Source organism: Delphinapterus leucas, chromosome 15, assembly GCF_059928025.1.
Source record: "Delphinapterus leucas isolate spDelLeu-1000000601 "Yukka" chromosome 15, BTC_Dleu_Yukka2, whole genome shotgun sequence".
Lineage (NCBI taxonomy): Eukaryota > Metazoa > Chordata > Mammalia > Artiodactyla > Monodontidae > Delphinapterus > Delphinapterus leucas.
The window spans coordinates 85108173-85235476 of NC_143143.1; the positions used below are offsets into that span (position 1 = coordinate 85108173).

General features: G+C 40.3%; 1 protein-coding gene across 3 annotated transcripts; it reads right to left on the reverse strand.

Moving 5' to 3' along the window:
- Positions 1 to 65231: 65231 nt before the first annotated feature.
- SYCP2 (synaptonemal complex protein 2) lies at positions 65232 to 121404 on the reverse strand. 3 transcript variants are annotated; one of them, XM_089897131.1, is made up of 39 exons: positions 120574 to 121404; positions 120306 to 120330; positions 118047 to 118132; positions 116029 to 116114; positions 115722 to 115756; positions 114800 to 114942; positions 114665 to 114717; positions 113491 to 113536; positions 112854 to 112949; positions 107702 to 107762; positions 100493 to 100641; positions 99241 to 99315; positions 98655 to 98801; positions 95728 to 95827; positions 94717 to 94874; positions 92875 to 92938; positions 92484 to 92541; positions 91845 to 91978; positions 91259 to 91695; positions 85219 to 85346; positions 84390 to 84426; positions 82162 to 82232; positions 82004 to 82061; positions 81465 to 81520; positions 80987 to 81044; positions 80302 to 80470; positions 78315 to 78352; positions 77676 to 77840; positions 76213 to 76408; positions 74778 to 74974; positions 70787 to 70877; positions 70375 to 70527; positions 69684 to 69811; positions 68440 to 68534; positions 68247 to 68346; positions 67561 to 67619; positions 67339 to 67417; positions 67173 to 67229; positions 65232 to 66163 (listed from the first exon to the last, which is right to left on the reverse strand). In XM_089897131.1, the coding sequence occupies exons 1-39, from the start codon at positions 120700 to 120702 to the stop codon at positions 66089 to 66091; spliced, it is 4092 nt and encodes a 1363-aa protein (XP_089753257.1). In that variant the 5' UTR covers positions 120703 to 121404; the 3' UTR covers positions 65232 to 66088. The 3 variants fall into 3 exon arrangements, 2 of the variants coding, with proteins under 2 accessions (XP_089753257.1, XP_089753258.1); XM_089897132.1 differs by lacking the exon at positions 77676 to 77840; XR_016387953.1 differs by lacking the exons at positions 65232 to 66163; positions 67173 to 67229; positions 67339 to 67417; positions 67561 to 67619; positions 69684 to 69811 and having other exon boundaries at positions 68255 to 68346.
- Positions 121405 to 127304: the final 5900 nt, after the last annotated feature.

The window sequence follows — 127304 nt, forward strand, 5'->3', positions numbered from 1 at the left end:
TATACCCGACCCCATTTACAGTTCCTCTCAAGACTGTGGTTCTGGAAGCAGTAGCGAGGCAATGATCCAGGGTGGAGGGGGGAAGGAGCGTCTGTCTAAACCTGAAATACGTGGCAGCTTCGCTTCAGGGATGCTCGCCTTGCCAGGGATCGAGCTGATGGGAATATTCATCCACGTGCAGGGAAATACAGGAACGAGGGCAGTCCCTGAAGCTCTGGTTAAGAGACCAAGAATAAGCACTAACCTAGATGTCCATTCACAGGGAGCTGGATCAACAAGTGGTGGGATTATGTGGCATCCACACTCGGGGATCATTTGCAGCCATAAAAGAGAAAGAGCTGGATCAGTCCGTCCTTCTTTAGGAGCAGATGTGTGAGCAACAGCTTTTTGCTGTATTGTGCACGGTGCGATCCTGCTTCTGTGAAACAGAAGAGTTAAGTGGGCGTGTCAGTGGTTAATGGTAGAGAAATAGTTCTGGAAGCAGGTGCCAGAAAACACCCCTAGTGGTTTCTTCTGGAGGCGCGATGTGGGCGGGGAAAGGGGATCCTTTCCTCTTAGTACTGCTCTTGTGCTCCGGTTGTTTGCAATGCGTGTGCATTGTTCTTATGGCTGAGTGAGAGATCACGCTTCTCTGAGCCAGAAGGCAGCCTGAGCTCTGCGCTCAGCTGTGACCTGGGACAGCTCCCACCTCCGTGAACTTAACCTTACCCCTCGTTGACTCACCGTTGAGGTGAGCGGGCGGAACCCTCTGGGCCGGCGGGCTCTGATGAGGGTCAGCAAACGCCCCGTAAATGGAAGGGTGACCCTAATACATTTTTTCTTTTTCAAAGCTTGTTAATTTGGCAAATGATATTGGTTGCTTCTCAAATGATAAACCACTTTGCCTCCCAGCTGGTCATGATGTGTTACCGTTTGTATAAACTGTTGGATTGGATTTGCTACCGTTTTGTTTAGGGTTTTTATATCCATGCTCACGAGGGCTGTTCATCTTTAGCATCCTTTTCTGCAGGTGTCTTTTCTGGTTTTGATGTCGCAATAAATTCCGGCTGCATAGCGCGAGTTTTAACGTCTACGCTTCTTTTCAGTGTTCTGAAATAATTGGTATAGAATTGGAATTATTTACTTCTTACATGTTTCACAGTATCCATCAATGCATCCATCAGGGCCTGCAGGGCTTTTTTTTTTTAAATGGGGGAAGGTTTTTAAGTAGAAAGTGTATTTCTTTCATAAATATAGGTCTATCCTGGTTATATATTTCTTCCTAAGTGAGTCTTGGTGGTTTGTGTTGAAGTAGGTAGTTATTGCACATCTAATTCCTGACACTGGTAATGTGCGTGTGTCCCTCTTCTCACTCTCGTCTCTCCACTTCCCCTGATAAGTCTGCCTAGAGTTTTATCAGTTTTATTGCTCTTCTCAAAGTGTTAGCTTTACTGTTTTTCTATTTTCTATTTCATCAGTTTCTACTTTGAGCTTTATTATTTCTTGTACTTCCTTGGTTTTAATTTGTTCTCTTTCTAGCTTCTTAAGATGGAATCTGAGGTCATTGATTTGAGACTTTTCCTCTTTTCTAATTTAGGCATTTAATGCTGTAAATTTCCCACATGCTGTGTTTATTTTTACTTCAGAATGCTTCCTAATTTCCCTTTTGATTTCTTCTTGGGACTGTAGGTTATTTGGAATTTTAAAATTTAGTTTCCAAAGATTTGGGTATATTTCTAGAGATCTTTTGGTTGATTTCCAGTTTAATGCCACTCTGGCCAAAGAATATACTTTGTATGACTTGAGTCCTCTTTAATTTACTGAGACTTGCTCTGTGGCCCAGAGTATGGTGTGTCTTGGTAAATATGGCACGTGCTCTTGGAAAGAATGTGTATTCTTGTGTTGTGGGTTAGAGTGTTTTCATAAATGTTCATCAGATCAGATTTCTTGATAGTGTGGGTCAAATCCTCCGTATCCTTCCACATTTAAAAAAATTTATTTATTTATTTATTTACTTTGGCTGCGCTGGGTCTTGGTTGCGGCATGTGGGATCTTTGTTGCAGCACACAGGATCTTTAGTTGCGGCATGCAGACTTCTTAGTTGTGGCCTGCGGACTCTTAGTTGTGGCATGCATGTGGGATCTAGTTCCCCGACCAGGGATCGAACCCGGGCTCCCTGCACTGGGAGCATGGAGTCTTACCCACTGGACCACCGGGGATGTGTCCCTCCTTGCACATTTTCTGTCTACTTGCTCTATCAGTTACTTAGACAGAGGTCTGAAATCTCCAACTATAACTGTAGATTTATCTACTTCTCTCAGTTCTATTAGTTTTTGCTTCGTGTATTTGACCCTCTTAATAGGGCCATCAATATCTAGGACTGTCCCATCTTCCTAATGAAGTTGTCCCTCTATCACTTGGGACGATCCTCTTTATCCCTGAGTAACTCCTTTGCTCTGGAATCTCCCTTGTCTGATGTTAATAGACCACTTCAACTTTCTCTTGATTAATCTTAGAATGGTACCTCGTTTTCCCTTTGTACGTTTCATCTATAATATTTGCATCTTTTTATTTAAAGTGCACGTTTTGTAGGCAGCATGTAGTTTGCTCTTGCTTTTTTGCCCATCCTAAGAATTTTTGCCTCTAGTTAAGGTGTTCAAACTGTTTACACTTCATGTGATCATTGATTTTATTGAGTTTACGTCCACTGTCTGGTTCTGCAGATCTCCAACTTCTGTCTGTGTTGCTCTGCCTCCCATTTCCACCCGCAAACTCTTGCTGTCTTGGTCTCTAAGGCTTCATGTTTTCAACTCAGGTAGTTTTCCAAGCTCTTCCTGTTGTTCCTCCCCGGTCCATGGCCTAGGAAATCTCCAGAGGCAGTAAGCTGGGGCATCATAGGGCTCACTTTATTGGATTCCCATCTCAGGGGTCACTGTCCTTTCCAGTATCATCAAAACCATCGTTTCATATATTTTGATTTTTGTTTGTTTTATTTGTGGGTGGGAAATTCAGTGTGTATTACTCCATCCTGGTCAGAAGTAGAAGTTAAAGTCACCACTCTTACTTTGGAGCCCGAGACAAGTTTTCATGGCACATCCCTTCTATGGAACAAGCTGGGTTCTGATATGACCGGGTCCTCAGGAGGGACTCCTTCTTATAGGTTCCAGCCCAGATGCTCCTTCCTTCAGAAACCCTTCCTTGATCTTGACAAGCCCCCTTCCTCATGTGGCCTGATCATTCCTCTTTGTGCTGTGTAATTCAGCAGACATTTCCCGAGTTTGTGCAGGGAAAGAAGTGAACAAGGCAGAGTCCTCTCCATGGATGAGCTCACCAGATTTGTTTTTCTCCATTGAGTGAAAATGTTTCAAGCTCAGATAATGACTGTGGTTAGGGAAAGCCACACAAACAGATACTTAGAATACGTTGTGAGGATGTGCAAATAGGAACACACATAATGTGTTTCAGATCATTACAGGGGCTTGTTTTCACGTCTCCCTCCCTCACCTGAGTGAGCTCAGTGGGGCGTGCACCACGTGGTCCTCCTTTCTGCTCTTGGGGGCCAGGCGTACAACAGGTGCACTAGAGATGGTGCCTTGCTGAACCTAACAGATCTGCGAAGGTCACGGCTAAGAGTGTGGATGCTGAGCTCAGGCCTGGGTGTGAATCTCGGTTCTGTTGCTTAACCTATCAGCAAGAAAACAGGAGTTCAGTTGTGGACGTGCTAAGTTTGAGATGCCTGATTGGGACCTGGGTAGAGACATCATGAAGGAAGCCAAAGATGCACCATGGATTCAGGAGAGAGGATGTAGCTGGAGAGGGAGATTCTGAGCATTGGCAGCTGGTCCTTAGTGTCGTGGGACTGAAGAGGTTGTGCAGGAAGCAAGCGTGGAGGAGGGGTTTGAGGGTTGAGTCCTGGGCTCACCCACGTCTAGAGGGGAGATGATGCAGAACCAGCCAAGGAGACAGAGGCGAGGCTATGGCAGTGGGAGGATGCCGGCCAGTGGTGCGTAGGGAGAGAGAAGGGAGGCTTCACAAGGAAGAGAGTGGTCCAAGGCCTGAGACCCCCCACGAGCATCCTTTCTCCACCGGGTGGCTAATGGGCGCTGATGAGACGGGGCTGAGGGTATGTTCTGAGTCCCACACACGCTGGTGTGTCGGCCTGCGTGGAGCTCAGGAGGCTGCCCCCCGCCCGGTGAGGTGGAGCCCAGAGCTCTGGGGTCAGCAGCTCTCTGGGCCGTGCTGGGTCCTGGGAGAAGAGCCAGCATTGCCCACCCTGCTTCCTGAGCCCTGTCTGTCAGCTGTGTGTGGGAAAAGCTCTCCAACGTTGGCTGGAGTTGAGCTGGACCTGGTAACATCAAGGTTTTACTTTTTTTTTTTTTTTTTAACATCTTTATTGGAGTATAATTGCTTTACAATGGTGTGTTAGTTTCTGCTTTGTAACAAAGTGAATCAGTTATACATATACATATGTCCCCATATCTCTTCCCTCTTGCGTCTCCCTCCCTCCCACCCTCCGTATCCTACCCCTCTAGGTGGTCACAAAGCACCGAGCTGATCTCCCTGTGCTATGCGGCTGTTTCCCACTAGCTATCTATTTTACGTTTGTTAGTGTATATATGTCCATGCCACTCTCTCACTTTGTCTCAGCTTACCCTTCCCCCTCCCCGTATCCTCAAGTCCATTCTCTAGTAGGTTGGCATCTTTATTCCTGTCTTGCCCCTAGGTTCTTCTGACGATTTGTTTTTCTTTTTTTTTTTTCGATTACATATATATGTGTTAGCATACGGTATTTGTTTTCCTCTTTCTGACTTCACTCTGTATGACAGTCTCTAGGTCCATCCACCTCACTACAAATAACTCAGTTTCGTTCCTTTTGATGGCTGAGTAATATTCCATTGTATATATGGTGCCACATCTTATTTATCCATTCATCTGTCGATGGACACTTAGGTTGCTTCCATGTCCTGGTTATTGTAAATAGAGCTGCAATGAACATTTTGGTACACGACTCTTTTTGAATTATGGTTTTCTCAGGGTATATGCCCAGTAGTGGGATTGCTGGGTCATATGGTAGTTCTATTTTTAATTTGTTAAGGAACCTCCATACTTTTCTCCACAGTGGCTGTATCAATTTACATTCCCACCAATGGTGCAAGAGTGTTGCCTTTTCTCCACACCCTCTCCAGCATTTACTGTTTGTAGATTTTTTGATGATGGCCATTGTGACCGGTGTGAGATGATATCTCATTGTAGTTTTGATTTGCATTTCTCTAATGATTAGTGATGTTGAGCATTCTTTCATGTGTTTGTTGGCAGTCTGTATATCTTCTTTGGAGAAATGTCTATTTAGGTCTTCTGCCCATTTTTGGATTGGGTTGTTTGTTTTTTTGATATTGAGCTGCATGAGCTACTTGTATATTTTGGAGATTAATCCTTTGTCAGTTGCTTCATCTGCAAATATTTTCTCCCATTCTGAGGGTTGTCTTTTCATCTTGTTTATGGTTTCCTTTGCTGTGCAAAAGCTTTTTAGTTTCATTAGGTCCCATTTGTTTATTTTTGTTTTTATTTCCATTTCTCTAGGAGGTGGGTCAAAAAGGATCTTGCTGTGGTGTTTGTCATAGAGTGTTGTTCCTATGTTTTCCTCGAAGACTTTGATGGTGTCTGGCCTTACATTTAGGTCTTTAATCCATTTTGAGTTTATTTTTGTGTATGGTGTTAGGGAGTGTTCTAATTTCATTCTTTTACATGTAGCCGTCCAGTTTTCCCAGCACCACTTATTGAATAGGCTGTCTTTTCTCCACTGTATATTCTCCCCTCCTTTATGAAAGATAAGGTGACCATATGTGCGTGGGTTTATCTCTGGGCTTTCTATCCTGTTCCATTGATCTATCTTTCTGTTTCTGTGCCAGTACCATACTGTCTTGATTACTGTAGCTTTGTAGTATAGTATGAAGTCAGGGAGCCTGATTCCTCCAGCTCCGTTTTTCATTCTCAAGATTGCTTTGGCTATTCGGGGTCTTTTGTGTTTCCATACAAATTGTGAATTTTTTTGTTCTAGTTCTGTGAAAAATGCCAGTGGTAGTTTGATAGGGATTGCATTGAATCTGTAGATTGCTTTGGGTAGTAGAGTCATTTTCACAATGTTGATTCTTCCAATCCAAGAACATGATATATCTCTCCATCTATTTGTATCATCTTTAATTTCTTTCATCAGTGTCTTATAATTTTCTGCATACAGGTCTTTTGTCTCCTTAGGTAGGTTTATTCCTAGATATTTTATTCTTTTTGTTGCAATGGTAAATGGGAGTTTTTTCTTGATTTCACTTTCAGATTTTTCATCATTAGTGTATAGGAATGCAAGAGATTTCTGTGCATTATTTTTGTATCCTGCTACTTTACCAGATTCATTGATTAGCTCTAGTAGTTTTCTGGTAGCATCTTTAGGATTCTCTATGTATAGTATCATGTCATCTGCAAACAGTGACAGCTTTACTTCTTCTTTTCTGACGTGGATTCCTTTTATTTCCTTTTCTTCTCTGATTGCTGTGGCTAAAACTTCCAAAACTCTGTTGAATAAGAGTGGTGAGAGTGGGCAACCTTGTCTTGTTCCTGATCTTAGTGGGAATGCTTTCAGTTTTTCACCATTGAAGACGATGTTGGCTGTGGGTTTTTCATATATGGCCTTTATTATATTGAGGAAAGTTCCCTCAATGCCTACTTTCTGGAGGGATTTTATCATAAATGGGTGTTGAATTTTGTCAAGAGTTTTCTCTGCATCTATTGAGATGATCATATGGTTTTTCTCCTTCAACTTGTTAATATGGTGTATCACGTTGATTGATGTGCAAATATTGAAGTATCTTTGCATTCCTGGGATAAACCCCACTTGATCATGGTGTATGATCCTTTTAATGTGCTGTTGGATTCTGTTTGCTAGTGTTCTGTTGAGGATTTTTGCATCTATGTTCATCAGTGATATTGGCCTGTAGTTTTCTTTCTTTGTGACATCTTTGTCTGGTTTCGGTATCAGAGTGATGGTGGCTTCGTAGAATGAATTTGGGAGTGTTCCTCCCACTGCTATATTTTGGAAGAGTGTGAGAAGGATAGGTGTTAGCTCCTCTCTAAATGTTTGATAGAATTCGCCTGTGAAGCCATCTGGTCCTGGGCTTTTGTTTGTTGGACGATTTTTAATCACAGTTTCAATTTCAGTGCTTGTGATTGGTCCGTTCATATTTTCTATTTCTTCCTGGTTCAGTCTCGGAAGGTTGTGCATTTCTAAGAATTTGTCCATTTCTTCCAAGTTGTCCATTTTATTGGCATAGAGTTGCCTGTAGTAATCTCTCGTGATCCTTGGTATTTCTGCAGTGTCAGTTGTTACGTCTCGTTTTTCATTTCTAATTCTATTGATTTGAGTCTTCTCCCTTTTTTTCTTGACAAGTCCGGTTAATGGTTTATCAATTTTGTTTATCTTCTCAAAGAACCCGCTTTTAATTTTATTGAACTTTGCTATCGTTTCCTTCATTTCTTTTTCATTTATTTCTGATCTGATCTTTATGATTTCTTTCCTTCTGCTAACTTTGGGGTTTTTTTGTTCTTCTTTCTCTAATTGATTTAGGTGTAAATTTAGGTTGTTTATTTGAGATGTTTCTTGTTTCTTAAGGTAGGATTGTATTGCTATAAACTTCCCTCTTAGAACTGCTTTTGCTGCATCCCATAGGTTTTGGGTCGTCATGTTTTCATTGTCATTTGTTTCTAGGTATTCTTTGATTTCCTCTTTGATTTCTTCAGTGATCCCTTGGTTATTAAGTAGTGTGTGTTTTATATTTCTTACAGATCTTTTCCTATAATTGATATCTAGTCTCATAGCGTTGTGGTCGGAAAAGATACTTGATATGATTTCAGTTTTCTTACATTTACCAAGGCTTGATTTGTGACCCAGGATATGATCTATCCTGGAGAATGTTCCATGAGCACTTGAGAAGAATGTGTCTTCTGTTATTTTTGGATGGAATGTCCTATAAATATCAATTAAGTCCATCTTGTTTAATGTATCATTTAAAGTTTGTGTTTCCTTATTTATTTTCATTTTGGATGATCTGTCCATGGGTGAAAGTGGGGTGTTAAAGTCCCCTACTATGAATGTGTTACTGTTGATTTCCCCTTTTATGGCTGTTAGTATTTGCCTTATGTATTGAGGTGCTCCTATGTTGGGTGCATAAATATTTACAATTGTTATATCTTCTTCTTGGATCGATCCCTTGATCATTATGTAGTGTCCTTCTTTGTCTCTTGTAATGGTCTTTGTTTTAAAGTCTCTTTTGTCTGATATGAGAATTGCTACTCCAGCTTTCTTTTGACTTCCATTTGCGTGGAATATCTTTTTCCATCCCCTCAGTTTCAGTCTGTATGTGTCCCTAGGTCTGAAGTGGGTCTCTTGTAGACAGCATATATATGGGTCTTGTTTTTGTATCCATTCAGCAAGTCTGTGTCTTTTGGTTGGTGCATTTAATCCATTTACATTTAAGGTAATTATTGATATGTATGTTCCTATTACCATTTTCTTAATTGTTTTGGGTTTATTATTGTAGGTCTTTTCCTTCTCTTGTGTTTCCTGCCTAGAGAAGTTCCTTTAGTATTTGTTGTAAAGCTGGTTTGGTGGTACCGAATTCTCTTAGCTTTTGCTTGTCTGTAAAGGTTTTAATTTCTCCGTCAAATCCGAATGAGATCCTTGCTGGGTAGAGTAATCTTGGTTGTAGGTTCTTCTCCTTAATCACTTTAAATATGTCCTGCCAGTCCCTTCTGGCTTGCAGAGTTTCTTCTGAAAGATCAGCTGTTAACCTTATGGGGATTCCCTTATGTGTTATCTGTTGTTTTTCCCTTGCTGCTTTTAATATTTGTTCTTTGTATTTAATTTTTGATAGTTTGATTAATATGTGTCTTGGCGTGTTTCTCCTTGGATTTATCCTGTATGGGACTCTCTGTGCTTCCTGGGCTTGATTAACTATTTCCTTTCCCATATTAGGGAAGTGTTCAACTATAATCTCTTCAAATATTTTCTCAGTCCCTTTTTCTCTTCTAAGGTTTTTCTTTTAATTGACTTACAGTATTTGGCCTATGCATTGATTTTTATTGGCTTTGGCCAATCAACAACTCCATAGAGTATTGAGGAAGACTGGTCTAAAGATAAATGAAAGCCTTGCGCTTGGAAAGACAGTATTGTTTTTGACAAGCACGCCCCCGGGGAGAAGGTAGTTTTGCATTGGGCCAGCTCTGAGTCAGATCCAACGTGGACAGCCTTGCAGTGGGGACTTCAGGGAACCAGCGACAGGTCAAATGATGACAGCTCTTTGGGAATGAAGCCTGTTCCCCTCCCTCCGGTGGCTGCCAGGTCCCTGGTTTTCAGCAGAAAACAGACTGCTTCAAGGCTGCTGCCAAGCTGGAGAAAGGGCCAGGGGAGAAAGGGACTGAGTAAAACATTCTTCCTGAGATTCATCCAGTTTTCCTTGAATAAAGATTCCCTGTGTTGCTGCAACCCTTTAGTTAATTTACAGAGTTCTGAAAAAGTTGACTCTAATGATTTTGCAGTTTTCTGGTTGCTTTTATAGAGAGAATTTTCCACTATCTTCACTGCTGTCACTCCACAAAGGTCTTTCTTTTTAAACAGTTATTTTGATATAAGGAAGCTATGTTGATGATTAAAAATAAAATACAGAAAACCAAAATTAATAAGTAAAATCCATTCCTGGCATCTCTATGCCGATTTATAAGAAGATTATAAATTCTTACAAAATTAGATGCAAACACATACACAGATATATTTATATATAAAAGTACATACTTCCCTACAAGTTGCTTTTCTTAGCAACATATCATGTCTGTCTTTTTGTCCCTCAGTAATGCATATACCACTGTTTTTAGGTTCATGATAGGTTCACGATATTCACATGCTACAGATGCGCCATAATTTAACACATGCTGTCTTGCCGTATTTCGGCTGTGTTTAATTTCTTTCTTTCGTAAATGAGGCTGCGTGAACACCCTCTTATGTGTGTTTTGTGTGCTTGTCCCATTTGTTTTGGGAGCAGACTCTTGGAAGTGGGATTTCTGGCCCCAAAGGTAGGATCACAAGTGTGTTTGGGGGCCTTTGGGGGAGAGGGTAGCTTGTTCCCATCGTCAGGACAGGAAGGTCTCCTGGCCTCTGTTTCTCAGTGTCACATCCTGCTCTGGATCCCCTGCTCATTTAGATTAATTCCATCAGTTGTGTAGAAGTGCCCCTCAGCTTCATGAAAAGCCCTCACTTTAAGCTATTTGTCTGGAAGTTTCCCTTTTTGACTTTTAAGTAGTCAAACCTGTTAACCTCCTGATAGCTTGGGGAAGGCCGTCAGCCCAGACGTTTTCATTGTGGCCCTACTGGGTGCCATGTTGTGCTCTTAGGGCCTGGATGAATAAGCCGAGGAGAATTAATTGCTCTTAGCACAGAGATTTCCTGTGGAGTGAATTCTCATTACATCTAGAAATCTCTGATGAAAGGATCTTTCTCTCAGTTAAGAACAAATATGCTTAAAGTTTGTGATGACAAGTATGCCGAGACATTTGCAGTAGGCTTAAAGACATTCTTCATCGAAAGCTAAAAAGATGAAACCACATTCAGTGTAGTTTCATGGTCAGCATATTACAGTTGTCTAAAAATGGCAATCCTTCTCGCCACCTATCAGACCTTTGACATTCACGAAGGATTTGTCCTGAGACCTTTGAGACTCTCTCAGTTCATAAATGCCAGTTTAGCTTTCAATTTCCCCCAGACCATGCAGTAAAGATCAACAGAAAAATGCGTGTGACTGCCTTAGGCTTTCATGATTCTATAAATACAGGACTCTAGTCATGTATAAAGCTATTAAAACAAAATTGGGCTGGAGTCCTGGCTGAAATGGCTTTGGGGGTCATTATTTTTCTCTTTGTCTCTAATAAAACGCACAGCAAACAAGTTCATATTAGAAACTCAAGGCTCAGTCAAGTCCAATTTTTTATATCTTACTTTATCCCAGACTTCTGTTAAACTATCACCTTAGTAGGCATTTCTTGCTTTGTATTCCTGTACCCCACAGTAGCAATGGGCTTTCTTTGGGGAGCCATTATTCTTAAGAAATAAAGTTTCCCTCCACCTGTGGGGTTGACCTCATTGGATGATGGTCTGAGCCCCCGGGATTTAAACCCATGCCCTAGTAAAAGCGCGAGACCACACACCGCAAAACTGCAGTCTATACTGTGTTCTGGAGTTCCCTGCCCGTTACCAGCACGGGCGCTCGCTGCGGGGCAGGTAAGGACTCTGCTCTTCATGCAGCTCCATGCCGTTTCCTTTTCTGCCCGTGAATGCAGCCAGCCCCCTTTTCTGCTCTTCAGTACGTTTAAACGTCGTTCCTTAAGACCTTACATGCACACCGATGTCACTCTGCTGCTTGGACGTGTGTAGAACTGAAAGTCAATGTCAGCCTCCTAGACCCTGAACCAGGCTCACTCAGCCGTGTTCCTTGATAACCTGCTACGTCAACACTGTTCCAGGACCCAGGAGAACAGACTGTTGTCGAGCTTAAAAGCTAGTGGAGGGGATGGAGGATAAGCTAGTGAACAAGAAAGAGACCAGATAGGGGAGGAGTTAATCGGGTGGGTGATGGTGATTGGAGGACCCATCGGGCCTCTTTGAGGGCAGGGCTCAAGGCCAGCAGCGTGATTCAGGAGGTGGCCGGCCCTGGATGGTCCAGGCAGAGCAGGGGGGTCGCCATGGGAAAGACATGGTGCAGAGACCCTGAGTTGGGATCGTCCAGGAATGGAAGAGGACCCACATGGCCACGGGGTCACAGGCAGAGGGGAGAGGAGGGTGACAGGGGGATGAGGGGAGGGACCACCATGGGTAAAGTAACTGTAGTTTATGATCTGCACCCGGGCACTTCTGAAAGAAAACGTGGCGCTATTAGTAATCGCTCTGGGGCAAAGGGTGTCGATCGGGACTGCCTCTCGAGACCCCGGATGCATGAACGATCCCGCACCTGTGGAAGGCGTGGTTGTGTGTGGGCCTTCGTGAAGGGAGGTGCGTTGCCCACCGTTCGCTGGAGGGCATCACAGCTGCCAAACGTGCCCGCGTGGCTCTGGTCCAGGTTCTTTCCTGCAGGAGGGTGGGAAGTGCTCGCTGCACTGGCAGCCAGCGACCCCCTGACACCCGCTTTCTCGGTGCCCCTTCTCTTAGGAACACTGCCGAGGAAGTGCAAGAAGGAGCTCCTGGCAGTGAAACTGAGGAACCGGCCCAGCAAGCAGGAACTGGAGGACCGCAATATCTTCCCCAGGAGGACGGCCGAAGAGAGGCAGGAGATCCGGCAGCAGGTTGAGATGAAGCTCTCCAAGTGAGTGGCGCGTGGACACAGTGGGGGCTGGTCCCGGCCCTGCAGCCCGACCCCTCGGATGTCCCACCTTCCCCACACTGCGCTGTCCCGGCCCCAAACGCAGTGCCCGGGGCGGGTTTCCCAGCCTCGCCACTGTCAGCGCTCAGGGCCAGATGGCTTTTCACCACCGGGGCCGTCGGGGCACTGTCGGATGCTTGGCAGCCTCCCTGGCCTCTGCAGGCTGCACGCCTCTGTGACAGCCGACACTGTCCCCAGACATTGCCCGATCCCCGCTGGGGGCCCCTCTTCCCTGTGGAGAAGTATTGGTTATAGAAGCCAAGCAAGGCCTCTGGTGTGGACAGGCTCCGGGGGGCTGCCGGTGCTACTGGTCTGTGGCGACCCCCTGCCCTCCGGAGGAGCGAGGGCCGGGAGCAGGATCTCCCGAACTCGGGGCCCCTGACGTTCGGGGCCGGATGACACTGATGGGGCCGTCCTGCGCACGGTAGGACATTTAGCAGCATCCCTGGCCTCTACCCTGGAGATGCTCACAGCCCCTCACCCTGCTTCCCATGGTGACAACCAAAAGTGTCTCCAGTTACTGCCAAGTGTCCCCTGGGGGACGGAGCCATCCCCCAGTCGAGGACCCCTGATCTGAAGGTCACCCTGGACTTCTTCTCCAGGTGGTCTTTCCTCTGCCTGAGGCTCAGGTCTTCTCATTTCGGGTGGACGGGCCCTTGTCTCTGCTCTCTGCCGGGGAGCTTGGGCCCCCGTGTTGCCACCCTCTGAAATCCTTTGAGTTTTTTCAGAGCGGAGGGCAATGAGTGTGAGGGGGTGAAGCCCAGCGCCCAGATGCTGTGATTCTGTGGGCCTCAGCTTTCTTACCTGTAAAATGGGGATGATACCAGCTGTGGGATCACGGTGGAGGAGGGGCGGGCTCAGCGTGGCGCACATTTCTGCAGGCAGCCGGGGTCCCCAGCTGGGGTCCTGAGGGCTTGGAATCACATAGCCCTGCTCTGTGCTGACGTGCTGGGGGACCTTGGACCAGCTGCCTTACCTCCCCGGGTCTTGGCTTTCTCGTCTATAAAGTGAGGTGCTGATGCTCTCTAGGTCATTGTGAATTTGGGGGGGAGATCCCGTAAGGAAGGCGTATGGCCGAGCCCTGGCACAAAGTAGGTGCTCAGTAAGTCGGTGCTCACCATGGCTCGTGGGGCCTGGGAGCCGGGTCCTCAGCCCCTCCTCCTGTATCAGCTCTGAACCCAGACCAGGGAGAAGCTTTTTAAAATACAGATTGATGAGCCCCACCCCGACCTGATCAGTCTCTGGGCTGAGAGGGGGATTTTAACGGATTCCCTGATATTAACGGGTTGAGGGGCCTCTGCAGGTTGGACGTTCTTAGCCTGATTGCAGTGAGATTGTCAACCCACCACGTACTTAGCACTCTGCATCTGGTCGTTCAGCAAAGGCTTATTTTACTCAAATGAGGGGCAGGCAGGCGCCGTGGCCGTTGCTAGAGATACAGTTGTGGGTAATGAGGGAGAGAGCTCCCCTGAGCTTCATATTCCCGGAAGCATCCTCAGACCTCTTCCTGCGTGGCTGGTACCCACCCTGGGGCTTTGTACAGACCAGATGGGTGCTCAGTAAATGCTTATGGGTGGGAAGGAAGGAGGGGTGGAAACACAGGTGCATCGATCTCATGGCCAAGGGGATATGCTGGCAGATGAAGCTTGGTGTCCTTGTTGCCTGTCTCATGGACGGGATGCACCATCGCACGAGGCCTGGTTTCCTCTCGTTTCTAATGAGATTGAACTTTTTTTTCAGTGTTTATTAGCTGTCTGGTTTTTTTCAGTTCCTTTCATGTGCATTACCTGCAGTTTTCTTTATCTTGGTGATTTGAGGATTTTACCCTGGAAACTGCAGCTTCCGGTCTTTTCCAGGTCTGTGAATCACACCTCTTCTCCCTCTTCAGGACTGGTATTGCCGTTTTGTTCATGCTTTCCTTTGATGTGGGAAAGTTTTTTGTCTTTAAAGTGATCAGATCATCGCTCATATACTTCAGGTGTCAGCAGACTTTTCCTGTGAAGAGTCAGATACTGAATATTTCCGGCTCTGTGGATCCTACTGTGTCTCTGTGGCCACACGACCTTGTCGTCACGCTAACGCGTGGCCAGTGCGTGGTGAGTGTGGCTGCATGCCAATGCGACTTTATGTACAAACATAAACAGCAGCCCACGGGGCAGAGTTTCCTGGGCCCTGATATACTTTATGGTCCATATTATTTGTGCCATGTTTTAAAACATCCTTCCCTGCCCGAAAGTCAAAAAAAATGATGTTTACACGTATTATTTTTGCAGTTGTCATCTAATTAGGCCAAGCGATAATGGTTTTCTATTTGCTAAACAAACCAACTTCTCTTTCAAGATAGAATATTAAGTGAATTTAAAAAAATAGTAAACATTGTAGCATATGTGATTCAAGGATAACAAAATGGTCATGATGGTGCTTGGCTTAAGAGAACTCTGGGGACCCCACTCCTGTTTCCCAGTGCAGATGGGAGGTGGGAAAAGGTGGGGTGCTGGGAAACCTCAAAGGACTCCTAATTAAGTGATACCCCAGACACAGGCCCTGGACGGAATCTGTAACTCATTTTAAAGCTTGGACTAGAACATAGTAGCTCCTTGGATGTTTGTCACCATGTTTAAAAACGGAAAAGCGACCCCAGAATTAGACACGAAGAGAGCGTGGTTGAGAAGTCACATCCCAGGCAGGCAGACGTAGCCTTCCTGGCTGGCCCGGTTTGTTTCCCCTGCAGAAATGGTTTAATTGGATCCTTTGTCTTTGTTTTGCCGCCTTTCAGAGATTCTTCTGCCATCGCTTGCTGAATAATTCAGCCTCTGGTTGCTGTGGCAACGTGCCATTCACCGTATCCTGAAGTGCAGTCGGTGTTTTCCTACTGTGTATTTTTAAAAATTTCCAGACCCTTACTCTTTTTTTTTTTTTGCGGTACGCGGGCCTCTCACTGTTGCGACCCCTCCCGTTGCGGGACACAGGCTCCGGACGCGCTGGCCCAGCGGCCATGGCTCACGGGCCTAGCCGCTCCGCGGCATGTGGGATCTTCCTGGACCGGGGCACGAACCCGTGTCCCCTGCATCGGCAGGCGGACTCCCAACCACTGTGCCACCAGGGAAGCCCCGGACCCTTTACTCTTTCATCTTTTGGGCGCTCCTAGGGCTTTTCTGGATGAAGTGGTCACGGTCTCCCCTGACTCTGTGTGCTGGCTCTGGGGATTTGCATGAAGTTGGAGTCAGCTTGGGAGTAAAGGAGGAGTAAAGCCCTGTGATCATGGTCACCCCCTTTCTATATGGGAGCCCAGCTCACCTTTACGGCGTGTGTAAGTGAATCCGCAGGGTATTACAGACCCTTAGCTCCCGTGCCTCACACAGTGGGCAAGTTCTAGAAATTACTGTCTTGCTTCAGTTGGGTTGTGTGCATGCCAGTTAAGGATGCCCGACAGCTTTCTCTTTTATTATTATTATATAAGCTTCAGGTGTCCAGCATTGTAATTCGACATCTGTATATACTACAGAGTGATCAAGTGACAACTTTCCCTTTTAAGTGCGGACCCCGTACAATATGTTTTGCTTCCTTTCCCTCATTTCATTTAATCTTTACAGGAACCGATAGAGGAGGTGTTATTATCATCTCCATTTTACAGATGAGAAAACTAAGGCTTGAAGAGAGAGGTTAAGGAACTTGCCCAGGGTCACACAGCTCAGAGGAGGTGGGCTAGGAGTCAGACGATGGGTGGTCCCTCAGAACCCCCAGGCCTGGGTGGCGGGGGAAGCAGAGCTCTGGGGGCCTGGCTTATCTAAGTCTCTGCTTTGCGTTTTCTCATACTGGTGTGGCTTCCATCAGGGGACATTCAGGCCTCCAGCCAGTGCCCTGGGCTTCTGTGCAAAACACTCCATGCCTGTGTTGGCGGGAACCGGAGGGGATGCAAATATTCTCCCACCTCCGGAACAGTGCAGTTAGCAAACAGAGACTCTCGGCTGACCACGGGCTCTGGGGAAACGTAGACAAGTAGGTTCAAATCCCAGGCTTTCCGTCACAGCGGTGTGGGTTTGGGCCAGCACGGCCTTCTCTGAATCTCCCCCTGGTTTGTAAATTTAACACTGTGGCAGCACCTTCCTCCTGGGGCCCCTTTAGAAGGTTCCAGGTTAGTCCCTGGACAGACAGGTGAAAGTGCATCCCTGCAGGAGGCGCTCTGGGGGGTGGAGCTGCTGCTGTTTGGTCCTGGCTGGATGCACTCGGGCTAGTTGTCACCTGGGCAGGGGCAGAGGCTACCTAGCAGGCCAGGCCAGGGTAGTGAGCTGCTGTAGAAGCAGCGCCTGGAGGGCCAAGGTCGTGTTAGCGTAGTTGTTAATGTCAGTACATTGTTGTTCTCGTCCGTGACTGTGGTGTTTTTTGCCCGGCCGGCACCTCCGGAGTGATGCACAAACCTTCTGTTAAGTCTCCCTTGGGGCGTCCTCTGCTGTGGGACCGCATGTGAGAAGCTGATTAATGCTCAGTAGCGCCCTCCAGTGGCACGTTAATACAGGCGTTCAGTGCACGTGCATTAAATGACCCTCCAGCCGGTCCCTTTGTACGTTTTGTTCTCCCACATCCAGAACAGGCTGCCGCCACTCAGGCCTCCGGGAAACAGATTCCCAGGAAGACGTGTTCTGTGCTCCTGCTCCCTTGCCCCGTGCTTGCCTTGAAATCTGCGGAATTTTAAGGAGGAGGCTTGATGCTTTTAAGGATGGAGGTGGAGATTGGTACTCTTATAATCACCATGAACCTAGCATTAACCGTGGGACTTTCTTTCCGCTGAAGGTGTCAGGAATGCTGGGGCGCAGTGCAGGGTCTCAGTTCTGTGGACACAGGGTTTAGAAAATACAGAAACCTTACTTTTTCTGGCCTTAGCAGGAAAAAAAAATGGCTTAATTTTAATTGCTGCAAAGGAAGCTGCTCCTTTGGGAAGTGTTGAGGCGTCATTGCAGCGGGTGGGGGATTGCATAATAACAGATGTTGATAAATATTTGCTGCTTTTCCCCTTCCCGACCTGCAGTGCCGGGTGGGAGCCCAGCTCCTCCTGGGTGACTTGAATCCTGCCCCATATGCACCATCTAAGGAGGGACAGAAAAGTGTGGTTATTAATGATCGTCGTTGCTAACATGTATTCAGTGTCTTCTGTGTACCAGCTTCCTGCTAAGCGTTTCATGCGTATTACCTCCTTGGAGCCTTGCGAGAGCTCTCTGGGGTAGGTGCTATTAATGGTCCTGTTTTTCAGATGAGGGTAACTGGCTCAGAACAGTGCAGTCACTTGCCTGTGCTCACACAGCAGGAAATATGGGGTGCGGGGGTAATTGGTCACCCGATCCACGCCAGTTCCAACATCAGAGCGTCCATCCAAATCACCAGGGAGCTTTGTGAAAGCACAGATTCCCAGGCCCCACCCCAAGTCTCTTGAACAGGAATCTGTATTTTAACAGAGCCCTTCTCCTAAGTGTCACTGTTGCCTTAGGCTGCACTGTGTCCCCTTCCTTGTCACCCTTGGAAGACCGTTCTTGGAGGCCTCAGGATCAAAATAAGCTGTACTTCTGTGTAACAGCTGTCTGTTAGTATCTTGAGGAGAATGCACATTTTGTAGTTGATTGTGTTTCCCTTTTTGCCTTGGCCACCAGGAAGCTCATAGCCAAGTATGCAGATACCTGTCACAAGTGTGTTGTATCATTTGGGTTGTGTGTCTGATCTTCTGTTGTATGGCCTTTGTCTTAATTTCCTCAACTCTTTTTTTTTGGAAGGCAGGAGTCTCACATTTATTGATCATACTGTGTTCTACCTCTTTCACCTATGTTACATTTTTTCATGGTTACAAGAAAACTAAGATATAGGCATTACCACAGACTCTTGCCATTTGATGATTCAACATTGGAGGTTTTGCCTATTTGCCAGTAGGACTTGAAATTTTTCTAAAGCATTCACGTGAAACTGATGCCCGCCTGGAGGCTGAGGTCGTGGAGGGAGTGATTGTGAGCGAGACACGATTATTGGTGAGCATCTCTATTTCAGTTTGAGTTTGCTTTTGTCACCTCTCTTCCTGTCTGCTGTAGTTCTCCAAAGTGCTTCAGTAGTTTCCTTTTTTTAAAATTGAAGTATAGATGATTTACAATATTGCATTAGTTTCAGGTGTACAACTTAGTGATTGTGCATTTTTGAGACTATACTCCATTATAGGTTATTACAAGATAATGGGTATAATTCCCTGTACTATACAGTATATCTTTGCTGCTTATCTATTTTATGTATAGTAGTTTGTATCTGTTAATCTCATACCCCGAATTTGTCCCTCCCCCTTTTCCTCTCCCCTTTGGTAGCCACAAGTTTGTTTTCTATGTCTGTGAGTCTGTTTCTGTTTTGTATACATATTCATTTGCATTATTTTTTAGATTCATATATACATGACATCATATAGTACTTGTCTTTCTCTGACTTATTTCACTAAGGGTAATATTCTCTAGGTCCGTCCGTGTTGCTGCAAATGGCAGTTTTTCATTCTTTTTTATGGCTGCTTAATATTCTGTGTGTATGTACATATACCTTAAGCCAGTTGTCTGTTGATGGACACTCGGGTTGTTTCCATGTCTTGGCTGTTGTAAATAGTGCTGCTATGAACATTGGGGTGCATGTTTCTTTTCAAAGTAGTGTTTTCATTTCTTTTGGATTTATACCCAGGAGTGGAATTGCTGGTCATGTGATAGTTCTATTTTTAATTTTTTAAGGAACCTCCACACTGTTCTTCATAGTGGTTGTACCAATTTACATTCCCACCAACAGTGTAGGAGGGTTCCCTTTTTCCACACCCTCTCCAGCATTTGTTATGTATAGACTTTTTGATGATGGCCATTCTGACTGGTGTGAGGTGATACCTCACTGTAGTTTTGATTTTCATTTCTCTAATTATTAGTGATGTTGAGCATCTTTTCACGTGCCTGTTGGCCATCTGTATGTCTTCTTTGGAGAAATGTCTAGTTAGGTCTTCTGCCCATTTCTTGGATTGGATTGTTTGGTTTTTTGATATTGAATTGTACGAGCTGTTTGTAGATTTTGGGTATTAACCTCTTGTCAGTCACATCATTTGCAAATATTTTCTCCCATTCGGTAGGTTGTCTTTTTGTTTTATTGATGGTTTCCTTTGCTGTGCAAACGCTTTTAAGTTTAATTAGGTCCCATCTGTTTATTTTTGCATTTATTTCTTTTGCCTTAGGAGATTGATCCAAGAAAATAATGCTACAATTTATGTCAAAGAGTGTTCTGCCTATGTTCTCTCCTAGGAGTTTTATGGTTTCAGGTCTTACATTTAGGTCTTTAAACCATTTTGAGTTTATTTTTGTATGTGGTATGAGGGAATGTTCTAATCTCATTGATTTACATGTGGCTGCCCAGTTTTCCAGCACCACTTACTGAAAAGACTGTCTTTTCTCCATTGTATATCCTTGCCTCCTTTGTTATAGATTAATTGACCGTAGGCGTGTGGGTTTATTTCTGGGCTCTCTATTCTTTTCCATTCATCCATATGTCTGTTTTTCGTGCCAGTAGCACTCTGTTTGATTACTGTAGCTTTGTAGTATAGTCTGCAGTCTGGGAGGGTTGTGCCTCCTGCTTTGTCCTTTTTTCCTCAGGATTGCTTTAATTTGCTCAACTCTTAATTTTATCTCTAGGGGGTATAGTTTTCATTACATGATTTCAAACCCATTTCTCAATTTTAACTATAAAAATGTAAGTAAAAAATACATATTTTTTAATGGAGGCCCTGTTAGCATGCATAAGATTTTGCCATCTAACATCATGTCAAAGGGTTTTCCATTCTTTTTCATAGGATTCAAATGTTCATTTTTAATAGTGGTCTAGTGTGTTAAGGAGGGGACAGACCTACCAGCTTTGCTTTTCCCTCCCACAATCAAGACTTTTAGTTTGCTTCAAAATCTTTACTTTTAAAATAAAACTACATGTAATGCTTATTTTCACACATCAGTGTTTTTTTTTTCTTTTTATGGATTATTTACATGAGCAACATTTCCAGAAATGATAAAAGAGGAGGAGGAAAATGCATTGAATTAGATGATGTCATCATTCAAGAATGAAAACCAGTTGTCAGCAGAACCCAGCAGATTAGTGGGTAACAGCCTGGAATTTGTGGTTCAGGAGGGAGGGAGCAAAATTTCTTAACAAATACATGAAAATAATTCAGCTTCACTAGTAACTACAGACATTAAAAAATTCATAGTTACAAAGAACCTTTCATCCCCAATTAAAATGACAATAAAACTTAAAATATTATTTTTAAATATTTTAAGTTATATTTTACTAATGTAAATACTGATCATGATATAAGAATATCCCACCCTAGTGAGTTGGTGGTTTCCATTGCCATCCCACTGCTGGCAGCCATGTGACTTGAAAATAACTGGGCAGGTGAAGAGCCAGGATGACAATTTGCACATTTTAACCGAACACTCTGCTTCTGGGAGTTTATATTCAGGGATTTAGAAGGAGAAGAAGCATGCTGTGATGGTTAGTTTTAGTCCCAGAGGACTTTGTGTCTGCGGGGTCCCCCCCCTTAGTGTCTCTGGGGACAGAGGGTCAGGACACAGTGTGACAGCTGAGAATCTCCATCCTCCAGATGTGTTGCAGGTGGGGCAGGTCTGTTTCAGGTCCTGAGGACGTTACACGCTGTGACGTGGGGACAGTGTTCCTGCAGAAGCTGTCGTTCAGGCTTCGAAGGGGCCAGCCGGGGGTGGGCTTGGTCTCAGGGGGCCTTCGTTCTGCTGTGAACTTGTACCGAAACCTGTGTGGATGATAGCTCTCACTTCCACTATAGTGTCCTTTGGTAAATTTCAGGGAAGTGGAGGGGGGAGAGCCAGCTTCTGACCCAGGTTTCATGACAACATGACCAGCAGCGAATGGGATAGACTGGCCCTGACCGCAGGCTGGGCACCGAGCTGCTTGTGTCTCTAGCTGGACCGCAGTGCTGGGCAGGAGCGGTCCTCCCTGCTGGGTCCCAGTGTCTGTGGCGGAGCAGCCAGACTGTGGGTTCCAGAGCCCTCGCTCTACCCGCGCCCCGCCCCGGGAGCATCTCATCTTCCACAAAAGCACAGAGAGCACGTGACGCACTACGGCTCAATCCACTTCCTGGTTCATCGGAACTAACGCGTCAGTAACAGCCGCATCCTCCGCTGGTCCTTCGCCTGATTCAGCGTCGGCAGCCCTAGAACCTTCCCTCTGTGTTCCGTGCGGTGTGGGCTCCTGTACACGGGCCTTGGCTTCGGTCCCTAGTAGACCCTCTGATGCCCACGCTGCAGCCTCACCTCGGATGCAGGACGTGACACTCCTGGGTCAGGGCCTGGTGCGGCCACCACCGACTTGTATAATAACAGCTGTTACTGCCGAACCTGAAGTTCCTCGCAGATTTTGCCTCCTACCCCTCGGTTTATGCATGGTTGCCGTGACGTAAGAGTGTGTTGTAAATGACTTACGGGGGAGGTCAAGACCGCGGAAGAGCAGGCCTGCTTTCTCTTGCAGCATCGCATCTCACACCCTTGCATGTCTCCTGGGACGCAAAAGCCCCGTCACAAATCTCGGGTCCCTGCAGAGCGCAGGGGCCGGGTGCTGGGGAGCAGAGGTGGAAAGACAGGCTCAGAGGTGCATCATGTCTAATAAAATATGTGCAAAATAGACGTGTGAATCAGCCATGGAAGTGGAGGGTCTAGGAGGGAGCGATGAATCTGGCAGGAGGGAGGAAGAGTTGGGGTGCAGGCATCAGAGAGGGGGTGACGTGACGCGCGGTCTCGATGGCTCGATACGTGTCAGCCCACATGGCAGCCGGAGCGCAAGGATGTCCCGGGCAGAGAGCAGCCGCAATGAAGTCCCGCGGCCTGAACCCGCATCGCCCTCTGGAGAACGTGGTGTGGCTGTGAAGGGCTGGGGCGAGCGGGGGCAGGGGGGAGGCTGCAGGGCTACAGGGCCAGGTGGTGGGCACCCTCCTAGCGCCTGGTCCGCACGCGGCTGTCTCTGGTCCCTCCCGGAGGGACCTCCCTTGATGTCCCCCATTCTCCATCCCATCATCCCGTTTTCTTCACCGCACTTAACTGCTGTCTGAAATTCCCCTTTATTCCTTTCTTTGCCTCTTTGGGGTCTGTCTCCCCGCTAGAACACTGGGATCCTGCCTCTGCTGTTCGCCTGGGGTGCCCCCTGTCACACTGAGCAGCCGCTCCATGAATTGGTGTAAACGGTGAACAGGGACATCTGGCCTTTCCTGAGAAGCAGTGAGGGTCCCCTGAGGGCTCATGAGCAGGGGCATGGCAGGGCGACGGCACGTCTGAGGTCCCCTCTGCCTACACGTGTGGGGGGTGTCAGGCTGGGGGTCCTGACGGGGGCATGTGACGCTGGTCTTGCAAGAGCCAAGCTGGACGTCATCACGTGACGGTGGGGCCGCGAGGCGTGGGTGGGCGGAGGCGGACGAGGGGCGGGACCCCGGTAAGGGCTTGAGGAGGTGCCGGGACTGGGAGGGGCTGATGCTCTGCGCCGGGGCGGGGGATACAGGAAGAAGGAAGGGAGGTGCTTGAGGAAGGCTCGTGCCCACGTTTGGGCACAGAGCTGGCCGTGTCTCTGGCGCTGTTAGCAGGGGTTCGATCCACGAGCAGGGGCGCAGACTGCCTTGGGGAGCCTCCCCTGGCGGTTTTGAACTAACCAGGTTGCAGGTTACGAGCAGCACGAGCTGAAGGTCAAAGTCACTGAAGGACCAGTAAGGAGTTTTCCGGGGTTGTGTGGTTCCTTTGATCATGGGTGCGTTTCCTACCACCGTGTGTTCCCTCCGACCTCACATCAGGGTGACAGGGAGAGCAGGTGGCCAGCCGTTTGCCCCTGGGGCCCCTGGGGACAGAAGGGCTTTCTGTGTGTCAGGTTGAATAAGCCCCGTCCATCTGTGGAAACAGAGTGGCATTAAATGCAATCCAAGGGCAATGGGGGGACTTGAAACCCACTTTTCTTCATTCTGGAAGCCTGCAGGACTTGAGCCATGGGACATTGCTGAGTAACTTGGGGATTTCAGTTGGCACGTCAGGGGCAAGGTGCTTCTGTTTGGATGAAACAGGACAGGGGGCGACTGAGTCCTTCCTCACATTGCTGGGGAGGGGCCGGGCCAGGGCTCCCAACTCCGGGAGGGGGAATCTCACAGCCGACCTGGGGCTGCAGCCTGGGGGCCCAGCAGGATGGACTCAGGAGAGGCCTCCGGGTGAAGGCGGCTGCTCGTTAATGAGCCGTCCACGAGGAGAGCACAAGATGTTCTCCCAGCTCGACTGCACGGCGGGAAACCTCAGAGGGTTGAACTTGGCGTCCTGGTACATGAAAGGCCGTTCGTCAGCTCGGTCTCTGAAACGGCTGGTGGGACAACTTCCAAAGGGATTTGCAGGCAATAGAGGAAAGAAGGTAGATGCGTAATGAGGAGACTAGCAATTCATTAAGCCCAAGAGAATTCTTGAGCAGAAAATTAATAGCTGTGCCTCTCCAGCAGGAGGAAGTACAACTGTGGTGGGAAGGATGAGGTTTAGGCCTAACGTGCCCCCCGCTGTACAGTGAACTCCGAATCTGCAAAGCAGGTGATAAGGCTGCAGGTCCTCAGGCCCCTGGGGAGGGATGCCCCCACACCGCCCCTTCACCATCCCTGGAAGGTTGGTGGACAACAAAGTTGATCCCAAAGCTTCCTGAGCACTTTCAGGGGGAGAGAAGAGACACTGTCCTGGGATGGGGGTGACTCTGGAGTGGGGAGGTCAGACTGTCCTCCTAGCTCATTTCACAGAACGGGAGTCACAAGCCCAAAGGCGCCCTCTGTGAGTGACGGGCCAGGGGCAGTGCTGTGGCAGGTTGGGAAATGTATGTCCTTGCTGCAGGGGGCACCTGCCCCTCAGCAACTGTGGGTGTCAGCCTGGGAATGCCAGATCAGTGTGGGCAGAATTTTCCAAGAGAAACTGGAAATATTTACTCCGATGTAAAATTTCCTTTATTTAAATGTTGGGGGCCGACTCACATTTTTTAAAAAAGAAAGTATAGACACCATAAAATACATTTGTGGGCTGTATTTGGCCTGAGGGGGTCACCCGTTTGCCATCCGTGATATGATGTCACTTGTTTTATGAGAAGCTCGGTCTTGTTTGCACTGAGAATGGGGGATTTTGACTATTGAATTAATGTAGGGAAAACAGTGGGTCAGAATCTGAACTGAAGGTCAGCAGGAGAAGCATTAAGACCAGAGACTGTGACCACCAACGTCCTGTGCAGCTCCGGCAGATCTTTCCTTTCCAACTGGCAGGGGAGGGGGCTGCTCTGGGAGAGCTTGTGTACACATCGCCCCCATGGCTCTGATCGTGATGGGAGGAAGCATCTCTGTGCGGTGGTGAAAGCCTGGACTCCGGGCAGGACGTCTTGGTTCCTGTCCCCGCTCTGCTGTCTCCAGCTGTGTGACTACAGGCAGGAGGCCTCCCTGGCACCTGCCTCACTGTCCTCTTGTGTAAATAATTAAAACAGAGCCCATCTCCTAGGGCTGCGGAAAGGATGCAAAGAGACAGGACACATAAAAAGCCTAGACTTCTGTGTGGCAGGGAGGAGGCACCAGGGAATGAAACAAAGAAATACGGGGATAGGGAATGTTAATAGTGTGAGACACAATTTCCATACCATACAATGCAGCCTTTCAAAGTGCACAGTCTAGGGCTTCTAGTATATCCGTGGAGTTGCGTGTCCATCACCACAGTCAACTTTAGGACATTTTCATCACCCACCAAAGGAGCCCTCACCCCTTAGCCATACCTCCAGTCCCTAGAACAGTACCTGGGCCATGTGGGCACTTAATACTTTTTCAGTTATTGTCGCAAGGGTTGAGGGAGGTATGTATGAAGACCCGTTACCACAATTAGTGTCACATCCTGTTCGTCATCCGTGTCTTTGCCAGCTTTATCCTCTCCCTCAGGATCTTCATCACTGTTGCTGTCTTTATCCCCATCACCACCTTCCTCACCTTGTTCATCTTCGTCATCACCGTCATTTCCATCGATGTCTTATCCATCTTTTTCTTCTGCATCTACATCAGGTATCATCTTCTTCTTTTTCGTCTTTATCTTCTTCATCTTCTTTACCATCATCTTAGCAACATCTTCATCCACACCTTTATCGTCAGCCTCAACATGTTCATTGTCTGTCTTTGTTACGTAGGAAGCACTTAGGAAACAGTGGCTCTCGACCTCCTTGAGGTCCAGGGACCCCACTTCCAGGAGAATGAAGCCCACGTCTGAAGCCGGGTCGGGAGCTTCAGGCTGACTCCTGCCTGGAGAGAAAGGGAGCCTTGAAAGTGGTGGAAGGTCAAGGGTGGGCGGGGCCAGGACCTCTCAGTTCCTGCAGGTCCAGCTCAGGACCGACCCAGGGCAGTGGCTGGTTGGGATGCTGATCTCGAGGTAGCAGCCACCCCTCGGCTGGGATGTGCAGGGCCCGGGTCTCTACAACCCTCTGAAGAGGATTTTGAGATCCCAGGAGCAAAGACTCTTTGTGTTTAGCAATTTCCCTGCTTTTCTTCCTGTTTTGGTGAAGCAGATTTTCTTGACTCACTTCCCCAGCCCTCCAGGGAATCTCGGGCATGTTCCTGGGGCTTTCAGTCTTCCTCTGTTTAGAAACCTCAGGGGACACGGAGGTCAGGTCTGTTCTATCCAGATAAACCCTCCCAGGCCCTTAGCCTGGTACCGTCTCCCTGCTCCGCTGCTGTGGGAGGGGCCTGCCGTGACTAGTACCTAGCCTCCAAGGTGAAGAGGAAGCCTGGGATTAACGAGGCACTTTCAAGGATTTGTTGCAAAGTATAAAAGGAAGTCGCGGGGCAGGCCTGGGGGCAGGCCCTGTGGGATGTTGTGGGGAGGGCAAGACGAGACCCCTGCCCTGGAGGGAGGGGTGCGATGGTCCCGGGAGGCCGAGGCCGGCACCGTCCAGGCCGAGCGGTGGCCGTAAGGTCGCGCGTGTTCTGCTTTTAGATGGAAGTAGCTAAGCAATAGAGAAATGACACTCCCAAGTCAGGAAACGTTTGACAAAATCTACACCTCGGAGGACACACATATGAATCTCGGTCTTTGTTAGAACGCGTGACGTTCAAGGAAGAAGAGCCAGCATCTGGGGCTGGGTGGCCCTTGCAGGAGGGGCGCAGCCCCCCTTGGTCCTATCAGCTCATGGCCCCTGAGTCCTCCCGTGGGGTCAGCTGCTCTTGTTTTCCTTGGTTGCTTGGGAGTCTGTTGAGGAAAGTACAGCATGTTTTATAAGAAAATGCAGAACCACCTCAGCCCCCCTTCAGGATCAGTAACACGACTCCCATACCCAGGGGGGCAGGTGGACTGGCGGTTTAGAGCTCACTGGCTGGGGGGCGTGGGCCAAGGGGGCCCCGGCCACTCACTCTCCACCTGTCCGAGCCTGTGAAATGGGCGTGTGACACCTGCCTGCTTTACCCAGAGTCAGGGCTTATCCTGCGTGAGCTGTAGTCATAGGAATAATAGTGCAATGGTAGCTTGCTAACATTTATTAAATGTGTGTCACGTGCCAGGGACTGGGCCTTGCCTGCATTCACCGAAGCCTAAGAAGTAAATGCTATTATTAGCTGTCTTTCACAGCTAAGGAGATGGTGGTTCAGAGAGGTTAGGTAAGATGTTCCGAGTCACACAGCTAGTATGTCATGGAGCTGAGATTTGACCCAGTCAGGCTGGTTCTGGACACTGGGCCTGGAGGCACCCTGCTTCGTGGAATGGTTGTTCCACAGTCACTGTGAGGGTCCAGGCTTCCTTCTATCAGTATCTTCCTGCTCAGTTATCCTCACACTGGCACTTACCCTCTATGGTCCAAGACGGCTGCAGGAGCACCAGACATCACATTCAAGTCCCAAAGGTGCATAGATCCCAGCTGAGTCAGCTCTTCAAAAAGACTCTTTCTAGAGGCTTTTTGGCACACCTTTCCCTCCAGCTCCTTGGTAGAACCTCTTCACGTGGCCATGCTTAGCTGGAAAAGAAGCTTCCCTGAATAGAATCAGCTTTCTGGTGCTGTGTAAGAAGGGAGGATGGAGGTTAGGAAGCTAGAGGTCTCTGCTACAGTGGGTGTTCAGATTAATTTTGTTGAGATGGACTGAAGGACGGAAGGAAGGAGCAAACAGATGGACAAGTGAATGGAAAACCTTGTGTCTGTGAGGTAACAGCGATTTCTAAAGCAGTCTGGTCCAAGGAGTCTGTGTGGAAGCCCCTATAGGCTCTGGGCAATTTGTAAATGCCTCGTGTTCCCGACCGTCTAGAGATGGGCCCAGGGATTTCGGCAAGTGGCGGGAAGCTGAGGGGGCGGGGGACTCCGAGGGGTCCCTGGGGTGACGTGGACAGATACCGCTGTCCCTTCCTCAGTGATACCCCCCCCCATGACATTGTAGTTCAAGGGCAGACACTTCCTGGGCAACCTCTATGTGCCCCCCTCAGCACAGGGCCCTGGGGATGGAGGAGAGAACAAAAGGGATGCAGGGGCTGCCTTCAGGACACAGGGCGGGGAGGGAGGTCAAGGGAGAGAGGGTGAGATGCCTGTGGGACACAGGAAGTAACGTGCGCAGTGCACAGGGCGCTGTCGGGGTCCTGCATCCCGCCCTGCCAGGCAGGTCCTAACCTCCCCTCTCCGGGCTGGTGAGGCCGATGCTTCTTAGTGGTGCTGCTGAAGCTCCGTGTCCTGTGGAAGCTACCTGGTGTGTCGGGTGGTTCTCTTTCCTTTTTTAAAATCGAGTGGAGTTGCTCTTCTCTTGGCCTTGGTATTTTCTCACCCAGTATTTGCTTGTTTACTGCAGCCTTGCTGAGCCCCTGCCCTGGGCCTCAGGCACCGTACTAACCTGCCTTCGGCTCCCAGACTTGCTGGGGAGGGGAGCTAGGAACCAGGAGATGCGGCCCAGCGGATGAATAAGCCTCTTGGTGAAGGAGGAGCTGGGAGCCCTCCAAGACCCGGGAGAGCTTCCCCAGGAAGGGGAGGAGGGAGGGGAGGGGCAGGGCCTGGTACCAACAGGTGCCCCATAAACATTTGTGGACCAGGGACCAAAGTGGTCCTAATGCCACGGGCAGGCAGTGGGGAGCATTATGTATTACTTTAATTTTCCAAATCTGAATAAGGGACCGATATCCGTGGTAAAACTTAAATAGCACATCTCACTCCCACCCCATCTCTGCCCAGAGGCTGCCGCTGTCCGTGGGCTGTTTGGAAACACTCAGAGGCGGGTTTTACACGAGCAGTAATAACCGTGATGGTAACTAGCCTCCTCCGTACTGAGTGGACAACCCTCCCTGCACGGGGCTGAGCCATCCTCGGGAGGAGATCACAGGCCTGGGAGGGAGAGGGCAGAGCCCCCGACTCCACGCTCAACACGGGTGATTAATCCCAAAGCCGGTTAGAAGAAGAAATGATAAGCGTGACTTGCCATGCTCGAAGCACTTTATTTTAACGTAAGTCATTCAGAGGTGCATTTATTTGGACGGCGTCAAAGACTTCTCACTGCAGAAGGATCGACAATTAGTGTTCTTTCTCGTGTGAGACAAACGTTGGATGCATCTTCTACTGTTTCTACCGCCGACTTCTCTGCAGAGGAGTGAGAATTAAAGACGCCTGGAAGCAGAGTCCTCCCAGAGATGGAAAACCCCATCGTTCACTCGTTCATCTCCCGTACTTGCCCGCGACGGCTGTGTTTCAACATCCTGCCTTTACAGACTTCAGAGCAGCCAAGTCGGTTCTCATAGAAATAACATTTTCTTTTTCCATCCATATTGAATCATTTAATCAATGTGCATAAAGCCTGATTAAATCACCTAATTACAGAAACGAGTTCACCTGTTCCGCATAGGTTAGGGAACAAGGAGACCAGTTCCTGACAGGTGCACCAGCTCTCTGTGGGAACAGACTACACGGGGCCAGGGCTGCCTGCCACGTGTGCTCAGTGGGGTCTGCCTTTCCAGAAGGACTGGGAGTGTCAGTTAAACCGGGTTCAGATAAGTGGAGGTAACTCGAGAGAGCTTCTCCCATAGCACTGTCATCCTCGTTTATGGAGAATGGAGGCTGTGTCTGTGAGACCCAGAGGCCCAGCTCCAGTGGGAGGTGTATATTAAGCGGTTTATGGCAGGACATTGCTGACGGCATCTGTGGGGCAGGCCGTCGAGAAGGGCTGGAACTCCCGGGCGTGGACCGAGGCTGCTGTCTACAGGCAGAATTTCCTCTTTACCAGGGAGCCCCAGCCCTGCTCCTAATGCCCTTCCACTGATTGGGCCAGGCCCACCAGACCATCTAGGACAGGCTCCCTTAGTTCAAGTCAACTGATTATGGATGTTAAATCACATCTACAGAACACCTCCATCATGGCACCTAGGTGAGTGATGGACTGCAGAACTGGGAACGGGGCCTTACCAGGTGGACTCCACCAACTGACGGCCCCAGGGCCAAAGGCAGCAAGAAGTTCGTGAGCAGATGGGGGATCCCAGAGCTGATTTGTGGAGAAGTTAGAATTCACACCAAGGCTGGGTTCGGAGCCCAGTTTTATTTTCATGCTCCAGAGTCCAGCCAGGTGGGCTTCCAGGGAGGACCCATCAAGAAGCACCCGTGCTTTCCCACACCTGCCTGGAGCTCTGTTGCTAGTGGACCACAGTGTCTCCAGCCAGGCTCTAAACGGACGCCAGAGCTCTGCCCTGAATTCTGCTATCAGGCACCGTGTCCTTATGAACTCCCCAGAAAACGTCTGCTTAGACCTGCACTGTTGGTCAAAGGATAAATACCTGCATTTGTAATCTTGGTAGATACCAAAATGTCGTCATCAGAGCTCACCTGACGAGCACACTCTGAGGCCCGGGGTTGGAGGTGAAGGATGGGCCCCCCCCGTCCAGCCGGAGGTCTTCCTGGAGGAGGTGAGATGTCTGCCTGAGAGCACAGGGTTTAGGTCAGCTGTTCTGTGGCCCCTGGCAAACCTGGGGAGGTTCTGTGGGCTGTCACTGTGACGGGCCAGGCCAGGGGGTCGGGCGTCCCACAGGCGAGGGCACTTCCTGAGCAAGGAAGACTCACGCCCACCCCACTTGACCTTCAGTGTCCCTCGGATGCTCGGAGGGTCCAAAGCTGTTAGAATGACCTGAGCCTGCAACCTGGGTGTGCAGTGGACACACACAGGGAGATCTGCAGTTTCGTCACAGTTTCCCTGAACACAGGTGTCTTGGAAATTGACACACCTGGTTTCATTCAGAACTTTACCGAGAATTGCTCATTTCGGGAAATGGCTCCTCCGTGGCACCATCACTGTGGGCGTGTGACCAGTACAGAGCCCAGTCTCTCTGCGTGCGTAGCTGCCGCTGTTGTTATGGTGGTGGTTTTGCGTAGGTGCTTCCACCACATCACGTGACGTGCTCACATTGGGCGCTTATGTATTGAGTATATGGTATTTGATTAAAACTTGCCTTCCCTTCCTCCTCCTGTGTGTTACAGCCGGACATCACACTGACTTTAAAAAATTATGCATGTCGGTGGGTTGGGGTAAAGGGGGCGTGACAGAATACTTGTTATAAAAGGGGTGTAGGGTCTAATGGGGTTGGGGATCCGGAGTTAGGAGAAGGATGCCTGTGCCGAGGGAGACGTGAGCAGCTCGGTGTGGGAGTCACTGGGCGCAGGGTCTGGGGAGGGTCCCCGTAGACTCGCTGGCCTCATGGGGCTTGGACTTGGTCCTGAGTGCGGTGGGACCCCGGGTTTGAGGTCATGGTGAGAGTGGGGGTCATGTTTCAGAAAGGCCAGCCCGCAGCTATGGGAGGCATGGAGTGAGGGGCATGGACATCTGAGGTGTCGGTGCTGGAACCCTGTAGACTCGGAGATGCCTGGGGGCTGGGAGCAGAGGGTGGCTTGGGGTCTGGCGTGAGTGTGTGGACCACAGCAGGTGCCAATCTCTGAAGCAGGGACACTGGCCCGTAAGCAAGTACTAGGAGGTGGGGTCGGATGCTAGGCCGGCTGGAGTGCCTGGGTCACAAGATGCCGTGATGGGGACCTGCGGCCAGCGCCTCGCCAGGCAAGCCCCTAACAGGCTGATAATTCGTCCTCGCAGGGTCACTGCAAGAACAGAGGGGACTAAGGTTTGGGGGACACTGCTGTTCCCCAGCGTGGACAGCTCTGCCCCTCAGAGCCTGCAGCCCAGCTCTGGTCTCTGTGTGGCCTCGTCTCCGTGTCACCTCCTGGAGAGGCTCCCCTCCCTGGCCCTCTCTCCCTGGCCTGCCTACGTGTCTCTGTGGTCCCCCCACCCTGACAGCGCCCGTGGGAACAGAGGAGCCTGCGCCTCTGGGGAACCCCGTCCCAGGCGGGGACTCCGGTGTTCCGTGGTGACTCGAGGCTGGCGGTGGAGGAGGATCGGTGTCCCCAGGAAGGAGCTCCCACAATAGCCGGCATCCCTGTGGGCGGGGAGCTGTCTGTTCTGTAGCTGTGGCTTCTCCCCAGGAAGGCATTCTGCCTTGTTTGGCGGGATTGTGTCTCGGTTCTTGCCCGACGCTGAGGTGACTTTAGGCGTTTCCTTGAGCCCCGCGGGGAGGCAGTGGCGATTCGGGGCGCGTGCAGTGCCGAGGGGCAGTCCTGGCCGGCGGGGGCATGACCCGCAGCCCCTGGAGCCGTGCCTGGTGCGAGGTCCCGCGAGGGTGTGTGAGGGACGATTCTGACACGGCCACTGACTACGGGCGGGCCTGCTGCGTGTCAGGCACCTGGCTTGGGGCTTCTGGGCCATTTCACTTACCCCATAGCCACCCCGACAGGTGTACTGTCATCAGCCCCTTGTGGGAGAGGAGGCGGGAGCCCAGAGGGCGTCACCGGCCTGTGCACAGAGGCTGCGTGGCGGCCCTGCGCCTGAGCTGGCGGATGGGAGACAGGTGTGCCTGGAAAGAGGTCTGACTGTGCGTTCATCCTCCCCAAGGAAGAAAGCCAGCAGCTGGACACTTCCGTGGGGCGCTCAGCCGGGGCCACTTGTCCACGGCGGGCCGCAGAGCTGAGGTTTGGACCTGCTGTCCTTGCTGTCCTTGGAGCCATGTCAGGTGCTCCCGGGAACACGGACCACTCGCCCCCAGTGTGTCTCGGAGGCAGAAGGGGGTCCTGAGGACGAGGAAGGGGCTTCCCAGGGCCCAGCCCCCTCAGGACCCTGGTCCCACAGGTGACCCAGATGGAGAGCCCGCAGGGGAGCGAGGCCACTGGGAGGGGAGCCGCGGGGGCGATGAGAGTCAGCTGCTGTGCTCCAGCTGTGCTGCCAGGGGTGGGGAGGGCCAGGGAGGTGTGGATCTGGAGTAGCCAGCTCTCCCAAATATCAAGGGAAGCTGCAAAACTGATTTTTTAGAGCGAAAACTCCCGGTCGATTAATACTCGCTTCATATTCACATTTTTTAAAATGCTGGGTGAGCCGAAAGTGTGGCTGCTTGCTGAATTTGGACTGTGGTGCTCTGATGGGTCAGGCGCCCAGGCTGTCCCCCACCCCGGGGGTCAGGGAGGTTGCCGGCAGGGTGGAGATGGCAGCTCTGTTGGCTGAAGCTGGAGAAGACCTGGGCCCACCACACCCGGGGAGCAGTGTAGAAGCTGGTCATCGTAATAATACCCGCACCTGCTCGTGTGCCGGCCTCCTCCGTGTCTTAGTATTCTCGACCCCCTCGGCACCCCTGGGTTCCCTGGGGCAGGTGAGGGCCAGGGGATTGGAGGCTCAGGTAGGGGGGCACTAGCCCCTGTCACCCCACCGGCAGAGGGGCAGAGCTGGGACTTGAATTGAGACTCTGCCTGTGTCCTGCCCCTGGTGCTGGTCTGGGGGATGGAAGTTTGCAGCCTGAGGGATGTGGACGGTATAACCACATCACTTATTCTCCTGAAACCCACTCCGGGCACCCTGGTCACCCGGCTGTCAGTGGCCTCGTGGCTCCCCTCCCTCCACCCGTTCTCCCCCATTCCTCCCTGTTCGTGCGTCACCTGCGCACTGACCGGCTGTCCTCAGGTTGTTTCCCATATTCACAGCACAGGGTCAGGTGCAGAGTTCGGCCTTCACCGCAGACCTGTTCAGAGGAGATGCCGGAGGGCTGGGGAGCCCCTCTGGGGGCCCTCACACCCACACTGCACGCAGACCTGCAGCTGCCATGCCCCCCAGCCTGTCCTGTCCCGTCCCAGGTGGCCTGTACGTTTACCTCCTACTCAAGTCCCCAGGGCCTGTCCAGTGCACTCCTGGTCCCCCAGCATGCCCGCCTCTCCTGTGTGAACAGGCGTGGGGAGGGGAATGGCGGGGGGTAGGGCAGGTTCCCTCTCTCCTGGTTTCTTTTCTTGGTGTCGCTCCCACGCCCACGCAGCGCTGTAATTGGCTGCCACGTTCCTGCTTTCTCAGCGGGGAGAGTCAGAAATAGACTGTGGCTTCCCCAGTTCCAGGCGGCACCTGCTCATCACCCACAGCGGCAGCTTCTGAATAAGGAGGGAGCGGCCCGTGGGTGGAGCCGGGGAATCCCTCAGGGTGCTGAACTCTCCTACCTCACCGCTCCTGAGGCCCCGCCCCTCCCGAGGCCCCGCCCCTTCACCCCCAAAGCCCTGCCACCTTGGGGCTGTCTCCGCACGTCCTGGAGATCCCCTTGCTGCTGAGGTGCCAAAGCAAGGGTGCTCTGGCAGCATCCCTCCTGGGCCACACCAAGCACACGCCTCAGAGAGGGAGAGGAGCCGGCATCCCTTCATTTGCTCCTTGTTCAGGCCACTTGTGTTTGCCTGTGCCAGACCCTGGGGCCTACGTGGGGAATAAGACCTGGTCATGTTTGTTCCTCTGAGCCCCAGTGGCCCCATCTGTAAAGTGGGCATAACCATGTCTGCCCTTGGTATTAGGGCTGTCGCCACTCCTGCTTTGGGACATCCCAGCCGTGTGGAGAGGGGTGCTGAGTCTCACGCAGCAAATGGGCAGAATATTGTGTTTAATATGTACTTAGTCCAACGTGTATTAATTTGGAACTTGCAGTGTTTTCAGTCTAGAGCCAATACCTCCCCTTGTCTTGAACAGTTCGTGGGCCCTCAGCCACTCACAGGCCTGTGGCACCTGTGCTTCCCGTCTGATGGGGCTCCCCCTGAACAGCTCCATGTCTCCCGGGGGCAGGTTCTTCTCTGTCCTCCTCTGGAAAGCAGTCCAGAAGTGCTTCCGAAGGTACATCCGATCCTGGCCCGCCCGTGCCCCATCCTGCCCCGCCTGCTTCACACCCTTCAGTGCCTTCTGGGCTCTGGGAATAAACCCAGACCTCACCACGGACTGCAGGTTGGGTGGGTCCTGCCCCATGGACACACACCCCCACTCAGTCCAAATGGCCCTGCAGGAGTCCTTCTGATCTCAGGATCTTTGCACGTGCTGTGCTCTTCCCTCCCCTCCTGGCTTAGCGATCCCCACTAATCCTTCTGATCTCAGATCTCAAGGCAAGCATCACCTTCTCAGGCAGTGCCTCTGTCCAGGTGGGCCCACCTACTCTAGGCTTTCATAGTACTGTCGGTTCTTCTTCCTAGCGCTCGTCACCACGCAGAAATGCCTGGTTGTTTGTGTGATAACGGGCTGAATGTCTGTGCCCTCCCGAGCCTGTGCTCCTGAGGGCAGGGCTGGGGCTAACTTCTCACCACCACATCCCAGGGCCAGGCGTGTCCTATAGGCTCAGTAAACATCTGACACGGAAGGTCAGGTTAACTCAAGGTCAAAGTTCTCAGTCTCATGAAGTGGGGTGTCGGGTACAGGTAGGGGCGAGTCTAGATGGGGGCTCTCGACCTGCAGCACCACCCTTCCCCCTGTGATTGGGGTCCCACAGGGAGGGGATCGGGCTGGCGGTGCTACCCAGGGCCCTGGGCCCTCTCGTCCAGCCGTGGGCTCCTGGACTCCCTCTGGGTAGGGGGGCAAGTTGGTGAGAACCCAGTAGGCTGCACTTTGCTCACAGCTGTGTACCTGCAGGGCTGCGTCCACCCAGCAGACTACCCCTTCTGGACCATTCGTAGGTGCCCTGTGGGCCCGCTTTGGCCTCACCCTGGCAGCATCCAGGAGGTGCATAGCAGCCAGCCGGAGACCTGCCTTCCTGCCTCGGGCCAGTGGCGGAGGTTTTGGTGCTGAGATGTCCACACTTTCTGAGAACTCAGTCCATGATCAGCTGACAACCCACAGGCTGGGTTTTCTCCAGACAGTTCTTGAGAAACCATTGTCCTGAGCAAGCATGGTAACAGGTGCATTTGTGCATTTTCTCATTCGATTCTCTCACCTCTGTGAAGGTCTGCTATTAGTCCTCATTTTGGAAGAGAACAGGGCTCCAGGAAGAAAAAGCCTCTGTGGGGGCAAAGTGAGTGGAGGTTTGGGGGTACTTTTCAGGTTTGAGGAGATGTGTGGCCGCATCCTCAGCTGTCCCTGTGGGCATCCTGGCTGGGCAGCTGGCAGCCACTAAGCACCAGGCTCTGCACGCCTTGTGGATTCTCCACAACTCTGCCAGAAGTTTCCTCTTCCAGGAAGCCTGCCTTGATCACTCCTCCCGGCCCTCCCCAAGCCCAGCACGTGAGCAGTTAGGAGACACCGTCTAGAAATGTGATCTTCCCAAGGCTGGCTCCTTCTCTTCCTGCGGTCTCTGTGGAAATGGATCTTCCCTGAGTTCCCCCTACCCCATCACTCATCCATCACATCCTCCCCGCCCCCCATTTTGTCTTCTCCATGGCACTGACCACTCCCTGGGATGGTCTTGTTTGTTTGTTTACTGTTGTCTGCCCCGCCTTTAGACTGTGAGCTTTCCAAGGGCAGGGACCACTGTGTCCTGGGGCTTGGAGCAGTGCCTGGCACAGAGCCAGTGTTGCCAGTCACTTAGTGAGTGAGTGAATGAATGGCGTTTGGGGGATTTTGACCAGGCTGAGGGAGCCCCACTCAAAGAGCTTGGTTTTGTGCCCGGTGCTTGGGAGGGATTGGGAGGCCCTGGCCCTGGCCCCTGGGTGCCAGCCAGGAGTTGTGGGGGGCAGGTTCAAGTCTCAGCAGACATCCAGACAAGATGTTAGGCAACCACCCAGCAGCCAGCAGGCACACAAGCCCCCAGAAGAAGCCATCAGCAGACTGAGCCCCCGGCCGCCCTGGGCTGTGTGCTGCGACAGGGGCTATAAGCGGGAGGCCAGTGCTTATGGAGGCGACATCCCCTTTGGGGTAGAGTACTGTGGACCCACGTTGTGGGCGTTCAGATGCTCAGCCTGTTGTCTCTGTGCAGTGGCTACAGGATCCGGAAGTGGGAAGCTTTCTGGCTCTGCCCCAAGGACAGCATTATTGGAGTTACAAAAATGATTGGAGCTTGGCATTAATTTTGGCTAATTATGCCTCCCTCTCCTGACAAGCCTTTTATTTATGTATGTATTTTTTTCGTTTTGGCTGTGTCCTCCAACTCCCTTAATGAGAGGCCATTTGAAAGGAAATGATCGTTTGTCTTCCTATCTCTCAAACCGGGGCGGGTAGGGCTGGTGGCGGGAGGGGAGCTGTGGGCGTGGCCGGCTCCGCGCGCTCAGCCCAGGAGATTCCCATCCTGGATTGGATGCGCTTCCTCTCTACGCGCCTCGGCTCCTTGCCCGTAGAGGCAGGAGCTCCCTCCATCACCACCCTGGTGGCGGGTGGCGGGTGGCGGGTGGCGGGTGAGGCTGGACCGCGGTAGGAGCAGGACCAGTGCGAGTGCCAGTGTCCGGGTCGCCGGGAGCTGGGGACACAGAAGCTGGAGACGCGGCTGCCCGCCCCTCCCTCCGCCAGCGGGCAGGGGATCATCTCCCAGGTGGATCTCCGCGCAGCTCGGACGCGCCGCCTGGGGAGCCGTCCAGCCCGCCGGGCTGGCAGTAGATCTGGACATGAAGAGCTGCTCGTCCGGAGGGGGAGCGCGGACTGCCCCAGCCGCCCGGTGACAGAGGACCGCCTCCCTCCCGCGCGGGGGTCTAACTCGATTTGCCCGCAAGAGGCAGCCGCCGGAGAAGGTCCCCCTCCCCTCCTCCCGCTTTTGGGGAGGCGATCTTCAGCGGGTGCGCCACCCGCCTGGGACCCTCGCAGACCCTGGGTGCAATCCGCCGGCAGCCACCATGGTGCAAAATGTAATTCTAGTGTTTTTCCGCAGACGGCTGAGCCAAAGACCCGCCGTGGAAGAACTGGAGAGAAGAAACATCTTGAAACGTGAGTAGCGGGTGATGCCCTGAGGCCCCCCTCACGTGTGCTGAGGCTGCTGCGGGAACCCGGTTCTGTGGCCTGAGCCCTCCTGGGTTCCCATTAGGTCTGAGAGGATGAGGGACTCTGAAAGCAAGCCCCCGGGAAAGTTGAAACACCCAGGCACATCCTGTTTAAAATTAAAAAGGAAAAAAGCTCTCCTAGCACTGTTAAAGATGTCCCTACTCCAGGGTTATCTCATTGGTCGGCCCTGCAGATGGAAGGGAGACGAATCCATATCCTTTTGCAGGCTGGGTCTCAAGCAGGTGTCTGTCCCTGGCAGTTTGGGACATCACAGGCAGGTGTGGACAATGTATAAATCCTACCAGGGAAGGACTCGCCCCTTGGTGGTTACAGCTGGGGGCATAAAGCAGCTCAAAGGAACGGAGAAGCCTTGGGAAACGTTGCCTGTGGCTTAGAACCCCCCGCGATTCCAGGACCCTCCTTCAGGGCTTCACACCCCTTGGGTTTCCCCAGTTAGGTGTGCGGTTGTAACATGTGCTGGACACCAGTGTCCAGGGATAGCCTCCACGATGTAGCGAACGCTGTTCCATCTCATTAAAGCCATTGATGATTTGGGTGGTAAAACCCTTTCAAAGGTGTTTCTCACATACTTCTTATGTATCTGGTCAACAGACTTTAGTTTGCGAGACATTTTCTACAAAAAGTATCTTCTAAGGGCCTAGATTTTTAAAATATTTTCATTGTCTCCCCTCTTTATGGATGAACACTGCAGACATTCTCTGAGTTGGTTTTTCATCCCATGAACATCTTTTTACAAAGTTAAGATGGTCCTGAGGCTGACCTGTCACAAAGTAGACAGCAGAACCTCTGGTCCAGGTCCCGCGTCCTATCTGATTCCTTCCCCCTTTCTTTGCCTCAGCCCCTTTATTAGCTGCCTGGAAGACTCCCTCCTTTATAGACTGTTGGAAATATTTAAACCCTAAGATTAAGAATTCTTTGTTTTAGGGACTTCCCTGGTGGTCCACTGGTTAGGACTCTGCGCTTCCACTGCAGGGGGCTCGGGTTTGATCCCTGGTTGGGGAGCTAAGATCCTGTAAGCCGCGTGGCACAGCCAAAAAAAAAAAGAATTCTGTGTTTTATTTTTTAAACTTAAGATATGGAAACTACTATATTACGTGAACTAGGCCACCTCTGAGGATTTCAAGAAAAGCTTTTCGTTGCTAACATGCTTAATCAAGTGGGCAGCTAGAAATGTAAAGCTCTTTGTTACCAAATATTTGAATTTTAAAAAATTAAATCATTTACTTATAAAGTTCATAAGTCACAGGTGCCCCTGAAGTAGTAATCCAAGAGTTAGAATGGGGCAAGTTCAAGGCCCGGGCGGTGCCGTCCTCAGACTGGTCTGTTGCCCAGAGTCGGCAGAGGCTTTTCTCCCAGAAACCGTTTTCTCCCGTCAGTGGTGACCTCCTCTCTGGTCTTGCGGACGGCCAGGCCCTCCCACCAGCAAGTGCTTCCAATTGTGTCAGTCTTTGCACATAGACGTGGAAGCCTGAATATCAGAGCTGGTGCTTGGTGAGCAGAGATGGCAGGTGGACCCCGGGAGCTGACGGCGCTCACCTTCAGGGCACAGCAGGGGCAGGAAAACAGGCTTAACCCCTGTGGCCCTGGTGGTCCCTCCCTCGCCATCTAGCAGGCAGGTCCATCCCTAGCCGGAAGCTTCTCGAATGCCCTGGGCAACGGTCCTTGAGAATTTCACTGCTGGTTTGAGGTGGCTGTTTGGCTTGGTTCCGTGGAGGTGAGAATCGACTGACTGTAGCTGGTCCAGTCTAGAACGTCATCCTCGCAGGCCCTTGACACCGGCTCGCGCTTACTGCATTTTCGGCTTTTAATCAATGCGCAGAGTATCGTCACGTTGTATCTGCTCCCCTTCAAGTGGGGAGCTCATGACTAACTGCGATCGTGTCAGAGGAACGCTCAGAACTGGGCCTGTGCATCTGTGGATACAACAGCGTAAGACACGGTGGCCCCTGTATATGCTATGATATTAAAACTGATCATCCCGCGTTGGGCCCACTCTGCTAGATCGTACGCAGTGCTTGCTTGTGTTCCCCCGTTGAATTGAGACAACACAGCTGTGAGGTTCGCACGGCTGTCCCCCTTTCCCTAGCGAGGAAGCTTAGACCCCAGGAGTTACTACGACTTTTTAACTTGAGTCTTGGCAAAGGGATGGAGCTGAAGTTCACGCCCAGGTGGCCTGGCTCGTCGTCCCCGCTCTAACCACTGCCTTAGGAGCAGCGGTGCATCTCTGACTGTTTACAGGGGACATGTGTGACTGTCCATGCTACCGGCACTATTCCCAGTAAATCTGGGTGTGGAAACTCCGATCATGGCTCCCTTGTTTTGTATAAGGCACCGGGCTTTCTGGGTCTGAGAATAAGAGATCCACAAACCCATCACTGAGGGGAGCTCAGAGAATCTGTGGCTTAGGCTCTGAGGAAGGACGTCTTGGAGTTGGTGCCCCACCGAGCGCCTGGCCCTGAGAGGGACCCCGCCGGGCACCCAAAGCTCAGCTCTCTGAAGCCCCCGCTGTGCTCATATGAACTCGTAATGAAGCTGATGTGTTGTTCACGAGTTAAAAAACAGAAAGATCTGATCTTGCTTCAGTGTTTTCACATGGAGGCTGTACTTCGGATTTTTTCATGGCCTATTTTTAAGAAATCTGAAGAATTCGTTTCATATCATCATTTAAATCCCTCATGGTTGGCCTTCTATGTGGTACTTTCACAGTTTTTTCTAACTGTATTATCAGCTTCCTGATTAGCGCTTATAACTGTGGTTTCTCCTGGTTTTTCACATGGATTAAGAAGCAGGAACGTAACAGGGTTTGGTTTCCTTTTCTAAAACACCCAGATGCGAGATGAATCCTTTTTAAAGAAAACTACTGAAAAGTACAATGGCTAGTATGTTAAACGCCCATATACCAAATCCCCCAAATGCACAAATGTTTGAAATGTTTTAGATAAAGGCAGGTAATGTGAGCTTATGTTAACTGCAAGTCACAGGATTTTCCTTTCTCAGACCTGGCGGTGTTTCTAGGAGAGCTGACAGATGAGATCCCTTTTCTAGGAGAGGAATTCTGGGCCCCCTCCAGGGACCTGAGGCTTTATTTAGCAACAGAGAGAGCCAGAAATAGGACATCCATTATCTGGTATCCCAGGGCAGAGCGTACGTTCTACACTACATCTCAGCATTCTGTTCCATTTTTAGCTCCCAAGTGTAGGTGTGAGCACGGCTTGCATGTTAATAGTCACACTCCCCAGGCAAAGCCAATTTTGGTGAAAGACTAAGGGTCCTTTAAACGTCAGGTCATGCATCTTGCTTCTGCAGTGGAAAGTCAGCTGGGTTCCTGGATATGTTTGGATTTGAAATACATCCTGAAAATATGAATTCCAAGCAGGCACATGCTGCCCAGAATCTGAAGAGAATGTTCCTTACCTTATGCTGGTTGGCTGAAAGTATGTATACCTATTACATGGAAAAGGGGGAAAAAAAAGCAGTGACAGTTCTATTAATATGCAATCATTCATATATATATATATATATGTATGTATGTATGAGTATATATGTAACTTATCCTAGTAAAACTATTTTTGTCTGCCACCTATGTTCCTAAATGTAAATATACAGAGAGAGATATGATATTTGATTAGGAGAGAGAGCCTCTTCCTGCTTCTCCCGCAAATAAATGCCCAGCGTCAATCTGTGTGGTTATTTCTGACACAGAGTAGGGTCCAGGAGAACCAGGCTGTGACGATGGCAAAGCTTCCCTTCTACAAGTGTTTCTGTGGACAGTGAGACCATAATCTCCTGAGCAGCAATTGGCAAAGCAGAGATAAAACAAACTGTGATGTGGAGAAAAGTGTCACCTACCAGGTGTCCTTTGTGTTACATCTTTAGCTTCCAGAAGTATGCAGATCTTGAGGACACTTCCCTGCTAAAAAGAAGAAAGTCTCAACCTGCTTCTTTTCTTTTCTTTTCCTTTTTTTTTTTTTTGTTTTAATCTTTCACAGAAAGGAATGATCAGACAGAGCAGGAAGAAAGAAGAGAAATCAAGCAGAGATTGACAAGAAAGGTACTGTCATTTAAGCACCTGTGTCCTGAATATTAAGGGGGAAAAGGTGGATAGAGGAAAGCTGCTTCTGTAGCAGCGGGGATGGGCGATACAAGGCCTTGCTCTGTGATAACGAGTGATGGTTTCTGGGGTAACAGTGAATTCACTTACCAGATGCTCGAAAAGCAGTGCCTTTTGCCACGTCCCGCGGTGTGACCGACACGCCTGTGGACGATGTCCTTACCTAGCACCAGAGAGCGTGGCGTGGCTGTGCAGCCCAGATGACACTTCCATTTGTTTCCAGGAAGTCAGACGTTGACTGGGCATGCTCTTCATTTATTCGAGCTCCTTACACAGTGCTTAAGGAAAGCGTGCCTGGATATCAGTGTGTCGGTTACCTTTCACTTGTCTAGAAGCTCCTGACTGCAGAAAACTTTATTAGCCTCAAGGGTTTGTATCTGGGGCTCAGATAGTTAAGTCAAAACGTACTATGGCCAACACAGGTAGCAAGTCTGTCAACTTTGATCTCCTTTTAAAGCCCTGACTATCTCTAAATTCAAGTGATCTGGGGTTATCCTTTCTCTACTATGTTCTGTAATAATAATAATAATGATGATGAAATCTTGTCTTGCTTGAAGTTAATAGAATACCCTTCCTGAGCTTGAGTTGTGAGCACTGGTAGTACTTAGCACTTCAACCTGTCAGAAGCTTTGGGTAAAATCCTGCCTAGTGACAGTTGGAAAGGAGCAGCTGTTGTGAAATGTTTCCTGAGTTAGTTCATCAGCCTTTCCTTGAGCCGTGCTGTGAACAGGGCGCCGCCAGCCTCCTGGGGCGTGAGTGCTCCTGACGGGATATGTTAAGGGGAGGAGGCTGTAATTTCAGAGTGTATAATTTAAGCCCTTCCCATGAGAGATTTTTTTTGCATGAGGATTATATTTCACAATTTCAGACTTTTACATTTATTTGTACAAGGGTACTGTTGGTTCAGAGTACTTTAGGAAAGCTAGTTTGGCATGTGAGACCTAACTATGGTTATCTTTTATTGTAGCTGAATCAGAGACCCACGGTTGATGAACTGAGAGACAGAAAAATTCTGATACGATTCAGTGACTACGTGGAGGTGGCGAAAGCACAGGACTACGACAGGCGGGCAGACAAGCCCTGGACAAGGCTGTCGGCAGCAGATAAGGTGCAGAACAGACCTGTCTGCGCTGGCCGGGGGTGCATGTATGAAAGAAGGGCAAATCGTGTCATGCCAGGGAGTTTATTCTTAGACAGCGGGCGCCATCAGCTGTTGCAGTTAAGGCTGAGCCTGACCAGATGTTGCTTTCACAAATACAACCCAGATTTCGGGTCTTGTTTTCACCCAGGGGATGGTTTTGCCCTTAGGGACATTTGGCAACGTCTGGGGACATTTTTGGTTGTCACCAGTGGGGCGGTGCTACTGGCGTCTGTTGAGTGGAGCCCAGGGATGCTGCCTACCACCCGGAAGTGCACAGGACGGCCCGCACAGAGACTGATCCAGCCCCAGATGTCCAGAATGTGAAGTTGATAAGCTCTGATCTGGGGCACAAGTCAGAATAGGCAAGGCTGGCAAAAAAGAGCTGGATGGCAATGTTTGAAACAGTGAGCCGCAGTGGGGATGAGGAAGGGAGGAGAGGCGAGAGGCCCTCAGGAGACCCTCCCCCATGTGGAGGGAGGCAGCTCTGGGCTCTGTCCTGGGCCGGTCCGGTTTGAGGTGTCTCTGGGGACCTCCTGGTCAGAGAGGCGGGGAGAGCAAGGAGGTGGTGGGGCAGAGGCTGAGGGGTGAAGCAGAGGAAATTAACACCCACCGAGCCCTCACGCTGCCCTGTACTGAGCCCAGCCTGCCAGCTATTGTTTCATTTAATCCTCCAAAAGATCCCAAAGAGAGAGATGTAATCCTCCCCGTAGAGGTGCCATTGAACAGGTGACCAGGAGACGCTGGGACAGGTAAGGCTTGTCTGGGGTCAGGTGCTATCGACTGGCAGAACTTAAACCCAGGAGCGTCTGTCTACACAGTCTCTCCTACCTTCCTGCCTCTAGTGATTTTCAGAACTCTTAAAGCCTTTCGGAAGAGGAACATAATACATTCAGTCAGTGAGTGTGCTGACTTCGCTAATTGTTCCTCGTTCTTCATATGCTGCGTGTGAGTCCGTGAGGTTCTAAATGAATGCACGTAAGCACGGCAGGCACTTGGAGAAATGCAGACAGGCTGTAGTTGGACTGACCCTCTCTGTTGCCTGTGGCGGATGTGCTCAGAGGAGCATCTCCCCGCCGTGAAGGGAGAATTCAGGCATCTTTGGCAGCAGAGCTGGGAGTAGTACGTCCCTACATGCTCGACGCAAAGCCTTTCCTTGCCCCGGAGGCTGTGTCTGATGTTTTTGTCTGGCCTGGTCCTGGAGGGTCTGAGAGAAGCACACAATGAAAGTGGGTTTGGGAAGCTGGAGGAGGGCCAGATGAGAGGCCCTGAAAAGACTGAGATGCACATCTCACCCACATGTAACGGCAAGGTTATTTCTCCAATGACACAAAACAAAAATGTATTCTGAAGTTAGAATAACTTGTTTCTAGATTATCTAATTGCTGAATTCCAAGTAAGTTCACCAAAAGCTGAACTTCACTCATTATTTCGAGGTTCCGACGTTATAAGTGCCCTAGGCATGTGCTTGATCCATCTATGCTGTGCCGTGGGGGGGGTGGGGCGGGGGGAGGGTGGATATCGTCCTACTCCAGCACAGCAAATAAATTCACTAAACACTTCCAGAATACCAGCTATGCACTAGCTTGGTAGGACTATCAAAATGAGTATGTAAACGTCTAAATGCTGAGCAAAAGGTTGTTTTCAATCTATCACAAAATAACAAAAGCCAGCAAGTATTAGGAATGGCTGTCAGTCCATAACCATGATACTAACTTCCTGCGTTAACGTTTCAATGTCCTGAAAAATAATGTGCAGGTTTTAACTTCCAGGCAGCGATTCGTAAGGAACTGAATGAGTACAAAAGCAATGAAATGGAGGTACATGCATCAAGCAAGCACCTGACAAGGTCAGATTTCCGTTTGCATGAATTTCATGATACTTACATAACATGGTATTTATTTTAAAAGAAAAAAAAAATGTCAGAAAGCACTGTGTGTTCAGGTAAAAAGATTCAGTATTTCTGCAGAGAACTGTCTTGAACAGACAGAATGCAACTCAGTTGAAAGTGCTGTTCACTCCCGTGGTTTCTTACAGGGCTTGGTGAAAGGTGGTATGGAGGACAGTATTACACAGGTCGCCGTTTTGTTTAAGTGGTTAATGTATATTTAAGGAAATTAGTCTCAAAGCACTGAATGTACTTTGCCTATATGTTTAATTCCCCTTCTCTAATATTCAGAACTCCCCAGTTGATAGAACTCCCTGATTTATTTACGCAAACGTGTATATATTTGTTTCCTCAGCAAATGTTTGAGTATCACTCTGTACCATTCTCGGTGCCGAGAACGCAACTATAAATAAGGTAAAGGAGGGTCCGGTCTTCATGGAGCGTGTATTCCAGTGGGGATATATTGACTGATTCTTCCATAATCAAGACTTTTCACACAAGGGGAATATACTGTCTGTCCACGTGACCATAAACAAAAGTGGCACAGGGTGTCTTACTGATGCTGAAGTGCTCGTTGGCTGCATATCCTTCCAGCATTTCCCCTTCTTGTCCATGGCCGTGACAAGTCATGATGAAGTTCTCACTTCCCTTTAATCCTAAAGAGGCTGCCTGTGATGGCCACGTGCCTTCAACTGTGCCAGCTGCTCTGTCGTTTCTCCCTTGGTCTAGAGATGCTCAGGCCCCAAATACAAAGAGAAAGGAAACCCTGAATGGAGATACTGCCTTAAACTAAAACAATGGATTCCTTTCCTTTTCTGTTCCTCACAAAGTGGCCACTGCAACTGTTATTTAAAAGATTACTCTGTGAGCCACTGTGGCTGTAGAAGAGAAACCAGGCACACAGAATTCCCTCCTACACGATAGTTTTACTTTGTATATATCAAGGGAGGAAGAGGAGGTTGGAAGAGCAGGAAAAAAATGAAACAATAGTTTGTTTAAAAATATTTGTTTCCCCCCCATGACTGGCATACTTTTGGGCAGGAATAAATCACCTTACTTTTGAGTGTTCAAAACACTAAAAAATGTTTAGGAAATAAACATTCTCTGTAAAACGTTCAGAGTTATTTTTAATGTTCAATTCTGTGTTAAAAAAAGATATAATTACTACATATTCTATGTATGGTAACTTCAAAATATTTAATACATTTTTTCATTATACATTATTAAAAGAGATGTTTACTAAAGATATGTATTTTTTTCTCATAAGTCCTTGATAGCTTTCTTACAGGACAGAATTTTAAGAGTGAGCCCAAAACTTAGACAACAGGAAATACGATTTTTTTTTTTTTTTTTTTTGGCCGTGCTGTGTGGCATGTGGGATCTTAGTTCCCTGACCTGGGATCAGACCCACAACCCCTGCATTGGAAGCATGGAGTCTTAACCACTGGACCACTAGGGAAGTCCCTGAAATATGATTTTTATACCAACACATTTTAGAATTCAATGTCAACTTTTAAAAGTGAGAACAATATTTTTAGTCACATGAGATTTTCTTAAGTGCGTTAAACATTGCCACAAACACATTATCAGCTCTACAGGAACAAAACTATAACTCTACTACTATAATATCCAATAATTTGTTGTATTAATCAATTCATTACTTCTACTGATCTAGCAAAGCTCTGCTCTTTCTGTGTACTTCAAGGGCTTACCTAGCATTTTTCAAACTAAGTTTTAGGTAGGCTTAAGAATTCGGCATCTGATGCCTCTTGGGTTATGGCTGGGGCCCGAGCGGTGGGCGCCGTCTGAGGCTTTACACTACTTTAATCCAGGCAGGTTCATCCTCACGTTTTACCCGTTGGACCTGCGCAAAGCTTTTATAGCAACAGAATTATTTGTGGAAGGTTTTGGCAATTTTAACTTAGAAATGTGTAACCTTATTTGTCTTTGTGTAATTTCTAGATTCCACAGGCCATAGAGATTTTCTTCTGAGAAGAATTGTGTTTAATTTTTTGATACCAACACTGAACATTCATCAGGGAACTTTCCTGAAGTTCAGCTCACGACTCCCTGCTGTGTTTGTGCGAGGAGCAGGACCCGCACAGGTGAAATCTTGGCCACACTCACCTGTAAGAGGACCAGCAGAGGGCACTCTTCACTCTCTGGTGTCTGAGGAGTGTGAACTGCTGGGGTCAGTAAAGACCCCAAGTAACTCGACCAGAAGAAAACTGTTGTTTGCCTTTCCGCCTTGTTTTGCAGTTCTGCGGTGTGACCAGGGACGGCCGCGTGCGTGTGCAGGGTCGCCGCGCCGAGGCTCCGACCGAGGGACGTGTACGCAGTGTCTTCAGTACCGTGTGGAAAAGACGTTTTTATTCTGATCACAGTTAATTTGAAAACTCTTTAAGTTCGTGTCATACAAAATGACTTACTGTGTTATTCTTTTTTTATATAATGTCTAACAAAAAATGCAGCTGCAACATTTTCATTCCTGTTAATTTTGTTCTTTAATTAAATGACTACTCATTGCAGGAAATTAACCTGGGTGTTACAGTTTCTTGGGGTTGGGGTGAGAGATTTTTTAGAACAGGCTGTGAAACGAGTCCAATTTTATTACTTTTGAGCCATCAGAAGCCAAACACATAAAGGAGAATTCAAACTTTTTGTGTGTTTTGTTTTGTAAATTCTGTTAGTATACGTGGTTTGTGCCTTAGAAAATCAAATTATCCTTTTCAGGTTAATTTAAGTTTATGTAATCATTCAGTAATGAACCTAGAAATAAGTAATAACTTGTTGAAAAATTCTACCAAAAGGAAAATTATGCCCTTTTTAAGAGTATTTTTAATTTCGTATTTGCAAACATTATTAAAAACTCTGTTATAAGAGACAAAGGTTTAGATGGAGTGGAGATCATAAAGAGGAAACTTACCCTGGCACAAATGTAAAAGGTAATCTTGGCACAAAGGGGGAAAGTAAGTTAAATAAAAATAAATGTTCCCTGAAATATATTTTTACTTGGCCTTCGAGTAAGCATCCTTGTGAAAATGAGCCCTCCCTCCTGGTCCATCGAGGCAGGGAGCACAGTGCTTGGATAAGGGCTTTGGGATCTTGCTGAACCTGTGCCGAAATCCCAGCTCTGTGCCATTCAGCAAGGTATTTATTTCCTCTTCAGGAAGCTCTCCCACCCCCTCCCGGCCCCGCCCCGCCCCACCCCACCCCAGACTCTCTTTCTCTCTCTCACACACAACACTACCGTAATCTCTAAATGAGATAAAGGAGGGAAAGTGGCTGAAGTGCCAGCACAGTGCCCGGCAAGTTCTGTCCACCGCGGGTGTGGTTGCCAGGTAGCCCTGGAGCTGCCGAACCTCGCCTGTGACTTCTCACTGCTCAAGCTACCTCATTGCTCTCCTTGACTTTTCCTGTTCTGCTGCTTCAAGGCTGCAGTAGGTCAGGCGCCCGTAGAAACTGCTCAACCCTTGTGGTAGCACTTTGTCCTAAGGGACTTGTGATCAGTCCTAGATGCTAGCAAACATACTGTCAGTTTGTGGAATTGGGGTCTTTTATAAGAAATCACTGTATGGTAGAAAAATTCCAGCTCTACCTCTTACTTGCTGTGTAACCTGTGAATCGCTTGACTTCTCTGAGCCTCAATTTCTGTGTCTATGAAATGATATCTAAATCCTTTCTAATGAGAAGCCAATCCCTTAATTTTATAAGCATTTATGTGTATGTATATATATTGTATATTTAATATATATATGTGTGTACTCTTTTATACATAAGCTGTTACTTGTGGCCAGTCAACCCCCAAAATACTTATTTTCTATTTTAAGTACATATTAGCTCCCTATTTTATATTTTATTCAATTTAAAATATTAATTGGAGCCAGACTGTGTAAAAATAAGATTTCAATCTCCATCACGTAGAAATATCCATATAACTGCTTACTGTGAAGCAAAGAAAGGAAAAAGTTTCCCTTATTCTAGAAATCATTCTGGCCCCCAAAGCAAAAAGGATCCGTGCTTAGAAAATAACTAAACTGCAGCTATAGTCAGAGATAGTCTCATAGATGGGACACATGTTCAGGTTCTTTTGCCCAAGTAAGGACCCATAACTAATAGATAAATAAAATCAGAAATTTACGATAAAATACAAGATATCCAAAGCAGGGTTTTTTGGTTTGGTCCAGACTCAAGGGTTCTAAGATATCATAAAACCAGAAGACATTTTCATTGTAATCAAAATATTTGCAATGGTATCTAACTTCTATCACTGTATTTTTATTAATCATAAACTCTTTCCCTAAATTGTATTTCCATATTTCATGTTCTTAGCAGGTATTACAGAGGACGAGATAACCTAAAACTGTGAATCAAGTACGTGTATTTACTCTGCACCTACTAAGTGTATGGAATCCTGCACTAAATAAGTATATGACATGGCATCTCAAATCTCTCTCATCCTAGTTAGTTGGAGGAACAAAATTAAAAAGCAATTAATAAATCACATGGTACTGGTGATATACATGCATATGTATATGAATTTAAATATGCTGTATAAATTTGAAGAGAAAGTTTATATTCTTAGGAGCCCGAAGACTTAGAGAAAACAATTCTGCTTTCTTATTCATAACCATCAGATATAGTATCTGAATTATAAGAATTCTTCATGAGTGCTACTAGTAGTAGTCATTAATGAGGTTTTTGTGCATTGACTTTATAACTTATTTTTATTTTAACAAAATAAAATGACTGTTAAAGTAAACAAAATTAAGTCATTAAAGAAATTGCTTTTAAGGAGTTTAAAAGACTTTAAAAACTTAACTGGTAATTTCGTGACAGGAAATTGAATCGCGTTTCGAAGTGTCAAGTTTTAAGCCAGTATGACAGGGAGAACAGTACGTTGTATGACTTTGTAAAAAAAGTACATTTTAAAAATTTTAAAGGGGCTTTAAAATTATATTATGTAATTTTTGGACAATTGAAATGGATTAAAAAACACCTAACATCAAGAGGTCCACCGTGTGGAAATATATGGTAATTACAAGTCTAAATTTATTCTAATATATATTGGAAGTTTGAAAGTCAGTTTTTAGCTACATATCCACAGTTCTTCAATAGCAAAGTGCAGAAATGCAAAATTCTAATTATACTGTTAAAATTACTAGTCCCACATTATTCCAATACCCATTTACCCAGTTTTTTTTCCAGAATTTTTTTTCAGAGTTTTTCATGTGAAAGAAACATCTCAGAAGATGCTCATAAACAGCTGAACCTACGGAAAGTCAAACTGACTTCAGGTCCTTCCTGTCAGGACGGACCTAACAGTTTGCTCCAATTTTTACATTGCTCAGACTTCTATTTTAGGTGTTTATTCATAGCACTTATGATTCTTCCATGCTTACATTTTAATTCAATATGTTAATGAACCTAGATATAAATATGAACTCACGTATGATAACTGTGACTGGGTTAACTGTTATTAGGTGGTGCTGATGGAATGGCTGAAGAAATATCTCTAGCAACTTGGAGAGCTTCACCCTAGGCCCTGAGGTGAGAGACAGCGGAATTCGTCACCCTAGACTGCCAGTTTAAGGAAGAATTAAATGCTAGACGAAAACCACAGTCTACTGCCCCCTCAAGGATGTGCTGGGCATCTATGGTATCAGGATTGGGTGGCATTTAAGTCTCTGTAGTGATGTCTGTAGAGTTTAGTATTTAAGTTTCTGCCTGGCTGTACTAATGCTGCAAAATTTTTTCTCTCTTCCGTGACCCTTCCCATGTGCTCTTCTGGAACAGTTAACCATTGTACAGCTCCACTTAATTGAAGTGTCATAAACCTGCACCAACATCGTGTTAAATTGTGATCCAGGTAAGACGTATAAGTCATTAGCAACAATGCTTATTTATTTTTTAGTATGTTTGAAATAGGAAAATCAAGAAATGTTAGCTATATTAGTTATTTAACATAATCATTAACATCTACTAATGCGAAACTGATTTAAATCACTATAGTAAGATAAATTGAGGAATAAATTTTGTAGTAAAGAACAGAGAGATCTTCAAAATGTTTCTTCTAAACTAGGGGTCTTGCAGACTACAGCCCACAGACCAAATCTGCCTTTTTTTTTTTTTAATGGTCTGCAAGCTAAGAATTGTTACTTTTTTTTTTTATTATCTAGGAGTGGGATTTCTGGGATATGTGCTAAATATATGTTTAAGTTTTTAATACGTGTTAAATTGTTTTCCAAGGTGGCTGCACCACCTTGCATTCCCATTAACAATGAATGAGAGTTCCATTATTCCATATCCATGCTAGCACTTGACATTCTCAGTCTTTTTCACTTTAGGCATTCAAGGAGTTGTGTATTTGTACAACATTGTGACATTAATTTTCCGTGCAAATGTCTTATTGTTGGCTCATCTGAGTTGTACTGGTTCTTTCTTTGTGTGTGTGTGTCTGTGTATTTATTTTTGTGGGGTTTTTTTTAACATCTTTACTGGGGTATAATTGCTTTACAATGGTGTGTTAGTTTCTGCTTTATAACAAAGTGAATCAGTTATACATATACATATGTTCCCATATCTCTTCCCTCTTGCGTCTCCCTCCCTCTTACCCTCCCTATCCCACTCCTCCAGGCGGTCACAAAGCACCGAGCCGATAATCCCTGTGCCATGCGGCTGCTTCCCACTAGCTATCTACCTTACATTTGTTAGTGTATATATGTCCATGCCTCTCTCTCGCCCTGTCACAGCTCACCCTTCCCGCTCCCCGTATCCTCAAGTCCGTTCTCCAGTAGGTCTGTGTCTTTATTCCCGTCTTACCCCTAGGTTCTTCATGACATTTTTTTTTCTTAAATTCCATATATATGTGTTAGCATATGCTATTTGTCTTTCTCTTTCTGACTTACTTCACTCGGTATGACAGACTCTAGGTCTATCCACCTCATTACAAATAGCTCATTTCGTTTCTTTTTATGGCTCTGTAATATTCCATTGTATATATGTGCCACATCTTCTTTATCCATTCATCCGATGATGGGCACTTAGGTTGTATCCATCTCCTGGCTATTGTAAATAGAGCTGCAATGGACATTTTGGTACATGACTCTTTTTGAATTTTGGTTTTCCCAGGGTATGAGCCCAGTAGTGGGATTGCTGGGTCATATGGTAGTTCTATTTGTAGTTTTTTAAGGAACCTCCATACTGTTCTCCATAGTGGCTGAACCAATTCACATTCCCACCAGCAGTGCAAGAGTGTTCCCTTTTCTCCACACCCTCTCCAGCATTTATTGTTTCTAGATTTGTTGATGATGGCCATTCTGACTGGTGTGAGGTGATACCTCATTGTAGTTTTGATCTGTATTTCTCCAATGATTAATGATGTTGAGCATTCTTTCATGTGTTTGTTGGCAGTCTGTATATCTTCTTTGGAGAAATGTCTATTTAGGTCTTCTGCCCATTTTTGGATTGGGTTGTTTGTTTTTTTGATATTGAGCTGCATGAGCTGCTTGTAAATTGTGGAGATTAATCCTTTATCAGTTGCTTCATTTGCAAATATTTTCTCCCATTCTGAGGGTTGTCTTTTGGTCTTGTTTATGGTTTCCTTTGCTGTGCAAAAGCTTTGAAGTTTCATTAGGTCCCATTTGTTTATTTTTGTTTTTATTTCCATTTCTCTAGGAGGTGGGTCAAAAAGGATCTTGCTGTGATTTACGTCATAGAGTGTCCTGCCTATGTTTTCCTCTAAGAGTTTGATAGTTTCTGGTCTTACATTTAGGTCTTTAATCCATTTTGAGCTTATTTTTGTGTATGGTGTTAGGGAGTGATCTAATCTCATACTTTTACATGTACCTGTCCAGTTTTCCCAGCACCACTTATTGAAGAGGCTGTCCTTTCTCCACTGTACACTCCTGCCTCCTTTATCAAAGATAAGGTGACCATATGTGCGTGGGTTTATCTCTGGGCTTTCTATCCTGTTCCACTGACCTGTCTTTCTGTTTTTGTGCCAGTACCATACTGTCTTGATTACTGTAGCTTTGTAGTATAGTCTGAAGTCAGGGAGCCTGATTCCTCCAGCTCCGTTTTTCATTCTCAAGATTGCTTTGGCTATTCGGGGTCTTTCGTGTTTCCATACAAATTGTGAAATTTTTTGTTCTAGTTCTGTGAAAAATGCCAGTGGTAGTTTGATAGGGATTGCATTGAATCTGTAGATTGCTTTGGGTTGTAGAGTCATTTTCACAATGCTGATTCTTCCAATCCAGGAACATGGTATATCTCTCCATCTATTTGTATGATCTTTAATTTCTTTCATCAGTGTCTTATAATTTTCTGCATACAGGTCTTTTGTCTCCTTAGGTAGGTTTATTCCTAGATATTTTATTCTTTTTGTTGCAATGGTAAATGGGAGTGTTTCCTTGATTTCACTTTCAGATTTTTCATCATTAGTGTGTAGGAATGCCAGAGATTTCTGTGCAGTAATTTTGTATCCTGCTACTTTACCAAATTCATTGATTAGCTCTAGTAGTTTTCTGGTAGCATCTTTAGGATTCTCTATGTACAGTAGCATGTCATCTGCAAACAGTGACAGCTTTACTTCTTCTTTTCCGATTTGGATTCCTTTTATTTCCTGATTGCTGTGGCAGATTGCTGTGGCTAAAACTTCCAAAACTATGTTGAATAAGAGTGGTGAGAGTGGGCAACCTTGTCTTGTTCCTGGTCTTAGTGAAAATGCTTTCAGTTTTTCACCATTGAGGATGATGTTGGCTGTGGGCTTGTCATATATGGCCTTTATTATGTTGAGGAAAGTTCCCTGTATGCCTATTTTCTGCAGGGTTTTTATCATAAATGGGTGTTGAATTTTGTCGAAAGCTTTCTCTGCATCTATTGAGATGATCATATGGTTTTTATCCTTCAATTTGTTAATATGGTGTATCACATTGATTGATTTGCGTATATTGAAGAATCCTTGCATTCCTGGAATAAACCCCACTTGATCATGGTGTATGATCCTTTTAATGTGCTGTTGGATTCTATTTGCTAGTATTTTGTTGAGGATTTTTGCATCTATGTTCATCAGTGATATTGGCCTGTAGTTTTCTTTCTTTGTGACATCCTTGTCTGGTTTTGGTATCAAGGTGATGGAGGCCTCGTAGAAGGAATTTGGGAGTGTTCCTCCCTCTGCTATATTTTGGAAGAGTTTGAGAAGGATAGGTGTTAGCTCTTCTCTAAATGTTTGATAGAATTCGCCTGTGAAGCCATCTGGTCCAGGGATTTTGTTTGTTGGACGATTTTTAATCACAGTTTCAATTTCAGTGCTTGTGATTGGTCTGTTCATATTTTCTATTTCTTCCTGATTCAGTCTTGGCAGGTTGTGCATGTCTAAGAATTTGTCCATGTCTTCCAGGTTGTCCATTTTATTGGCATAGAGTTGCTTGTAGTAATCTCTCACGATCTTTTGTATTTCTGCAGTGTCAGTTGTTACTTCTCCTTTTTCATTTCTAATTCTATTGAGTCTCTCCCTTTTTTTCTTGACATGTCTGGCTAATGGTTTATCAAGTTCTGTTTTTCTTCTCAAAGAACCAGCTTTTAGTTTTTATTGATCTTTGCTATGGTTTCCTTTATTTCTTTTTCATTTCTTTCTGATCTGATTTTTATGATTTCTTTCCTTCTGCTAACTTTGGGGTTTTATTGTTCTTCTTTCTCTAATTGCTTTAGGTGCAAGGTCAGGTTGTTTATTCGAGATGTTTTCTGCTTCTTAAGGTGGGCTTGTATTGCTATAAACTTCCCTCTTAGAACTGCTTTTGTTGCATCCCATAGGTTTTGGGTCATTGTGTCTCCATTGTCATTTGTTTCAAGGTATTTTTTAATTTCCTCTTTGATTTCTTCAGTGATCACTCCATTATTAAGTAGTGTATTGTTTAGCCCCCATGTGTTTGTATTGTTTACAGATCTTTTCCTGTAATTGATATCTAGTCTCATGGCATTGTGGTCGGAAAAGATACTTGATACAATTTCAATTTTCTTAAATTTACCAAGGCTTGATTTGTGACCCAAGATATGATCTATCCTGGAGAATGTTCCATGAGCACTTGAGAAGAATGTGTATTCTGTTTTTGGATGGAGTGTCCTGTAAATATCAATTAAGTCCATCTTGTTTAATGTATCATTTAAAGCTTGTGTTTCCTTATTTATTTTCATTTTGGATGATGTGTCCATTGGTGAAAGTGGGGTGTTAAAGTCCCCTACTATGAATGTGTTACTGTCGATTTCCCCTTTTATGGCTGTTAGTATTTGCCTTATGTATTGAGGTGCTCCTGTGTTGGGTGCATAAATATTTACAATTGTTATATCTTCTTCTTGGATCGATCCCTTGATCATTATGTAGTGTCCTTCTTTGTCTCTTGTAATAGTCTTTATTTTCAAGTCTCTTTTGTCTGATATGAGAATTGCTACTCCAGCTTTCTTTTGGTTTCCATTTGCATGGAATATCTGTTTCCATCCCCTTACTTTCAGTCTGTATGTGTCTCTAGGTCTGAAGTGGGTCTCTTGTAGACAGCATATATATGGGTCTTGTTTTCGTATCCATTCAGGCAATCTGTATCTTTTGGTGGGAGCATTTAGTCCATTTACATTTAAGGTAATTATCGATATGTATGTTCTTATTCCCATTTTATAAATTCTTTTGGGTTCGTTATTATAGGTCTTTTCCTTCTGTTGTGTTTCTTGCCTAGAGAAGTTCCTTTAGTATTTGTTGTAAAGCTGGTTTGGTGGTGTTGAACTCTCTCAGCTTTTGCTTGTCTGTAAAGGTTTTAATTTCTCCATCAAATCTGAATGAGATCCTTGCTGGGTAGAGTAATCTTGGTTGCAGGTCTTTCTCCTTCATCACTTTCAGTATGTCCTGCCAGTCCCTTCTGGCTTGCAGAGTTTCTGCTGAAAGATCATCTGTTAACCTTATGGGGATTCCCTTGTGTGTTATTTGTTGTTTTTCCCTTGCTGCTTTTAATATGCTTTCTTTGTATTTAATTTTTGACAGTTTGATTAATATGTGTCTTGGCATATTTCTCCTTGGATTTATCCTGTATGGGACTCTCTGTGCTTCCTGGACTTGATTAACTATTTCCTTTCCCACATTAGGGAAGTTTTCAACTATAATCTCTTCAAGTATTTTCTCAGTCCCTTTCTTTTTCTCTTCTTCTTCTGGAACCCCTATAATTCGAATGTTGGTGCGTTTAATGTCACAGAGGTCTCTGAGACTGTCCTCAGTTCTTCTCATTCTTTTTTCTTTATTTTGCTCTGCAGTAGTTATTTCCACTATTTTATCTTCCAGGTCACTTACCCGTTCTTCTGCCTCAGTTATTCTGCTATTGATCCCATCTAGAGTCTTTTTCATTTCATTTATTGTGTTGTTCATCATTGTTTGTTTCATCTTTAGTTCTTCTAGGTCCTTGTTAACTGTTTCTTGCATTTTGTCCATTCTATATCCAAGATTTTGGATCATCTTTACTATCATTATTCTGAATTCTTTTTCAGGTAGACTGCCTATTTCCTCTTCATTTGTTAGGTCTGGTGCATTTTTATCTTGCTCCTTCATCTGCTGTGTGTTTTTCTGTCTTCTCATTTTGTTTATCTTACTGTGTTTGGGGTCTCCTTTTTGCAGGCTGCAGGTTCATAGTTCCTGTTGTTTTTGATGTCTGTCCCCAGTGGCTAAGGTTGGTTCAGTGGGTTGTGTAGGCTTTCTGGTGGAGGGGACTAGTGCCTGTGTTCTGGTGGATGAGGCTGGATCTTGTCTCTCTAGTGGGCAGGTCCGCGGCTGGTGGTGTGTTTTGGGGTGTCTGTGGACTTATTATGATTTTAGGCAGCCTCTCTGCTAATGGGTGGGGTTGTGTTTCTGTCTTGCTAGTTGTTTGGCATAGGTTGTCCAGCACTGTAGCTTGCTGGTCGTTGAGTGAAGCTGGGTGCTGGTGTTGAGATGGAGATCTCTGGGAGATTTTACCTGTTTGATATTATGTATGATGTGGAGCTGGGAGGTCTCTTGTTGACCAGTGTCCTGAAGTTGGCTCTCCCACCTCAGAGGCACAGCACTGACTCCTGGCTGCAGCTCCAAGAGCCTTTCATCCACACGGAAAAAGGAAAAGGGGAAAAAGTCATGATCTTGCTCTCAAAGTCCACCTCCTCAGTTTGGGATGATTCGTTGTCTACTTATGTATTCCACAGATGCAGGGTACATCAAGTTGATTGTGGAGCTTTAATCCGCTGCTTCTGAGGCTGCTGGGAGAGATTTCCCTTTCTCTTCTTTGTTCTCACAGCTCCCAGCGGCTCAGGTTTGGATTTGGCCCCTCTCTGCGTGTATGTTGCTGGAGGGCGTCTGTTTTTGCTCACACAGGACGGGGTTAAAGGAACCGCTGATTCGGGGGCTCTGGCGCACTCAGGCCGGGGGGAGGGAGGGTCACAGCGTGCGGGGCGGGCCTGCGGCGGTAGAGGCCGGCGTGACGTTGCACCAGCCTGAGGCCTGCTGTGCGTTCTCCCGGGGAAGTTGTCCCTGGATCCCGGGAACCTGGCAGTGGCGGGCTGCACAGGCTCCCCGGAAGAGGGGTGTGGATAGTGACCTGTGCTCGCACACAGGCCCGTTGGTGGCGGCAGCAGCAGCCTTAACGTCTCCTGCCCCAGAATTGTTACATTTTTAAAAGGTTACATTTGACATGTTTAAACAGGTACCTGCATGATACTCTCAAATTTACCTTTTTGACCTAAAACATTTACTGTATAGCCCTTTAAAAAAGAGTTTGCCTACTCCTGGTCTAAAAACTTTTTTTAACTTTTAAATAAATATATAATAGAAAATGTTGAATTACACAGAACAGTTAATTTTGTTTCTAAATAAGCTTGAAATTTTAATAAATCTGTTACAAATTTCAGACCCATAAGCTCACACTGACAGTAGTTATTTGACGTGCGCAGAATGCACATCAAGTTAGGTAAAACTAACACAGGCCCTGTTGGTATTAAAGGCACATGTGTCATTAGTGTGACAGTGAAACACACTGCTCCAACTTCCGTTTATTTCAAATTATTGCTATCACAGCATAAACCAAAATTATATTATCTACAGTTCAAGATACTACAACATATAGATCTCATTCAACACATTTGTATTCCTGAAAAAAATATTATTTCCCTCTAGATGTTGTTTTAGAATATTTCCATGGGCTCTTTTGACCTAATATGTTTTTTTGTTTGTTTTTTTGTTTTGTTTTTTGCGGTACGCGGGCCCCTCACTGTTGTGGCCTCTCCTGTTGCGGAGCACAGGCTCTGGACGCACAGGCTCAGCGGCCATGGCTCACGGGCCCAGCCGCTCCACGGCATGTGGGATCCTCCCGGACCGGGGCACGAACCCGTGTCCCCTGCATCGGTAGGCGGACTCTCAACCACTGCGCCACCAGGAAAGCCCCTTGACGTAATATGTTTTTAAAAAACAGAAACTAACCATTACAAATATGACATCGTCTTTGGTAATGCAGCCTGTGTACCTCTGATTTGCCTACACAATTCTTCAAAGGTGCCAATAAAAAAGAAATCCATATGATTCTACATGACTGCTTTAAAAACAGATAGATACCATTTTTAAGTACAAGGAGAGGGTTCATTTCTTACCTTTGTATATAGAGCTGAGCACAGTACATGTCACATAATAGATGCGCATATGGCTGGTTGACTAATACTTTATCAATTTTAATAGAAATACCAACATTATACGGGATTTGAGGATCTGAAGAGTTTTAGGAGGCACATTGGCCCTCTCTGTACTTAGCAAATTCCTCCCTAGAAACACTATATCTGTTCACTCACTTATTCACACTGTGCAAGCCTGCTTTTCCAGGCACTCTTTTTAGGTTCTGGAAATAGTGATGAACAAGGTAGACAAGGTTCCTGTCCCCATAGAATTTTTGAAGTATACTGTACAAGAAGAGAGGAGTAGGAAATGAGAGTGAAGAAAGAGGCAGAGGCTAGCTCATGTATGGCCTTTTAGGCCATGATATAAAGGTTGGGTTTTACGGGCACAGAAAACCTCTGGAGAGGTTCTTTGTTGTTGTTTTTTAATTCAGGTGAAAAGGAGATAACATGAAACTAACAGTGTTAAAGAATACAGTTCAGTGGCATTTAATACATTCACAAAGTCATATGGGCACCACTTCTGTCTAGTTCCAGAACATTTTCATCACACCCGAAGAAGACCCCATGCCCTTTAGGTAGCTACTCCTCGTTCTCCCCTTACCAAACACTAACCTGCTTTCTGATTCTATGAATTTATAACTCCTGGATATTACATGTAAATTGAATTATATGTGACCTTTTGTGTCTATTTTCTTTCACTTAGCCTAATGCTTTTGAGATTCATTCACACTGTAACATTAATCAATACTTCCTTCCTCTTACGGCTGAAAAATATTCCACTGCATAGATTTACTACATGTTTGTTTATCTGATGGCCATTTGGGCTGTTTCCACCTTTTAGCTATTGTGAATAGTGCTATTGTGGACATTCTTTTACAAAAGTATTTGTTAAGTATCTGTTTTCAATCCTTTTTGGGTATATAACTAAGAGTGGAATTGCTGAGTCATATGATAATTCCTTGTCTAATTTTTTTTTTAATTGTACAATTTTTCTTTTTTAAAAAAATTTATTTCACTTTTGGCTGCACTGGCTTCTTCGTTGCTGTGCACGGGCTTTCTCTAGTTGCGGCGAGCCAGGGGCTACTCTTTGTTGCGACGCGCGGGCTTCTCATTGCAGTAGCTTCTCTTGTTGCAGAGCACAGGCCCTAGGCGTGCGGGCTTCAGTAGTTGTGGCGCCCAGGCTCAGTAGTTGTGGCTCGCAGGCTCTAGAGCGCAGGCTCAGTAGTTGTGGCACATGGGCTTAGTTGCTCCATGGCATCTGGGATCTTCCCAGACCAGGGATCGAACCGGTGTCCCCTGAATTGGCAGGCGGATTCTTAACCACTGCACCACCAGGGAAGCCCCCTTGCTTAACTTTTTGAGGAACCACCAAATTGTTTTCCAGAGTGGCTGCATTATTCTACATTCCCCCAGAAATGCACAAGGGTTCCAATTCCTGCACATCCTTGCCAACACTTACTTTCTGTTTTTTTGATTCTAACCATCCTAGCGGGTATAAAGTTGGGATCTCATTATGGTTTTGACTTCCATTTTCCTAATGACTAATGATGCTCAGTATATGTTCATGTGTTTGTTGGACATTGGTATGTCTTCTCTGGAGAACTGTTTATCCACAGTCCTTTGCCCATATATTTTAATCAGATTGTCATTTTGTTGTTGAGCTGTAAGTATTTTTTGTATATTTTGGATACTAGACCCTAATGAGATATATGATTTGCAAATATTTTCTCCCATTCTGTAGGTTGTTCTTTTTTCCTTTCATGAAAGTATTCTTTGATGCACAAAAGTCCTTTTTTAAAAAAATATTTTGATGAAGTCCAAATTACATTTTTTTTCTGTTGCTGGTGTTTTTGGTGTCATATCTAAGAATCCATTGCCAAATCCAAGGTCATGAAGATTTACTGTTTTTTTCCTACGGGTTTTATAGTTTTAGCTCTTACTTTTAGGTTTTTGATCCATTTAATGTTAATTTTTATATATGGTATAAGGTGAGGTGGATGAGTCCAGTTTTATTGTTTGGCATGTGGCTATCCAGTTGTCCCATAACCATTGGTTGAAGAGACTATTATTTCTCCACCAAATGGTCTTGGCACCCTTGCCAAGGTTTCAAGGCACCACCTTGAAACTCAACTGACCATAGAAGAATAGGTTTTTTGCTAGACTCTCAATTCTATTTCATTGCTCTGTTATGTCTATCCTTCTGTAGGTACCATATTGTTTTAATTTAGCTTTGTAGTAAGTATGAAATTGGGAACTGTGAGTCCTCCAACTTTATCATTCTTTTATCAGCGTTTTGCTATGTTGGGTCCCTTCCATTTCTGTGTGATTTTTAGGATTGGCTTTTTCATTTCTGCAGGAAGGGCTTGGAATTTTGATAGGGATTGCATTAAATGTGTAGACTGCTTCAGGGAGTATTGCCATTTAACAGTGTTAAGTCTTGCAGTCGGATGGGATGACCATGGGATGTCTTTTCTACTTACTTAGGTCTTCTTTCTTTCAATCATGTTTTGTAGTTTTCAGTGTTCAGATCTTTCAACTCCTTCATTAAATATACTCCTTTTAATATGCTTCTGGATTCAGTTTGCTAGTATTTCGTTGAAGATTTTACATTTATATTCATTAGGGATATTGGTCTGTAATTTTCTTGTGACATCTTTATCTGACTTTGGTAGCAAGGTATTGCTGGCCTCATAGAATGAGTTAGGAATGTTCCCTCTTCTGTTTTCTGGAAGCATTTGAGAAGGACTGGTATTAATTCTTCTTTAAATGTTCGGTAGAATTCTTTGCTGGGAGGTTTTTGACTACTGATTAAATCTCTTTACTTGTAAGTCTGTTCAGATTTTCTGTTTCTTCTTGAGTCAGTTTTGGTGGTTAGTGTTTCTAAGAATTCATCCATTTCATACAAGCTGTCTAATTTGTTGGCACACAGTCGTTCATAATTCTCTTGTAATCCTGTTTTTGTAAGGTCAGTAGTAATATTCCCAATTTTCATTTCTGATTTTAGAAAGTTTAGTCTTCTGTTGCTCTTAGGCAATCTAACTAATGTTTTATGAATTTTCTTGATCTTTTCAAAGAATCAGCTTTTCTCCCCCTTTCTAAATTTAGTTTATTTTAAAATTTGCTATTTTGTTCATCTTGGATTTTTGGCATTGATTTTGATTTCTTAAAATATTGCATTAAGATATTATTTATCTTGACTGATGAATTTTTTTGGCATCCCCTTAAAATTCTGCCCCCAAGGCAAGTGCCTCACTTCTCATCTTAGTCTTGGCCCTGGGGACTGAAGCTGTAGTTGGAGGGAGGGAGGGAGGTTAGATCTGGGGGAGGGGGGAATTGGGGGTGGGAGACAGCGGTGGAAGCGGGGGGAGGCAGAGCCACCAAAAGACTTCCTTAGATTCTCTGCTTAGATGACTTCCTCAAGTCAAAGTTGGGATAACTTCCATAAGTTTGCTCATGAAGCCCCATGGCTCAGATTTGCAGTACTCCAGGAGGTGTCTTCCAGATTTTCTCCTTTTAGGGTTCCATTTCCAAGGACCTCAGACCTAGATAGGAGGGGGTTATACGCTGAGCGAACACTGACATCACGTTTCCCAAAGGACACATGGGTTTTGTGCAAACTCGGCCTTGGGCTGCTGACAATATTGACCCCATGGTTCAGGGCTGTTCAACCAAAGGGAGGCGATGGTGGGGGAAGAGGGCAAAGGTCTAGAGAGGACCCAGTCTCAGAGCAAGTACCTCCCTCTCCTCACCCCGGGCCTTCCTTTTCTTCTCCCTGTCCCACTCAAGTGGCCCTTGGCCAGTTCCAGCTTCCAGACAGGACTCCTGGTTGGAGCCCTGGGGGTGAGTGAAGGGAAGGCAGCCAGCTCGGAGCCATGCCTATGCCTCCCACCATGTATGTGCCCACGGGTTGTCGCCTACATGCTGACTGAGAAGTGATCTGTCTCATCTCTTGGAGCGAGGGCAGAGGGAGGAGAGGAGCAGGTAAAACCCAGGTCTTTATTAGCCATAAGACTGGCAAAGATGGTTCTGAGAGGGAGGAGGGGGCCTGAGCCTGGCAAAGGAAGAGTCATGATGTGTGGGATGGACATAATAGCTCAGTCTCCCTAAGGAGGCTGTGAGGAGAGAAAAGTGGGCAGGGCAGGCAGGCTCTGTGTCATCTGGGGTGTCAGTCAGGGCCCTGGCAGGAGATAAAAGACCCACTCAGCTGTGTTTGCATCACTAAGACTTAACGAAGGACTTTCAAAGAATCAACTTTTGGTTTTATTTATTTTCTGTTTTCTATTCTTTTTTAAAAAACTCTAATATCTATTATTTCCTTCCTTCCGACAGCTTTGGGTGTAGTTTGCTCTTTTCCTAGTTCTTTAAAGTTGTAAAGTTAGGTTATTAATTTGAGATCTTTCTTCATTTTTAATGTATATAAATGTACAGCTGTAAATTTCTCTGAGCACTGCTTTGAATATGTTGCATTTTCATTTGTCCCCAAGTATTTTCTAATTTCCTTTGTGATTTCTTCTTTGACCCATTGGTTAAGAATGTATTTTCACTGTAGAGTTTTACATACAGAGTCAGAAGCATGGTATGATGTATGATTTAGCAAGAACATATTGGCTGCTAAGTGCATAACGGGTTGTAAAAAGGCAAGTATGAACGCTGGAAAGCAATTTAGGAGGCTGTTGAAATTGTCTATGTGAGAAATGATGTTGACACCGTCAAAGGTAGTGACAGTGGAAGTGACAGAAAGTATACATATGTAGAACATATTTTGGCAGTACAATCTGCAGGACTTGTTGATTGATTAACCGGCCAAAAGAAACGGAGCAATCAGGAATTACTTCTAGGTTTTGGCTTGAATAGTTGGGTGGATAAAAGTGACATTTACTGAGATGGAAGGACAGGTTTATTTTTTCTTTTCTCTGGTGGTGAGAGGGACTGCTGCTGAGAGAGAAATCGAGTTGTTTGGAGAATTGAGATGTTTATTAAAACTATCAATAAAGCAGTGTATATGACATTCTAATGTCCAAAGTGAAGGTCAGCATGTTTCTACATTTGGAAGTCATCAATACAAAGATGAAATTACCTAAGGAGAAGGTATAGATTGAAGTGATAGACTAGGATTGAGCCCCCTATTAAGGGAAGCCAGAAATAAGCCAAGAAAGAGTGGAAAATATGTGCCAGCCAAGGGGGTTTTTAACTGTGGAATGGCACTGAGAAGCTGCGTGAGAAGTACACAGAGATAAGATTTGGTAAAATAACTGGTGATTTTGATAAAAGCTGTCTCAGTGAAATTGTAGGGACAGAAGCTGGACTGAGGGGAGGTAGGTAAGGGGCAAATAAGAAGTGTGTTGAGATAGCAACTCGCGAAAATTCTTTTGATACGTTCTGTGTGAGGGTGAGTAGAGAATTACATAGGGAGGGCAGCAGTTAAAGAGGAACTTGTCAAAGTCCTTTTTAAAAAAAATAAATAAATAAAAATAAGTGTGGGCTATACACACCAGTAGAGAGAAGTCAGACAACAGGATTCCGAGCACTAGCCAGGGGTATTAGATTGTCCTGAAATAATGAGGCTATTCTGCCATTGGAACATGTGAGAAATCAGAAATGCCAGTATTGATGCAGGTAACATGTTAGATTTTAGGGAGAAGAGATGAGGAAAGTATGAGGTAAGGCCATCCCCTAAAAGGTAAAGAATTAAGGAGGTACTGATATACAGTAATACTCTGGAAACACGGTGAAGGCAGTTGAACAGGGCAGAATAAGGATTACTGAGCAATGCTGTGTAGCCACTTGAAATATGTAGTCATAGGGCTTCCCTGGTGGCGCAGTGGTGGAGAGTCTGCCTGCCGATGCAGGGGACACGGGTTCGTGCCCCGGTCTGGGAAGATCCCGCATGCTGCGGAGCGGCTGGGCCTGTGAGCCATCTGTGAGCCATGGCTGCTGAGCCTGCGCGTCCAGAGCCTGTGCTCCACAACGGGAGAGGCCACAACAGTGAGAGGCCCGCGTACCGCAAAAAAAAAAAAAAAAAAAGGAATATGTAGTCATAAATTTAAACCTTGATTATACTTCTCAAGTGATGTTCAGGTTGTGGAATGAGGGGTATGAACTAGTGGATAAAGTTGAGGAGAGGAGAGAGGGCAAGAGACTTATTTTGGACTAAGGACTCTAGAATCGGTAAGGAAAGAAGGACGGACAAGAAGGGTAACTAACAGGCATAGTAGCAAAAGAGTGGTGGAGTAAACAGCCTGGGACTACTCTAGAAAGCAGGCTGGGGTGATGATGTTTGAAGTTGAGATTCAGGGCACAACTATGGTCATGACAGGGTCACAGCAGAACGGTTTAAAAAGCTGGGAGGAAGTAGGAACCTCGGTAGGATTACACATACAGCACAGTATAGGAATTAGTATAATGTATTATTTAGGAGTCCTGGAAGTCTGGCCAAGGATGTGTGTCACGATGGGATTGATTCTAAAGAAGTCTCACAGGGCAACATGGAGTTTCAACTCCTGAGTAGTAGTTAATATTACAGCAGACCTGTCACTGTTTCTTGACATAGAATCCCTGCTACCGTATCAATCAATCAGTAAATCTTAGCTGATTCTAGCAATGGGATAAAGCTAAGATGTGAAGGGTTTTCCTTTGCTTATCTAGACTAAGCAGCCTGTACCACTGTATTTAAATAACCAAATAAATACTCTGCTACCATGAAGCAGGTAAGTGCGACAGTGAGTGAGGCTGCGTGGTGGTACACTTCAGATGTCTGATTGATTGGAGGATATTTTGCTTGATCCAATGTTCATAAAACAGGAAAATGACTTATAAAGTAAAATAATTGTATAAAATCCCAGTGACAGCATTTATTTCAACTTTATTATATAATTAAATGTATATTCATTTTTATACATTAATCTAGCAAAATATATTATTACAATGAACACTAGGGCTTAAAAAGTACTTGTCAAAACAGCCTGCTGCGAGTTAATACCATTTAAATTCTAGATAGATATGTTAACTATTTTAGGCTAGTTAGTGCCTTCTAATACAATGGAGCCATAACTGAATAAATATACTCTCCAACAGTGTGCTGAAAGTACTGATTTACACTCAGGGAAGCCTTTTAACTCAGACTCCTCCCCCTTCTATGCATCACTAAATTTTTATTACTTGTAGTATATTCTGAACTAGTAAATTTTAATAATTATTTATTTAATTCAGACTTTTAAAATATATTTTATATGATAATCTTAGTTTATTAGTTTGAGTATAGTTTAACTTGGCAATATTTGTCTCATGCAAATATTACTATAAAAACAAGCCAATTTCTTTTACTGATTGGTTTCCCAAAGCTTTCTAAAAAAAATAGTATTGTACAGACAAAAGTCTTTGGGTCTCAAGAGTCATGTTATAGTGACTGTAGGTTCTTTCTCATCCATTAGAGGACATTTCTTTGAATTTAGAGGTTCCTACAAAGGTACTCTTGCCTGGGTGACATGTATTTTCTTTGTAGAGCTACTCTGGTATTCCCCAGCTATACACACAAAGGAATAACTGGATAAAACTTGTTGATAACAACTAGACATCACACATTGTTTCTTTCATGAGCCATGAATAATGACATCAATCCTCTGCGTACATTAAGAAGCTGCTCTTCTTGCTATGGCCAAGAAAAAAAAAAATCACACTTTGGTAGTTTTACAGTGAAACTTTAAAATCTAATAAAACAGTAAAAAAAAATCAAGATATTAGATATTATGAATAAAGATATTATGTATCAGTGTTCATTCTATCCAGTTCACCAGGGTCCGTTCCTAGATATCTACAGAATTATGTGCTTATTACTGATATTTTAGATATATTTAGATGATCAGTTGCAAGAAGACCTCATCTTTTAAACCCCAAATCAATGAAATTTATTTTTTACTTTCTTCCTTTAAATATTAAATCTATAGTCTGGAGAAGAACTTCAGCAAGAGTCAGTCTAGTTACTTAGCTTATGTGCTTTAAGCTGAACTGGCTTAGCCACACATCCTGACCCTCTGCTCTATATCAGCATACTGGTTCTATTAAAATTCAATAAAAGTGTATTAAAATATCCTGTATCAAAGATTAGTACTAAAATACATATAGAAATGCCTCCACCTTTGAGAAAACACCAAAGGCATGTTCACTTGGAGAAGTACCTTTAGACACCTTCCCCCCTCCCCAACCCCTGATTGCAGTTGCTGGTCTACTAGACCTTTGGAAAGCCAGCTACTTTAATCCCCAAATGTAAGGAAATGAAGTCTTGTCCAAGTAGACAATAGTTCTTTCTGGGTAGTTCTGCCTGACACAGGACTTCAGAAGACACATCAGGACTGTTGCAGTGCATCGTACTTGGATGCATACAAAGAAATCATGCTTCTAGCTTATTTTTAAATTTCTAAATCCATCTTTTCTTCCTCAGGAGACGGACTCATTATTTAAATCACCCCTATTTTTCTACTGTAAATTTGCTCCCATTTTAATTTTAAAAACTTAAAGAACTAAACCCCAGTGGGGCTAAAACTGGCTTCTCTCAATCCAAAAAGAAAGAAGAAAAACCTGTGGAAGAATTTCCCATTTAAATATATAAAAGCATGACTGATCATTCCATTTGAAAAACCCAAACTAGATAGCTGATTTACCATTTCCTTAAGAAGTCTGTCTTGCAGCATTTTCATGTTTTCTTTCATCAAACACATCTGTGAATAAATAATTTCCCCCATGAAATTTACTATAAAATTTTCACAGCAAAAAGACAAGTAAGACTGACTAATATTGAGATTATATATAAAAATATAAAATTTATACCTCAGATGTAAAAATAGTTTCTTCATAATCAGTGTTGTAGAAGACATTCTTTTCCAATGAAGCTTTTAAAAGGTGAAGTCTAACAAATAAAATAATGAAAGTTACCTTTGTATTTTAGTTAACAAATTAAATTGCTATAATATAGTATATATATTTTAATTTTAAACTATTATAATAAAATCTAACGTTATAGATTCTAATCATTAAGAATGTCATACTAACCTCTGCTGTTCACTTTTATGATAGGCACTGAACTTCTGAAATACCTTTTCCCAAAAGCCCTAAATTTCAAAATACAAAACTGATTATAGTATAATTATGACTAAAAATTAAAACTTAGCAGAATTTACTATATTTATATTATTCCTAAAAACTTGGCTATATGCTAAGAATATTGCAGATGTCCTATACTCTTTCGGCTAAAAAAAAAATTGAAAGCCAACTCTTTCAGACTTTCTCCTTTATTATCAGAGGTATTCATCATAAACTTTATAGATATATTTACTGAAGTATAGTTGATTGTTTCAGATGTACAGCAAAGTGATTCAGTTATACATACGTATATACATATTCTTTTTCAGATTCTTACAAGATATTGAATATAGTTCCCTGTGCTATATAGTAGGTCTTTGTTGTTAATCCATTTTATATATAGTAGTTTATATATAGTAGTGTGTATCTGTTAATCCCAAATTCCCAATTTATCCCTCCCCCGCATCATAAACTTAAGTCTGTATTTTTAGTGTATGTATATGAAACTAACTAAAATTCTAAGATTAAATTATGTTCTAAAAAACAAAAACATTTATGGTGTGGTCTACAAGCAGAAGGTTAACAGAAGTTTTCCTGAGTGTAGCTCTTTAAAAATGAGGTTTTAAAATTATTTTTAAACTCTTAAAAGCACAAACCACAAATTCCTTCTCCAAATCTTTTAAAGACTGTGAATCTTTTTCAAAATTCTCCAGCTCCTCTATGATGATGAGTTGGAATTTGTCAAGTTTTTTGATCCTATTAAAGAAACAAAATGAGATTTTTTTTTTTTAATGATAGCACTTATAGCACAGCACTTAGAATATTTCAGAAGGGATTTTTAGCACAGACCTATACTCCTGAATCTGATGGTCCACTGTTTTTATATGTTGTTGAGCCGTTTTCCAAGACTGCTTAGTAAAATAATCCATCATTTTGTGGCGGATCTGAAAAATACTCATTTTTAACTTGAAAAATCTTTACAAAATAATAATCTAACCAAGACTATATTAAGGCCAAAGCCTTTTCCATGAAATATAAATGCCTAAGAAGAACTTAGAAAAGTGAAAAATTAAAAACTCAGTGATCTCAACTGAAGTGTTAATAAATACGCTCAGTCAGAGCAGGGCCTAGTTCCACCAGGAAGGCTCTGAGTGAGGGTTGGAATTGGTAATTATTTTCATAAGTACATGACATTCTATATTTACAAAAATGCTAGTGATTATAATTCTCTTCAGGAACACAGCATAAGAGTCACACTCAAAGTTATTTATTACCGTTTTTCATAAAAACATATATTCGCAGCTAGTCACAGATGTGTAACACAATATATGAATCAGGGCTTCTCTGTTTAGATGAGACTGACCTGGGATAAATCAAATCAAAACAAAAGAAATATACAGAATCTTAAATAATTTCAGATTTTACCCATGAAGAGATGAAAAAGGCAAAGAAGAGATAGGGCTGATAACCTGTGCAGAAAAATATCTTAACAGGAGGGCAAAAAGAACTGCCTACTCTAAATATGGGCATGTGAGAAAAAGAGATAGGTGGAGAAAACGATAATAATTAAAAATTATTTTATGAAGTGTTTTTGTAAACATCACCTCGTTGGAACCTCAGTAACTAAGGATATGTAAGTACAGAACTGGTGAAACAAAGTGAAATGGATTTCTCTGAGGCTGCTCATCCTCTATACTTTAATATAGTACCCTCAACAAGCAGTCACTGCTGTGGAGATTAAAGAATGTATTAAAAAGACTAGGCATGAAAAGAAAATCATTCAGAAAAAAAAAAAGAAAATTCACGGAAGACTCAAAATGTTAAACTGAAAAGGAAAATAGGACAAAGAGAACCCATAGAAAAAGAAAGAATACAAGTAATGCACAGATTTTAGAAAAGGAACTGGGCTCATGAGATAATGAGGCTTTCGCCTAGGAATCATTCCAATTTTTCACCAGTACATGAGGAAAGGTGAGTTCACGAAGAAGTGTTTTGTTGCCAAAGGGTCAAACTGACAGTCTAGTAGAAAGTGTGCCATATTGTCATGTTATTGGGTGTAAATATAAATCATAATTTAAAGAATGACAACTCACATGAACTTTCCTCCTAAATTCTGTATTGAACTCCTCACACATCGTCCCTATACCTGAAATTTCAGTTTCCCAGTTCTCCCCAGGAATACAAAAGTCATTTGTTGATAATGGAGATATACTTTCAGACACTAAAAAATGAAGACAATCAGCCAAAATTAAGATATGCATTGTTATAAATTTAGCATTATTTGTCATGAGGCTGAGAACAAATCTATCTTATTTTTAGATTCTATATGTAATCTAAGGATTATAAAATCAAAGACAGACTATTTTTCATTTAAAATATTATTTTGACTTAACTAAAAAAACCTTCTAGCATGGGAATTAAGGCAGAAACAGTAACATTAAAATAGAACATACTTGGACTGATTTTTTAAAAAAAACTAGTTCTTAACTACTACATTATTAACCCAAGTATTTAGTGACACACTCATCTATCAGTAAATTCATACTCTAGTAAAACTTGTCTGTGGTAATCAGTGATAGAATGATAAGGGAGATTTATGAGTAAAAAGACCCCTACTATAACATTATTCAGGTGAAGTGAACTTTGTGATAAAGCATTATCCTTCTTGGATTTATACAAAGTTATCTTTACAAAGGAATTTGTTTTGTGAGTAGAACCACTCAAGATCTAAGAAACCATTTTCAAAAATAAATGCCTTTTGACATAGGCATTTGCTCTACCTACCTTTCCAAGTGTGATGATCTGCACCTCCTCCTTTAGACACTTTCTTGGGAAGCAAGTTTGCTCTTTCTTCTTCTTCTTCCAATTCTGCTTCACCAGGATTACTTAGACTGTCTTCTATGTACATTCGTTTGCGACTAAGATGTTGTGTAGGGCCTTAGAAACAGTTAAAAAGTAATTAACAGTGCTACAATCTTAATTACAAATACCTAATATATACTTGCTTTTATAAAAAAGGCCTTTGTTTCCATTATCTGTATAGTTTTAGGTAACTGTGCATTAAATTCTATTGTACTTACTTTCATTTTAACGTTAACAAAATTGACTTAAAATATATAATTTCCTCAGATGAAATTTTACAGCAGTATTTTGGTGATTAACATGTTTTTTAAAAAGCAAGTCTTTGACTACAAACCTGATACATGAGCGGAGTCATAGGACATGCCACACCATATTTTCCCTCTTCCTTCACTAGACATGGATAATGGAGATGCTGAATGACTTTCCTAAAGTATGTATCAGAAATAGGAAAAAAAATTCTGTAATTACTCTTGGATTCACCTTTGACCATCTTTCTCAAACTCTAAAGACAGTAAATTGCAAATGCTATCAATTCTTTTTTTTCAGATTGTTTTGTTTCTATACCTTTTTATGTCTCACACTACCATGCATTTACCTAAATTCTTATGTTAACCTCAATCTTAAATTACAGCAATAGTTTTGAGCTGGCTTTTTTAAACTACTCCTACTTTTCAGTTCTTCCTTATTAGGATTTTGATTTCTTTATTTGAGTCAGGAAATGGGAAGCAATAGAAAAGAAAAGTCTAAACTAGTTCTTTCAAGCTGTATCTTTAAGCCATATCTTTGTCCTCTAACCTTGTGTCTTACTGTTTCAATACACAAGTTTGTTGTTACAGTCACATTAGTCTTTTTCCTGTTTTATGAAAATGCATGTCCACTTCCGGTAGCCTTTCTGTACTTAGGTTACTGCTGCTTCTCCAGTCAGTCTGTATATATACCAACCTATCCACTTAGGTCCAGGTCAAAACCCAGCCCACTCCAAGCTGTAAAATTCTATCTTAACATTCTGCATTTTATAGGTTATTAAAATATTTTTGTTGATGGACTGGTGGACTTCTATAGTGGAAAAAAAGCTCACCCAAATTCCTGTATGATCATGAAACCAGAAAGTCCTAATTATAAATATGTCAGTGGTTTAGCAGTGATAGCCTATTTAAGACCATCTCATTTAAAAAATTTCAACTCTTTTTCTATGATCAAACCATCCTACATATTTTAAACATCACATTTTCAGATAATAACCGTTGAAAAATACTAAATTATTATAACTATTATTAAAGGCCCATAATCTGATTCTTATAAGAACCAACTTAGTATAAGGAAAGCTTGATGGATACACTACCATATATACCCCTCTTTTGCTTCAAATATGATTTTCATATGTGGAGGTTCAATTTCCATAAATTTTTTCTGAACTGTAACTGCCTACATCTGAATAGCTGTTGCAAGTTTTGTACTTCCTGTATAAGTACACTCCTCCCTCAGTATCTGCGGGGCGGATTCAGTTCCAGGGCCCCTTACAAATATCGAAATCCACTGATGCTACCGTCCCATATATAAAATAGTGATCCACAGTTGGTTGAGTCCACAGGTGTGGAATCGATGGATATGGAGGGCCAACTGTACCACAGAATTTATATTGTTTCTATTCACAATAGTATTATTCTTAACTGGGCTATGAATGAACAAGACACACAGAAACCCAAAGGAAGTTAGAAAACTAAAGTAAGAAAAACACAACAACATTAAACCAAACTGCTTAAATTTTGAGGGAGTAACTCATTCCCTACTAAAATTCAACACCCATTCATAACTGAGAAAAAGGCACTTAAACAATTAGAACATTAGTCTGATAACAAGTATCTACCAAAAACTATCGATAAGCATGCATGCTAGCATGGTATCTATTTAGCATTGCTCTACAGGTCATAGTAACCTTAAAAATGAAAAGACCATGCAGTATAAGGACTGGAAGAGAAAATGCAAAAATTACCATAAAAAACAGTTTATGATTATCTATATTCAAAATGCAAGAGAATCTAGGCAGGCGATTTTGAGAGAATTTGCCAAGGGTGTGGGGACATATAAAAATCAATAGTGTTTCTACACAAAAGCAAAAAGTTAAAAATCCAGAAAACAATTGTTTTAAAGTTTTTTTTTTTTACATACAGTAAAGAAAAAGGCCCATAAAACACTGCAGAAGTACAACTTCCTTTGTGGAAGATTTGACACAACTTTGTTGGAAATAAGACCAAAAAGTAGAAGAATGAAATATGTCGATGAGAAATCTCAGTAACGATACTGGGAAATGGCCATTCTTCCCTTAGACAAACTAATTCTAAATTTTATTGGACGAGTATAGGGCCAAGAGAATTTAGAAGCAGAATGAGATGAGGGTGAGGATGGGGGTGGTGAAACCCCTGTAAGCATAAAACTACACTAATTGAAGCAATGTTGTATTAGCTCAAAGATAGGCACTGTTCTATATTCTACTGGCCAAACAGCTGACCCATGTGGTTGCCAAGGCTGTGACCAAACTGGCATCACAAATGATGGAGAAAGGAGGGGTATCCAATGCATGATATTGCACTAATTCACTGTCCATATGCAAAGAGGAAGCCTAGGAAGATGGAAAACCTCAAAGTTAAAACTAACATTTGTACAAGAAAGGAAAATATTTTTATGACAATAACTGAGGGAAGGATTTCTTGAAGAACAAAAGATTGGTAAATTTCATTACATCATATTTTGATTTAAGTAAGTGAAAGACCGCTACATACTAGAAAAAGAACGTCTGCATTGTATATAACCAATAAAGAATTAATCTCCAGAATACAGTAAGAATTCCTACAAATTTATAGGAAAAATCAAACTATGCAATTTAAAAATTAGAAAAAACACAATTTACAAAGTGGCCAAAAAATATGAAAATACTCACTGATGCTGTTAATCTGAAAAATGCAAATTAAAGTCAGACACACTTTACACTCATCAGATGGGCAAAAAACTAGAAAAATGGGCACTATCACATAGCACTGTTGGAGAGTGTAAGCTGGTACAACTAATTTATATAGCAAATTTCCAATACCTAATTAAGAGTCAACAGTAAATGGGAAACACAATGTCTCCTGTAAATGTCCAGCCAATAAATATGTTACAATTAAAATTCCATCTAGCACAGATAGCATCAAAGTAGGTGGGTGGGGATGACCTAAGGTGTTGAGATTTGCAAGATGGGATACTAAAGGGAGAAAGGATTCAAGGAAAGGATGGATGACAGAGCAATACTGAGAAAGGACCATGGGATGATGGTCTAGTGGGAAATGGTTTCAAATTGTGGTCTGTAGAAATTAAGAGTCTTGCAAAGGTGCTTTTGGGGGGTTATCAGAGAGGGAGGGAGGTGTGTAGGCGACAGTTTAGACCCATCTGCTTTAAAGAGCATAACTGCATTTTTATGTTTGGCACACTTAAGGTTTCATATAAGATTCTGTTTGGCAATCAGTTCTGTAGCTTTATCACTACTTCAAAATTCTCCAAATTAAGCCTTCTATACAGCCCAAGCCAAGGAGGTGAGGTGGGTTTTGTAAACTGGTACCAAAGTACAAACAACTTAAAAAAAAGAAAAAAAGCAGAATTCAAACTACAAACTACTCCTCATAGACATTATATTTTTATCTACACTCCCTCACTTTGACCCATAATTGATTCCTTTCTCTAATACCTTTTTAAAAGACTTTTGAGCATATGTACATATTTTATTAATAAGAAATGGTACATATAATAAATGAGCAGCAGAATAAAGACTTTTTCAATATACCATTACGTTAATATTCATGCCATTTAACTATTAAAGTTCCTTTACAAATCTGTAAAGCAAATGCTATAGTCATACTGTTTTCAACTATATTCTTTGTCAGTTTGCTTTGCCAACTTGTGATTTAGTAACTAAAAGGTTACAGACTTCGAGTTATGGTGAAATCGGAAAGAAGCGCCTGTGTTGCAGGAATAAGCCTGTTCCAATCTAGGAAATGTAGTTCTGACATGTAGACAAATAAGTAGTACCTCTTTGGAAGTGATTGTTCCTATCACAGAATTCTTATCAGTACTCTGTACTTCTCATACCACTACATCTTTCTCCTGTGTGTATCAGTCTGTTAGTTCACTGAGGCTGTTTTACTTATTAGCAGGTTCCTTCTCTCCCCCAGACCAAACTCAAAACCTTAAATAGAGAAGCACTGTACATCTGATTAAGATTAGAGGCAAATGATTTACTCCCTTCAGGTATATCTAATAAAGGAAAATATATATATACATTATTTCCTTACCAAAAAGAATGATCGTGGAATTGGTGAGCAACTTTCTCTTGTACATAGTAAATTCTCACTGTTCTTGGATGACTTTACTGGACTTCCAACTCCACTGTTTAAGGATTCAGGTGATGAAATTTTTGGATAAGGTGATACTGATTTTGTTATACAGCCACAGTCCTGAGTAAAATCCCTTTCTGTTATTTTCTCTATACCTATATTGCCTCACAAAACACAAAAAGAGATGGCAGGTGTTAATCACTGACATCTTTAGAAATAGTATTATTAAATTCTAAAAAATACAGTAATTTATCAAATCCTCAAATCTTAGCTGTATTTAGAAAGGATAAATGTTCAATAAATCAAGATAAAATTAAGTGTAAAATATTTTTATAAGACTTTGAATAATATTAATGTCTCAATTTAAAACAAAATTGTAACCATAAGAACTTTCAAAACATTTTCAAACACAAATATCTGTAGTATGGGCTGCACTATAATGATCAACCTAATTATTATCTTGAGTAATTTTGACACCAGTACTGATATATATTAAAGTCACAGAATTTTATGGTTAGAAATGGCTTGGGAAATCATCTGGTCTACCTCCTTTATATATAGATGAGAAAATTCATGGCTGAAATAAGTCTTAGTATAAATGAATTCTCAGACAGTTTTCAAATCAAATCAGGGCATGTGCATCTGTCTTCTAAGTGTGTGCTTATCTGAGATGACAGTGGTCCCAAGCATTATGAAAATATTCTAGAAAAGAACAAAGTAGCTACTTTAGAGGAAATGTACATTAACTGGTGTTGAATGGTCTTGAATTTTAGCTAAAATGACAGACACTTAGAAATGCTTTAAAATATCCATAAAGGGAAATGAAAAATATACTAAAAGTAGAAACTTATTCTTATAGTTTCTATACTAGAAAAATATATACATATGCCAGAGCTCCAAAGAATAAATTTTCTCTTTCCCAATTATTTTTAAATAAAAGCAAAACTTCAATTGTTTATGAAGATAATCCACTACAGCTCCAAAGACTGACCATGATACTCCTTGGAGAATTTTGTCAATGAAATGTAAAAATGAGAAAACAGAAATCCCCATCATTATTTCCCTCTTATTAAATATATTTTGAGCTAAAAACATAAGTGTTTATTCAAGCTTTCACATTATAATTTGTAAGTATACATTAAATATTTTCTATATTGAAGCATTTGGTCTTTAACTTCCTAACATGTAAAACTTCAGTGTCATAGTAATATTGTTCCCAAGTCTACTTAGCAAAGACCAAGTTACTAGCATTAAGAAGTTTAAAAATGAAGTTTTGACTACTGAAAATCTTAAAACATATCCCTCAAAGTTAGTCTTCAAATTGTATTTTCACATAATTAGTTATAAAAGAAAGTTACTGAACATTCAACTAAAAGAAAAAAATGATACTGACATCTCATTACTTCTATAGATGACGGACTCCCAGATAAAGTTACAGGAGATAGATCAAGGTTATTATCTCTTATAGTATCTTTCAGTAGAGGTGAGTTTTTCCATTCTTTTGATACATCCTCTTGTGTTTCGGCAGTGAAGGGATTCTGCTGTTTCTTTGGCAGTTTCATGGTTTTGCGTCTGGAATGGATCTTCTCCTAAATGTATTGATTGATATATGTCAATTATACTCGAATACAAATAACTTATACTTGGACACATAAAACAATTTAATTAAATTACACTGAATTATTAAATGCCTTGTATCACTACATACAGGCATAACAGGGGCCTCAACATGAGTAGTGAAAGACCTTCTAATACACAAGAAAGCATATGACAAATTCACAGGAAAATATTATAGACTATAATAAATATCCTAATAGATACAAATAAAATGCTATAACGGTTCAAAAAAGATGATTTCCAGTTTAGGGAAACCAGAAGGAATTCCCCGATTTCATGGTACTCAACATGCTCAGGAGTTTGTAAAAGAAGATGGCAAGGGAACATACTGAGAGTATGGAGGACGACTGATATGAGCAAAGGTAGCGAGAAGCACAGCTCTTGTTTGGCAGTCACAGGTTATTCTATTTGACTGGTACAGTTCTGTGTATATACTGGGGTAGTGAGAAAATAAGCTTGGAAAGGTATTTCGATGTTTTGAATGTCTATTTGGAGATTTTCAGGGTTTTCCTTTGAAGAAGGTAAGATGAGAGGTGGCTTGGTAAGATTTACCTAATTATTTGCATAGTAAATTAAAGTAGGAAGCGATAAGAAAATGTGGAGGTAAGTTATGAAGTCCTTAAGTTCTTCCAGGTAAGAGATAACAGAGGGCGATGGAGGTTTAATGATTTAAAATGAGAACAAAAAAACAAAAAATAAAACAAAACAAAACAGAACAAAAAATAATAATAATAAAATGAGAACAGTGTAATGACCAGAGACCTGCCAGACTCTTTTGAGTTCAAATCTTTTTTTTTTTTTTTAACCTTTTCCTAGCTGTGTGACCTTGGGTAAGTTCCTTCATCTCTCTAGAAGTCAGGGGTGAACAGAGGTGGGGCAGGGTATGGAAAGAACCTCAGATCCAATATTTTTGCTTTCATTCAAGAAAAAGATCCACAGCTTCCCAACAGTCTGTAGTTTCTTGAAGCATAATTTTGGAAAGACCAAGTACTTCTCTAATTCAAAGATATTAAAGTTGTAATTTTACTAGAGTCAAACATCTCTTTTGTAACAATAATGCCAACTTATTATAAATTTTAACATTATATTGCCTAAGGATCAATTTTTAGAATTGTTATATAAGTTTTCTCATATAAAAAGAAGTGACAAGATAAATCTGACATTCTTACAAAAATATATTCTATATTTAATATTTTAAAAGGCTTTTAGAAACTATTAATCTGAATTGTATCTATTTACCTTTACTTTCTCTTTAAATGAACGTGAAAATTCTTGTTCACTCTCTGATTCTGAATTTGAGAGATCTTTATAATTTTTTTTGGTTTCTGCGGCTCGTCGTGGAAGTCTCATTCTCCCCTCTGGAACTGTCTCATCTACCTTTTTGGTGATGTTTTTGTTGGGTGTCTTTAGGAGAAAAATTCCTGACTATATTAGATCAATACTTTGAGATACAAGCTATTTGCTACAAAATTGGCACTGTGACAAGATCTGTATATTTGTAGGAATAAAAAGATTCCTGATTAATACTTTTAAAATGACTGGATTTTATCTTTCCATTTCAAATATATCTTTATCACCTTTTTATCCTTATCATTAAAGCTCTGTGAGGCCTGATATATATTACATAACTAAAGTAAGAGAAAGAGAAAGGAAAAGATATCAAAAATACCTACAACCACAGAATAAAATAGACTTAAAACAAGTCAACATGATTCAAAAAGGCAGAAGGTAGAAGTAAGTGTGCAAAGCTTGGAACAATTATAGAAAACAAGGAACTGATAACAAGGATAAAATTATGAGGGGACAAATGATATTTTTTCATTACAAGGAGAAAAATAATTTTAAAGGGATGTTTGAACACAGACTTCCTGGTTTTACCATTTTAGATCTTGGCTGTCCCCTTTCCAAAGATGGTCCTGCAATTCAAGAAAATAAGGTTAAATTTTTCAAATAGATAACAACTGCCATTAAAATTTGTTAGAATACTTCTGCATGTAAGTTAAAATCATAAAAACAATAAGAATATACCTTTAAACTCATTCAAAATTTTAAGTTTCAAGATAAGACTAAACTGACATTGATAAATTTTACAGTATAGTTTGGTACAACATGAATTACCAATTTCCATTCTCCTTTATTTTATAGTATACACTTTTAAACATACAAGAGAATATGTAACATACATTATAAAGTTACACCCATGAATCTACCATTCCACTAAGAACCAGATTATGAATAATACTGAATCTACTTTGTGTACTCCCTCTTACACGATCCTCCATATCCCCTCTGCCAAAAGGTCATCGCTATCCTGAAATCTGTTTCTTAGTCACTTGCTCTTAAAGTTTTACTTCACGGATATATATCCCTAGACAATATAATGAACTTTATAAAACAGTATCACATTATATGAAATATTCTATGATTTGGTTTATTTTTCACCCATCATTATGTTTCTAAGATTTACCCATATTATTAAGAGTTGCTTCAGTCCCTATTCCCTTTCTGGATTTCCAGGACAATTTCCTCTTTCTAAATATTCACTGAAGCCTAAGAACTGGGCTTATCCCAGCCAAGGAAATAATAATGAAATGGGATTATCCAAGGTCTTCCTGGCAATAAACCAGCTCGTACATATTGGCTCACTGTCATTCAACCATAAAAACAAAACAATTCACTCAGAAGTGTTCTCTTTTAAGAGTATTTACTGACTTCAGTATTCTAACCTTTAATAACTTCCCATGTCATAAATGTCTTTACTTATACATCTTCCTACTAGACTATAAGGTCCCTGAGAGTATGTGAATCTTATCATGTTTCTCCTTGGCTTATAACACACTGCTTCAAAGTCCACACACTGTGACTAGACCCAGCCGTATTTGTCAACATTTTGCCACAAGTCTGATCTACATTCCAACTACCCCGATACTGCACTTCCTAAGTACACTATGCTATTTCCTACTGTCTCTTATATATATGATAATCCTATTACTTCTCTTCCTCATGTATATGATTGAACTCTCATCTGTTTTCAAGATTCAGCCTCATTTCTAAACACACGCCAAAGTTCATTTCCTATTTCCTCTATTTTTACTTCTTTTTAAGCCATCGTTCCCTCCCCCAACTCCCACAGGTCACTAACAATTATTTTTATCCTGAAAGAAAATAAAAACTGATTCCTTAAAACAAACATAAAAGCTCAGAGTTATGTTACCTTCTTTTAAAAATGGAATATATAAAATCTCTGTGGTTTAGTAAACACTGAAATTTATCTAAGCTATGAAAATGGCCATTATGTCTAGCCAAAAATGCATACCTCAAACTCTTGTCCAGCTACTTCAAGAAGCAGAAGACTTATGCTGGGAAAACATTTTATAAAAGATTTTGGCAAAAATATTTCTGTAATAAAATTGTTTTCCTTTCAATAAATTTTTATTGCATCTATATGAATTCCTAAAAAGCAGGGAGTGGGGTGTTGTCCAAGCTTTGATTTTGTTTACAGTGCTGGGTTCATAAGTACTTAATACATTACTCACAGTAATTAGCTAAATAACTGAATAGTAGGCCATGAGTAGAGAAATGATGAGAGTGTGTCATGAACCAAAGATTATGATAAGCCATATTTTGTGTCCGTAAAGATTCCAATAAAAAAGAAATTTAAATATAACCATATTACCAAAAATAATAAAACAAAAACCGCTGTAGCATTTTGGTGTATTTACTTTCATACTTTTTTTCCTATTCAAAAGAGTATGTAATTATAAACACTATCTACATAACAAAAACACATTTATCAACCAACAAAGTATTTCATACAGTTGAAACGGTAAAATCTTACAGATTTCTCTAAAAAGTGATTTCTTACTTGATTTCCCACTTTTATGTTTCTTCACATTTTTATTTCTGCTGTAGTCTATTAGCTGTGGTTTTGATTTTGGTTCTCTTAGCCAGCTAATATCGGTCTTGCTGTCATCACATTTGTATTCTGTGTCACTATCACTAAAGAGATTTTTCTTTTTGTGATTAGTTACAGTCTATAAAAACAAAAAACCACAATCCTTGTAATAGATGAAGGAATCTGGCTTATTATATGTCATACAAAGGAAGTTAAACCAAAAAATAAAAAAACCCACCAAAAAACTCAGAAAAACTAACTTCTCATTTTTTTTAGCACACTAAATCATCTATCTGGCATTAAGGACCTATCCAATAAAATCACTCAGAAACCCAGATCAGAGATTGAGATTTATATTTTGCTGTCAATGTTGTTGTTAATTAAAAGTTAAATCAAAACAGCTTACTTCCATAGAGACAAAACCTAATACCATTGAAGAGAGTAACTAAGGTTGTCATATTTTCTATTACTAGATGATTACAAATAGCTCAGACACTATAGGAAAAGTCAAAATAGGAACATGAATAATCTCCAGAGTAAAAAAAAAAAGTGATCCAAATATTTTTGTTTTTCAGTTCTGGGATAATCTTTGGCATTGAAAAATTAGTAAAAGGAATACTGATTTTAAAAGACACATTAGGATATTATAACTTACTCTTTTATCTTTTGTTTTGAGAGAAGGTTCAAGTTCATCATGATTCCTTAAACCTAACCTTAAACAAAAATATGCATTAATTTAAATCTTAATTACTTGTTTTTTTAAGGTAGCATGCAACTGGACAGTTAGACCTGGGTTTTCTGCCTTAACTCTTTTACTAAGTCCCTATATAAATGTGGCCAAGTCACTTATTCTCTCTGACCTCAGTTAATTATAAAGTAACAAGGTTAGATGAAAAGACTAGAAAAGACTAGGTAAGTCCTTTCAGCTTACAACTAATATCAAGTGTACAGAATCTGCAAATTAATTTTAGAAGTAAATGCTAAAATAATAGAATAATAGTAGTTATGACAGCATTTTTATTCTCTCTTTTGATATGTTAAAATGTCAAACTGGGAGGAAATATTTAAGAAAAAGAACAACTGAGAAAACTGTATTTTAAACTGATCCATCTAATTATAATAAAAATACCTACAATGTCACTGAACTATCCAGGCGGGTTTCTCTAGCTGTAGTTTGAAATTCTTGGATCTACATTTTGAATAAGCATTAAAAAAAATTTTAGTGTTAAAAGAAGTAAACAACAATTAAAAGAAATTAACATAAAAATCTTGTTTCTATAACTTCATGTAAGATGTGACGATAAAATTAATCTTACTAAAATGTTTTTATATTTAAGAAGAAAGCTAATAATATAAATTATAATAAAAACAAAATAAGATTAAATCTGTTGCATCAGTAAAGAAAGTGAATTTCTTGTTGCCCCAGTTACTCATTTTTCTCTACTTCAGTCCAAAAGATTTGAAAGAAAACCAAAAATACCTAGGTTGGTACCAAATAAATTTTGAAGAATTTAATAATATATGTTAAAATATTTTAAAGCATATCTATAAGAGGATGGAAATTAGAAAACATGCTCTAATAACTGCATGGTAAATACAAAATAAATACTGAATAACTAAATACAAAATTTAGTATTTTGTACAAAATAGAAAATTCTGATTTCTAGCTTACCCCAAGTTTTATAATAGGCTCATCAGCTCCATTCAAATTAAAATTGTAAACATCATTCCTGTAAAAATGAAGAGAAATATTAACTTCATTATACAACAAATACATTTATTGTCTTCAAATATGAAGAAAACTTTTAAGATTTATGAAAAATTACTTACAATGGGCATTCAGCAGTAACATTAACAAAAGTAGTCTTCAATTGTCTATAACTTTTTTTCTGAACCTTTTCCTAAATACAGAAGAAATTTACATAAAACCATTCAAACTTGTACATCGCTTGTCAAACAAATAACAGATGCAACTAAATTTTCATATATTATCTAGTTGTGTTTCTACTAATATAAATTTTACATTTGTGAGTTTCTTTATAAACATCCACACTTTAAAAAAATTGAAGACTTAAGTGTTAACTGAGAACATAATAGAAAGTATTGCAAATCAAATACAAACGATCCTTATATCTTTAATATTTATTGACATTACTGTACATAGGTAAATGACCTCACTGGTATTCTACAAGCTGAATTTAGTGATTCTAGGATCACAAAACAATCATGCTTCTACTTTTTCCCCCCAGTATCTCATTTGCTTTAAACTGTTAAATAGAACAATTTCAGGAGAGGCTACGGTTTATGTAAAATCGCATGTGAAAGAGACAAAATTGTATCAATCAACTAGTATTATTAGGGAAAGATGTGTGTACATTTATTCCTATAGCCCACTGCTCAAAGTATATTCAATCTGATCAAAAAGTAGGCAGAAAAGTTAAATAAAATTTTAACATACTTAAGTGTGTAATTATGTTATTAAAGTAATTTAACTATAATTAGTACACAAATATCACTGAATGATTGATTACTGATCAGAAATAATTAGAAGTCTAATTTAATATCTGGAAGTTGGAAATATTAAAACTAAAATATTCATTTTAGTTGTGATTCATCTTCAATTTTATTATTTCTTTTGGCTGTTTTATAATAAAATAGTTTACATTATTCCAAAAAGTTTATCCTTCAATACTTTACTCCTCTAATCACTGATCTGAGACTTGTTCTTTCCAAAATGATTTTTACCATTGTTTAGATACATTTGCTCAATTCATCTTTTGCATGCCAGTGTTTGCTAAGTATTACTGAAGATCCAAAAATGAGCAGATATTAAAGAAGATACAGAGGTCTTACTTATATAGGATACAAAGATGATTCTAAATAGTTGCATTCTAGTAGAAAACAGAAGAGAGAAAAAAAGAACTGCAAAGTTAATAAAAAGGTACAAAGACATTATTGCACAGATTCAGAATTCTTGCCCATTTGGATTTTGAGTTAGGGCACCTTAGAAAGTTTTCATAAAGAAGGTAGACTCTGAAGCAAGGCTTGCAAGGAGGAATAAAGTTTTGACAAGGAGAAAAGAGGGTGAAAGAACCTTGCGACTCGCTTCGCAGTTCCTTCCTAAGGGGGAAGAAAAAGAATAAACACTTAGGAAAGACACTTCAGGGAATCTCAATTTATGTTTCAGCTAAATAAGACATGTCTAGGGAACTAATTTTAGGAAATAAGACAGACTTTTAAGAGGTCTAGGGAGCCAGCTTAAGTCTCCACTTAATTCAATAAGGAGGAGACGAGATATGGGGACATATGTATACGTACAGCTGATTCACTCTGTTATACAGCAGAAACTAACGCACCATTGTAAAGCAATTATACTCCAATAAAGATGTTAAAAACAAACAAAAAGCAACAGAGACCAAAGAAGGATTCTCAATAAGAGAATGACATGATTGAAGCTGTGTGCTTTGGAAAGTAATAAAGCTAGTATTGAATGTAATGAATGGATTGGCACAGAGAAAATACTAGAGACAAAAAGAATTACATAAAGGATATTATAATAACCCAGGGATTAGAAATTAGAACTCAAAAAAATAGGAGTTGGCACAGGCAGGAGAGGGAAAACTCAAGAGGAACTTACAGAAGGTAAAGCTCAAAACTTGAAATTAACTGGAGATAACTGTGAGGAATAAATCAAAGATAATTGATATTTTAAACCTGGACGAAAAATAAATGTTTTTAACAAAAATATGGACTTCAGAATGATCTTATTGTCAAGAGAGATGGGATAAGTTAGGGAAAAAATGGTACTGAATCATGTACCAAAAAGTAAAAATATCACACATGTATGTAAAAGAAGCATTTTCTTTGAAAAGCAGAAGAGAAGTTTAGGGGGCTTTTCTGAGTACTTGCCACTAATCTGGTCAGTTGTTTAATCCATTTTTCAATATGCTGAAAACATTAAATCTGCTTCCATACTACTACTATTCTATTTTACTGTAAAGTCAAATATCATAGAGTTTTGACTATACATTTGGTGTAGTTAAATACATGAAACTTACCTTACTGAGCTGTAGATCAGATTTGTTTGAAAAACCACTATAGAAAAGGTTTTGTCAAAATTAAAAAGGCAATTAAATGTCAGTAGAATGTTTTTCATAAATTCCATATTATATAAGGTAAAACATATTTGGATCACTAAGTCTACATTCAATATGCTACAAGTAACTGAAATGTGACAGTCCTAGTCTGATATTTTTGCAACTCCACACACAGTAAACAGCAACAAAAAAACTAAAGTCTAAGTTGAATCACTTATGCAGCAGGAGGTGCCAGACAATTTAAATGAATGGTTCTGCCATGAGAGTAATTTTTTTCATGCCAAATAGAGTCAGAATTAACTTAAACATGAATTAACTACCTGGAAGCCTATAAAGAAACATTTTGTAATAAAAGAAAACCTTCAGAAAGACTGCAAACAAGGAATACATATATACAATACAAAATAACTCATTTCAGGTCATTTAAATTTCATATTTTATTAAGCGATATATGTAAATATATTTAGTCTTACTCATCACTAGTCTCAATAAATAACATTTCTAAAATGTCTATATCCTAAAGATTTATTTCTGAAATGGTATGCTGTATCAATATGGTGCTCTTGATACTTTATAAAATGTAATCAGATACTAGAATGACTAATTTCAATTGTAGTTCCCTTTCTATATAATTTAAACAGATTCTATTTATAAAAGTAAATAAGTACCTGTGTTTTCTAATGGAAAGTTACATTATTTGGACATATGTTTAAAACTAACCTTAAAACTAGGTAAAATAATTTAGTTGTCTCTCTCAGAAAAATATTCATTTCTAAATTTAAGAACATACCTGTCAATCAAAGACTCCTTTAATTTTCTTGTAGACTTTATGCCATCCTTTGGTTTGTATCTCTTATTAATTTGGCTTATCAAAGATTCTGCTGCATCAGTAAATCCTTTCCCTTTTGACTTTTCTCTCTGAAACAATTTGTTAGCTACTTAAAAACGCTACCAAGTTAACCTTCAAAGGAAAAAAAAGGCTGAAAAGAAAATTTAAGAAAAAAATCTGGTTCTATAAATAACTACAAAGAGAAATAAAAGGGGTCAGAAATTATTTTTTAAAAAATTAATAAATTTGGACCTTGTTAGGCATTACAACAACTTAGGAAAAGTCTTTTAACATATAGAGATGTGCAGAGTGCTTTGCAGCTATTAAAAAAAGTTTCTATCCATGGGGGAAAAAATCATAAAAAACTGAAGGAAACCAAAAGTTGGTTCTTTGAAAAGATCAATAAAATTGATAAGCCTCTAGCCAAGTTCATTAAGAAAAAATACAGAAATGACCAGTATCAGAAATGAGAGGCTATCACTATGGATCACATGGATAAATCACAAGGATAATAAAAACATCTTCTGAACAACTCTCTGCTCGTGAATTTGATAACCTAGAGTAAACGGGCCAATTCCTTGAAAGACAAATTCTACTAAAACTCACACAGGGAGAAATAAATCATCTGAATAGGCCTAGTCTATTAAAGAAATTGAAACAATAATTAATACCTGCCAAAACAGAAAGCAACAGGCCCAGATGGGTTCACTGTTGAGTTTTATCAAACATTTAAGGAAGAATTATACAACTTTTCACAACCTTTCAGAAGACAGAAGCAGAGAGAGTACCTCCTAACTCACTGTATGAAACCAATATATCCTAATACCAAAATCAAAGGAATTACAAGAAAGGAAAGCCGTAGACTAATATTTCTTATAAACATAGATGCAAAAATCCTCAACAAAAAATTTAGCAAATTGAATACAATAACATATAAAAAGAATTATGTACCCACAACCAAGTGGAATTCCAGGTATGCAATGTTGATTCAACATCTGAAAATCAACTAATATAATCCAGGTTGGGCTTCCCTGGTGGCGCAGTGGTTGAGAGTCTGCCTGCCAATGCAGGGGACACGGGTTGGAGCCCTGGTCTGGGAGGATCCCACATGCCGCGGAGCAACTAAGCCCGTGAGCCACAACTACTGAGCCTGCACGTCTGAAGCTTGTGCTCCACAAGAGAGGCCGCGACAGTGAGAGGCCCGTGCACCGCGATGAGGAGTGGCCCCTGCTCGCCACAACTAGAGAAAGCCCTCGCACAGAAAGACCCAACACAGCCAAAAATAAAATAAATAAATAAATAAAATCCAGGCTAAGGAAGAAAAATCATATGATCATATCAGTAGATGCACAAAAGCATTTGATGAAATCCAATACCCATTCACAATAACAATTCTCAGAAAACTAGGAATGGAGAAGAATATCCTCACCTTGATAAAGAACATCTAAAAAAAACTACGGCTAACATTATAAATTAATGGAGAGAAACTAGATACTCCCACTAATATCAGAAACGAGGAAAGGATGTCTGCTCTCACCACTCCTATTCAACATCATTCTAGAAGTCTTACTAATGCCGTAAGACAAGAAAAGGAAATACACTACATACATATTGGGAAGGAAGAAATAAAACTGTCTTTGTTTATAGATGACATCACCGTCTATGTAGAAAACCTCAAAAAAATCAACAAAAATATCCTTGGAGCTAAAGAACAATTATAGCACAATTGAAGGATACAAGGTTTATATACAAAAGTCAGTCGCTTTCTTATAAACCAGTAATGAACAACTGGAATGTGAAATTACATTCCACTTATATTAGCACCCCCCAAAATGAGATATTTAGGTATAAATCTAACAAAACATGTACAAGATCTATACGAGGAAACATGACTGATGAAAAATCAAAGACTATCTAAAAAAAATGGAGAACAGATATATGTATATGTAAAACTGAATCACTTTTCTATACACCTGAAACTAACACACTGTTAATCAACTATACTCCAATATAAAATAAAAATTTTTTTAAATAAATAAAAGGAGATATTCCATGTTCGTGCATTTTAAGAAGCTCAATATTGTCAAGATGTCAGTTCTTTCCAACTTGATCTATAAATTCAATGTAATCTCAATCAAAGTCCCAGCAAGATATTTTGTGGTTATCGACAAAATGATTCTAAACTTTACAAGGAGAAGCAAAAGACCCTGCCTGAGTAGCCAACACAGTATCAGCAGAGAAGAACAAAGTCTGAGGACTGACCCTACTTTAAGACTTACTAAAAAGACATTGAATACAATATAGTGTGGTATTGGTGAAGGAACAGACAAATAGAATAATGGAAAAAACAGAGAGCCCAGAAAGAGGCCCATATAAATACAATTAGCTGATCTTTGACAAAGGAACAAAAGGCAGTACAGTGGAGGAAAGTTAGTCTTTTCAACAAATGGTGCTGGAACATCACCATGCCAAAAAAAAGGATCTAGACACAGACTTTATACCCTTCATGAAAATTAACTCAAAATGGATAATAGACCTGAATGTAAAGTGCAAGCTATAAAACTCCTAGAAGACAACATAGGAGAAATAAGAGAAAATCTAGGTGACCTTGGGTTTGGAATACCTTTTTAGGTACTACACCAAAAGCACAATCCATGAGAGAAAAAACTGATAAGTAGGACTTCATTAAAATTAAATATGTCTGCTCTGCAAAAAGCACTGTTTAGAGAATGAAAAGACAGACCACAGATTGGGAGAAAATATTTGTAAAATACATACCTAATAAAGAACTTGTATCTAAAGTACACAAAGAACTGTTAAAACTCACCAATTAGGAAGCAACCCAATTAAAATTGGGCAAAAGATCTGAAGAGACAACTCACCAAAGAAGATATACAGATGGTAAATAAAAATATGAAAAGATGCTCAACATCATGTCATTAGGGAACTGCAAATTAAAACAACAAGATACCACCAAGCACCTGTAAGAATGGCTAAAATCCAAAACATTGACAATATCGAATACTGGCAAGGATGTAGATCAACAGGAACTCTCTTACTCATTGCTGATGAAATGCAAAAATGGTACAGCCATTTTTTCCACTTTTGGAAGACAGGCAGTTTCTTACAAAGCTAAACATACTCTTACCATATGACCCAGCAATCATGCTCCTCGGTATTTTCCCAACTGAGTTGAAAGTTTATGTCCACACAAAACCTGCACACGAATGTTTATAGAAGCATTATTCATAATTGTCAAAACACGGAAGCAACCAAGATGTCCTTCAACAGGTAAATGGATAAACAAATCTTGGTATGTCCATACAATGGATTCGGCATTAAAAAAAAAGAGCTATCAAACCATAAAAACACACGGAGGAACATTCAATGCATATTGCTAAGTGAAAGAAACTAATCTGAAAAGATGACATACTATATGATTCCAACTCTGTGGCATTCTGGAAAAGGCAAAATTATGGAGACAGTAAAAAGATCAGTGATTGCCTGGAGTTTGGCGGGGGAGGGAGGAAACAAGGGAGGGGTGGAGCACAGGGGAATTTTGGGGCAGTGAAACTATTATGCATGATACTCTAAGGGTCAATATCTGTTGTTATACATCTGTCAAAAAAACATGGAATACACAACACAAAGAGTGAACTATAATGTAAACTATGGACTTGGGTTAATAATGTTTCAGTACTGGCTCATCATTTGTAACAAATCTACTAGCGTAAGATGTTAATGATAGGAGAAACTGGGGTGGAGTGAAGGGGTATATGGGAACTCTTTGTATAGCTGTATACCTGAAACTGCTCTAAAAAATTCTATTAATTTTTTAATGGAAAGACTACGAAGTAGGAATATTATCTGCATAATTTTAGATTATCTGGTTAAAAGAAAACTTGAATAACACTCTTATTAAAGATATGAGTTCTCTTGCTTTTAGTTTTATTTTTTTTCTGAGCATCATGCATATGGGTTTTTTAAATTATGGTAAAATATGAACATAACATGACATAAAATTTATTATTGTAACCATTTTTAAGTTCATATGTTTTTATATATAATAGATAATAAGTTATTACTTACTATCCCTTCTTGAGATTACCAGAAGACAGGGTATACCTGCCTTGATAAAAATGTAGCAAAAACAAACCTCCCCTAAAACAGTGTATAATAATATATTATTAACAACTCTGACATAATTAGAGCCAATGTAGGAAATCTGTACCACTGAACTACAGAGGTTCTATTTCTCTGGGTTTATCCAGTGAATAGAAAGACATGATCAGACAGATGACTACCTTAGAGGAGAGTCACCCATGAATGAGAGTGGCAGGAAATGCTGCACAGTAATAAAGAGAGTGAGGCTATGAAAGAGCAAAAGAGAACTTCTGAAAACGGGAAGTTGATTTAAAAAAAAAAAAAAAAGCACAGCTTAGAAAAGATCAAGTTTCTGTGCTCCCAGGAAAAAAATGACTAGATCAGAAAAATTCTGTGGAATGATTCTAAATTCCAAAGAAAAGAGTTTAAAATTAAAATTGAAGGACAGATCAGCATTCAGACAAAAAGAAACTTACTTCCACTGGGTCTGAAGGAACTAAATAGCAGCTAAGACTAGAAAGAAGAGAGAATAGCGTACTGAGAATCAAGAAGAAAGTGACCCAAAAGGATCTGGTTAAAAAGGAAAGTAGCCAAATGAGGCAGAAAAAGGGAATTGCAGGTTAAAAACAAAATAAAGAGTAGCCTGGTCAAGACAAATGAAATAATACCTAATTATATACAACAACTGCAAAATTGGCTATTAAATATTTCACTTGCACACTAAGATGCTCCAATATATGAACATTTTACACTGACTCTAGAAATTTGGCCACCCAGGTATTAGTAACACTCTGGAAGATAAATGAAGGCCTGTAAAACCTGGATCTTTTAAGGCATAGTGCAAAAGCGATTGCATTACTGGCAGTGGAAATGTATTCTGATTAGAAAATTTTCTTAATCTGAATCTTGGTAGCAATGACCAAAGAAAAGGTTTATAACTTTAACTGCTACAAAAAGTAAACTTTCAGTCTCAAAGTATGGTGCAAACTAGCTAAAACTCTCCTGGAGATGTCCTACAGGTGATTAATTTGAAGAAGTGGAGTCTGCAATGAGGACAAGCAACATTTACAATAGAAGATAAGTCTCCTCCACCCCACTTACATACTTTCTTGAAAAACCTCGTCAAACTTTAAGGCAACAATCCAAGAAATGTTTCAGATGCCACTACGTGCAAAGCTGTGCTAGGCCATGCAGGAAAACAAACGCTGAATAAAACATAGTCTTTACACTCTAATAGGTTAAAACGGGGGGAAAGACCACACAAAATAACCATTTATTAAAAAAGAAAGGTAAGCACCATAAGAGAGGCACAGGCAGTTCTATATGCATGTTCAGAAGAATCTGAGGGACAGAGTGGGAGAGACCCAATAAGAGGAGACAAGGAACTGCAGGGTTCATTCATGCTATACCTATTTACATGCCAGCTATGTGCCAGGAGGCACATAGGTTCTATCAGGGCTGGGACTGGGGAGAGATCAGAAAGGGGTTCAGGAGGCATGCACTCTCAGAGTCTAAGCCTGAATTAAAGAACATGGTATTACTAGTGGCTACCAGTGGGGAGAGGGGAGAGGAAAGGGGCAAGATAGGGGTATGGGATTAAGAGATGCAAACTACGAAATATAAAATAGATAAGCAACAATGGTAAATCGCACAGCATAGAGAAATACAGCCATTATTTTGTAATAACTTTAAATGGAGTATAATCTATAAAAATATTGAATCACTATGTTATATACCTGAAACTAATGTAATATTGTAAATCAACGATACTTCAATTAAAAAAAGGACAGGGTATTACAAACACTAAATTTGTAGCAATTAATCAAGCTTCTTTCACTTTATGTTATTAAGTAGGCATATTATGGGTGTGCAAAAATAAAACATACTGAAAGCTCACCATTTTTTTTTGTTTCAAATCCCAGGAATTAAATTCAGATGTCAATCTTTCCCCTGATTTTCTATGACTTTCTGCATTTTTTCTAGGAGAAGGGCTTTTATCACAGATAGCAGTATTCACATCTTTTGACAGTATGTATTTCTTCCTACAGATCACAGATTCTTCAACTTTCTTATTTAGGAGAACTGATTTTAAAGTAGTTTCAGATTCAATATGCCAATCACTCTGCTTTGTGTTTTCAGTATTTTTCTCCTCCAAATGTTTAGAATGATTTAGTTGTTGTTTGTTTCTTTTGCAAACTTCTACTTCTGCTTTATGTATTTTGTTATGCTGCATTATTTCGTTCCCATACTGCACCTTTCCCATTTCCTGAGAATTATCATCTGATATTGAAGAGGATGATTTTTGTTTAGTAAGTTTTTTGTTGATAACAATATCTAATGGGAAAATGAGAAATTAATCCTTATTAAATTTATAAACTGATCATATACAAAATTTATTAAAACCAAAATATTTGTTAGGACATTTCAAGAAATGAGTATTTCCTTGAACAACTATTTTATATACAGAGAAAACTGTGTTTCACCTTGAGTAAATGTGTCTCCTGATGAAGTACTTGCTCTTTTGTTATTACACAGATTAATATTTGTTACAGGTGGCCAACATGCCCATTTGGAGTGCATTTTATTTCCACAGATGTTGTCTAAAACACCAGGTAACCTGCAAAATAAATTCATTTGCTTATCACAAAACATTAGCCTATGACTGATATAAGGCCTTGATTCTTTTTATTTAGTCAGTTTATTGACAGAAATTTAACAGTCAAATATGAAAAGTCCTGATGAAAGTTAAAATTTACTATATAATTGATCAAGATTAAAGAATATTATTTTAAAAATTCCATTATTGCTACTATTTTGATATCTACCTAAATACATATCTTACACGTCTTCATGTATATCTAAACTTGGTTAATTTTCTTCACATTCATACTTTGTTTTAAAATCTCATTCATTTTAAGTCAATTTGAAAAGAGTTATGTTGGTTGAAGAAACATATAGGCTATTCCCCATTGTGCGATCATAATAATACTTGAAAGTTGATAAATTCTATAACCAATACTACACTCTAAGAATATAAAGACCTTGTCCTTTAAATTTGTTACACTCATCTAAAAGTAACATTATTATAGGCTAAATGATTTGATGGGTTTTCTCATACTTACACAGGTTTATCTATTTTTCCCACTGCCTGTGAATCAGGAACAATTTCCTGGAGTTCACCTAAATAAAACAAAAATTATGGTATTTTCATTTTTTCGTGCAGTTGGCAGGGTAAAATGAAAGCTAGAATTTGATCAAAGTTCACATATTGGGATGGAAAGATTGATTGATCTCATCTTCCCCCTCCCAGACCCAAACTTCTTGGGAACCAAGGCTGTATTATATTTTCTTGTAACCTCTAAGTTCTTTGCATAAAGCTGAATGTATTCATTATAAATCTTTTTTTCAAATAAATGAAAGGGAAGTATAGAGAGGAGTGTGTGTGTGTGTGTGTGTGTGTGTGTGTGTGTGTGTGTATAAAGGATGACTAAAATTAAACCAAAGATTACTTACTAAAATTTTGGTTTGGGAATTCAGTGTCCTTATTTTCTGTCTTTTCTCTATCAGTTTTGATATGCTATAAATGGGAGAAATTTTAATACAAATTTGAATTAAGGCATTATATGAAAACAACTTTTAAAAGTCAGAGTATTAAAGTTTAAAACTTTTTTGCCTTACTATTAAAAGTTGGATAGTATTTCTATTTATTTCATATGACTATGCCCATTCTAGAATATTGCCTATCCTAAAACACAAGAAAGTAACTTTCATTGCAGATAAGGAGGCAGAAGATCCTACAAATTTTCTGATCTCAGCCACAGCTAGAAAAATAATTCAATTTTCCTCTCTGAGAATTTCTAGCACCTCCATGGTGTATCTTCTCTTGCTATTGATCTCATAGCCTGCATCTATTCTGTCTTTTCACTAACATACATATGAACCGGAAATTATGAAGTATTAACTTATTTGATAAAGTTTTGGCCACTGCACAAGTAACTTCTTGACTGTAGCAAGCTTCCCTCTTTCCACAGCCACAGATACATACCTTCCCGGACCAAATAAAAATTTGCCATCACTATCAGAAAAATATACCCTCTAACTAAGATATTTTGCCTCATCCTGGCTGTCTTCCCTACTGGAAGAGGAGCAGTATGAAAATGTACAGGTGTGTTTTTTGTTGTCACAATGACAGAAGGGCTCTCCTGACAATAAGTAAGCACAGGCCTAGGACACTTCTCATCCTACAACATTCAGAACCACACTGCACAGCTAAACAATACTGCCCCTATTAAGAAACACATAGCTAGACAATTTGAACCATTACTTTGACTATTTTTTCCTAATATCTTCAACTCTTGCACCCTTTATCTTTCAGCCTCATAACCATTAAAAATTTTTTTACATCCACCATCTTTCTTATTTTTACTGTAACACCAAAGCTGCTAAGCTTTATTTGAGGAAATTATACTTACTTCTAAACTAATGCCATGATAAGCTTCATAGTCTTAAATTTGAACTGGGCCCTCAACACTGCCTAACACTTGTACTTATTCTTCCCCCTCTCCATTCTCTCTCAGTAGTTATTCCAAACCTCTGTCTCCGAGCCCTCTACTTCAAGGCTCTGTCCCCAAGAGAAGCTCACCATGCTCACACTTCAGAGAAAACAAAAGCTTTCAGGTGTTCCTCCTCATCTACAAACTTATCTGTATCTCTGATTACCTATTTCTCCAAGACACAACTTTCTCTCATCCATTTCCTGCTCTGTCCCCCCTTCAACTTCCTGGAAAGAATGCCCTCCTCGATGTCCATGTGACTAATAACCTTTATTGACCCTTCAAAAATCAACTCTTCTCCATCTCCTAAAAGAGCATCTCCTGATCTTCAGCTTCCCCTCCAGCTCTGGGATTAGGCACCTGCCCCTCTACTAGGTTTCTATTGCATCCTGTATGTACATCTGAGAACACATACAATATTATAATCTTATTAGTTTGTCTAATTCCCATGCTAGACTTTGAGATACTAAAAGATTCCACTTGTGTCTTATATTTCTAAACCAGAACCTTCCCCATAGCAGACACTAATTTGTATAATAAACTAAAGAATGATGGCAAGTCCATTTCTCCTAGTGAAGGCATAAATCAGTTACACTGAATATTTCTAAATTTTACTGTTAGAACAGTAAATGATTGATAAGAACTTACTTTCAAGGACAATGAATGATATATAAAAAATTTAAAAAGCAATACTGTAGGAAAAGTGAGACACCCACTGCTTGCACAAGTAATTAGCTCAATTATGTATTTCTACAATAACTTGATAAAAATTTATTTAAAAATGCTTTCAAAGTAAAGTTACTTTGTCTGTATTATCTCCTCTATTTCTTTCTTCAGATGGTCTAGATTTAAGTGATACAGCATTATCCACTTCATTTTCCAGCGTTTTAGAAGCACCAGGTTTTTCTGTAGAACTCGTCATTTGCAGTGGTGGTTTAATTCTTCTTCTTCGTAGTGTTGCTAAAAAGGAGGACAAAGGACTGCTATATTTGTAGGATTTTCTATGTTGTTCTCACTGAGACACTTTTTGCTGAGGAAGGTTAAAAAAGGGGATTCTAAGATGGGTCCCAGGTTTCTGATTTAGATGAGTAACTGGATATGGACGCCATAGTCCAAGGTAAGAAATGGAGAAAAACTGGCAGGGAGGGTGGAAAGATGAATTTATTTTGGACCTGTTAAGTTTGAGAAGTTTGTCAAATATTAGATAATTTCCCAGTAGGCAATCAGATTTTGGGAACAGAAGGTCACTATTAAATTGTCATAAAGATTAAATAATACTGTGTTTATAGCAACTAGTACACAGTATCAGATTATTTTAAAATTTTTATTTAGCTCTTAGTATGTACCAGGCACTGTCTAAATGTTTCACAACATTTCTTGTTTAATGAATAATTTTTATTTAATCCTTTAAACAGTTCAATTTGATGAGGTTAGACACTTTAGTCCCATTTCATAGAAAGGAAACTGGTTCTAAACTTAGCTACAAAGTACATACCCAGGAGTGGGGAAACAAGCCCAAGCAGCCTGAGTAATTTAATGTTTTATCCACTATGTTATGCTGGCTCCCACTTAAAATTACAACAAATTATTAATGCTGGATATTAATATTCTGAATAATGTTTATATGGATACCCATTAAACTTCTCAGACATTTGTAATTTTTTGACAGAAGATTTGTGGTTCATATTTTATTAATTTTTATATCCCCAAATTATCCTCTAGATAAATTAGGTCCAGAATACTCCTGAATTTTAAAAATGCCACCTTAAAACAATAATACTTGTTAGGAATCTTCAAAGGCAATAAAACTTACATGTATTGACTAAAAATATTGGACTTCTCACAGTGTATCTATCTGAGCCAGGAACAATCATTGATGCTTCAGACATTTTTCTTTTGCTAGGAGTAATTATCTTAAACCATGAGAAAAAAAAAAACCCACAGTAAATATACATTCTCTTTTGAAATTAAATATCCTGTAATTTTATTCACATTTCACCTTGACTACACACAAAAGACATATGGTATTTTATAAACAATATGATATCCAGAAATATCTGTAGTTTAGCCTGACTTGAAGGATTTTATCCTAATGTTTGGTATTGAATAGATAGCCGAAACAAGTAAAGGATGTTGTTTTAAAGAATATTTAAAGAATATCCAGACTTAGAATTATTGTACCTTTATATATTACCTGAAAATATTGTATTGACACTCAGTTTATCTAGTTAACCATTGGCTCACAATTTCCTATTGTATTTCATAAGGATAATGTTTGGAACACGTATTTATGTAAACTTGTTTGTGAAAGTTTTCATAACATTAAGCCTTGTTCAAAACTTTCACACATTTAAAAAATTGTATTAATATTCTGTGAAGACTAAACTGCCTTTGGAGTAAAACGCAGCTACAGGAGTTCAGAGACTCAGTGGCACACAAGCTAGTGTTCCAAAAAAGATGTGCATTTTCTAACTTTAGCCTAGAATGACTGATAAGAGCAGAGGAGGGACTACAGGGGACAGGAGTTCCAGAGGATGCCGTACAAAGGAGTACACGATGACAAACCATAAAGAGGGAGAAGACAGCTGTTCTGAAAAAGGCACCTGCCTCTAAGACAGAGAAAAAAATATTGATGGAGTTTTGAGTAGGTATGTATATAGGACAATGGAGGAAAGGTGGGGAAGGAAAGGAGAAAAGTGAATTCTAAGATTAACCAGAAAATAAGCTACTGAATCAGCAGATTCTTCTTAAAGAAATTACAGTTCTAGTGGTATATAATGAATAAGATCCAAAAAGTTACTTATTCATATAAATGCTTCAAACAGTTAGTCCTTATTGAAAACACAGTGGGTATTTAACAACAGTGCAATGTTTTTCAAACTTTAGTGTGGTTAAGATCTTTTCCAGAGTTTGTGTTATGATTCAATAGGTTTAAGGTGGGGGGGGCTCTAAGAATCTGCATTTTTAGTAAGTACTCAAGTTATGATTCTGATATAAAGACAAAAAAAGGCTTTTATAATCTAATCATCTGAGGGAACTACAGTTGACAAAAATGATACTTTTAATTTAATGAAGGACACAGACTACAGGGAAAAATAGTAACACAATGTATGGAAGAGCCTGTGAGAGTTATAGTTGCCTAAAGGTGAGAGATTAGTAAAAACAAATAATCGGGAAAAGCTCCATTAAGAAAGTAAAAATGAACAAAGATTTACAAATGTAAGTACACTTTAGATAAGTAGAGGTAAAAGCAGCATGAATGAAAGTACAGAGGCAAGAATGAGCATGCCATAAAAAAAGAGACAGTAAAGCAACTGACCATACTAAAGTGGAGGGTATTTTGATAGAGTAGTATTAAATTACAGAATGTCTTCAAACTAAGTCAAAACTTAGATTTAATGGGATAAACACAGAGATGACAAGGCTTTCTGAGCAGAAGAATGCTATGAGGATACTGGTATTAAGAAAAATCAGTGATGTACGACACAGGGTAGCTCACAAAATGGAGCAATAGTGTCAAAGACACTATTAGAAGGTTACCGTATAACCTACGTATGCTAAAATGAGTAACGGTAAAGGGAATTAATAAGGAGGAAACGACGTGAGAGATACTATGAAAGAACAATCACTAGCACCTTGGTTCTAGGGATGGGGGGAGAAGAGTTTGGAATCAAGGATATCATCAGAAAAATGAATGGTAACATTACTGAAGTATGGAGGCAGATGCAAACTTGAGGCAAAAGATAAAGAGTTTGAGGTAGACTTTAGGAAAGGGCTTGAAGAGACACAACCAAGGGAAATATTAAAAGAGTAAGTGGAGGGCTTCCCTGGTGGCGCAGTGGTTGAGAGTCCGCCTGCCGATGCATGGGACACGGGTTCGTGCCCCGATCCGGGAAGATCCCACATGCTGCGGAGCGGCTGGGCCCGTGAGCCATGGCCGCTGAGCCTGCGCGTCCGGAGCCTGTGCTCCTCAACGGGAGAGGCCAAAACAGTGAGAGGCCCGCGTACCACAAAAAAAAAAAAAAGTAACGTAGCTATAGAACTTTGAACAGAGAAGCCTGGTACATTTTAAGAGCTTAAATTATGCACAGGAAGGAAGCTCTCTAAGGGAGAAGGCATAGACATGTTCAGAAAGCTGGGTATCAAGCTTTTAGAGCAAATCTACATTTAGGAGACAGTGAGAGAAAGTATCTCTGATGTAGTAACAGAAGTAAAAAGAGAATTAAAATGCTAACATAGAAGACAAAGGAGAGGACATTAAGAAAGAGAGGGCTGTTAGCAATGTCAAGTGTCACAGCAAGATGTGGAGAGGCGGCTGAGAAATGGTTCTATCACATGCAGCCTAGAGGAGATCCTCAATGGAGCAGGAGGAGGAGGAGAAAGAACCTAGTATTTTGCTCTTTCCTCATGCCAGTAAACAGAACGTTACATTATAAATTTGTATTGGCCAGTGCAGAGACAGAACAGAAAGGATAAATGCAAAAAGTGGTAGTTACTTTCCTATATATCTCTAATTTGAAACTTACAAGTGTATAGTATACCTTGTCCTAAATCCCTAAACCTTACATATAAACAGTCTGCTGAAACACTAACTCTTGTTTGCATTTGTAAAATGCAGGGGAAATACTCTGAAATGTTACTGATGAACATATGAATTCTAGATGCTTTTTTCTGTAATTATATATAGCAATGATTTGACCTATGCTATTTTATAAATGACTATTTTGATGCCATATATACCTTAGGCTGACTATTTTTTATGTCTCCTTGATTACTGTTTTTGATATATTTTGGAGGTTTAGCAAATTCCTCTTGGGGGTTAGCTTTTTCTTTCAAACTAACAAGTTCTTCTTCGACTGGTGAGATTTGACTTTCTGGGACTAGAATCTGTTGGAGAATAAGGAAAAAGTGTTTAAAACTGCAAACCATAGGAAGTTCTCAATCACTGGATGACTTCGTAAAGCGCTCATTCATCTCACACTCATAAAGGTCAATTCTTTTTGTCTTATATCTATGTACTGTTATAATTTTTAGTCCTTTTTCAAATGTTAATAGACATAATACAGGCTTTGGCATTAGTGGAAGAACATGTACTTCTGATTTTTATTTAAAGTTACCAAAACTGGTATTAATAACAATCTACCTTCTGTACTGAAATAAATGATTATTAATGTGTTTAAAAAGTATATACATCTTACTGGGGCATTATGTTGAGACAATTTATTTTTTAGATATTCATCCTCCAAGATGAACTTTATTACTGTGCTCTCATTATTTAGGGTTAAACTTAGCCCAGTGGTAAAAATCAAGTAAGTCAGACACATACCTGTGATCCACTTGCATCAAAAAGAATATGCACAGATGTTTTGGCAACGGAAATGCCTTGTTTTCTGGTAAATTCCTAAAGTAAAATTAATTCAAAGGGATGTCATTTTCTCCCAGTTCTTTCCGTTTTAATACAATTATTTCCTATACCTGTTTCCTTCCAAAATTGCCAAATTATCTTAAATCATTATTATTTATACATATAAATACTCTTTTCAGAATAATTCAATGAGTCCCCACTAACCACGGTCTTAGCCTATTTTGGTAAGGGTTCCTCACAAGCATATTATCTGCTATTCTTCACCATAAATCTTTTGCACGCTATAGACTGAATGTTTCCCCCACAATTCATATGTTGAAACGTAGTCCCCAAGGATGGTATTAGGAGTGGAGGCCTTTGGGAGTTGCTAAGGTCATGAGGGCAGAGCCCTTATGAATGGAATTAGTGCTCTTATAAAACAGACCCCAGAGAAATCCCTCACCCCTTCCACCATGTAAGGACACGGTGAAAAGATGGCCATCGATGAACCAGGAAACAGGCCTTCACCAGACACTGAGTCTGCTGGCGCCCTGATCTGACTCAGCCTCCAGAACTATGAGAAAAAAATGTTTGTTGTTTAGGCCACCCAGTCTACGGTATTTTTGTTACAGTAGCCTGAACAAACTAAGACGTGGACCATCCAAGCTTGTCAACTGAACATCTCCCTAAACATAACATGAATTGCCACCTTGATTCCCAGTTAAACAATATCCGACTCATATCATCTTCCACAGTCCTGGAAAGCATCTTATCTAAATTTCATTCATTAACTTCAAAGGCCATTTCAAGGCCCACCTCCATAGCCTTTCCTTCAAATCTGACTCTTAATGGGCATTCTTTCTTCAACATCTATACTTCATTTTCTATATGCCACTTACTTCTTCTGAGGCACATTCTATAATTCTCACAATGTTTAATATCTTGAAAACAAGTCTTTGTCTCATTTCACTTTTTAAACACCTTGCAGAAATTCATTAAATGTTTTGAGTAGGTGCTGCTAATTCTGTCATCTGAGATTCTTTCTAATCGGTATCTGAAAGGGTATGGCTAACAATCTGATGGCCATTCCACAATACAAACTTAAAGGACTAAAAATCTACATGTTATTTTATAAAGAACTGTAGGGAAAAAAAATCAATGAAACTTAGTCCCAAGTAACTGAAAGTTTCCAGAATTATGAAAATAAATGTTTATTAAAAAGAGTTTAACTTACCCTATACTTATCTGCACCAAAAACTTTTTGTGTCACATTAGCGATTTCTAACGATGCATCAAAATACAAAAGCAATTCTTTCCCTTCTCTTTTACTAATTTTTACTTTATTTTTCAGAATTATAGTCAGTAGCTTCTTCGATTCTCTCACTGTACACAAATGAATCACACTGATTAGTTTACATTAATTCCTATAATACCACTCTATAGGTATACTATAAATAAGAAAAGCATGCAGCATACCAATTAAAATGAACTGAAATAAAATTAACTTTTAGGATTTAAAAGTATTTAAATTAATCAATTCTGGTACTAACTACTTACGTAAAGAAATCAACAATTCAGTTTATTTTTCAAAGTCTCAGTTTCCTGATCTATAAATTACAAGGTAATACAATAATTAATGAACTAAAGCCCTGAGTACATCCTGGACACTAACAGGTTCTTAATAAATATTCTTTGAACACATCTGAGAAAACTATTTTCTTAATTTAAAACAGGCAAAAAAGAAAATAACTTTAATTCCATAACTAACTATTCCTAGGCATAAGCATCTATTCAGACATTTCTATTAAATCCACAGTTACAAACGTGTTGACAATGAACGTCTGATAAAAACTTGAGTACCAGGATATTGTGAAGGAAGAAGGATACAGTGCTAATCCTCAATGAATTCACCAATCCAGTGAAAAGAAAATACTGTTAAGCGCCAGTTTATATGAAGTATTTACCTCCCTTCCTCCAAAAAGTTACAGAAAATTACCTGGCACCCAATTAATGTGCCTGTATTATGGACCGAAGGCCACTATGGTCCTGTCCTACCTCTGGTGCTGCTCCTGTTGCTGACTGAGAAGTCTCCACACCTGCCCCCAGTGTTTGCTTTTGGGCAAGAGGAAAACATCCTGAGGGAGAAGGACCACACCAAGGATAAAACTTTGTGTCTGCATCAGGAAAAGCTCCGCTGGCCACTCCATGCTCTACCCTAAAGGACAAGTGTCCCTATCGGCTATAAAACTCTCTGATCCTTATGAGGCTTGCCCAAGCAGAAAATGTCTTATTTGCTTTTGCAGCTATATGGTCATGACACTTCCTCTGTGATGTCCTTTGATGGTACTAAGAAGTATTAGTTGCCTGAAGATAGTGGTAACGCAGTTTCTAATCCAAAATGCTGGCAGTTTTTTTTTTTTTTTGAAAGAAAAAAAAGTCACAAGTCTCAACAGTAAAAGTTTTCAGGCTTTAGAGATGAAAGATCAGGTGACGTTGAAAATGATAATGTTTCAGATTTTGATGATGAAGATTAGAACACATAATCTTTACGAATATTTTTGTTTATTGTTATATCCCTCTGATACGCGTTTGAATTTTTTTCTGCAGCTTGCTGTGAACTTAGAGTAAATGCAGTATTTGCTTCACTGCTTGCATGAACATGGTATTAGAATTACTTCCAATTTATTATTTTGCTGAATGCTTTGTACCTTTTTCTACAAAGCATTCTCCACATATGTCATGACTATCTACATAAGAATTTGTTGATATTTGTTATATTTTATTGCTGGCTTTGTTGAAATTTCTGATATTTGCTTTGACTGCCTAGACTATATCGTGGCTTGCTTTCTAGTTAGCAATATTACTGAAATACCAGAAGACTTCCTATTTTGTTGCTTCCTATAAAATCCAAGTATTTATAGATATCAACATATTTGGATCTTATAATGTTATCTAGATATTTCTGTAGGATTCCAGTATACCATTCTTAAATGAATAATATGTTTTCTCCTGCAAAGCCATTCAAAAAAACACTTAATTGTCCATGGAGCCTTTATTTTATATAATCCTATAAACTGAACATAAAAGGGTCTAACCTCACCCTATTGTGCTGCTGCTTCCCCATTCCTTCAGTCTGCAACTGTAGATGCTCTTTTTCACTAGAACTATTGCTTGATCTGCAGAGTCCACACTTTTTTTAAACTTCCATGAGTGCCAGTCATGTAAAAAATTCAGATCTTGCCTGCTCCACATAGGTAGACCACATCACCACTTTATTACAAAGGATATTAAAAGATACCAACGAACAGCCAGATGAAGAGAGATAGTGCGAGGTCTGGAAAAGTCCTGAGCACAGAAGACACTATCCCTGTGGAGTCTGGGGTGTGCCACCAAGCGTCAGTATAAGGACTAAAGTGTGTATACTGATATTGATAATGAAAGAGTTAATTATTATCTTGACATCTGAAATTTCAGTGGAAATTTTGGTGGAGTGGGATGTAAAACAGAAAGTAGACAAGAACAGAAATGAAGAGCAAGAAAGGGAAAGATTTAGCAAAAACTATTCTCTCAAAATTGGCTATGAATGGAAAAAGAATGAGATAGAGGAAGACATAGGATCCAAGTAGACTTTTTTAAGATGCAGTGACAAATGTACCATAAAAATGTATGATGTTAAAACTACAGGAGAGGACATTATGTTAAGTGAAATAAGCCAGTCACAAAAAGACATATGCTGCACGATTCCACTTAAAATAGTCAATTTCATAGAAACAAAAAGTAGAATGGCGGTTACCAGGGGCTGGGTGGAGGGGGAAAAGGGGAACTGTTCAATGAGTATAGAGTTTCAATTTCTCAAGATGACGAAAGTTCTGAAGATCTGTTTCACAATAATGTGAATGTACTTAACACTACTGAACTATATACACTAAAAAATGGTTAAGATGGTAAATTTTATGTTACGTGATTTTTACCACAATAAAAAAAGAGAAACCGCGTGAGGGTGTATATGGAAACTTTCTACACTATTCTGGCAAGTTTTCTGTAATCTAAAACTATTCTAAAATTTAAAATTTATCTTTAAAAAAGACCCAAATGAAGGGCTTCTCTGGTGGCGCAGTGGTTGGGAATCTGCCTGCCAATGCAGGGGACATGGGTTCGAGCCCTGGTCTGGGAATAAAAGTTATAAACTATTGATACATGAAGTAAGTTGGATGAATTTCCCACATGCCGCGGAGCAACTAAGCCCGTGAGCCACAACTACTGAGCCTGCGCATCTGGAGCCTGTTCTCTGCAACAAGAGAGGCCGCGACAGTGAGAGGCCCGCGCACCACGATGAAGAGTGGCCCCCGCTCGCTGCAACTGGAGAAAGCCCTCGCACAGAAACGAAGACCCAACACAGCCAAAAATAAATAAATAAATAAAATTTTTTTAAAAAGACCCAAATCAAACTTCCCAAGATGAAAAATATAATGCCTGATAAACATTACACAGGATAGAACAGAAGCAGGTTACACACTGCAGAAGAAAATATTAACTAGCAACAAAACAAAGCAATATAAAACTACCGAAGTGAAAAAAGAGAGTGGAAATAAAAGCCTGGAGTTTGGGTGGAGAACCCAGAGAATCAGTGAGCTATGGAAGAACTTCATATAGCTTAGTATATATGTAATCAGAGCCTCCAGAGAGGAGGAGAAAAAAGGAGCAGAAAAAAATATTTGAAGAACAATGGATAAAAACTTTAGAAGCAAGGAAGCTCAATGAACCTCAAGAATGAACAATATGAAGAAAATTACACTAAAGCATTATAATCAAATGTTTAAAACTACTAATAAAAAGAAAATCTTAAAATCAGCCAGGGGAAAAAAGACTAAACAAAAAGAAGCAAACATGAGAGTGACAGACTTCTCATCAGAAACAATGCAAGCCAAGAGAGAGTAGAGTAACCTCTTTCAAGTACACTGAAAGAAGACAACAGTCAATCTAGAATTCTATATGTACCAAAAATACTTTGCAAAATAAAAACAAAATAAAGACTTTCTGACATAAAAAAGCTGAAAGAGCTCATCACCAGCATATTTGCAGGACAAGAATTAGAGAAGTCACCTAGGCAGAAGGAAAATAATACCAGATGGAAATCTGGGTCTATACAAATGAAAGCTGAACACTGGAAATTGTAAATAGGTGGGTAAATTTAAAATACTTTTTAATCCACTTTTTAAATCTCTTTAAAAACTAATTGGCTGCATAAAGAAAAATATCATTACACATAATATGAGGTCTTTGACACATTCAGAAGCAAAAAAATTTTTACCATTATTGGCAGCAATGGCACAAAGGCCAGGAATGCAAAAATGGAACTTTACTACTACAAGGTTCTTATACTATTCATAAAAGGGTATAATATTACTTGAACATACACACTATTAAGTTAAATATGTATAAATTTTATATATGTATAAAATAAACCGTAAATCAGCCACTAAAAAGGTGGATATAAAGCCAACAAAAGAAATACAATTAAACCACTGAAAATGAATTAACACCAAAGAAGAAAAAGAGAAAGAGAAAAGAAACATGGCAGATGGGATGGCACGTAGAAAAAACAAAAGCTAGATGATGAATTTAAAGCAAATCAATAGTCACATTAAAAACCACAAAAGGCAGAGACTGTCAAATTACACTGACAGTCTCTGATATGATGCCCAGTATCAGTATATGATGCCTATAAGAAACCCACTTTAAATACACAGACACAAAGGACTTAAAAATAAAGAAAGCTATGCCATGCTGTAATTAACCAACAGAAACTTGGAGAGAGTATACTAATATTATATAAAGTAGACTGCAGAGCAAAGAATATTACCACAGGAAAAAGAGTCATTTCATAATGATAAATTTATGAAGAAAAGATAATACCACTAAATGTTTATAAAACTAATAACAGAAATTCAAAATATCTGAAGCAAAAAAATAACAGAACTGAATAAAAAAAACCCACAGCTCTAGTGGTGACTTCAATACCCCTCCCTCAATAAGTGATAGAACAGGAGGCAGACAATGAGGAAGGATATATGACAACACTATCAACCCAACCCTCCACCCAACAACAGCAGAATACACATTCCTTCAAGCGCACTCACACCATTCACCAAGACAGACCATATTCTGGGTCATAAAGTAAGTGTCAATATACTGAAAAGGATTCTCAAAGATCATACAAAGTATACTCTCTCATAACAATGAAATTAAGTTAGAAATCAGTAGCAGGAAAATATCCCTGAAATCTCAAGTATATAGAAACTAAATAAAAAACTTTTAAATAAACCTATGGCTCAAGGAAGAAACCAAAAGAGAAATTTAAAAAGAATAAATTAATGAGAATGGAAACACAGCACAAGGCAATTTGTAGGATGTTGCTAAGGAAGTACTTAGGGGAAGAATTTTAAAGCACTAAATGGCTATATTAGAAGAGAAAAAATGGTCTCAGGTCAATGACTTCAGCTTCACCCTGAGACGCTAGGAACAGGAAAGCAAATTACAACTAAAGTAATCAGAAGAAAAGAACAGATATAAGAGCACAGATCAATTAAATTGAAAATCAAAACACAAAAATGAGAAAAATCGATGAAACTAAAGGCTGGCTCTTAGAGAATATCAATAAAATTGATATAACTCTCATCAGACTGATTAGGAAAAAAAGATACAACTTAGCAGTATCAGCAGCAACACGGGGACCATCACTACAGAATCTACAGACAGTAAAAAGATAAAATGGGACCATTATAAACCACTTTATGCCAATAAATTTGACAACACGATTACTTGAAAGACACAAATTACCAAAGTTTACTCAAGGAAAAAAAAAGATAACCTGAAAAACCCTTTATCTATTAAATTAATTGAATTTGTAGTTAAGACCCTTCAGCAAAGAAAAGTAAAAGTGCAAGCCCAGATTGCTTCACTGGTAAATACTACCAAGTACTTAAAGAAGAAACAATACCAATTCTACACACACTCTTAGAAAAAATGGAAGATTATAGAATACTTGCCAATTCAGCCTATGAAGCTAACAACGCCCTGATTCTGAAACTTAAAAAAAAACAAAACAAAACAAAAAACCCAGACATTACAGGAAAAGAAAACTACAGACCTTCTAGAACATGAAATACCAAATTCCTGACTAAATTTTGCAAATCAATTCCAATAATATATAAAAGAATAATACATCACAATGAAGTGTAACTATTGTTACAATGTTATTTCTCCAGATATCAAATTACAATCCCAGTTGTAATTCTAGCAGGCTTTTTGTAGCAATTGATAAGCCAATTTTAAAATTTACATGGAAATTCAAAAGGTCTAGAATTTCCAAAACAGTCTTGAAAAAAAAAAAACCCACAGTGTTAGAAGACTTACACTATCTCACTTTAAGACTCACTATAAATCTACAGTAATTAAAACAATGTGGTACTGGCATAGGGAACAGATCAATGGAATGGACTACAGCATCAAGACCTGCACTTCTACCCGTCATTTGATTTTCAGCAAGGGAACCAATGAAGTCCAGTGGGGAAAGGAAAACCTTTTCATCAAATAGTCCTGAAATAACTGTATACCCATATGAAAAAATGAACCTAACTCCTATATTACACCATAATCAAATATTGAGATGGATCATAATTCTTAACATAAAAGCTAAAACCATAAAGTTTTTACAGAAAAACAGGAGAACGTCTTTGTGCCTTGGTAGTAGGCAAAATTTCTTAGGTCACACAAAGCAATAACCATGAAAAAAAAGAAAACTGATCATGTGGACTTCAAATTTAAAAACTTCTGCTCATTAAAGACACCAATGAGAAAATGAATAAGCAAGATACAGATAGGGAGAAAATACTCACAGAACATATATTTGTCGAAGGATTTGTATCCAGGATACATAAGAACTCAAAAACTTAATAATAAAAAAGACAGTCCAGTAAGAAAAAAAAAAAGGACAAAATATTTAAACAGATACTTCACGAAGAAGATACATGAGTAGCCATTAAGCACATGAAAAAGTGCTCAACATCACTGGTTATTAGGAAAACGCAAATAAAAGCTATCATGAGATACCACTACATGCCCACTGAGATAACTAAAATACGTCTTGATATCTGAATTTGGAGTGGTGCCAGTCTGCCAAGGTATATGATTTTTGTCCAGCACGTATTGACAAGAAAGTGACTGACCATGGGTTTTAGACTAGATAGAGAAGGAAATAAATACAAGATATTGGGGGGATTGTGGGGGCAGGGAATTTGATGATATTGAACTATCAAATTTATGAATATGAACATATGGAAATGTTGATCTGCTTTCATCAGTCCATTGTGTTTTTCCATAGAGTGTGCAACTTCTACTCGAGCAGAATCAAGAAGAGAGTTATCAAAAACAAGTTTAATACCTTCAATGCTGTATATTTGTACTTCTTCCTCAGGCACAGTGACTGCTTCCCACTGATGATTCTTAAATTTAAAAACAGGTTTTGATCATAAATAATAATTCATTCTTGCTTTAAAGCTCCTTTAAACACCATTTTAAGTTATACAAACAATAAAGGTTATTACTATTTTCTTTTACTAAGTATCACTAAGTAACTGGTTGATATAACACATTTCTTGCTCCATCAATTGACTAGATAATATATTATACTTGCCGCATTTAATCTATTTGTTCATTCTTAAAAGTAAATGACAGTATTGACTACTTTTATGGTTTCCTCTTCTTAACCAAAAGCAAAGAATGACTAGCCATTCATATTTATTAGAGTATACCCTTTTAAAAAATATTACCAAATCCTGTCATTTCTTCCTTTGAAATGTTGTGTGATCATATTCATCCCCCAATTCTCACTCATTAATTGACTGTTCTTAGATTCAAACACTGAATACATGTGAATAATAACCTAAAATGTTTTCCCCTTCCAAGTATTTTCATTGAAAATTTGTATAAGTGAATAAAATAATATGAATTCACACAAAAAAGTCATGGTAAAAATTAGAACCATTCCTAAAAGATGGGATCCTAAAACCTTCAGGAATCTTATGATGAAAATAGATCCAATTCTTTTGCTATTTAAGGACCACTCATTGTATAGAAATTCTGCTAAATCCTCAATCTCTTCACTAACTCCCTCCCTTATTTGCCTTAATTGAAACCAGTCTATACTCTTGAGGGCACCACTACTATTATAATTATAGCCTTCTCCAGTTAAGATGCTATTTCTCCCAGACCTCAAAACCTCAGGGTCGGCAGGAAAGGGCTGGTCTCCTCTCTCCCCAACACTTTGAGCAGCTTCACATTTCTCTGTGTGTAAAAGCCTTGCTCCTTTGTGGCACATGCCAGCTGGCACACATACCCATCGGTTATCATCTACTAACTTTAAAGTGACTCTTCCTCATACATGGAGGCACCTGGTTCAAAGCTTTCCTTTTGAAAAAATGTCTACATTATAAAAATTTTCAAACAGATTATAAAAAATAGAAATCACAGTATAATGAATCCAAAATATGCCCATACCCAGCTTCAACAGTTACTGATATATTATGCCCACTTGTTTCATCTTCACCCCCTACTTTCCCTCTACTACACTCTCCTCCTCTTGACCTCAGTTTTTTAATCTGTCACCCCAGCCATCAACTTTAAAACTCTTATCATTAAAGTACCTAACAAAAACCCCTCCCTGGAATCCACATCTCACTTTAGCTTCTACTGTTCTCTTTCCCTTGTCTTTACTTCCTCTACAAATATTTCAACTTTCCAGGAATGCTTAAATCCTCATCACTTAAGTGAAATTGCTCTTTCATGGATCGCCAGTTTTTATTTATTTAACGTGTTTTGACAGTGTTCATCATTTCCGCTCATAAAACACCCTTCCTTTGTCTTCTATAACACGATACCCTTTTAATTTGTTCTTTTTTGGCTGATTCATCAAGTATCCTTCAGGCTAGAGTCTCTTCTACCTATCCTGTATAAATTTGTGTTTTTCACAGTTCTGTCATGTAGACACTCATTAAATCCCATGGTTTTATTTATCATCTATATACAGAGAGCTTCTAAATCTCCATTTACAGCTCAGTTCTCTCACCTCAACTTCAGACCAATATATCCAACTGCCTACAAGATATCTTCAGCTGAATACCCCACAAACACCTCCAAATCAAAACATCCAAAGTTGAGCTCATCATCTTACCCTACAAAACTGATCCTCCTGTGACAGCATCTTCATCCATCCAGTTACCCAAGTTTTATTAACCCTTCCTCTTTTTACTACAAACTACCAAGTCTGCTCAATTCTACCTCCTCAAGTTTTTCTGGAATCCATCCATTTCCATCCATCCCCACTGTCACTTTCCAAAACTGTGCCACCATGATTTCTCTCACCTGGATTACTGCAAGTCTCCTAACTGCCTCTGGTCTTGTCCCTTTTTAATCTGTTCTCCTTGAGGCAGGTGGGCCCCAAGCTAGACATTTACAACTGGCCTCCTGTTCCAACTTCCTGGGGTGAGAAGATGGGCTCTAGGCTGGACATTCATTACAACCCCCAACCCCCATGTTTACATTTCCTGAGGCAAGAGACAAACCGGCTCTGGACTACATATTTATGACCAGACTCCAGTCTGTATTTCGAGATCTGCACTTCAATATAAGAAACAACAACAGGAATAGGGTAGATAACTGGACATTGAACACTTTTATGGCAGGGACAGAGAGGGGCTAAACCCTGTTAAAAGATCAAGACATCATGCATTTCCCATCCTTGGTGCAAGGGAAACATTGCACATGCACAGAAAGGCTCCTTGGGGTTCAAAAAGGAGGGGGCACCACCCCATAATATGTGATGCTAAGGCCATCCCCTAGGCCTCTGGGCTGAAATCCATCTTGGAAAAAAGTTGTGCATGCACCTAGGGGAGGGTCCTAGGGCAGGTCAGGTGTTGAGAAACCAGATAATTGGCCAAAGGTAAACAAAGACCCGGAAGAACTGCCCTATATAAATGACTTAACCACCTCTTTACTCCGCTCCTCCTCATTAGGGAGGAGGCCCACACCCTTGCCCTCCGGGTGTGCATCTCTGCCTTGTTTCCATCTTAACAAAGTGTTTCTCTGTGTGCTCTCCCACTAGTTGTTGTGCAATGTCTCTAAATAATAAACTTTGTACCTGTTTTTTTTTTTTTTTTTTTTTTTTTTTTTACAGTTTTTGCCTCCGTAAGAAATGCATTTTTCACTGGGGGCAAGAGCCAGGGGGTCTGGTGGCTAGGATTCCTGGTTTTCATCCAGGCTACCCAGGTTCAATTCCTAGGCAGGGAATTAAGATCTCGCTTAACGCCACCACTCACTGCTGCCTCTCCAAGATCATCCCCACCAGGAGAATCTTTTACATCAATGTGATGCTCAGTGTCTAGCATATATCTGGCACACAGTAAGTTCTTATTAAATATTCACTGAACTGATGTTGCCTCCTACTTATAATCCTTCTTTGGCTCTATACTGCCTGCCTTATTTCTTTCCAATACCCTTTGAACTCTATGCACTAACCATACTATGTATCTTTTAGTTGAATATTCTATATATTCATTCTTAAAATAAATACGAGCCCTTGAATAGCCATAAATGAGAAAAGACATGTCCCTGGTTTAATAAATTTTATGTTCTACGAGGGGAAAAACAGAAAAAACAACAGGTAAACAAAAGGATTTTAAGTAGCAATAACTACTATAAAAGAAAAAAAGAGGCCAGTGTGATATAATGTGGCTGGGTGGCTACTTCAGACTGAGTTACCAGAGAATACCTCTAGGTGACATTTGTGCTGAAATCTAACTGGGAAGGAACTAAGACGCAAAGATCTGGAGGTTCCTAAGCAGAAGAACCAGCAAGTAGAAAGACTTGAAAAGAGCGTGATCTAGAGGAAAAGAAAAAAAAAATGAATGTGGCTAGAACACAGTAAGCACAGAGAACAGTCTGATTATCAGAGAAATAGTCAGGGGCGAGGTCATAAAGGCCCTGAAACACCATGTTAAAGAGACAAAGGGAGGGTTTTAAGCAGCCACAGTATGGAAGAATGGCTTTGAGGAGAGTAAGCCTGAAGACAGGGAGAAATGCACTACTGCTATAGAAATCCAGAGGGGAGAGGAGTCTAAATATCTCTGTGGGAAGAACTCTCTCCCAGCATCTCTAGATCAGTGACAGGAACATAGGAGGCATTTAACACTTATAAATGCATTTTATACTATCCCTATCAAGTATAATACTAAAATTACTTATTTTCTTGTCTGAATCATCCATTAGACCAAGTGAGTGAAATTAGGAACCACATCAGTCCTATTCTATCCTCTTTTCCCAAAATGAAAGTCCATTTCCTGAAGAAAATCCAGTTAAAAATACACCTAAAAACGCTGCAAGAATAAATACACTAATGAAAACCATCAGTACCCCTGAGAAGTAGTGCTAGTTTTTGGAACTCAATTTTAATTAAGCATTCTAAAAGGTACTCTAAAAAGAAATAAAGGTACGTGGAAATCCTAAGAGGCATTTGGTTAAAGTTCGTCTAAAAAGAATTTACCTGGAACAAAAGGCAGGATTTTACAAGAAAGATACTAAAAAGACTAAAGCCTCTTTGTATTACCAGCAGCTGCAATCAGATTAGTAAATGCAAATCAACTCTTACTCAGATCTTGGCCATACAGTTTGAGCTAGAAGTATGCAAATGTAGCAAATATTAAGTGGTGGCTATTTGGAAACAAGGCCTCAAGAATTTTCCTCAGGTTAAAGAGGCCAGTAGAAAACATACCTTCCTGGTTGCAAAGTTTAAACATAGTTACAATATAGCACAGAAAGAAAAGAACTAAAATTCACTTCTAAGTACCACCATAAGAATCAATCCCTCACAACCAAATGTAAAATAGCTAGCTAGCTGGAAGCAGCTGCAAAGCACAGGGAGATCAGCTCCATGCTTTGTGTCCAACTAGAGGGGTGGGCGACGCAAGAGAGAGGGGATATGGGGTTATGTGTATACGTGAAGCTGATTCACTTTGTTATACAGCAGAAACTAACACACCGTTGTAAAGCAATTATACTCCAATAAAGATGTAAACAAACAAACAAAAGAAGAATTAGTCCCTCACTATTTTCAAACAGAAGATTCTATGAAAGAATAAGGTAAGACCATTTGTCATCATCTGTTAATGTTGTTTTTAACTGAGTGCTTCTGTACTGGAGTAACTGCTGTCTGTTCTAGATTCAATTCACTTTGTTCATGTGAATGTTACATTTTAATCATTAACATGTAATTAATTTCTGAAAAGCTCATATTTAAACACTAGTATTAAATTTTAGCATTTTTCTCTTGCAATAAGACATCAGAAATAATTTTCATTTCTAATTAACTTGATAGGTTACCATGCTCATCAAAACTACTAGAGCTAACATTGAAATCTATTAAAATAGCAAGAAAATAAATATCAAAGAAATCCATATTCTTAAGTTGAATTACAACATTATATACACACACACACACACACACACACACATAAAATGGTACAGAGGTATCTAAAGCTTACATTATTGTCTTCAGCAACGTAGAATGATACAGTCTGGCTCCCAAGATTAAAATCTATCCAAAATCCCTCAAGTTTTTCATCTGATGGTATTTGCAACTAATAAAATAAACATATAAAACTAGAATATACTATGCTTTTAAAAGTGACAACAGAAAATTATGATGTTATATTCATGGTTGAGTTTTTTTGAAAAACAAAAGAGTAGAGCTGGAAGGTATGGGAAGATAAAGAGCAGGCAAGTACAGCATTCAAATCAATTTAGAAACAATCAAAAGAAATGCTGCTTAATATTTTACATAGAAATTAGCTAGCTCCAAAATATCACAAATATTCCAAGTACAAATAAAGGTTGAAAATATTTTCATGTTTGAATATATTCATGAATGATAAACAATAACAGGCTTGATTAAGGAAACATAAGAAAATTTGAAGTACAACCTTTATATTTCACTTATCCTTGGCTACAAATGTGCCATTTCATAAAATGTCACTTAGATCCAGAATACCAGACCAGCTGTATTTGTGATCTAATTATGACTAACATTAATGTTCTTGTCAATTTGTAACCTACAATTCACTTGACCTTTCCATCAAAATTCATCTAATAACTAAAACACATACTAAATTAAAAATTTACCTCATAGTTATCAAGAAATGCTGATAAACAAGGAAATGTAAAGACCCTGAAATAAAAAGTAGTCTGAATTAAAGAAAAAATTAATAAGCCGTCACAGCATAATTTTGACTTGCCATACAAATCACACCTAGGATCAACAGGAAATCAGGCAGTAGTGACAAGAATTTAAATAAAATCATATTTCCTTCTTTATTACTCTTTAAAGTGAGAGTTCACGGGAAATCTGTTTCCAAAAGACAGCATATTACTTTGAGGATACTACTCAACCTACCATTTTGACTAAAGTGACTGAACCAAACTACTTTTCATGTTATTGACTATGAACAGAGATTCCTAATTTAGCTTATACTAGTGATATTGATACAGTGGAAGTTCCCATAAGATTATATGGGAAAAGAAGAGTAGAAGTGAATAATACTGCTAATAAAAATGGCTGAATTCATTGAATACTTTCTTGGTCAGATACTACTGTAAGTACTAAGTGTATAACCATCTCATTTAATCTTTACAACAAACATATGAGGTAGATATTATTAGTATTCTTGTTTTACAGTTAAGGAAACTGAGGCGAGTAAGGTTAAATAACTTGTCCAACATTAGAACAGGAAGAGGGGGACCTGTTATTCAAATCCAAATAGTGTGACTCCCTGCACACAACCCTCACCCTATCTTTCATTTCCTTAGCAGGTAAACTAAATGTGAACTCATTCAATCCAATGTGTCCTGAACACCTATAAGGTGCTAGGCACTGCACTACAAAAATACCTCTTCTGTCATTGTCAAAAGTGATAAAAATTTATATTACCTAGCCTTCCATGACCATTCTTGAGATTAAATAACTGCAGAAAGAACATCCTTACAATATGTTAATTATAAAAGATGATTTATGTTTGCTATATATTTTTATTCCAGTATGTGTACGAAGGAGGTAGCTCAAGTAATATTTATACCTAGATTTTTATTGTTCCTTAAACACCAAATTTATAATATATATGCAATTCTGAAATACAGTAAACCAATTTTAGACAAAGTTATTAATATTAATAAAAATGTATTCTTTCCTCTAAAAAGTACAAAGCAAAATAAGACCAGTGGAGGATTATTTCAGCCTACCATTGTGTGCCCTTTCTTGAGCTCTGTTTATCATTAAATGGTTGTATTTTGCATTGTTTACCTTCTTTTGTCTCCAAGCATGCCATTTACAAGGTTGAGAAATATCCTGCAATCCTAATTTTTAAAAAAGAGAGAGCTTTTAAAAAACATAGTAATTTTTAAAAATTTGTTATTTTGTTATTTTTACACTACTTACTGTTTCAAATTCAGAGACTTTAATTCCTTTAAATGCATTAGCAATAAAATCCATTGAAAACCACTGACATGCCAGTTCTTGTCTTTGTTTTTCTGGGGTCATTCTACATAAAGCTTCTACGATAGCCACTTGTAAGTCATAATCTTTAAAAAAAAAAATAATAATGTATTATTTGAAATTATGAAAATTAAAGTTTATAAAAGTCAATACATTTCATAAGTTGTTAGAACAAGAGTAATAAGGAACGTAGTGTAATTTACTCATCTTTTGCCATTTTCTTCATAGAGATTAGAAACATCTCATCATTACAGGCGTGAATATAGCCCAAATAACAAAATAAGTTTACTAATAGAAGGAGTAAAAAAATATTTTTAAGGATATTTAAAATGTTCAAAGATTCCTCCATTCCATTATTAGAGTTGTGAATTGCAAAATAACTCATAGAAAAGTCTATAAATCACAGGTAATCTTTGTTTTCCTTTTGCATATCATGATATTTACAGTTATTTTAAAGTACTTCAAACCAGTGGTTTGTTCTATATGTAAATCACTACATCAAAATTTTCTCATATGAAACTTAGGAAAGAAAATTTGAGCTCTTTTAATAAAAACATTGTTTACAAACAAATCTATCAATCCCAAGAATATTAAACCTCCTAATTTCATAAAATACATTTAAGAAATTTCTTCACAAAAGGAATCCAAATCTACTTGAAAATTATTATTCAAAAACCTACCACTAGGCACAAATTATATTTGACAACTCCTGTTATCATACTTATTTTTTAGTTTAGTTTATAATTCCCTTGCATAATTTCAGTACATTACAATGTTAATATTATTTTGACTAATTAGATATTATAGTCTATTAATAAATTTGGAGTAATTTCAAATATGAACATTTTGAAAAAAACAGACTTACCTCCAGCATCTAAAATCCTTTCTCCCATACTACTCCTGTGAATCAAAACAACAGGTTATATACTAGACAAGTATCAATTAACTAGAAAGCTCATATGTTTGGGGGAAAAAAACTTCACCAAAATTTACAATTGATTAGTATCACAGACTTTGGCAGAAAACATATATATAAATTATATTAGAAACCTACAAGAGTTTATCAGTTTTAATTCTTAATGCAACTCATGGTTGCCTTATTTGCCTTATAAAACATCCTTTAAATTCTTGACTTGAACCACTAATTAAAGAAATACAGTACAAGTTATTACATGAGAATTAACATTTCTTGGTTAGAGAGTATTTTCCTGGCATCTTCAGGCATTTTGTCCAGCATAGCATTCATTTTTTTTAGAGTCTAGAAAAGAAAAATACATAATCCATTAACTTTATATATTCAGTGAAACATTAAGTACTTAGAGATATATTATAGGTATATAAACTTAGAAGCCTATTTTTTCTTAATCACAGCATTTTATGCAGCGAAAGAAGGGTGGAGGAAAGAATATAAAGTATAAAATAATGAATATAAGAAAACATACAACACAGGATATCAAAAATAGAATATACCATGATTCCTGTACTTAAAGCAGTTATACTCTCTGCAGTATGACATGTTTATTATTACTCTAAGAACTAAAGAAGCAAAAAATATTACCCTATTAATATTTGTTCTTATGGCTACACACATGTACACATATATATATTCTAATACAGGTTATTTTTAGCATTTAAATACTTAGGAACTGCTAATATCTACATGGTATAGTTTATTTTCATATGAGCTATATATGTATACATAAACCCACATGCTTATGAATTTTCAATACATATTTAGGTAATACTGGGTTGGCCAAAAGGTGTGTTTGGCGTTTTTTTTCCATAAGATGGCTCTAATAGCACTTAGTTGTCTTTAACTTCATTCGGAACAATTTTGTTAGATTGTATTGTGACAGCTGTCATATCAGCGTGCATTTAAAAAGAACTTACCAAAATTAGTGAATTTTTGTGTAGCCATTTTAATATTGAAGATGGAAGAAAAAAGCAACATTTTTGGCATATGCTTTATTATTTCAAGAAAGGTAAACATGCAACTGAAATGCAAAAAAAGATCTGTGCAGTGTATGGAGAAGGTGTTGTGACTGATGAAACATTTCAAAAGTGGTTTGCAAACTTTCATGCTGGAGATTTCTCCCTGGATGAGGCTCCATGGTTGGGTAGACCAGTTTAAGTTGACAGCAATCAAATCAAGACATTAACTGAGAACAATCAACGTTGTACCACGCAGGAGATAGCCGACATACTCAAAATATACAAATCAAGCATTGAAAATCATTTGCACCAGCTTGGTTATGTTAATCGCTTTGATGTTTGTGTTCCACATAAGTTAAGCGAAGAAAACCTTCTTGACCCTATTTCCACACGTAGTTCTCTACTGAAACATAACTGAAACGTTCCGTTTTTAAAACAAATTGTGATGGGCGATGGAAAGCGGATACTGTAGAATAATGTGGAACGGAAGAGACACTGGGGCAAGAGAAATGAACCACCACCAACCACACCAAAGGCCGGTCTTCATCCAAAGAAGGTGATGTTGCATATATGGTGGGATTGGAAGGGAGTCCTCTATTATGAGCTTCTTCCGGAAAACCAAACGATTAATTCCAACAAGTACTGCTCCCAATTAGACCAACTGAAAGCGACACTCGACCAAAAGCGTCCAGAATTAGTCAACAGAAAACGCATAATCTTCCATCAGGATAACAACACAAGACCGCATGTTTCTTTGATGACCGGGCAAAAACTATTACAGCTTGGCTGGGAAGTTCTGATTCATCCGCCATATTCATCAGACATAGCATCTTCGGATTTCCATTTATTTCAGTCTTTACAAAATTCTCTTAATGGAAAAAATGTCAATTCCCTGGAAGACTGTAAAAGGTACCTAGAACAGTTCTTTGCTCATAAAGGTAAAAAATTTGGGAAGATGGAATTATCAAGTTGCCTGAAAAATGGCAGAAGGTAGTGGAACAAAACAGTGAATATGTTGTTCAATAAAGTTCTTGGTGAAAAATGTAAAATGTGTCTTTTTTTTTAACTTAAAAACCAAAGGAACTTTTTGGCCAACCCAATATATTTCATCGTGTCAGACAATGAATTAAGACAACAGAGACACACTACATGATAATTTAGTGCCAAGGTAAAATAATTATTCAATTTGATAAATTGCTACCAAATTGTCTTCACCTTCTCTTTAAGTTTTCAAAGAAAATCTAAAAAATGACTTTACCTCCTGCTGAATACAAATATTCACTCTTGAGTCAATAACCAGGGCACAAATTCGAGGTATGAAACTTTCCACTACTTGCCTTCTACCTGAATAAAAGTAAATTGTTGACAAATGTGTATTTTAAACTCTTTTCAATGACAATCTTATATGTGTTAATGGAAATCGGACATACTAATTCAGTTCAGACGCACCTGGGCACCAGGAAGCTTGAAATTTAGTCCTGGTTCTGCCATTAACTAGCTATGTAACTTCGAAAAAACACCGTTCAAACAGATGTGACTGATTTTAGCTCTGGCAAAGGAATAACCCCAGAGCCAGCTTCTCCTTTGAGGCACTTAAAGCAGTATTACTTTTTTGGATAAATAAATACAGTCCAAAACTGGAAACGTCTAATTTGAGGTTTTTATGAAACTGGCCTCAGTAATTTATAGTCATACCTCCAAAATTCCATAACAGCCATTAACACCTCCGGACTTCATGAAGATCTAAATATCTTGTCCTATTTCTAAAATTTGACACTATTCTCTCAAAAGACAAGGCTTTATTAATACTAAGTATATTAAGAGGAATTTGTTTCATGCTAATTCATGATGCAGAGTTCTAAAATAATTTTAAATAATGGCAACGCTGCAACAGAAAATGCACTTTACAAAGTGACTACGTTAAAAGAAAAAAAAATCACTGAATTACTTGAAAAGATAAAGTGATTTACTTAAAAAAAACCAGTTGGATCACTTCATAATCACTGGTGCTTTAGGACTATTTTCTCGCTTACAAACTTAAGAATTTAGACTAAATTGTTAATTGCAAAGAAACCAATGAAAAGGTAGCATTAACTACTACTGAAATAAATAGCAATTGATATTTTTATCAGTTAGCAGTTAGCTGTTAGCTGTTCCTTTATTTGGGAGCAGTTAGCTGTTCCTTTATTTATAAATAATTCACCGGCCCCAATTACCAATCCTAGGTAATTCTTCCTCAACCAACACAGAGATAAAATAACTTGAGTTTATTGTTTGACATAAGGCACTGCCAAGCACAAGTGAAATGATGAGTTGTAACATGTTCTATACTCTCCGTGTACTACTGAAAATTTTGTTTCATTAGATCAAGGACAAACTATGGCCCACAAACCAAATCCAACTCACTGTCCCTGTTTGTATGGCTGTATTCATCAGCAGGTACTCTGTGGAAATATGTGAATCTATCATGATTTACTGAGCCAGCAGTCTCAGATGAATTTCATTCATTCTTATGAACTTAGCCATCATTAGCCACCACTAAATGAATGGCTTTGGTAATTAGCTTGGGCTGCAGAGTTGATAGTGTTTCTTAATGAATTCAACACCAAAGTCCAAGGCAAAATTAGTGCATATATGAGAAACTTATACTTCAGTAAAGTTATTTCAATGAAACAAAGGTCATCTGAATCACAAGTAATGTCCAGCTGCTTTATACATCTCCTAGGCTGTCAAAAGCTGAGACAAGAAATGACATCTCCATTTCCAACAACAAATTTATAGGGGATATATTTTTTCCAAGATCCAACTACAGATCCAGCAGCGTTTCTGGACGTTGATGTAGGTGCAAAGGAAATCTCCCTATTTCAAAATTCATTTTAACTCTGCAACTGAGGAGCTTCCACCTAACCTTCAACTGAAAGTGATTAATCTGCAATGCAATGGCATTCTAAAAAGCAAATATTAAGAAAAAAGTCTAATATAATTCTATAAATGCTTTCCAAGTGATGAATATGCTCAATTAAAAATCATGCTCATGAACTGATATCAGTATTTGGCATTATCTGCATGAAAAGACGTTTTCTAATGTAATATACACAAAATTTCACTACAGATAAGCATGAACAAATGAATATTTGCAATTAACTTTTATAACAGCAAACACTAACTCTGAACCTTAAGAGAAATGTCATCTTCTCAAAAAAGAGTGCTATTCTCCTCATTAGTAGACCTGTATTACAAAAACACTGTACTCAATTATTGTTATATTTTGAGTTGCATCAATAAAACATTTGTGGAAATTTGTTTTCTTTCTTGTTAAATAAGTACCTACATAATACCATCAATTTTTTTCTTGGCCTACAAAGCCTAAAATATTTACTATCTGACCCTTTACAGAAAAAATTTGTTGATCCCTGAATTAGGTAATGAATTCCTAATATTAGGACAATACTGCAAGATTATACCAAAACTCTAACAGCAAATTATTGTTCCAGTAGAAATAAAATGTTTATTATACCTTCATCATCCATGTCATGTATGACCTGAAAGTGAATAATATTTAAAACTTACTATCTTATATTATAAACCATCACAAATAGTATTAAAATAAGAGGTTACATATGAACTCACCACATAATTATTTAACTTTTATGTATTAACTAATTAATCAGGATAAATGCACTAACCAATCTGTTAGTGACTTTTAGTCTCAGGGCATATAGAACACAAATTGTTTTTAAATAAACACATGCTTTATAACATCAGTGAATCAATATGATTGTTACCATCAAAAGATCAAATAATTCTTCTATCATATTTATAACAGCTTCATCTTTTGAATTTCCTTGACTCAGAATAATCTCCTTGGATTTTTCAAACCAGGTAACCATGTAGAAAAAGAAATGTAAATACATTAGTTACTTTGAATTCAATTTTAATAATTTTAAGAATGTACTCATACAAACAGTAAACCTAAGAATGAAGAAACATTAAAAATAAAAATTCTAGTATTGTATCAAAATAAGTTTATGCTCTTAAACACCATCATTGTTTTTGCTTTTTAGTAACTCACTATATGTTCCCATTTTTTTAGATGGGAATGGATGAAGTTAATCCAATTCCAAGTAGAAAATCTTTACTTCTCCCCCCTTCAAATTCTTAGTTCATGTACATTCATATTCATAAGTAAAGAATTATCATTACACATTAGATTATTGTGGCATTTTTACTATTTGAAATATTTTGGTATTATTTTATTTTTATAACTCAGACATTTGAGTACACACTATGTCTTAGGCACTATTCTTGGTGCTAGGTATACAACAATGAACAAAACAGACAAAAGTCAATATCCTACATTCTAAAATGGGAAATAGATAATAATAAATGATATAAAAAGAAAAGTAAATTAAGTTAGATAGTGATTAAGATGAGCTAAAGAGAAAATAAAGCAAGTAAAGGCCTTAGGGAGTCTTGTGACCTTAAATTCACACAATTATCAAGGACCCTGTATACAGTTCCCTTGTGATCTTTATTTTTCTAACATATACCACAGGTTATAAAAATATTTTATCTGTTTTATATACAGTTCTCAAATTTATTTTCCAACACTTTGAACCATTTAATTAGAAAACACACCTTTAATCATATTTCCCTCAAAGAAATATGTTACATATTCTATACTCATCTTTTGTACTAGTCCTTGTTTTATCATAGTTAGAAGTCCAGCTTTCCCCAATATACTGATATTTTTGCCACATCTTCCAAAAGAAACCAAAATGGTTGAAACAGTTTGGATATCCTTTTTATTCAGCTCCTGAAATGCAAATTATACATTTAAACATCTGTAAATACAAAATAGAATGGAATTGGCATTGTGCTAGGAGAGTTATAATCCTCACAAATCTTAGTCATTATCATAATCATAATCTCCATATTGCAAAGGACAAAAGTGTGGTTTAAAAAAGGCAACCTGCTTACAAGCACTCAGCCAGTGAATGACAAACACAGTACAAAATTGCAGACATGTATAAACTCAAGAAACTTTAGTCTTATGATGCAATGAATCAGTTACCTTCCATTCTAAAAAGCTTTACGTATTTAACTAAGGGATACAAGACTTTTTTTTTTTTTTTTTGCGGTACGCGGGCCTCTCACTGTTGTGGCCTCTCCCGTTGCGGAGCACAGGCTACGGACGCGCAGGCTCAGCGGCCATGGCTCACAGGCCTAGCCGCTCGGCGGCATGTGGGATCCTCCCGGACCGGGGCACGAATCCGTGTCCCCTGCATCGGCGGGCGGACTCTCAACCACTGCGCCACCAGGGAAGCCCGATACAAGAAATTTTTACTCACTCTTCTAGATTCGTAACAAACATCAAATTCTGGTGGAGATTGTCAATAATCACTTTTTTCTCATGTATAAAAATACTTTATACATGACAAATCAAGTACAAGGTTTTTGATGATTTTTGTTTTTGTTTGTTTTATTTTTTGTAAGCACCAAGCACTGTCCACACAACATGAAGAATATGCTGATAGGCTTTTAAAAAATAGTTCAAGTTGTTTAAACTTCAAACAGGTAAGCTATTTTTCCCGTTTAGATAACAGTTAATAATGGTAAGACTATGTAAACACACATTTTTTATATATTATTTAGAAAACAACAGTCCAACATGTTATTTGGGACTCCTCAAACAAACACACACAAAAAGCAAGTGGTGAAACAAGCATTTACTTAGATAGTTATAAGTGAGCTTGCCAAACCCTTTTTATTCATTCCTTCCAACGGAGTATCTCTTCCTAAAAAGTAGAGTGGTATCTAGTAACTGTAATACTCATTCAACAAAAATGAATATTTACCCTGCACATAAGGTCATCCAACTTGTGGAAAAACTGTTTGCTGCATTTAATCTTCACATCTTCACAAATATCAATTTGTAAAAGTGTTTTCAAAGGTTTGAAATCATTTTTTCTTAAAGCATTATCAATGCATTTTTCCAACTGCTGAAATATAGAAAATGGCAAATATATTGAATCAAAACCCAAATTAGTCACCTTAGTCACCTTATGAAATCTAGTAATTCAAGAATTGTTTTCACATTTGAAAATTCTCAAAAGAGCTTATATAATATCAATTCATTTATTTAAAAAAAAACTGTCCACTATTAAATTCAGAGTAACAATTAGAGATTAAGTGTTTTGATAACAATAAGCTCTATACAAGAAAAATATATTTTACTATTTTCCACTTCATATTTCTTATTGGAAAGTCATCATTATGCTAAACTCAACAAAAACCTGTTAATGAAGGAAATAAAAATCAACTTTATAGTAACTAATACTTAATACCATGGATAAAACCCTAACATATCTATCAACTTCTTCATGAAGTTTAAATAGTTAAAAAAAAAAATTGCATAAAGACAGGTAAAAGCACTTTAGAAACTATATCAACCAATATAACTTAAGCATTACATACACATATAATTTATTATTTATTATATTCTATATTTATAAGCTTTATAAAATCTGCCATCCCTGCTATTAAAGTACACCACCATTAATAAGGAATTTTCATACATTAATATGATTCTCCTAAATGCAAGTATCTCACAATTTTAAGCCTTGATATAAAAGTATCCAGCCATAAATGATACATAGATCAGTGTATGATTCATTTCTATGTAAGAGGTATATATAAATCATCTTTAGTACTTTATAGTCTTAATAAAGCTTTTGGAAACAAATCTGTTGAAAAAATAAAAGGATAACATTTTTATTTCAATTATTTGACCATTTCATAAAAACAAGTAAGCTTTGTCTTTCCTAAAACGATGGCATTTAATACCTATAAATAAACAAAAAGTGATTTTAGGAATTAAAATAAAAGACTTCCTTTTGGTCTAGGACTACATACCTGGAGATTTGGTCTTATTGGCATTTTGACTTAATTTTAAAACAGGTGGACAAAACAAACGCCTACAAAAGAAAGCATATACTTTCTGAATCTTACAATCTATTTTATATGTTTACAGTTTTAAAATCTTAACACACATAAATAAGCATTACTGCTTATACCAAAGGCAATAAATGTTGTTTCTTCAAGTTCCTCACTGCTTATGAAATTACTCATTTGAATCTGTCCATAGAAGTTTCTGGAGGAAAGCCTGAAGATCATTTATTCAAGCTTTCCCTTTTTATAAATGACTTAAATAAATGTCAAAGTCCTGCCAAAAGGTCACAAAACTAGTCACTGAAAGAATATAAATGTGAACCTCCCTCATCAGAGATTCCAACTTTGGGAACAAGAAGAAAAATAATCTTGAATTAATGCCTAAATGAAATTTAAGCTAGTAATACAATATTTAAGAAGGGAAGTATATGCAAGTATACTGCCAAAGAACAGGATATGTAAGAATATACAAATATGCAATGAAAGGAGGAAAAGATAACCTAAACACATTTTTCCCTTCAAAAGAGAATGGAAACAGGAAACAGCAGGGTTACATTAAGCACCATCTTAACAAAAGAATCTAACATTTGCAAATGCAATTTGGAGGTTTGGAGGTTAGTCCTATAAAGGAAAAGAAATAAAACAATCTTTTCTAGACATCATAACTAGAACAATTTTAAAATAATCTGTACTATGAAGAGCTTTGTAATAGAACCTCAGGAAATTCAACATAGAGGGGAAATTAATTACTTAATCCAGGAGGAATACAGGACTGTGTATCTTGAAGGCAACAAGAGGCACTAGTCAGTCTACTTTCTTGCAGACATGCCAGTAGAGATATTTAAGTGCCAGTGAGGACATACATAAGAGACATACAAAAGGGATGAGCAAAAAAATATCCTGCATTTCCAAAGATTAACTCCAGGGGGGAAAAATCTGATCCACAGAGAAACACTGATTCCACATACATAGGAAGCCAAGTATAAAGATGCTTCTGCAGCATCGTTCTGAGTGAGAAAATTCAAAAGTACTTAGATGGGAGCTACGAATGGGAGGGAGGGTAAAGAATGAATAAATAAAACGTGGCATATGCTAATCAATTTTGTAAAGATAACAGATAAAATGAACGAGAATTTTAGATATTTGCAGCCAAACAGTTTTAGTGATTAAAAAGCATGTTGCCAGATGATAAATACAGCATAATGCCACTTATATGCAAAAAGAAAATTTGTATTATTTATGATTATACCTCTAGGTACAAATAAGTATACACATATTTGTGTGCATGCGTGCACCTGTGTGTGTGTGTGTGTGTGTGTGTAGAGTGACATTCACCTACACCACTCAGGACACTCTATCTGTCAGCTTATTGGGGAGGAAGAGTAGAGAGTTGCACAGAACCATAATCAGCTATTTGGCAACGGGAAACTTCAGTTTTATTTGTAATTTATACTTACTTAACCTTTTTAAAAGTAAATTAATACTAAAATGCAGGTAGGTGGGGTCCAAAACTTGGGATCAGTAAAATGTGGGTTTGGGTTATTGTGAGGGAAATGAAATCACAAGGCCAGCCTCTGCAATTAAGCAGCTAGAGTCCAGCTGCTCCATCCAAATCTATCCACGACTTAGCTGTGGTTTTGCCCCATCTGGTTATGGTTGTCTGCTCTAGCTTAAATATTAAATGGGTGACTCTAGGTCTGTGGCTAGCTGGGGATTCCAGTATACCAGCAATGATTCCAAGATCTCTAAATAGTTGGTAGTTGTTTTATCATTTTGCCTGGGAAACTGGGAATGCAGGGACCCACCGGTTTGCTTTCCCAATTCCCAACAAGGGGTGTACCTATTTTCTGCTTGGCTTCAATCTTTCTCTCTTTCTCCCCAGGCCATCACAGAAGATGGAAATTTAGCCTGTATTAACTCAATTATGGAGGTAAGAAATAAGTACTGAAGGTCAGCAACCAACAGGGGGATTAATGAGGAAACATAAGAGGAACAAGGTAGGCTAGAGAACCCTGAGCATCCACCACTGCCACTACACAATAGGCCTGAAAGCTGCAGGAGGGTCCACTCCTTGGAATAAAAAGACAAAGTTGAGGATATCACAGAATCACAAAGGAACAAAATGTATAGAATAAAAAGTTGAGATATGAAGAAGAGATGCACACATTCCACTATCTATTCAATGAGAAATCCAGAAAAAATTTTTAAATAAAAAAGAGCAGTGGGATGGCAACAGCTGAATAATAGCCAAGAACTTTCCCAAATAAATATAAACATCCACAAGTTGAAAAAGTCCACGGAATTCCAGGATAAATAAGAAAAAGTACATCTAGACATACTGTGAGAACATTTCTGAGTAAGAATAAAAGAGAAAATCTTAAGTCACCACAGCAAAAACAAAATTCAAATGCATGCAAAAGAATAAACATAATAGATTCTCTGTTCTCACAATGCAATAAATTTAGAAATCAGCCACAAGATAGCTTCAAACTTCCTATATATTTGTAAATTTAAACACATACATGTGAATAGTCCATGGGATACAGAAAGATAAAAATGACAAAATATTTAAGTGACTAAGAAAATGTGAACATATAAAATCCTATAGGATACAACCAAATCAGCAGTTAAAGCACAATTCATAGACTTGGATGAATTAATTAAAAGGTGAGAAACAGAACTAGCCAAAAGAAAGAGATCCACAGGACCTCCAAATGGTAGTTATCAGACAAAAACTTCAAAATAACTGAGTATTGTGTACATAATGATTATAATACAAGACTGAGAATTGTGGCAGAGAACTGGAAACTGGGGTGGGCAGTAAGGAAGGCCACAGAAAGTCTGAAAGAAGACCAAATAATCCTAAAAACAAAAATAGTCAATAACAAGATTATTAAGAAAAAATAAAATGGATGGTTTTAATAGCAGATTAGACACAGATGAAGTAAAAGAGAAATGGAAGTGGTATCAGAAGATAATATCTGAAATGAAGCAGAGACAAAAATATGGGGGTGTATCAGAAGTCAGATCAAGAACACAGAAGAAGGAGGAGCTTCAAGATGGTGGAAGAGTAAGATGCAGATATCACCTTCCTCCCCAGAAATACATCAGAAATACATCTACATGTGGTACAACTCCTACAGAACACCTACTGAACGCTGACAAAAGACCTCAGACCTCCCAAAAGGCAAGAAACTCCCCACGTACCTGGGTAGGGCAAACAAAACAAAACAAAACGAAACAAAACAAGGGACCGGCACCAGTGGGAGGGTGCTGTGAAGGAGTAAAGGTTTCCACACACTAGGAGCCCCTTCACTGGCAGGGATGGGAGGTGGGCAGGGGGGGAGCTTTGGAGCCACGGAGCAAAGCGCAGCAACAGGGGTGCGGAGGGCAAAGCAGAGAGATTCCCGCACAGAGGATCAGTGCCGACCGGCACTCACCAGCCCGAGAGGCTTATCTGCTCACCCACCGGGGCAGGCAGGGGCTGGGAGCTGAGGCTCGGACTTCCATCGGATCGCAGGGAGAGGACTGGGGTTGGCGGCGTGAACACAGCCTGCAGGGGGTT

Excerpts from the sequence above, each read along its gene's own strand:
- SYCP2 (XM_089897131.1), bottom strand. The coding sequence starts at position 120,702 with ATGTATTTACATTTCTTTTTCTACATGGTTACCTGGTTTGAAAAATCC. Across the intron at positions 92,939-94,716 it reads GAGGAGATAATACAGACAAA|CATATCAAAACTGATAGAGA; the intron begins GTAACTTTACTT and ends TCCCATTTATAG. Across the intron at positions 69,812-70,374 it reads AGATCATCACACTTGGAAAG|TGTCTGAAAGTATATCTCCA; the intron begins GTAGGTAGAGCA and ends TTCATTTTTTAG.